Source organism: Carcharhinus amblyrhynchos, chromosome 15, assembly GCF_965287045.1.
Source record: "Carcharhinus amblyrhynchos chromosome 15, sCarAmb.v2.hapA, whole genome shotgun sequence".
Lineage (NCBI taxonomy): Eukaryota > Metazoa > Chordata > Chondrichthyes > Carcharhiniformes > Carcharhinidae > Carcharhinus > Carcharhinus amblyrhynchos.
The window spans coordinates 27,369,221-27,513,399 of record NC_137338.1 but is presented as its reverse complement, the minus strand read 5'-3'; the positions used below and the strand labels follow the sequence as shown (position 1 = coordinate 27,513,399).

The 144,179-nt window shown below is 42.8% G+C and overlaps 2 protein-coding genes and 1 long non-coding RNA gene across 4 annotated transcripts; 1 reads left to right on the top strand and 2 right to left on the bottom strand.

Moving 5' to 3' along the window:
- Nucleotides 1-8,256: 8,256 nt before the first annotated feature.
- On the bottom strand, nucleotides 8,257-10,641 carry LOC145352938 (uncharacterized). Its single transcript, XM_080203245.1, has 2 exons — nucleotides 10,426-10,641; nucleotides 8,257-9,366 (listed from the first exon to the last, which is right to left on the bottom strand). The coding sequence occupies exons 1-2, from the start codon at nucleotides 10,475-10,477 to the stop codon at nucleotides 8,966-8,968; spliced, it is 453 nt and encodes a 150-aa protein (XP_080059371.1). The 5' UTR covers nucleotides 10,478-10,641; the 3' UTR covers nucleotides 8,257-8,965.
- Nucleotides 10,642-47,273: 36,632 nt separating this feature from the next.
- On the top strand, nucleotides 47,274-114,801 carry LOC145353179 (uncharacterized). The gene is made up of 4 exons (XR_013888655.1): nucleotides 47,274-47,351; nucleotides 103,113-103,254; nucleotides 110,132-110,208; nucleotides 114,455-114,801. It is a non-coding gene; the product is annotated as an uncharacterized LOC145353179 (long non-coding RNA).
- Nucleotides 60,101-135,779, bottom strand: LOC145353178 (calcipressin-1-like). Of its 2 annotated transcripts, none has more exons than XM_080203650.1 (4): nucleotides 135,277-135,779; nucleotides 64,913-65,086; nucleotides 63,311-63,482; nucleotides 60,101-61,919 (listed from the first exon to the last, which is right to left on the bottom strand). In XM_080203650.1, exons 1-4 carry the CDS (start codon nucleotides 135,559-135,561, stop codon nucleotides 61,738-61,740), a joined length of 813 nt encoding a protein of 270 aa, XP_080059776.1. In that variant the 5' UTR covers nucleotides 135,562-135,779; the 3' UTR covers nucleotides 60,101-61,737. The 2 variants fall into 2 exon arrangements, with proteins under 2 accessions (XP_080059776.1, XP_080059777.1); XM_080203651.1 differs by lacking the exon at nucleotides 135,277-135,779 and adding an exon at nucleotides 73,639-73,938.
- Between the last annotated feature and the right edge of the window lie 8,400 nt (nucleotides 135,780-144,179).

Sequence of the window (144,179 nt, the reverse complement as noted above, 5' to 3'; positions counted from 1 at the left end):
GGTGAACCTTGTTGCCGCCTGGCAGTGGAGGCCCCCAGTGGGTGTCCCTTTATAGAGGAGTCCTCCACTTAACCCTGGGGTGGAGGGTTCTGGAAGCAGCAATCCCCATATATTCATAGGATGCAGTGGTTCATAGACTCCTGAGATACCTGCCCTTTTTGCAGCTTTGTGGAGATCATGGACCATATTTATTGACTGCACCCCTTTTCAGTTATTTACAAAATAATTTGTTCCAGCTCTGTTTGAACTTTAGCCCCGCACTCCTGATCTGTGGAGGTGTGGAGAGGGATGGGGAAGAAGGAGGCCCTCCCCGTGAACCTGTAAGTTTGGGCCTAGCCAAACTTACCAAAAAACAGGTCCAGGCATCTAACAATCGAGTGGGTCATACAACTTGATTCTCTGCCCCTCTAGAGCAGCTACATTCACAGCTGGGGGTCCCTGGAGGGGAACATGTTGTCCCAGGGAATCACTGAGGTATTCTGTGCTTGGTGGGAACCGCAGGGACAGGGGAGCCTTATCGACCTCTTTAATCACATTTCAGTTTGATGTTTTAAGTTTCATTTGTGGTTTATTTTTGTTTAGGGCAATATCCCTTTAAGGGACAGATCCTTTTACTTTATCCCTCAGTTTGCCTAATTTAGTTCAATTAATTTTTCAACAAAAGAGTTGGAAACCATAGCTAATACGTTGAGTAGTTTTAAAATCAAAGTTCAAAGCCAGGAACAATAGAATATAAACGCACTTATGCACAAATAGTCTCCCACGTGCACAACTATACGTGACAGCTTGGCTCAGATGGTAGCACTCTTTTCTCAAACAAGATGTTCGAGGTTCAAATCCCACTTGAGGAATTGAACCCAAAAAAACAATGTTGACACATCAGTGAAGTTCTGAGTGAATACGTCACTGTTGAAGGTGCAATCTTGTTGGATGAGAGATTAAACTGAGACCCTTTTCCCCTCTCAGCTGGGCATAAAAGATCCCATAAGGTCATAAGACACAGGAGCAGAATTAGACCATTCAGCCCATCGAGTCTTCTCCACTGTTCAATCATGGCTGATAATTTTCTCATCCCCTTTCTCCTACCTTTTCCCCATAACCCCTGATCCCCTTATTGATCAAGAACATATCTATCTCTGTGTTAAAGGCACTTAATGATCTGGTCATGACACCAATACAACACCATTACAACACGACCTTGAAGATGAGCAGGGAAGCTATTCCTGGGGTTAAAACAAAGCTGGAGGTACTCAGCAGAGCTAGCAGCATCTATGGAGAAACAAAGTTAACATTTCATAGAATCCATAGAATATCCCTTCAGTGCAGAAGGAGGCCATTTCGTCCATCAAGTCTGTACTGACCATGTCCCACCCAAGCCCTATTCCCATAACCTCCAAACATTTTACCCTGCTAAGCCCCCTGACACTAGGGTCAATTTAGCATGGCCAATCAACCTAACTCTCACACATCTTTAGACTGTGGGAGGGAACCAGAGTACCTGGAGGAAACCCATGCAGACACGGGGCGAATGTGCAAATTCCACACAGACAGTGACCCAAGGCCAGAATTGAACCTGGATCCCTGGTGCTGCGAGACAGCAGTGCTAACCACAGTGCACCATTCCGCCCCAAATTTCAAGTGGGCTGTGACTGGAGTTCTAAATTTCTGAAGAAGCTCCTTATTCAACTCGAATGGCTATCTCTGTTTCTCTCTCCAAGTCGCTGCCAGATCTGTTAAGTAATCCCAGCACTTCTCGATTATTGATTTCAGATTCCCAGCAGTATTTGCTTTAATTTCAGTTATTGCTGGTGCCTTGGCTGATATTGATTCCTCAATCAATGTCACAAAAACTGATTATCTGGTCATTATCACATTGTGGATTGTGGGATCTTGCTATGCTCAAATCAGGGGCCACATTTCCTCCATGACAGCAGTGACCGCAGGTCAAAAGTACTCAATTGTCTAAGCACTTTTGGGTATCCTGAGGTTCTGAAAGGTGATAGATAAATGTGAATCTGTCTATCCCTGTGGTAGCATTAACAGAGGAAGCTGGTAAAATATCTCATACCCAAGGCAATCTGAAATGGCACTAGGTCAAAACTTGATCAGTGTTTCTTGTGGCAGAAAGCAGGTATGGAGTGGAATTTTTCCTTCCTGCCCACCACAGGATTTGGAGTGGCTGGGACACGGACCATAGAAAGGTCCGTTGACTTCAGGAGGTATTTTCCAGTCGTGGGGCGATCAAGGCAGGAACTATCCCACTCACGGTGTTCAGGGATGATTATTGAGGGCTTGTAAGAGAAACTCTTCGGGTTCTTTGCAATTTCGTACAGAGTTCTGTATTTTCTTTTAAGAATCAGTTTCCATTCATATGACGGAGCAAAAAAGATGCATTTAAAATGAAGACAATTTTTTAAATATCCCAATCTTAGCATACAAATTATAATTATTTACAATGATCTATGTGGGAAACTAGCTAAAATAAAGATATGAAATGGATGCCACACACTTTGGTTTTAATATCTTGGGTGCTTTTTCAGTATTTTTTGGTAGGCACTTTAGTCGTGATGATGGGGAAACATTAGGATGTGTTCAGCATTGAGGACTCGTAAAATAAAAATAAAGTACTATGGATGCTGGAAATCCGAAATAAAAACTGGAAACACCAGAAGTACTCAGCAGGTCTGACAGCATCCGGGAAGAAAGAAGTAGAGTTAATGTGTGGAAATATAAGATATGTATAAGATAATGAAGGGGATGGATAGGGTAGAAGTAGAGAGATTCTTCCCGCTTAGAAAGGATAGCAGGACTAGAGGGCACAGCCTCAAAATAAGGGGGCGGGGGACAGTTTAGATCGGAGTTGAGGAGGAACTTCTTCACTCAAAGGGTGGTGAATCTCTGGAATTGTCTGTCTGTTGAAGTGGTGGAGGCTACCTCGCTAAATATATTTAAGTCACGGGTAGATAGGTTTCTGATAGACAAGGGAATTAAGGGTTATGGGGAAAAAGTGGGAAAGTGGAACTGAGCCACGACGGATCAGCCATGATCTTATTGAATAGCGGGACAGGCTCGAAGGGCTAGATGGCCTACTCCTGCTCCTATTTCTTATGTTCTTATGTTCTTAAATAATGAGTTAATGGGTTGGAGAACTGCCAGAAGCCCCACGTCACTTCTGTTGGGGAAGCTGCTGTATTAAGCATCTATTAGGTACTTAACTTGCCAGCATGTTGAAGTTAAGTTTATTTATTAGTCACAAATAGGCTTACATTAACACCGTAATGAAGTTACTGTGAAAATCCCTCCTGAAGGAGAATAAAGTTATTTTTCATACTTCAAGTATAGGAAGAATCTGGGAGCCAGTCTTTTCCTTAATATAGGATTACTCACAAAACTATACGCCACAGTCACAGACTCCTCTTTTCCTCCCCCTATACCACTGTAAACCAGTTCTTGGCACGGTGGTTATCACTGCCTCCTAATAGCACTAGGGATCCATGTTCGATTCCCTGTTTTGGTCACTGTCTGTGCGGAGTGTGCACCTTCTCCCCGTGTCTACATGGGATTCCTCCGGGTCCTCTGATTTCCTCCCACAGTCCGAAAGATATGCTGGTTAGGTGCATTGGCCATGCTAAATTCTCCCTCAGTGTACCCAAGTAGGTGCCAGAGTGCAGTGACTAGGTGATTTTCACAGTAACTTCATTGCACAGTCTGAAGAAATACAGCTTCTGACCTTCAGGTAAGTATTCTCCAAGACGGCCCTCACGACACACGACAGCACAGAGTCGCTGAGCAGAGACTGATAGCCAAGTTCCGCACACATGAGGACAGTCTCAACAGGGATCTTGGGTTCATGTCGCACTATCTGTAACCCCCGTGACTTGCCTGGGTCTGCGAAACCTCACTTACTGTACTGTCTGGAGACAATACACATCTCTTTAACCTATGATCAGTGCTCCTTCCACACACATTGTTAGCCACTTTAAGACTTGAACAGTAGGTTAGGCGTAAAGATTCGCATTCTAATCAGTAATCTGTAAACTGTCTGTGCTTTATATGCTCTGTCTGAGGCCAGAACTCTCCATTCACCTGACGAAGGGACTAACCCCGAAAGCTAGTGAGTGTACTATCAAATAAATCGGTTGGACTGAAACTTGGTGTTGTCAGACTTTTTACTGTGTTTACCCCAGTCCAACGCCGGCATATCCACATCAGCATTTATAGCCCAGTGCTAGTTGCCCTTGAGAAGGTGGTGGTGAGCTGCCTTCTTGAAGGTTGACCTATAATTCTTTCTTGTCCTGATCCGTCTTTGCAGTCTTTGACCGAGTCAACCACATCATCATCGTCTAGTGGCCTTCCTCCACTGTCCAACTCAGTGGGACTGCCCTCATCCAGTCTTACCTATCCAATTGTGTCCAGAGTCTATCAAGCAGTGGCTTCTCTTCTCACCCTCACACATTCTCTCTGGAGTCTACACAGATGTAACTTTGCTATTATCCTCTTCCTCATCTATGTTGTATCTTTTGGTAGCATCCATTGAAAGCATTGTGTGTTCAGATTCTATATATATGTGCTGACTTTTTCTCATTCTTCCTTTCTAATATCTCTCGCAAACCTTCACTGCCTCTGCATTGCCAGATTGTTTGTCTGATACCCTATCTTGGGTGAGCTATAATTTCTTTCAATTAAACATTGGGAAACATTTTGTCTTCAGACCTTACCCCGGTATAGTGGCACAGTGATTAGCACTGCTGTCTCACAGCGCCAGGGACCCAGGTTCAACTCCGGTCTCAGGTCATGGTCTGTGCAGAGTCTGCACGTTCTCTCTGTCTCTGTGTGGGCTTCCTTTGGGCGCTCCAGTTTCCTCCCAAAGATAAGCAGGATAGGTGGGTTGGCCATGCTAAATTGTCCCTTGGTGTTAGGGGTAGATACGTGGGGTTACGTGTCTGGATAGGATTGTTGATTGTGCAGACCTGATGGGCTGAATTGCATCTTTCTGCATAATAGGGATTCTATGACTCCGTGAAACTCTGTCCCCTAACCACTGATTACATTCCTCTGTTCAGCCACTTGCGCAGACTAAAACACACTATCCTTGACCTCACCATTTTGGCCTGTCCTGAGCTGGGTGTTCAGACACTTTCTCTTCTCCAACACAAAATCTACCACCTTCTACCTCTGTCCAGCTGCTGCTGAAATCCTCAAGGTGCCTTGGTCACATCCAGATGCCGTCATTCTAGTTCTTTCCTGGTCAACTTCTGTTGGAGGGGGTTTAGGATAATCTGGGACTAAAAATGCTAATACATCAGAATAGATTGATTTAGAGTGAATTTGGTATAGAAAAAGCACAAAATACTTGGTATTATAAAGGTGTTGTTTGTATGGAAACACATATAACCACTGTTAGAGAATTTAAACATTTTTGAAAACATATGATATTCTGTCTTAAAAGCATACACCTTCGCTAATTACACACTGTTCTAAGCATGATGGGATATAGTTAAGGAAGAACATTCCTCAAAAACAACATAGCTACTGGGTGAAACAAAGAAATGCTGTTATCAGTATGGGTCCAAAACAGTCCAAGCTACCCAGATAGTTAAATGAATAGGGCATACAGCTTCCCAATAAGAAGTTGCTAGGAGGCAGAGGTAAAGAATTTCACCTACATTTTCCCATACTATCACAGAGTAAAATGTTATTGGCCAAGATAAATGATCTATACTAATAATGATTGGCTCACATCCAGAAGAGGTGAGCAAAGGGGATGGGGTAAATGATTTTTGACATTGTATAATTGTAACACTGAAAGCAATGCAATTTAGAGTAATTTGGGCTGCGTCAAATTATTTAAAGTTTACAGTTTAAAGTAGCTTTATATCAACAGTGCAAAGAAGTTACTGTGAAAAATCCCCTAGTCGCCACGCTCCGATGCCTGTTTGGGTACATTGAGGGAGAACCTAGCATGGCCAATCCACTAACCCGCACTTCTTTGGAGTGTGGGAGGAAATTGGAGCACTGGAAGAAACCCACGCAGGCACGGAGAGAATGTGCAAACTCCACGCAGATAGTGACCCAAACCAGGAATCAAACACAGGTCCCTAGCACTGTGAGGCAGCAGTGCTAACCACCGTGCTTCTTCCAGGTCTGTGGACCAAGCTTGGGCAATAAGGCATGTCTTCAACCAGAACTACTGTCTCCGTGAGTGCTTTCCATTAGCTGAGCCGTAATTAAGAAGGGAAATCCCTCACGTGAAAGCCAGCTTAATACTTGGCCTCTGAAGCTGCAGCAAATAACCTACCCTGCATCATTTTTGGTTCATCCTGAAGAAGTAATGTTAGCATATTTATACATTCACTGGTAGTATGGTCAGTCTCATTGACATTAAGAACCTCTTTCTATGATATTAGGGGATTGGAAAACATAAGGCCAAAATAGAGAACAGCGATCAGAAATGTGAGTCAGGAAACCCAAAGCCAGTAGATGAAAAGAGGGAGAATCTAAAGTCTGATGTAGAAAATAGGAGCAGGAGGGGGCCATTTAGCCCTTTGAGCCTGTTCCACCCACCAGTCATTATGATCATGGCTGATCATCCAACTCAATAACCTTCCCCACCTTACCCACATATCCTTTGATCCTCTTCATCTCAAGTGCTATATCTAACTGCTTTTTGAAAACATGCATGTTGTTTTGGCCTCAACTACTTTCTGTGGTGGCGAATTCCATAGGCTGACCACTGTAGAAACAGATTTGGGGTGGCTGGGAGAATGTTTCACAAGACACGAGGAGAGCATCAAGCAGCTAAGGAGAAAATAATGAATTGGCAACAGATCTCACAGTGGCAGGGGCAGGATGGTGAGTGAAACCATTGTGAAGCCTTGCAGAATTGCCATGAGTGATCCACAAATGGGGTTACAAATAGTGTGACATGAACCCAAGATCCCAGTTGAGGCCGTTTGGGTTCTTGGGTTCATGTCACACTATTTGTAACCCCCATGACTTGCCTGGGCTTGCAAAATCTCACTTACTATCCTGTCTGGAGACAATACACATCTCTTTAACCTATGCTTAACGCTATCTCCACTCACATTGTCTGCTCCTTTAAGACTTGATTAGCTGTAAAAACTTGCATTCTAATCAGTATTCTGTAAACTGTGTATGTGTCTTTACATCCCCTGTTTGTGATCAGAACTCTCCACTCACCTGATGAAGGGTCAGAGGCCCGAAAGCTAGTGGCTTTTGCTACCAAATAAACCTATTGGACTTTAACCTGGTGTTGTGAGACTTCTTACTGTGTTTACCCCAGTCAAACGCCGGCATCTCCACATTATGCCAGTCAATACATATCTGCTGGACACATAGCCTGGAGGGTATGGCAGCGAAAGTAAATATCTAATTACTTCTTATTATTGCTACAAGCATTTCTGGTTCAACCACCTGTTCAGGCACAGCTTTCCAGACTCACACCATCCTCTGGGTGAAAAGGTTTCTCCTCAACTCCCCTCTTAGTCTTCTACTTGTTACATTAAATCTATGTCCCCTGATCACTGACCCCCTCTAATAATTGAAAAAACGCTTTCTTATCCGTGGCGTAATATTATAGAGCTCGATCAAGTCCACTCTCGACCCTCACTGTTCCAAGGAAAGGAGTCCCAGCTATCCAGCCTTTCCTTATAGCATAGGCCTTCCAGCCCAGGCAGCATCCTGGTAAACCTCCCCTGAACCCTGTCCATGTCGTTAGCATACATCCTACCGGCAATAATTTTAAACAGCCCCATTTCACCAATTTCTATTGATCAGGCACCATTCATACTGTCCTTATAAATGCACATTCAGAAGTTTAAAGTTTCTTTTTTAGTGTCACAAGTAGGCTTACATTAACACTGCAATGAAGTCGCTGTGAAAACCCTCTGAACACCACACTCCGGCGTCTGTTCGGGTACACTGAGGGAGTTTTTAACAAGGCCAATGCACCTAACCAGCATGTACGTGGGAGGAAACTGGAGCACCCAGAGGAAACCCACGCAGACATGGGGAAAATGTACAGACTCTGCAAACCCAAGCCAGGAATCAAACCTGAGTCCCTGGCGCTGTGGGATAGCAAGTGCTAAGCATTGTGCCATCCACTGTCTGGCAGTATTAATGATTTACAGTATTAATACCCATTTAGCAGCAGAAATTGTTTTCAGTAGTAATGACCAACAAGATTCGTCACCAATAATGCAGCTTTCAATCATTAAAATCATTTTTATTTTCCAGGTTGAATCACCGATACAAAGTAAAAAACAGCATAAGCTGATATTGAGCCCGATATATACATCAGTGTCACCAAAATGCATTCCCATCGAAAGATTTAATTTTGCAATCTGCCCTTCCTCAAATGCACTCTATAAAGGAGGTCAAACACAAACTGTTCCAGCTGGGGCCAGCACTCCTAGTCCAGCTCCAGTAAGGCAGCGTCTCATTAAACCAGGGAACAGCCCAGTGTCTCATTGGCACTAAAGCAGAAAATGCTGGAAAGTCTCAGCAGGTCTGACAGCATCTGGGGACAGAGATTAGAGCCAACGTTTCCCTTCTGGATGACCCTTGGTCAGAGCACTGTCTCATTGGGGTCATTTTCCACATTCTGCAGACTCTCAGCAATGAGCTCCTGTCAAAATTCAGACAGGGGATGGGTTGTTGTTAGCACACATTTTCTTTCACTCATGAGTTGTGACAAAAGGGTGCAAAGCTGTCGCTTGACCCTCTCTGGGAGCTCACCATGTACTCTCGAAAGCCAACTGACTGTTCCATGAGTCACTCTGTTGATAAGGAGCCCTTTCGTTACTGACCACCCCACTTGTGTGTGTATTTGTGTGTGTCCTGATGTTAATATGGTATGAATCACTATCTGAAAGCACTAATCGCTGCTTGGTAAGAGGTTTCCCCCTCTCTCTCTCTCGCTGCTCTACACACAGTCTCTCGCTGCTCACACGTTGTCCACCGCCTTGGGGGCAGAGCTCTCCCCAGCCACGTTCTCGGTGCTGGAGATGGAGTCGAGTCTGGTGACGGCGCGGTTCTCCACGATCAGACCCGGCGTGTCCTTGGCGAACCAGAACTTCCTCTTCTTCGCCTTCTCCCTCTCGAAGAAGTCGAAGGGCAGCTTGTTGACCGTCTTTTGCGTGCTGTAGTTGTCCAGCATCTTGAAGACCACCACCGCCCCGGCGAAGCCGAACACCAGCAGGATGTAGTAGATAGCGTCGCCCTCGTTCATCCGCGGGGCTGTGCTGTTACTGAGGCCGGGGGACTGCTCACTGAGCAGCCCGGGGAGACTGGAGGAGCTTAACGGAGACTCACTGACTGCCATTTGACTCAAACTGATGAAGGTCACTGGAGATGAGGGGATTTAAAAACAAATAAAACTACTTTAAACTCTGCTTTGAAGACTTACTTTGTGCATTTAAAAAAAATCAATTAATTTCAATTAACCCAGCAGGAGAAAAAGATAACAGTAAAACAGGACTCAAGTACAACTTCTGCCTTGCTATCAGACTTGAATGGAATTACCTTATGTTAAGCTGATCTTTCTCTATACTTTAGCTATGACAGTAACACTATATTAGTAATAGTGTAGTGTGGTGTTACAGTCCACATTACTGCAGTCAAAAGATAAAATGCTGGAGAACTGTAGACTGTAACACTCTCCTTTCCTTCTCCCCTACGTACTCTATGAACGGTATGTTTTGACTGTATAGCGCGCAAGAAGCACTGATTACATGTGGCAATGATAAATCAAATAATAGTTTTGCCTTGAAATAAGAATATCCCCCCCTCCCCTCGCGACATACAGTAGAGTTTTAGCACAACACATATACTTATGGTTAGATGCTTACATTATTAAGCAGTTATAAAGTTCTTACTAGAAAAACCAGAAGCTTTAAAAAACAACATTTATACATCTTATTCTCGAATCATTGAATAATTATAATTCAAAATGAATTGAATTGATACGACTCAACAAACGTATTTTTTAGTTAATAAACTGATGAATAATGTTGGCATTGATAAAGTTCACTCTTAATATAATGTAGTTAAATATACCACAACTCTGAGAGAAGTTGGATTCTCCCGCCTGGGCACCAATTGATCAACTCCTCCCGTCAGTCACTGGGTTGAACTAAGTAATAAATCTTTTCATTTCACTTTTCTTAAACATGTTGAAAAGACTAACAAAAAAGGGGAGGAGTTTATTGGGGGACAAACACAAGGAACTGGTCAGGCGTCCCAAGGTGCAGATATCTAGTGCTTTTCCACACCTTTACAGCTACTGCTTGAAGCCTGTAATATGATAGCCGGGGGGAGAGAGAGAAAGTCTAGCAAAATGAACCCATTTTAAACTGGGTTATGTCTTACAGCAGCGGAAGGGGCTGTTTCTAGGTCTCTGCTTACCTTGAGGATAGGAGAATTCCATACAAGCCCTATGTGTCAGCCCAGTATTCATTTTATCGACGGAAAATGTCAAACCAAGGCAAACTGGAGAAACGAGTTGCTCCTGAATCTCCGGGTCTGTTCGACATGTCACTTTGGCACATTCTCCATCTGAGGCTGCAGCCCGGGATGCCTCTGGACAGTTCCCTCCCGCCTGCTCTGAGGGTGAATGAAGTCCTCTCCCTCACCATCCGGCTGCATTCTGCGCCCAGTCAGGGGCCTGCACAGTTTGCCCTTTGTTTGGAATGTACTTCTGGCTGATGTCAGGCGCTTTCTCTCGCTATTTCCCTGTCCACAATAGGTAAATTCCGGGAAAAGTCCGAACATAAATCACCTCTCCTTGCTCACGGAAAATACTGTGGAAAGAATGTGAGAAAGTATCCACCCGTGCCTGAGGATTGTAAAGCGTATTTGAATGAAGCAGAATACACTGACAATCTGGTCTGTCTATTGCTACTTCTGATAATGATAGAGAAATTAAAGTTATCTGTTGTTATGTTAAATCTTACACACTATAATCTCTGGGCATCAAAGGTAAAGATTGTGCATCTGCCTTTTATTTTAAGGAAGTCTTTGACTCATGAACTGGTGCACAGTGCTTAGCACTGCTGCCTCACAGTGGTAGGGACTGGGTTTGATTCCCTGTTTGGGCCACTGTCTGTATGGAGCCTGTGCGCTCTCCCAGTGTCTGTGTGGGTTTCCTCCGGGTGTTCTGGTTTCCTCCCACAGTCCAAAAGAAGTGCAGGTTAGGTGCATTGGCCATGCTAAATTCTCCCTCAGTGTACCCAAACAGGTGCTAGAGTGTGGCGACTAGGGGATTTTCACATCGCTTCATTGCAGTACTGATGTCAGCCTACTTGTGACACTAATAAATGAACGTAAACACTCCTTTAGTTTTGTGGGAGTAAAGAAGGTAAAGATAATGTGAAACGGAAGACACTGGAAGGATTAATCAGCAGTGTTGTATGTGCTTCTTGACAGTCAGTATCAATGTAGGAGATTGGTGACAAGACCAACAGCCACAGGTACATTAAATGTAATTGGATCATTAAATGATTCAGCACAGATGGAGGCCATTCATACCTGTATGAGCTCCGGAACCAGCCAATTACCTACATTCCTCTGTTTCTTCCCCCATTGGAATGACATTCCAGCCACGATATTTATAAAAAGGTGCTCTTTGTATTTGAAAAAATCCTAGTGTGGGCAGGTGGAGGCTTTTAATTGCCATTCTCATTTACGATATCTTTCCTTTTGACGCATTATCATTGACAAGTTATCATTGGACAGCATGGCGGCACAGGGGTTAGCACTGCTGTGTTACAGCGTCAGGGACATGGGTTACTGGCCTTGGGTCACTATCTGTGTGGAGTTTGCACATTCTCCCCATGTCTGCATGGGTTTCCTTCAGGCACTCACCTGATGAAGGAGCGGTGCTCTGAAAGCTTGTGCTACCAAATAAACCTGTTGGACTTTAACCTGGTGTTGTGAGACTTCTTACTGGGTTTCCTTCAGTTCTCTGGTTTCCTCCCGCACTCCAGAGATATGTGGATTAAATTGATTGGCCATGCTAAATTGCCCTTTAGTGACGGGGAGATTAGCAGGGTAAATATATGGGCTTTCAGGAATAGACTCACCTGACGAAGGGGCAGAGCCCTGAAAGCTAGCAGCATTCACTCCAAATAAACCTGTTGGACATTAACCTGGTGTTGTGAGATTTCTTACTTCTAGGAATAGGGCATGTATGGGATTGTTGTCAGTACAGGCTTGATGGGCTGAATGGCCTCCTTCTGCACTGTAGGGATTCTGTGATTCTAAGATTGAATCAGCTTCCACCATCCTTTCAGGCAGGCTATTCCAGGTCATAACAACTTGTTACAGAAAATAATTATCATCTTGTCCGTTTCTTCTTTTGCCAATTACCTGAAAAGCCTGTTATCTGTGATTACCAACCTTCGTGCCAGTGGGAACTAGAGAAAGTGCAGAGAAGATTCACCAGGATGTGGCCTGGGCTGGAGTGTTTCAGCTATGAAAGGAGGTTGGTTAGACTGGGCTTGTTTTCCTTAGGGCAGAGAAGGAGGACTGATTGAGGTGAATAAAATTATGATGAACATAGGTAGGGGAGATAGGAAGGATGTTTCCCCTTAGTACAATGTCCAGATCAGGGGGCATAGATTTATGGTAGGGGCAGGAGATTTGGAGGGGATTTAAAGAAAAAGCTTTTCACCAGAGAGAGATGGGATTTGGAACTCACTGCCTGAAAGTGGAGGCAGGAGCCCTTACAACATTTCGGAAGCATTTAGATGGGTATTTGAAAGGCCATAGTATACAAGGCTACGGGCCAAGTGCTAGAAAATGGGATTAGAATGGATAGCTGCTTGATATCGACACAATGGGCCAAAGGGTCACCTTTTTCATTGTGTAACTCTGACTCCATGACTATATGAGCATTTTACTTTATTTTCTCGATCAAAACCCTTCAAGATTATAGTCACCTCTGTCAAATCTTCCCTTAATCTTCTCTGCTCCAAGAACACCACCTTAATGTAAGAACATTAACAATAGGAGCAGGAATAGGCCATTATTCTAGCCTGCTCCTCTATTCAATAGGATCATGACTGATCTACCTTAATTCCATATTCTGCTCCATCTGCCTTCATTCCCTTAGCACCAACAGTCTACTCATCACTTGCCTTGGAAATTCTGAATAACTGAGCAACCGCTGACCTCTGGGGCAGAGAATTTCAAAGATCCGCTGTCCTTTCAATAATTTTCTCCTTATCACCAGAAATACACAAAAAAGCAAACAATTAGGAGGAAATGTTTTGTTCTCTATATATAGGGAAGGATATGCTTACAAAAGAGGCAGTGCAGCAAAGGTTCTCACTAAATTCAGTGCTGGAGTAAGAGGATTATCATGGATAGCTGGTTGAGTAAATTGGATCTCTATTCTCTGGAGGTTAGAAGAATGAGAGGTGACCTCATTCATTCTCTATTTCATTGAAATATACAAGATTCTGAAGGGACTTGGCAGTGTAGACACTGATAAACTGTTTCCCCTGGCTGGGGACTTAGGAACAAGGAGCCGAAGTATCACCATAAGGGGACGATTATTTAGCACTGGGTTACGGAGAAATCTTTTCACACAAAGCATTGCGAATCTTTAGAATTCTCAGAGGGTCGAAATGTGCCTTCATATTTAAGGCTGGGCTAGACAGATTTTTATTCTCTCAGGGAAACAAGGGATATGGGGAATAAGAGGCAAAATTTCAGATTCAAATTGAGCGAGAGAAAACAGAGTGCCATACTAGAGTTTTAGCATTGGGCAGATGTAATTATACAGGCCTGAAGAAAGGGTTAACCCAAGTAGACTGGGCACAAATAATTCAGGGTAGGACAGTTGAGGAACAATGGTGGATTTTCAGGGAAATATTACGTACCAAGAGAAAGAGGAACTGTGAAAGAAAGAAAAATATTGCTTGACTAAAAAAGGAAGTCAAAGGGAAGATATAGACAAAAACTAGGGCATACCATAGATACTAAAAGCTTTTACAAGTATATAAAGAGGAAGAGAATATGTTAGCCCTTTAGAGGGTGATGCTGGCGAGGTATTAATGGGAAACACAGAGATGATGGAGGCATTGAACCAATATTTCCTCTGTCTTCACAGTAGAGAATAATGAAAAATTTCCAAAAACAGCAGTTAATGCAAAGGAACTTGGTACAATAACCATTACCAGGGAGAAGATGCTGAATAATTAATAGGATTAAAGACAGATAAGCCTCCAGACCTGATGGCCTGCAGCCTAGGGTATTAAAGGAGGTGGCAGCAGAGATAGGGGATACATTGGTTATGATATTTCAAAATTCCTTGGATTCTGGGAAGATCCCAATAGATTGGAAGCACTCTAATGTGACACCCTTGTTCAAAAAGAGAGAGGTAAAAAGTAGAAGAGTATACAGATTGACCTCTGTTGTTGGGAAGTTGATGGAATCAATCATTAATGGGGAGATGATTGAACATTTGGAAAGGCAAAACTCAACCCACCACTGTCACCGTGGTTTTATGAAGGGTAAGTCATGCTTGACAAAATTGCTTGAATTCTTTGAGGACATAACCAGCAAGGTGGATAATGGGAAACCTGTGGATAAAGTATATCCAGGCTTACAGAAGAAGAAGTTAGACAAGATAACACATAAAAGTCTGATCCAAAAGGTGAGATTGCAAGGGATTGGGGGTAGAGTACTAAATTAGATTGAGAATTGGCTGACTGACAGAAAGCAGAGTCAGGATAAATGGGTTGGTATAAATGACATACTGAGGCTGCAGGCCTCTCATAAGCCCAGAGCCAATATCATTCTGTTTTTACATCCGCTGGTTTGTCACACACTGCTGCTCAGAGATACACAAAAATAATACAATGTATTACAACAACAGTAGGAGTTGATGTTAAAGGATCTCAAATACAGTTCACATTTTCTTTATTCATTTGTGGGACGTGGCTGGCCAGCATTTATTGCCCATCCCTAGTTGCCCTTGTTCAGAGGGCAGTTGAGAGTCAACCACATTGCTGTGGTTCTGGAGTTATGTGTAGGCCAGACCAGGTAAGGACAGCAGATTTCCTTCACTAAAGAACATTAGTGAGCCAGATGGGTTTTTCTGACAATCGACAATAGCTTCATGATCTTTCAGAAGCTTGGCCAATTGTCACATTCATGGGAATTCAATTAACTAATCTTAAGTCATCATGTCTTCAGTGGCTCATCAACCTTAATGACAATTACATGATTCATGGCTGCATTATGAAATTAAGAAACATATACCAGGTAAATTAGTGATTATTAGCGCCATACTGCCTGTACCAGCCATTTTGCCTCTGTGTACATCTGTCAAAGGCCAATAATATTTGGTACTTCCTTTGAGTTGATGGAGACCCATTTTCAGGATTTTGCCATCCACTGCACAACCAGCTTCGATCAATGTAAAATCCAGGGACGGCACTATCAGTGGCAGGGAAAAGCACCAGTGCCCTCAATGTAATGCCTTGTCATCATTCCAGGCTAACACTGCCAGATCACCCAATCTGCCTGTGGCATATTTCAAACAGAAAGCTCATACATTACTCAAGACCAGCATTTACTCCTCCAGTCTCATCAATGAGCAACAGGAGGAAAAAACAATGACCAAGTAACTTCAACTCCCAACATATAAGGTATTATTGATGGCAGCTACTTGGTTAATCACCCATCAAGTTTCTGCTGCACCTCTGCTACAACCGTTGACTCTCCCTCACCTGCATGCTCCACCTCATCTACATAGAAACATAGAAAATGGAAACAGGAGTCGCCCTTTGAGCTTGTTCTGCCATTCATTATGACCATGGTTGTTCATCTCATTCAATATCCTGATCTTGCCTTCCCCCTATATCACTTGGTCCCTTTATCCCCAAGAAGTATATCTAATTTCTTCTTGAAATCACGTGATATTCTGGCCTCAACTACTTTCTGCAGTAGTGATTTCCACAGATTTACCATCCTGGGTCAAGAGATTGCCCTTCACCTCAGTTCTAAAAGGCTTATCCCTTATCTTCAAACTATGGCCCCTATTTCTAGATGCCCCCACCATCGGGCACATTTTTTCTGAATCTACCCTGTCTAACTCTGTTAGAATTTTAGAAGTTTCTATGAGATCCCCTCTCACTCCTCTAAACTCCAACGAATATAATCGTAACCAGTTTAGGTTTTCAAATTGCATCCTACAGGAATGTGAGTAGCTGTATTGAGACTACAACAACCAGTTGCATTCATATAGAACTTCTAACATAATAAAAGATCTCAAGTTGCATTATAAAGCGTAATTTGACACCAAGTCATAGAAGGAGAAATGCGGGCAGATGACTAAGAGTTTAACAAGGCAAGGTTCCAACTTGCGTCTCAAAGGAGGAAATGATCTTATGACAACAACGTTTTGTTCTGCATTATCCTTTGGATCTTAAGTGGAAAGAATGAGCATATCCTGCAATGATTGTCCCACATTAAGCAACAGGCATTTAAAGAAATTGCAAGTCACTGTGTGTAAATTTACAAGTTTTGCACCTGATACTGCCCAATATGTCTGACAGGCTGAAACATGCAAGAAGTACAGATTGGATAAAACCAGATATTTAGAATCATTGATTCCCTACAGTGCAGATGGAGGCCATTTGGCCCATCAGCCTGTACAAACAACAATCTCATTCAGGCCCTATCCACATAAGCGCAGGTTCGTTGGGCCGAAGGGCCTGTTTCCCGTGCTGTGTTGTTCTTTGTTCTTCTGTGTTCTTTATAACCCCACGTATTTACCCTGCTAATCTTCATGATACCAAGGGGCAATTTAACATGGCCAATCAACCCAAATCTGCACAACTTTGGATTTAATGCACAAAGCGATAAGATTTTTTTCAAATTTTGCATTGATAAATGAATAAAGGTAACATTTTCGATCTGTTTCACTGATTGTGTCTGACTGAGTGAAGAGCAGGCAAAAATTTGGACAATTAATATCGCATCTGTGGCTTTGTAAGAAAATACCTTTTTCCTGCACAGACAACCCTACCTATTTCAGGTAAGCTTCTCCTTGAAGCCACAGGTTTTATGTAAAAATAGGTTGAGGCATCATTTCTCAGTTATCCGCGTTCCTCCAATTCAATGCTCTTGAGTATCCTTGGCTTAAATTGCTCAACAATTGGTGGCCATACCTTCAGCTGCCAGAGTCCTAGAGTGGGATTTTCTGGTCATGCCCACCCTGAGAAGGGAAATTCCCGCCAAGGTCAATGGACCTTTAAATGATCCATCACATGATTCCCACGGCGAGTGTGGCCATCACGTTGGCAAAGTGGTTAGCATTGCTGCCACACAGCGCCAGGGACCTGAGTTCAATTCTGCCTCAGGTGACTGTGTGAAGTTCACATGTTCTCCCAGTGTCTTCATGGATTTCCTCCAGGTGACCCAGCTTCCTTCACTGTCCAAAGATGTGTGGGTTAAGTTGATTGGCCATGCTAAATTGACCCTTAGTATCAAAGGGACTAGCATGGTAAATGTGTGGGGTTAAGGGGATAGGGCCTGGGTGGAATTGTGGTCTTGATGGGCCAAATGGCCTCCTTCTGCCCTGTAGGGATTTGATGATTACAGAAATTCTACCCTCAATTTCTGAAACTTTCTCTGTGAACCTCATTTTTCACCTTTAAGATGCTCTTTCAAACTACTTATTTGACCAAGCTTTTTACTAACTGGCCCAATATTTCTTTACATGGCTCGGTGTGAACTGCTATTTGATAACACACTTAAGAAGTGCCAAAGATCAATATAAATGGAAATTGTGGTTGTTCATTCTTTGCTCTTACTTTGTACTTTCCAGAAAAGAGAGTTTTGTTCTCGTCCAACGCATGATGCTTCTCTCGCACTTATTTTATCTTGATGTGGAGATGCTGGCTTTAGACTGGGGTGGACACAGTAAGAAGTCTCACAGCAGCAGGTTAAAATCCAACAGGTTTATTTGGAATCACGAGCTTTCAGAGCGCTGCTCCTTCATCAGGTGAGTCCTGACTTATCTGATGAAAGAGAAACGCTCTGAAAGCGCATGATTCCAAACAAACCTGTTGGACTTTAACCTGCTGTTGTGTTATTTTATCTTCCCAGTTGTGTTTGTGAATTAGGGTAGTTGTTCTCCATGCCAGTGAACCTAGAACCATGATTTTGCAGCTGCCCAATATAAAATCATTCCCCTTTAAATCATGGCAACTTAAGCTTCAAATGGATTTCTAATCTGAGTACACACATGATAAGACTTATCAATTGTGCTGGAATATTTACATGTCCATGTTCCAATCGATTAAAGAAATATCAAGTTGAAAAATATTGTCACAGATTCAACCATTCCGGCTGTTGTTTTAAATTGCCCGTGTAATTTGATTAGGTTCGCAAGAATAGATCTGGTCAGGCATCTTATATATTCTTCCATTACAATCAGCTCGCAATTAATTTTGGCAGCTGGCCAAAAAGCTTGGTCTCAGTCCAAGTAGGTTTTAAGAAGAGTTTTAGAAGAGAAAAGAGAGGTTTAGGGAGGGATTTCTAGCTTAGGCCGTGGCAGTTGAAGACATAGTTATCAATGGTAGAGTGATTAAAATTGGGGGTGCTGAAGTGGTCAGAAACAGAGGGGCACAGATAACTTAGAGCTGTGAGAGACATGAGCAGATTCCAGAGATAGGGAGAAGTGAGGATTTCTAATTGGAAAAGTTATTTATCTCTCTTTTGGTAAAGTCATATTTAAGAAATATTTGATGAAACACTTCAAGGTCAGAATGAAGCTATAAAAGGAGAACTGTACGTTCCAGGCTCAAGTAGTAACAAACTTAGGGTTCAAGGTGGCTGGGAAAGGGCTAAAACCTATGGAGGAGAAGCTAAAAGAAATTAAGGAAGCACTGCTCCCCAGAAATGTATCGGAATTGAAATCTCTTTTCGGAATGGTGAACTGTAATGGGAAATTTATGAGCATGGCTCCTCACTGGCAGTAATCTTGAGATAAGACTGGCACCTCACTGCCAATGATCCTGAAATAAGACTGGCACCTCGCCGCCAGTGATCCTGAGATAAGACTGGCATCTCACTGCCAGTGATCCTGATATAAGACTGACACCTCTGCCAGTGATCCTGAGATAACACTGGCATCTCACTGCCAGTGATCCTAAGATAACACTGGCATCTCACTGCCAGTGATCCTGAGATAAGACTGGCATCTCACTGCCAGTGATCCTGATATAAGACTGACACCTCTGCCAGTGATCCTGAGATAACACTGGCATCTCACTGCCAGTGATCCTAAGATAAGACTGGCTCCTCACTGCCAGTGATCCTGAGATAAGACTGACACCACTGCCAGTGATCCTGAGATAACACTGGCACCTCACTGCCAGTGATCCTGAGATAAGACTGACAACTCGCCCCCCAGTGATCCTGAGATAAGACTGACACCTCGCCACCAGTGATCCTGAGCTAAGTCTGAATGAAAATTGGAAACCAGAGTAGGGACTTGGAGTAACAATGGTTGGTATCATGCAATGTAACATTGAACATGATAGGGGTTAGCTTTCTTGATCCTCTGCATTCCAGTAGGGATTTTTTTAACAACTTTATCTTTCTTGCTGGTCTTTTAAGAAGTGCAGCTGGGTCATATGTAGACCTGCTCTTCTCGAATATAACTGCTGTTTGCACCACACCTACCTCAGCTCCAAACCACTAATGCAGATATAGGTGCCAAGCCCCTTATTTGTGCAACCGAAGTGCCTGTTTTCTGTGTGGGCCCTGACAGCCTAGTTCTGTGACAAGGCCAGGAGAGGGTAAAAATTCTAGGTAGGAATGGGTTACTTTCTAATGCTGCTGGCAAATTTCTGAAATGTCTTAATTTATTTTCAAATGCAAAAGAAAGCTAATCAAACCTGCTCTGAAATTGACATGAGGAAATTAAACCTATCTTCTTGGAATTAACTTGTCAATGAAGTACAAAGGGTAGAACACGTTTTAATTAAAACTGAAGGTGGGGCACCATTGATGTGTCCCTTAGTGGTTAATATCTTTATTCAGATGTTGAAAAAGGAAAGAGTCTGTTACTTGGGGAAGCGACATACGAGATACACCCCAGAAAAATGCTGACCCATTTAATCTCTTTTTCTTCCTCGCCTGCCAAACTAAATAAGAGTGAGGTTGACTAATCTCTTTCCTAAGGATTTTTCTCCGTTTCTTATTTTTCACCACGGTTACTTCACAAAACGAATGGACAGGCAATCAGAATTCCATATAAAACTTTTAAACATTAAAAATATTGAGGGATACCAAAGCAGGAATGAAATGAAACATATCCAATGATGTGAGTTTACATTCCAAGTTAATGGAAACAGGCAGCATTATCCAACACCATTAAGAATATTTCACCAGTTTTATTTTTGAAGAAACATTAGTGTTGCTGAAATCGAGATATGTGGTCGAAGCTTTTAGTCTTGCACTCATCAGAATCGATTCTCAAGAACACCAAATTTCAAAGGGAAGAACAATTTGTACTACATGAGAAGAGAGTTAGTTAGTTGGTAGATAGATTCTGATTGGTAGAAGTGTTGGAGATGCCATGGAGAAAGCATTAGGTAAAACACAAATTTTCTAGGTTATGCTTTTACTGTAAGTCAGAAAAAAAGATGTATGCTGTGAAGTGGACATCAGTTTTATTTAATATTTGACAGTTTCCCAAATATAAAAATATATTGAATATCGGACTAACTTAAACAACACTGTGAACTCTAATTAGATCAACAATACTGAGTCACCAGTGTAAAGTCGAATGGGCACTAATCAATAATTTAAACAGAAATGCATAGCAGAAAGGAACATTGAGAGATCATTGTAGGAAGTTTTCTTCTCTGGTCTCTGCTTCTACTTCTGGCTTAGTTACGTTGGCATCACAATTTAGATTCGGCCAACATTTTTATGAGTCTTCTCCTTCTTAGCCTTTTCGCTCCTTGATTGAGTATAATCCATGGACAAATTCCCCCAACCAATCCTGTCTTAGGCCAAACTCTCCAATTGCTGCCATGTTAGCTTGGTTGTCATCTTTCCTGTATCCCACCTCCATGTGTTTCTTGCTTTCTCTTTCCTTGCGGGTTCTGTGCCAGAGCTTGCCGCGTAGGGCCCAGAAACAGGCGCGAAATCATGGTAAATTTGGGCGTCGGGCCTGTAACGCGATCAGCACCCGAAACTGAACAGATCGTTGCTTTACCGACACCTGATATGGGTGTGGATTTGGTCCACACCCCAATCAGGTGGCATGACGATTAAAATGCATTAGCATGCATTTAAATCGATTTAATGAACCTTGCGCCCAACTCTATCGCCAAATCCTACATGACCATCTTCGGTCTGTTCCAGATCCACGCTGTTATCAACCTGCAGAGTAAAAATCCGAAGCAGATTCCTTTCTGCAGGGGAACCTCCGAAGCCCATCCTCCTCAAACACCTTTCGCAGACCCCCCGCTAACCACCCTGGCAGATCCACACCCCCACAATCCGAATCCCCTGGGAGGCCGACCCCCTCTTGGCAGAGCACCCCACCCAACCTACCTGGATTCTGCTCTCCCTCCGCCATCCTTCTGGCCTGCACTCATTGATGTGGAGATGCCGGCGTTGGACTGGGGTCAACGCAGTAAGAAGTCTCACAACACCAGGTTAAAGTCCTGTTGGACTAGTGTCGTGAGACATCTTACTGCACTCGTTGGACAGCCTGTAGCACCTTCCTGGTCTTCCACTGGCATCTGCCGGAGGAGGGCGGGTAGGCTCAGATGGATCTCTGGTGAGGGGGGGTGTGGGGGATTGGAGCTGGGGGGGGGTCGGTGTTGACTTGGGAGAGTCTCCGCCACCACCCCCTCCTCCCGCCCCCACCCCAACCAGAGATTCATCTGAGCCCGCCCCCTCCTCCGGCAGACACCAGCGGAAGGCCAAGAAGGTGCTGCAGGCTGTCCAACAAGTACAGTAAAGAGTCTCCTTCTTACTGTGTTCACCCCAGTCCAATGCTGGCATCGCCACGTCAACAAGTGCAGGTCAGAAGGATAGGGGAGGGAGAGCAGCAATCCAGGTAGGTTGGGGGGGTGTGCTGTGCTGAGGGGGGGGGCTTGCTTCCCGGGGGAGGGGCCTGCCTCCTTGGGGGGTCTGACCGTGGCGGGGGGGCTGCCTCTCCGGGGCTGTCTGACTGTGAGGGGGCGGGGGGGGGGGGGGTCTGCCAGAGGGGCGTGCCTCCCAGGGGTCTGATTGTGGGGGGCGGGGGCAGCTTCCTGGGTGGGGGGGGGATCTGATCGGGGTGGGGGGGGGGCATCTGCTGGGGGGGCCTGCCTCCCAGGGGGGTCCAATCACAGCTCATCCTTTCCCCCATTCCCCCCCCCCAACTCCTCCCTGGCTCTCTCTGTTTTGTCTTAGGTGCCCAGGCGCGCTGTTTCAGATTTGTTTTGAACTGTGTGTGCGTCTTCCAGCAGCACTAAGCCCCGCCCACAGCGCAGGCCGGACCGGAGTCGGCAAAAAGCATATGGGTGCGCTGGAACGAGGTTCCGAGCTCGGATCCGTTTTACATCCGGATCTGGCCCTTAGCCTCCAATTGGTAAAATCGGGCCTGTAATGTTGTTCTGCAGTTTCCTATATATCGCCTTTTGATTTGGAGGATCATTGGGCCTTGCTGTGACTCCTCCCTTAGTCGGATGTTATTGATGGTATTTGGCATGTAGGGAACCTTCTGTTGGTGAAGGACTGGATTTTCATCAACATTGTTTTGGTGATTCTCCATGTTTCAGAACCACAAAGGAGAACTGACTTTACGTTGGAGTTGAAGATCATTAGCTTTGAACATTGCTGTAGCCTTCCCAATTCTGATTTTTACACCTCGTCTATCCCACCAATAATATCATAGAATCACAGATTCTTACAGCAGAAAAGGGGGCCATTCAGCCCATAGAGTCTGCACCGATTCTATGACAGAGCATCTTACCCAAGACTATTGCTATAAACCTATGTATTTTCCCTGCTTAATCCCCCTAACGTACACATCTTCGGACACTAATGGGCAAGTTAGCAAGGCCAATCCACCTAACCTGCACATTTTTGAACTGTGGGAGGAGACCAGGGCATCCAGAGTAAATCCGCGCGGACACAGGGTGAACATGCAAACTCCAGACAAACAGTCACCAAGGATGAAATTGAACCCGGGTGCCTGGCACTGTGAGGCAACAGTGCTAACCATTGTGTCACCGTGACACCCTAAGTGCTTACAACATTACCCAGGTAAGTAGATGAATAGTGCTAGTTGAACCAGGTATGATCTTCCGAAATGGTAGTCCTGATAATGAAAACCTTTAAATAGAAATGAATCTTCAAGATTTCAAGTGATGTGTTTTTCCATTGTGGAATTGCCCTTGGAAGGAAAGATTTTTGATACACTGTTTTGGAAACATCTTAACTTTACTTGGATTTATTTCTTGCAATAACTTCCAACCACCTTCTCTATGTATCCATGAGAGGTTTCCCCTGTGGACCTGGATGGTATATATTTATCCATAGCTTCCGTTAAGGCATTTTACATTTTGTCCTATCTTTCGTGAACTGAAAATGAAATTAAATGAATTAGTTAACATTGGAATGTAGGGCATTTGGCCCATCGAACCAGCTCCACCAGGCAACTTTCCTTGCGCAATCCCCAGATCCCATGATGTCATTAATAACAAGTGCCAACGTTCTAAAGATGTTTTCTTATTCTTTCCTTGTCAGCATTCTATAAATGAAGATTTTTCTCTTGGCCTTTTTCTAATATTAACTTGAAGATTTAGCAAAGTCAATCTTGGTATTCATGTCGAGAGGGCTAGAAATCAAGAGGGGAATGTCCTCCTGAGACTGTATAATGCTCTGGCCAGACCCCACTTGGAATATTGTGAGTAGTTTTGGGCCCCATACCTGAGGAAGGATGTGCTGGCCTTGGAGGGGGTCCAGAGGAGGTTCACAAGAATGATCCCAGGAATGAAGGTTTTGTCATATGGGGAGCTGTTGTGGAGTCTGGGTGACTTCTCAAGAAGGATGAGAGGGGATCTAATTGAAACTTACAGAATAGCCTAGATAGAGTGGACTTGGAGAGGATGTTTCCACTATTGGGAGAGACTAGAACTCGAGGGCATAACCTCAGAGTGAAGAGATGCTCCTTTAAAACTGAGATGAGGAGAAATTCCTTGAGCCGCAGGGTGATGAATCTGTGAAACTTATTGCCACAGAGGGTTAGGGACGCCAGGTCATTGAGTGTCTTTGAAACAGAGCTAGGTAGATTCTTGATCGATAAGGGGATCAAAGGTTACAGGGAGAAGGCAGGAGAATTGGGATGAGAATCATGTCAGCCATGATTGAATAGCGGAACAGGCTCGAAGGACCGAATGGCCTAATTCTGCTCCTATATTTTATGGTCTTATGGTCTTAGATCAAATGTGATAACTGAGTGATCACTAATCCCTGGTCCTTCTTGTGAGCAAACTTGTACTCAGGGTGAGCATGAGGTCCAGTTGGTCATATTCCCTCTTGCAGTGTCTTCAATGAGTTGTTCCATTCCACTATCAGCAATCACATCGAAGAGATTTGCAACCTTCCCACCAGTAATTTGATGTCAGTATATAAGGCAGAATTTTCCCATCCCATCCACCCCCAATGGGAATCATAGCAGATGAGGGGGAGGTGCACCACATGGAATTCCGTCGACATTGGGCAGGATTTTCCAATCTTGGGGTGAGTGTAGCCAGAAAATCCCACCCATAGAGTCTGACTTTAATCATTTTCAAGGGTTTGAGCTCCTCAACTGTATCTATCACCATATTTTGGGATATAGACTTTCTATTGAATTTTGATCCCTAATTGATTCCATAATATTTCAATGCACATATTACTGCAAAGGTCTAAATTGCCCCTTCACATCAGAAATCAAGAACACCCTGGGCCTATACAGCTCTGAGGGTCAAGACCTGAGATACAGTTTAACTCTGAAAAATTGGGTGCTGCTTATATTTTTTGATAGATTGGTTGCATTACAGGAGACCATTTGACTGTGCTCTCTACAAGAGCAGTTTAACTAGATCCCCGTCCTTTCCCCATAGCTCTGATATTTTTCTTTCCTTGGATGTTTATCTAATTCCTTTTTGAAAGGTTGAATGAAATCTGTCTGTACAGCACTCCCCGTGTATTCTAGATCCTAACCGCTTGCTAAGTAACCCAATAGATTTTCCCTGTCATTATTTATTTGCCTAATCACCTTAAACCTGTGCCCTTTGGTTTTCGCTCTGCCATCCATCGAAACTACCCAGACCTCTCGTAGTTTTTGAACACCTTTGCCACGTATTCTCCCAACATTCTCTTTTCTTAGATGAATAGCCCAGCTTTTCCCAATCGATCCATTCAACAAAAGTCTCTCAGTTCTGGAACCATTCTCATAAAATCTGTGCCCCCTCTAAACTGCTTTAGAGGGGGCACATCTTTCCTAAAGTGTGGGGTTCAGAATAGGGCACAGTACTCCAGTGGAGATTGGTTGAACCAGTGTTTTACTGGATCATTATAGCTCCCTTGATTTTGTACTCTATACCCCTCCTTATAAAGCCCAGGATCCGATATGCCTCAATAACCACTTTCTCAACCTGTCCTGTCACCTTCAATGGCTTGTGCACTTATTCCCCCAGGTTCTGCACTTCCTTCACCCACTTTAGGTTGGCATCATTTATAATTCTGCTTATTCTTCCTACCAAAATGTACAACTTCACACTTTTCTGCATTAAATTTAATCTGCCGTGTTGCCCATTCTACCAGCCAGTCTCTGTCCTCTTGAAGTCTGTCATCATCCTCCTCACAGTTCACTCTGCATCCAAGTTATATGTCATCTGCGAGTTGTGCCCTCTACAGTCAAGTGTAAATCATTAATATATATCAAAAAAGCAGTGGTCCTAGTACCGACCCTGAAGAACTCACTGTATACTTCTCCCTGTCTGAAAAACAACCATTGCTCCTTGCTTTCTGTCACTCAGTCAGCTTCATACCCATGCTGCCACTATCCCTTCTCTTCCATGGGCTTCAACTTTGTTGCCAAGCTATATGGGATACTTTTGGAAGTCCACATAGACCACATCAATTGCGTACCTCCAATACAGACGTATCTTTTCTTTAATATGGAGACCAAAACTCTACACAATACTTTAAGTATGGTCCAACAAATCTCCTGCATTGTTGCAACAAAATTTCCCTATTCTTATACTCCATCCCCCTTGCAATAAAGGTTTGCATTTGACTTGCCTTTCTAGTTTCTTGCTATCCGATACCTCATGTTAATTATTTTGTGATTTAAGTACAAGGTATGTAGATTCCTCTGTACTGCAACAATCTGCAGTCTCTTTCCATTTAAGCAATATTTTGATTTTATATTCTTCCTTCCAAAGTGAGTAACCTCACAATTTTTCTCATTACCCACATCTAACAGTTTCTGGGAATTTACCATTGACCAGACTCTGAACAGGGCCAGCCATATAAATGTTGTGGCTATAACAGAAAGTCAGAGTGTGAGAATTCTATGGACAGTAATTCACCTCCTGACTCCCCAAAGCCTGTCTATCATCTCCAAGCAATAATTCAGGAGAGTGCTGAAATGTCCGGCATTTGCCTAGATGAGTCCCGCTCCAACAATGGTCATAAAGCTGGTTTGGTTAAAACTGCAGGCTCGACTCTCTGAATCCCTCTGGTCTGTCGTCATGAAGGTGAGTCTTGATGGCAGCTTCTTCCTTCCTTCCTTCCTTCCTTCTTTGGTCAGTCTTCCAAATGGTCAAGGGTCGCCTCCTTCATCGAGTCTTTGCCCCTGGTGTCTGAAAGTGTGTTCCTTTATCCCCTGCCTGCTTGCCTTTCCAGAAACTTCTCTGGCTTCCAGCCAATGAGGTCCCAGGAGGGGCTTCCAATACCCAGTGGGTTTCTTGATGTCTGCCTGACAGGACACCAGGGTCTGTCCCCGGGTGTCCATCCCCATGCTGTTGCTTACATGTAACCTGTTATCAGATTTAGCCAACTGCAGGAACTTGTGGTGACAGAAAATCTGGCCCAATCTGGGTTTCTAACAATAGGCCGGTGCATTTCAATGGGGTGCAATGATCTCCTGCTAAGTATCAGTAGGGTACAGGGGAGATTGATGAATCAGGCCCAGACAGGTTTGTGTATTGTACAGTTGGCCTGCCTGAGGTTCGACTGTGTTTGATTTTTAATATGCCCAATTCTTTAATTTAGGATATCCAATTTTATCAGCCTTAAAACTAGGCCCTGTTTATGTTACATAAGCTAACCTCCTCATCTCTGGTATCAACCTGGTGAACCTTCTCTGCACCCCCTCTAAGGCCAATAAATCTTTTCGCAAATAAGGGGACCAAAATTGCACACAGTACTCCAGTTGCGGCCTCACCAGTACCCTGATCCAGGATCAGTTCTGGTCTCGGATGACTGTGCAGAGTCTACACGACTCCCTGTTCTGCGTGGGTTTCCTCCAGATGCTCTGGTTTCCTCCCACAGTCCAAAGATATGCAGGTTAGATTGATTGACTATTCTAAATTGCCCCTAGTGTTCCAAGATGTGTCGTTTAGGCGGATTAGCAGGGCAAATTCATCAGGTTACGGGGATAGGGGCTGGGTGAGATTGTTGTCGGTGCAGGCTCGATGGGCCGAATGGCCTCTTTCTGCCCTGTGGGGATTCTATGGATTCTACAAACCTACTAGTCACAAAACACCCATCAGTCATTGTGTTTTGCTTCCTGCCGCTGAGCTAATTTTGGATACAATACGTCACAATGTTTAAAATTCATTCTTTGGACATGGACATTGCTGGCTGGCCAGCATTTATTGCCCATTCCCTAGTTGCCCTTGAGAAGATGGTGGCAACTCGCTGAGTCCACATGCTGTGGGTTGACCCACAATGCCGTTAGGGAGGGAATTCCTGAATTTTGACTCCAGGAGCTGCAAAGGAACAGCGATATATTTCCAAGTCAGGATGGTGAGTGGCATGGAGGGGAATTTGTTTACCTTTGGATCCCATGAGTTTTTATTTTTCTGCCCACTATGCCACATGGGATCATGTCAAAAGTTTTATAACGTCCACATTGAATATATCACATGTGCTAGCCTCATTGGCCCTTCTTGTTAAACCTTCTCAAAAGGTTAGTCATGCTAGTCAGGCACGACCTTTCCTTCCCTTCCCTTAACAAAGGCAAAACAAAGAGGCATTGAACCTGCTTAAGGAACTTGTTCAGGTGGAAACTTAAGAGGTGAAAGGAACTGGGACTGTGCTGATATTGGAAGCTTTGTAAACATCTGCTTTTGTGCCAATCAAACAGAAACAATCCAGTTGCTACTGTGCTCCACCCTTAGAAATGAGCACAAAAGCTCTCATGTTGATGTTCAGACAAAGACAGAATGGCACACCTTATTGCTATTAACCAGTTGGTTGGGAGTGTTTGGGAGGATCTTGATGTTTGTTCTGAGATCTGTCAAGGCTCGCCGAAAGAAATTCTCCTGTATAATTGGCCTGAATCTGTCGTTGAAAATGAACCCTTAAAATAAATGGAACAAATTACATGTAAATTGCTTTAAGTTACATGGTATTGAATTTCAAAGCCCTGTGCTTGGGAAACCAGGGCACGAACAGATTGAAAATGAAATATAGTTATCACTCCATTTTCCAATGGCCCCAGCCATTTTCTTCCAGACCAGTTGCTACCTAGCTGTTACATAGAATCATAAAATCCTACAGTGCAGAAGCAGACCATTCAGCCCATTGTCTGCTACACTGACCCTCCAGCAGGCCACTCCACCCAGAATCTATCCCTTAAATCGACACAATTACCTCACTAATACCTCATTAACTGACACATCCTGGGACACTAGGAGCAATTTAGTATGGCAGATCAACCTAACCCATTTATCTTTGGAGTGTGGGAGAAACCCGGAGCATCCGGAGGAAACCCACACAGACTTGGGGAGAATGTGCAAACTCCACACAGTCAGTAGGCCAAGGCTGGAATTGAACCCGGGTCCCTTGTTCTGTGAGACAGCGGTGCTAACCATTGTGCCACCATGCCAACACCCAAATTGAAAAATGCAAATTGATTTACTATGTTAAAAGAAAGAACCTTAATGTAATTGGAGTAATAATTTTGTGGCTGGTACACTCCATAATGCTCTGATCATTGATATGGGACACTGAGTGGTCCAATTGTGTGCTGGATGAGACATTGGGAAAATATAAAGTTTGTTTTTATTTAGTAGCCTTATGGATCCAGCAGGAACCAGAATTCCTGCATCTTCCTGACTTCCCTCACTGAAGCTGAAAAGCCGACATCACCTAGAAGCCATTGAGCAACACCCAAACCAATGGACCGGAATCAACGCCAATGCCTTCACTTCACAGCTCCTCTTAACTCAAGGATAGAGCAGAGAAGGATATGTGGACGGTAACTTGTCAAGTCTGCCCCAGAGCAGGCAGCACTCTCAAGGACTAACTAAGGTGTGAGATAATGCGGACAGCACCCTAACCATGATCAAGTTACACAGGAGATGACATAATTTTCAAAGAATTCCTGAAGAAACATCAGGTCACAGGGAAGAAAGTGTCTAGCAAGACATCCACAGCACACACACACTCACACCATTCCAGACATCTGGCTCCAATCCAAGATAATGGCCGTTTCCAAAGCATGGAAGATGCTCAATGATCTGCACAATTACTGTCCCAACTCCCTGCAATTAAACAATGTCCCAGAAAACTGTCCACTGAGAAGATCAAAAGCCACCCTGGAACTGACAATGCTTCCCCCATGCCATCCTCCCAATCAGCTCAGCTTCTTCACGAGTCTAACAGTTCTGAGAAGCTCCTGACACTGACCTCACAGCCACCAAATGATACTTCCAAATTGAATTAGGGTTTTCTCGTTTAACATAGCAACTCATTTTGCATATTACAATTTGGCTGTTGGCATGGTGGCACATGATTAGCATTACTGCCTCACAGCGCCAGGGACCCGGGTTCAATTCCAGTTTCCAGCAAGTTCTGGAGACAGAAACCACCTTTTGTTAGCTAACGCTGTGCCTAGGATACAGTGCGGCTCACAGACAATGTTTCTGAAATGCTCTGTAATCATCTGCAGTGTGTGAAAACCCTGACAGCTAATCAGCTCCAGGATCAGCAGCCAGCGGTTTTGTGTGAAGCTGTGAGATCAAATCAGCCACCCACACATAACCAGCAATGGGCTCCCAAAGGGATCTATTCTCACACCACTCCCTTCAGTACACACAGTGACCTCCCTCCCACAGAAATATATATGTTGACAACTCGGTTCTGGTTTGCCACTTTAAAGGACTTCAGCAATAATAATGTGCATTTATGCAGCCCATTAAATCAGTGGCACAGTGGTTAGCACAGGGACCTGGGTTTTATTCTGGCCTCGGGTCATGGTCTGTGTGGAGTTTGCACATTCTCCCTGTGTCTGTGTGAGTTTCCTCCGGGTGCTCCAGTTTATTCCCCCAGTCCAAAGGTGTGCGGGTTAGGTTGAGTGGCCATGTTAAATTGCCCCTTAGTGTCAGGGGATTAGGAGTGTAAATATATGGGGTGATGGGGACAGGGCCTGGGTGCAGTCTCGATGGGCCGAATGGGCTCCTTCTGCACTGTAGATTCGTTGATTCTATAAATGACCCATGTGTAATTGGACCCAAACTGACGCAAACCCAAAAAAATGAGACATTTGACCATGTGATGGAAAACTTTGTTAAAAGAGGTAAACTTTAAGGCTCAGCCTTTAAAGAGAGGGCAGTGGAGAAGTTTAGGGAGGGAGTTCCAGAGCTTGGGGCCCAGGCAGTGAAGGTGTGGCTACTTATGAGCATGGGAAGAGGGTAGAGACCACACTGAATTGGAGGCATTCATCATTCCCAGGAGACCTGAGGAATGGCAGAAGTTACAGAGATAAGAATAGATGAGGTTATGGAGCAATTTCAACAGGAAGATAGAAATTTTTAAGATCCAGGTGTTAATGGGGTTGGGGGGCGGGGAACCAACATTGTTCAGTGAGCACGGGGTGACAGACTGATGTGAATTGGTGTAAGTTAGGATATTGGTAGCAAGGCTTTGAATGAACTCAATCTTACAGCAGAAGATTCGGGAGAATATTGGAGGAATCTGTTTCTAAATTGGGAAGACTGATTATATATTATGGGCATACCCTCAACTGGAAAAGAGGGCTGGAATAGCTGTAGTTAGCATTTGAAAGGTACTAATCAATGTAAATTATGACAAGTCGTTTTGCTTTGACCGTGTCAGGTTAAAGCAGCCTGCTTTTAAACAGAAGTAAATGAAGATTTCACCTCCAACAGTGAAATATTCACTCAGTATTTCACTGGCATAGCAGACTCATATTTTTGGAGAGGATTTGAACTCTCTTGAGAAAAGAGTGCTACCAACTCAGCCAAGCTGCCAGGAGTTTTGAAAAAAGTAAATTCAAAACTGGAAAATCTCAGCAGGTCTGGCAGCATCTGTGGAGAGAGATTAGAGCCAGATTTTCAAGTCTGGATGACCCTTGATCAGAGCCAAGGGCCGATCATTATGAAATGCTTTGAGATGCCAGTCATGGCACAAATCAATTCCAGCTTTCCAGACTGCCTGCATTCATTACATTTCACTTATTGCTGCAACAGGTCCACAGCAGGCGCCATCTCCCTGGCCCTGCATTCAACCCTGGAACACCTGGATAACAAAGATACCTATGTCAGACTCCTATTTATTGATTACAGCTCAGCCTTCGACGCCATTACTCCTACGAAACTCATCTCCCATCTCAGAGGCCTGGGCCTCTGTTCCTCCCTCTGCGACTGGATCCTGAACTTCCCAACCCACAGGCCACAATCAGTAAGGATAGGCAACAACACCTCCTCCACGATCATCCTCAACACCAGTGCCCCACAAGGCTGTGTTCTCAGCCCCCTACTATACTCCTTATACACCTATTACTGTGTGGCCAAATTCCCCTCTGGGAGGTCCGATCCGGAGGGAGGGGGTCTGCCCAGGGGGGCCTGCCTCCCGAGGGGGTCTGATCCTGTAGGGGTGGGGGGGTGTCTGCCGGGGTGGTTAGTGGGGGGGTTTGCAAAGGATGCTCGAGGAGAATGGGCTTCGGAGATTCCCCTGCAGAATAGGAAACGGCTTCGGATTTTTATTCTGCAGGTCACTTACAGCGCGGATCCGGAACGGACCAGAAGATGATAAAGTGGGATTTGGCGGTAGAGTTGAGTGCGAGGTTCATTAAATCGATTTAAATGCATGCTAATGAATCGGGTATCGGTAAAGCTGCGATCTGCTTGGATTCAGGTGCAGATCGCGTGAAAGGTCCGATGCCCAAATTTATCGTGATTTTGCGTCCAAAAACCGGCGTGAATTTATGGTAAAATCGGGCCCTACATTCTGCACTCTCTCGTTTCTTTCTCTATGAACAGCATGCTTTGGCTGTATAGTGCACAAAAAACAATACTTTTCGCTGTTTGTTAATACATGTGACAATAATGAATCAAATCAAATCAAAATGAAGGGTCATCCAAACTCTGATTTTATTCTCTCTCTACAGATGCTGTCAGACATGCTGAGTTTTTCCAGCATTTTCTGTTCTTGTTTCAGATTCGAGCATCTGCAGTATTTTGCTTTTAAGTTCAAACTGATTTGCAGTAACACAGGGCAGAATTTCCCTGGTCCTGGGTTAGTGGAAGTGGCAGAGGAGGGGGGAAGTACAGGGGGCATATCAGAGAGTTGCATTGTTATAGCTTCCTGATGCTTTCCTGACAGCAAGGAAATTCCCAAGGCGTGGTAAAATTGCATATTTAAGGCCCCAGCTGGGGTGATTTCAAGGACTCGTTGCATTTTGCCAGCATTGAAACTACCTTCTCCTGCCTGCGGAGGCCGCCAACTTAGAGTTCAGCCTTCATATTGCAGGCTGATACACTATTGGAACCGGAGACTTCTCGCTGCCAAAAGGGAGCAACATGCACGCCGGGTGTCAAGCATGGCTGGGACAGATGCAGCAGAGCATTTGCCCCTCCGTATGAGTGACTTCTTTTTATTCGTAGAAGAAACCCCTCCTCACTCAGTTGTACCAATTACTACAATGTCGAGGGCAACTGGGGATGGGCAATAAATGCTGGCCAGCCCATGCCACACAAATGAATAGAACCAAGGAAAGGAGGAAGAACATTCAACAGAAGAAGCAGAGGAGCATTCTGGGAGAAGTGGCCTCAGTCAGAGGGATCTGGACCTGAAGGTTCACAGTTCCCATAAAAGTGGCTACACAGATGGCCAAGGTGATTAAGAATGCATATGGCACGCTTGTCTTCACTGGCTGGGGCACGGAGGACAAGAGTTGGGTAATCATGTTGCAGCTATATAAAACCTTGGTTAGGCCACTCCAAGGCATTTGGAGCATTGCGTGAAGTTCTGATCACCACACTACCAGAAGAACATGGAAGCTTTGGTGAGAATGCAAAAAATGTTCACCAAAATGTTGTCTGGTCTCAAGGGTGTTGGCTATGAGGAGAAGTTAAGTAAACTAGGATTGTTTTCACTGGAAAGACGGAGACTGAGGGTAGACCTGATACAGGTCTCCAAAATTATGAGAGGTATAGACAGGGTTGAAAGTCAGAGACTTTTTCCCAGGGTAAAACTGTCAATTCCAAGGGGGCACAGATCCAAGGTTGGGTGGGGTGGCAGTTTAAGGGAGATGTGCAGGGGAAGTTTTTCATGCAGAGAGTGCTAAGTGCCTAGAACATGCCGCCAGAGGAGATGGTGGAAGCAGGCACATTAGCAATATGTAAGAGGGATCTGGATGGGTGCATGAACAGGGAGAGAATAGAAGTATATGGACCAAGTAAGGGAGAAGATATTTTTAGTCGACTTCGGGCATCATGATTGGCACGGGCTTGGAGGGTTGAAGGGAATATTCCTGTGCTAAACTTTTCTTTGTTCTATTCATTTGTGTGGCATGGGCATCACTGGCTGGGCAGCATTTATTGCCAATCCCCTGTTGCCCTCAACATTGTAGTGATTGATACAACTAAGTTACTTGCTAGGCCATTTCAAGGGCAATTGAGACTGTTGTGGCTCTGGAGTCACACGTAGGCCAGATCAAGTAAAGGCTTCCTTCCCTAAAGGACATTATTAAATAAGAGGGGTTTTTTTTTTCCAACAATCAACAATGGTTTCATGGTCATCAGTAGATTCTTAATTCCAGATTTTTAAAATTGAATTCTACCATCTGCTGTGGCAGGATTTGACCCACGTCTCCAGAACATTTGTTGAGTTTCTGGATGAAATTAGTCTAGCAATAATACCACGAGGCCATCACTTCCCCCTGTTGAGATGTCTAGGTGTTTTGGCAATCCCACTTCTGCTGTCAGCTGTGCCCATCTCCCCCAATGGGGTTGTTAATGTTGTAGAGTTGCTGGCCCACTGACTGGGGCTGGCAGCATCTAAATCCAACTCTCCTTCCATAATTGGACGGTGGGCTTGGAAGAAGACTAATCAGGAGCCAGTCTGTGGGAATATTGCTGAGCTGAAGCCAGTCTCTGGGAATATTGTCGAGCTGGTCTCACTGCCAGTTGGTGTGGGCTCAGAACCCTCATTTTATTTTGATATCATTGTCCCAGCATAGGGCAGGGAGTTACAGGTTGCCATCCTGAAAATGCCCCTGTTATCTGAATTCTCTGTCTTCTATCAGTTAGCAATCTCTATCCATGCTGCTACACACCACCCACCAACATCATGGGCTCTTATTTTATTAAGCAGCCTTTTGTGTAGTGCCTTATCGAATGATTTTTGGAAATCCAAGTATATTACACCTACTGGTTCCCCTTTATCTATCCTGTTCATTACCACTTCAAGGAATTCTAATTTGAATTTGTCAGGCATGATTTCTACTTCATGAAGCCATGTTGACTCTGCTTGATTATATTATGCATTTCTACTTGCTTTGCTATTTCATCCTTTATAATAAACTCTAACTTCCTCCCAACAACAGGAGCCCTATAGTTGCTTGTTTTATTACTCCCTCCTTTTTTAAATAAGAGTGTCACGTTGACATTTCCAAACCTCTGGGGCTTTTCCAGATGTTAAGGATCTAGAAGATTACTACCAGTGCATCCACTGTAGTTACTTCCTTTAATACCCTGGGATGCAAGACATGAGGTCCAGGAGACTTAACAACCTTTAGCCCCAGTAGTTTCTCCAATACTTTTTCACCCCTGATGGTTACTGTATTTATTTCCTCTCCCCTTCTCTTCTTGATTATTTAGTATTTGTGATATCTTATTAGTGTCTTCTTTCATGAAGACGGACACTAAATATTTATTTAATGCCTCTGCCATTTCCTGTTTTCCCATTATTATTTCCCCAGTCTCATTCTCCAAAGGGCCTATGTTCACTTTGACCTCCCTCCTCCTTTTAGTAAATTTTAAAAGATCTTGCTGAGTGTTTTTATACGTGAATTTACCCTCATTATTCATCTCCTCACTTTTTTTGGTAATCTTTTGTTGGTTTTTAAAACTTCCCCAATCTCTGGCTTCCAATTAATTTTTGTCACTTTATGGGCGAGATTGTCAGGCTTCCACTCAATGGTTTTCTGGGTGGGGGAAGCGGCACACCATTTGCTGTCAACGGGAATTCCTAATAAAGTCACCCAATACTGCTGGGAAACACATGACAGTTGACCAAAGAATCTTGCCAACGTGAATGGCCAGAGAATTCCAGCCTGTAGGTTCCTCTTTTATTTAAATATAACCCTTAACTTCCTTGGTTATTGATTCATCCCATCTCTAGAATCCTTCTTCCTCACTGTCTTTGTTGTGAGTCATGAACTATTTTTATGAACGTCTGCAATTACTGATCCACCATCTTTGCTGCTAAACTTCTTTCCCACTCCACTCCAGCCAACTGGATTTGGAGCGTTTGGAATATTGCGAGTGATTTTGGGCCCCATGTCTAAGGAAGGATGTGCTGGCCTTGCAGAGGGTCCAGGAGAGATTCACGAGAAACATGAATCCCCCACTTGAATGTCTTCCTGTACCACGGTGCCATGGTCAGTTAGTTCACCCACCCTGCAGCCCTGACTCTCATCCAAAGAAGCAGAGAGAAACTTAAACCTGTCAAAAAATTGCAGAGACTGACACCCTTGCCCATGGTGCTCTTACCAGCCTTGGTTGCAGTCACACCCACCTGTCCCTGACCACTTTCCAAACCAGAGGAATCTAACTTAAGCGGTGTGAAGGCCTCCTGATACAAAGCTGCCAGGTAACTCTCTCCCTCCCTGATGTGTTGCAGTGTCTGCAGCTCAGCCTCCAACCCAATGGCTCTGAGCCAAAGCTCCTCAAGCCATGGACACTTACTGCAGATGTGTCTGTACTGGTTACCACACTTAGGTAACTTACACAGGAAGACTGGCATCCATGAGCCCAACGTGCTTTTGATTGGTCTGCTGAATGTTCTGCCTTGCCTGCAGCGAGCGAGATGAGAAAAGTTTAGCCCATCTGTTCTGCTATACTGATTGAAACATAGAAACATAGAAGATAGGAGCAGGAGGAGGCCATTTGGCCCTTCGAGCTGCTCCTCCATTCATTACTATCATGGCTGATCATCCAACTCAACAGCCTAATCCTACTTTCTCCCCATAACCTTTGAGCCATTCAGCCCAAATGCTATATCCAACCGCCTCTGGAACACATTCAATGTTTTGGCATCAACTACTTTCTGTGGTAATGAATTCCACAGGCTCACCACTCTTTGGTTGAAGAACTTTCTCCTCACCTCCATCCTAAATGGTTTACCCTGAATCCTCAGACTGTGACCCCTGGTTTTGGGCTCCCCCATCATCTCCTGTCTAGTCCTGTTAGAATTTTATAAGTCTCTATGAGATCCCCCCCTTATTCGTCTAAAATCCAACAAAAGCAATCCTAACCTAGTCGATCTCTCCTCATACATCAGTCGCGCCATCCCTGGAACCAGCCTGGAAAACCTTCGCTGCATTTCCTCAAGAGTAAGAACATCCTTCCTCAGAAAAGGAGACCAAAACTGCACACAATACTCTAGGTGTGGCCTCACCAAAACCCTTTGATCTTTAAGTAATTACTTAATTATTTTATCCAATTACATGATTTCGTTTAGATATTTATTCATTGGATCAAAAACTTCAGGACAACTTTAAATCTTCAAAAAATCAACCTTGACCACTCATTGCATATTTACCAGAAACTCACCAACATTTGGATAATTATCTAGGAGGGTGGGGTGGGGGAGACAGTGTGTTTAAGAGTGGGTTCAGCTGAGTTATCATCACAGACAGGTATGATATGCTGAATGGCCTCATTCTATAGAATCATAGAATCCCTATAGTGCAGAAAGAGGCCATTTGGCCCATTGAGTCTGTATTGACCACAATCCCACCCAGGCCTATTCCTGTAACCCCACACATTTACCTTGCTAATCCCCTTGACACTAGGGTCAAGTTAGCATGGCCAACCCACACATCTTTGTGGGAGGAAACCGGTGCACCCCAGAAGGAAACCCACGCAGACATGGGGAGAATATGCAAACTCTGCACAGACAATGACCCGAGGCCGGAATTGAACCTGGGTTCCAGGCGCTGTGAGGCAGCAGTGCTAACTGCTGTGCCACCGCGTCACCCTAAACAAGTGAGAGCTCGTCTGGGACTTGAACCCGATACCTCTCGCACACTCATTCAATGAAGTCCCCCAAAGCAAGAATCATACCACCTGACCAACGAGCATTAACTGTAGAGTTATACCCATTCTATGATTCTATCTTGTAGTATTATGGATGAATTGATGAAACAGAGATCTAAGAACATGAGGCTCCTAACTTACATAGGAACATGTGAACATATGAACTTGCAAACATATGAACATACGTATTAGGAGCAGGAGTAGACCCTTGAGCCTGCTCCACCATTCAATAAGATCATGGCTGGTCTGATTATAACCTCAACCTCACATCCTTGCCTACAGTTAATCTTTCGCCCCCTTGATTATCAAGAATGTATCAAACTCCATCTTAAAAAATATTCAAAGCTTCTGCTCTCACTGCCTTTTGAGGAAGAAAGTTCCAGAAGTCTTCTGAGAGAAAATAGTATTTCCTCATCTCTGTCTTAAATAAGCAGCCCCTTATTTTTAAACATTGGCCCCAGTCCTAGATTATCCGATCAGAGAAAACATCTTCTTGTGCTTCTTTTGCTGTCTGGCTCAATATTAAAAGAACTTTAATGATCTCAGAGGAATGGTCATGGTTAGTAAACATATCTTCAAATGTCACATCCCACCCAAAAGCATCAGAAGCTGCTCAATAACACCACACCCTCATCAGTCACTTACCAACAACCTCCATCTGTCACAACTCATAGCTAACATTCTTAACAATCTCCATCAACCACAACTCATACCTAACATTCATAGCTTCACCATTGCTTTCATACACTGAACAATGTTGCAAGTGTCTCACAGAAAAAGGTAGTGCCACAAAAATGGTAACAGCTGACTGATGGGGATGAGGGTGGGGGATGTGGGGGGTACAGGCATGGTTGCATGTTCTCATCCTGATGGAAAGCTAAATCTTGACAGTTAAAGGCACAGAATATAAAGCTAAAGTATTGTTGCAATTAAACAAGGCATTGGAGAGGCCGCACCTGGAGTATTGTGCACAGTTTTGGTCCCCTTTATTTGAGGAAAGATGTGGTGGCATTGGAGGCAGTTCTGAGGAGGTTCACTAGATTGATTCCAGAGATGAGGAGTTTGTTGTATGAAGAGAGATTGAACAGTTTAGGCCAATATCTCTGGAATTTAGAAGAATGAGAGGAGATCAAATTGAGGTATAGAAGATGATAAAAGGTATGGATAAAATAGACGTGGAGTGGATGCTTCTTCTTATGGGGCATTCTAAGACGAGAGGTCAGAGTCTTAGGATAAAGGTAGGAAATTTAAAATAGAGGTGAAGAGAAACTACTTCTCCCAAAGGGTTATGAACCTGTGGAATTCACTACCCCAAAGTGTGGTGGATGCTGGGACAGTGAGTAAATTTAAGGAGGAGTTGCGGCATGGTAGCTCAGCAGTTAGCGCTGCTGCACAGCGCCGGGGCCCAGGTTCGATTCCTGGCTTGGGTCACTGTCGATGTGGAGTTTGCACATTCTCCCCGTGCCTGCTTGGGTTTCCTCCAGATCCTCCGGTTTCCTCCCACATTCTGAAAGACGTGCTGGTTAAGTGCATCAACCTGAACAGGCACTGGACTGTGGCCACTAAGGGAATTTCACAGTAACTTCATTGGAGTGTTAATGTAAGCCTTACTTGTGACTCATAAATAAAACTTAAAAATAAACTTAGATTTTTAATTGGTAATGTGTTGAAGGATTATGGGCAGAAGGCAGGAAAATGGAGATGAGAAGCATATCAGCCATGATTGACAAAGGGTCATCTGGACTTGAAACGTCAGCCCTTTTCTCTCCTTACAGCTGTTGGCAGACCTGCTGAGGTTTTCCAGCATTTTCTCTTTTGGTTTCAGATTCCAGCATCCACTGTAATTTGCTTTTATCGACTGGTGGAGTAGACTCAATGGGCTGAATGGCCAAATTCTGCTCTTTTTTCTTATGATCTTATGAAGAGGCGATGGTCTCCATTGCCTTTTAACCCTGCTGCCATGACCATGCCACTGCTGACAGCAGGGCTAAAAGGATCAAAAATGACAGTATGTTCATACCTAATCCCCTTTCTGACATCCCACTCAGGTATAGGAATGGGGGAAAGGAGGGGTGATAATACTGGGACTGTGGTCAAGCCCAGCTTTTGATGGGAAGAATCAAAGCTCAAGAGTGAAGGTCAGAGGTCTGTGGAAAGTGGCCTCAATGGATGGAGGGAGGATTTGGAGGCACGAGTGGGTTATTGAGAAGGAGGAGGAGAGTTTTGCACGGGGAGAATGTGCAAACTCCACATCGACAGTGACCCAAGCCAGGAATCGAACCTGGGCCCCGGCGCTGTGCAGCAGCGCTAACTGCTGAGCTACCATGCCGCAACTCCTCCTTAAATTTACTCACTGTCCCAGCATCCACCACACTTTGGGGTAGTGAATTCCACAGGTTCATAACCCTTTGGGAGAAGTAGTTTCTCTTCAACTCTATTTTAAACTGAAAGTGAAAGTTAGAGGACTGGTGGGGAGGGGAGATTGGAGGGAAATTAGGGGTGTGGTAGGGAACTGAGGTCTGGCAGAGAATTTGGAGGCCAGAGGCCTCATGGGTGAAGGCCGAGTGAGCGTCTGATCATGGGAGGGTTCCTCATGTAGGATCTAGGAGGCTGGATATCAGTAGTTTCCCTCCCATGACTGTGGAATCCTGGTTGACAACAATTAAAATCAGAAAGTTAAACGGAATGAGACTCAGAACCTCATTATCATACTTAAAGCTGCAACCCACCTCCTGGGATTGGGTTTGTAACTCCACCCCTATCCCCACAACTACACTCAGCGAAAGTCACAATTGGGTGGGTAATGGGTTTACACTGGGCTTGGATCGAGAATCTGAATTTTAAAATGTTAATCTCCACTTAAACCAAACCCATCCATTTTTGGTTAAAACTTCTCCCTGTAAATGGTCTCGGCTCCTCACTGGTTGGTCATCTATAACCTACTAAAATATTTTGGTCCAATTGATTTTTGCATGTCTATCTTTTGAGCTCAATGTAATACAAGAGTAGCATTAGAGTTTGGGTTAGGAAGTGTATAGGGCCCATTCTGTGCCCTCAATTCTTTCTGTAATGATTTGGGTCAGAAAATATTGCTCTGCAATGCATTGCATCTAGAACAGGAAGATATAGTTGAAATCAATTATTCTCCCCTGATTTTCTTTGCAGGCGTATAATTTAGACTATATTTCAATTGTTTAAAGTATGCACATATAAAAGTGTGGAGTTTATGGTTGTCAAGCCATTCTAGACTGAAAAGATGAAATGTGTTACCAAGAATTATTTTAATCAGTTGCTTCGTAGCACAGAACTTGAATATTATTGAAAAGAGAGACATGTTGCTGAAACATTTTGCCTTGCACACATCAGGACAAAGAACACCAAATTTCAAAGTCATAACAATTTACACTACAGGAGAAGAGGTTGCTGTTTAGTTGGCAGGTTGGCTCTAATTGGTCGCGCGCTACCATGGAGAAATTTTCAGGGACACCAAGAGCCAACCTTTTCCACCGCCATCCCATTCCTCCAACACCACACTGCACTTCCCAAGTGGAATAATGGTCACAGGAAATTCCAAAATTGGGCAGTCAACTATCCCAGTGTATGACCATATAAAGCAGGAGAAATTGCAATTCATATTCTCTTCTTGTGATGGTCTGTTCTGATCGCTTATCAAACACGACCTTAACTTGCAATAGCCATGTCCATTTTCCTGTCATCAAATTGTTATTGACCTCATTGTCCTTGCCTTCTTCAAATATGAGATGGTTATCAAGCACATTGATTTCAACATTTACTTATTACTTTGTCTAACACTCTGGCAATTCATCTCCAGCTAGGACAAATCAAGGTTATCAGTGGACTAACTAAAGTAATCTAATAGTAGTTACTGTAAAGTATTTGCGTTTTAGATTTTAGAAACCTTCAATTTCCTGTACCAATTCCCTCATAACTAACATCCATTTTTATGTTACTCGGTTTTAGAATCATCGAATCTCTACAGTGCAGAAGGAGGCAATTTTGGCCCATCAAGTCCTCACAGATAACAATCCCAGGCCCTATCCCCTTAACCCCACGTATTTACTTGATCCCCCTGACACTAAGGGGCAATTTAGCATGGCCAATCCACCTAACCTGCATATCTTTGGACGGGGAGGAAACTGAGTCACCTGGAGGAAACTCACGCAGACACAGGGAGAACATGCAGACTCCACACAGGCAGTCACTTAAGGCTTGAATTGAACCTGGGTCCTTGGCGCTGTGAGGCAGTAACGCTAACCACTGCACCAAGTGACTATAAAGAACATATTTAACAAGTTTTAGTATAAAGTGATAGTTATCATGAATAAGTTTCCAACACAAACTGGAGGAACAGCATCTCATTTCCAACTGGGCAAGTTACAGCCTTCCAGACTGAACATTGAGTTCGAAAATTTCAGAGTATGAACTCCCTCCTCTACCCTCACCCCAGTTCCATTTATTTTATTTCATTTCTTCTTTTCGTCTCATTCATCCATTTTTATCATCCTTCATTCTTACTCCCACTTTTCCACTTCTCCATTCCCGCTCTCCAGATTTCCTTTGTTTTTAGCTCAGATGAAGGGTTATCCTGACTCGAAACATTAGCTCTATTCTCTCTCCACAGATGCTGACAAACCTGCTGGAATTTTCCAACATGTTCTGTTTTTGGTTCAGATTCCAGCATCTGGTGTATTTTGCTTTAAATTTATTATGAATAGTTTCTCATTGGATCTTAGCCAGACAGGAGGAAAGGAGAAGGTAAGTGATTAATAATACTATTGATACACTGCATAAAAAGCTCCCTCTTAATGATGTACATCACACAAAGATTTATATATAGGAATTACAGCACAGGGAAAGGTCAGTCCCTGTTGGCGTTTAAATTCCGCACAAGCAGTTTTAGGATTGAAAAGAAAAGACTTGCATTTAACAGCATTTTTCAGAACAATGTGCCATCCCAAAGCTTTGTACAGCTAACAAATTATAGTCACTGTCGTAATGTAGGAAACGCAGCAGCCCATGCACACACAGAAAGCTGCCACAGGGCGCAACGTGATAATGAATGGATCATCATCTTTGGTGATTAAGTTGATTCAGGAGTACACATTGGTCACCACACTACTGATAATCCTCCTATATAAAAGCAAATTATTGCGGATGCTGGAATCTGAAAGTAAAAGAGAAAATGCTGGAAAATTTGAGCAGGTCTAGCAGCATCTGTAAGGAGGGAAAAGAGCTGATGTTTTGAGTCCTGATGACCCTTTGTCAAAGCTGCATAACCCTCCTACCCTGCTTCAAAATGGCACCATGGGAACTTCTACATCCACCTTAGGGTGGCAGAGAGGGCCTCATCTGAAAGATGGCATTGCCAACAGTGGAGCACTCCCTCAGCACTGCACCAAAGAGTCAGCTTTGATACTTTGTGCTCACGTCCTTGAGAGAACCTGGAACCCACAACTCTCTGACTAACAACCCTTTGTCAGAGCACTATTCTGGGATTGCCTTTCCCGAAGAAGTACTGCTCTTCTCTTTGTCAAAGGGTCATCCTGATTCGAAATGTTGGCTCTATTCTCTCTCCACTGTTGCTGTCAGACCTGCTGAGATTTTCCAGCATTTTCTGTTTTGGTTCGATCAAATATCCATCTGTCTATTGGTTTTATTTTGCATTTCCTCAATGTGCAGCATGTATTTAATTGTTTGTTCTTTTCCCCAGTGAAACAATTCCTCCTCTGAACCAATCCCCCTTCCCTTCTTGGGTTTTCCCTTTTGCTGTGACCTGAGCAACTAGATCAAATTGTCAGTCAGTTTGTATTTGCATTGAGGCATGTCCGTATAACACAGTCAACTATATGTAAAATGTATGCAGGGGCATAAAGATATGGAGTGGAATCTTCCAGCCCCGCTGGCCCTGAAACCGGAAAATCCTGCCTGAGGTGAATGGACCTTTCCATTGTCCCGTGATGAGCGGAATGGGAAAATTTACCCAAAGTATGATCCAATTCTCTTCCCACACCTTGTGATGCACTGAGGCAGATTTATGTCTGTGTCCACAGCTGGTAACTCTCAGCAGAGGTCACTAGTCCATCACCAGGGGCTTATAGCTTGAGGAGCGCCACTCCACATCAAGCATGCTGACCAGGAGTCATTCCTGCTCTTACCAAGAGCCATTTGGAAGGAGTTGTAGGTTGACATGAGTTCAGAGCTAGTAGACACTTTTTTAAAATTAGAAGTCAGTCTTTTAGTGGAGATAAGGAGAATTTTTTTCTCTCAGAGCGTTGTACGACTCTGTAACTCTTTGCATCAGAAGGCAATGGAAGCAGGGTCCCTGAATATTTTTAAGATGGAGATGGATAGATTCCGATTGGGCAAGGGAATCATAGATTATCAGGGATAGATGAGAATATAGAACTTGAAACACAAAAGAGATCAGCTGTGGTCTTAAAAAATGGCACAGCAGGCTTGAGCAGCTGAATGGCCAAATTTTGCTTCTATTTTTTGTGTTTGTATGTTCATATGATAACTCCCATGAATTCCAGGAGGAATCTGTAATTAATCTCCCTGTGGGGCTCGTTGAATAAGGGTTCTCTTGATAACTGGCAATAGCCTGTCCAAGTGGAACTCATCACCTAAACCTTCTCATCAACTTTTACAGATGTGCCATAGAAAGCATTCTTTCTGGTTGTATCACAACTGGGTATGGCCCCTTCTCTGCCCAAGATTGCAAGAAACTACAAAACATCATGAGCATAGCCCAATCCATCGTGCAAACCAGCCTCCCATCCATTGACTCTGTCTACACTTCCCGCTGCCTCGGCAAAGCAGCCAGCATAATTAAGGACCCACGCACTCTGGACATTCTCTCTTCCACCTTCTTTCTTCAGGATAAAGATACAAAAGTCTGAGGTCACGTACCAACTGACTCAAGAACAGCTTCTTCCCTGCTGCCATCAGACTTTTGAATGGACTTACCTTGCAGTAAGTTGATCTTTCTCTGCACCCTAGCTATAACTGTAACACTACATTCTGCACTCTCTTGCTTCCTTCTCTATGAACAGTATGCTTTGTCTGTAGAGCATCCAAGAAACAATACTTTTCACTGTATGTTAATACATGTGACAATAATAAATCAAATCAAATCAAATCCTTTATAAAGCACCGGGAGGGGTGTGAGAACTCTTGTCCTGGTTGCGATTTGTGTCAAACTTTTCTTCTGGTTGGAACTTATGTATGTACCTATGGAGTGGAGGCTTCACTTTATGTTTTATAATAAACACTGTTCCATTCAAGTTGAGCTTCCTGAGTTATTACAGTCCGTATGACTTATTGAGTAAATACGCTAACTCAGGCTTATACTAGAATAGGAATGTCCCACTTAGATCTGAGGCCTGGGTTTATCTAGACAGATCGGGTTGAATACATGTAAAAGCTCCAGCATCTGTTGGAAGATCAAAATAAAGTCAACAGGATTCTCATTCCTGATTTCCATCCAGTGGGACTGCCAGGAAAGAACATGGGCTGAATTTTACCAGGATGGCTGAGCTCTGCTGTAGAGACTGAAAGCTGGAGATGACCTGGCTTGGCTGTGTTCCAAAGAGGCACATTCCCAATGGTGAGCAATATAAAGGTGCTGCTCACTGCCCACTGCCCCATTCCATCCCCTGCAACAAAGAGACCCTGGCCTAATTCGCAGCACCAGCCCTAACCGTGGCCATTGCTGGAACTGTGGCTGTGGCTGCAGGAAGAGGGTGACGAAAAAGCTGGGCACCCTTGAAAAGGGGTAAATGAGGGTAAAAGATCCCAGTGTATGGGGCGGTCCTCGTGGACAGGTGACTTTCCTGCTACAGATTGGATCTTGCTGCCAGGAACCCCCCCCCACCCGCCCCCCACCTCTATGGATAATTGACGACACTAAAAAGAGAGACCCCCTTTCCTTTCACCCAGAGCACACCAGGAGGCTGCTGGGTTTCAATTCCCTCAAGTGGTAGTGAACCCTTAGGAAAATGGGTAAAATATCTGTGGAGGTGGGAAGTGAATCTTAATTCGTCACTTAGGAATGCAATTTGCCTGCCACCTTGCCCTCCACTGGCACAATTGCATGAAGGCAGAAAGGTAGGAGGAAGATGCCATCCTGTACCATATTGCCAGCCTTCAGCCTCCCAGCCCATTCCTAAAGGCTTGGTAAAATTCCAGCCCACGTGTGTGGATATCTCATGAAGCAGGATCATGTTGGCTGTGATGCAAAGGAATGCAGCATTGCCTTCAAAACACCAAAAGTATTGTCCCATTTAGTTCAACCTACTTGCACTTGGAGTATTGTGTACAGTTTTGGTCACCCTGTTACAAGGAAGACATTGGTAAATGAGAAAGAGTGCAAAGAAGATTTATGAGGATTTTTCCAGGACTAGTGGGCCTGAGTTATAGGGAAAGATTGGCCAAGTTAGGACTTTATCCCTTGGAATATAGGAGAATGAGGAGTGACCTTATTAAGGATGCATAAAATCATGAGGGGCATAGATAGGTTGAACGTACATAACCTTTTTCCCAGGCTAGGGGAATTGAAAACTAGAGGTTTAAGGTGTGAGGGAAAAGATGTAAAAGAGACCCGACTAACACCATCTTCACGCAGTGGGTAGTACATATATGGAATGAGCTGCCAGAGAAAGTGGTTGGGGCAGGTACAATAGCAACAATTAAAAAGCATTTGGATAAGCACATGATGGGAAAGGATTAGAGGGGTATAGGCCAAATGTGGGCAATTGGGGCTAGCTGGGATGGCACCATGGTTGGCATGGTGGGCCGAGGGCCCTGTTTCTGTGCTGTATTACTTTATGAATCTATGATTCCACTTACAGGAATCTTGATGATAGCATCAATGTGAAGAAAAATATTGGACCAGGATAAACCTTGATGTTTCCTTGCTGATGAGACCTCCATGTCTTGGCAGAACTGTTGCTTAACGTAGAACCATCAATAATTTTTATGTTAAATATTAAAATATTAATGAACATGTGTTTAATTGTGTATTTTTACTTACGTATTGTTACTTTCCAGGATATAATGGACTTTCAGTCAATACTTTATATTTTTAAAAACCACAAAAATGTTGGCTGCATAAGGATTACCTGGTTTACCTTGTGTGTTGAAACACTCCCCTGTCTCAAGAGGGAACAAAAGCAACTTTCCAGACTGATGTTGACTCAGTGCCTGGGAATAAATCAAAAGTGTATTTCAAATTGAATGGATCACTCAGATATACAAACACTAGCCGTCTCAAACCCTGAAGGTTTTATAACATGCAAAGTAGGAGGCAAAGTGCGTTCTCACCGGATTTATAACTAATCCAGCTGCCCACCTTATTTGGAAAAGAACTTTAGACTTTTAAGAGGTCACATGCTAAGACAACCATGTTTGCTGCCTGCACTTATAACAGCAAGAAGTTGTTCTACGCAGAGAAATCCATTAGCTAGCCATTGAAACAGCTGCACATCAGCTAACACCAAGGTAATAACCCTCAAAATGTTGGCTCTATTCTCTCTCCACAGATGCTGTCAGACCTGCTGACATTTTCCAGCATTTTCTGTTTTGTTTCAGATGCCAGCATCCGCAGTATTTTGCTTTTATATTAAGGTAATAACAGTACCTTGAAGGAGGGAGAAGGGTTCTTCCTAACCTGTTACAGTTGCAAGCTGACCTGAGAAGCAGACTTCTGAAAATTTGTTAGAAGTCTCACAATACCAGGTTAAAGTCCAACAGGTTTATTTGGTAGCATGAGCTTTTGGAGCACTGCCCATTCATCAGGTGAATCTGTGTTGATATACACGATCTTCTTGGAAGTCCTCTCCACTTTGAGCCGGCATTCTGCGGCCATTTGGTCGTAGCCATGATGTGGAGATGCCGGTGTTGGACTGGGGTAGGCACAGTAAGAAGTCTCACAACATCAGGTTGAAGTCCAACAGGTTTATTTGGTAGCATGAGCTTTTGGAGCGCTGGTCCTTCATCAGGTGAGTCCTGAAAATCTGACTACATGAAGATTCACAGCTTACAGAAAATCTTCTGCTTCACAAGACCTTCACTTCAACTGAAGCATTAACTCATCTAAGGTGCTACGGGCCTGCTACAAAAGATAGATTGAGAAAATCATGAATTGTCATTATCTTGTTTTTTTCCTCATCCGTATCCAATAAAAATGGAGCAACAGTGTGGTGAGTCAAATGAGAGGGATGTTGGCTGGAACGCTACTACCTTACCCGCCATGGAATTGGCATGGGCAACGGTTCGACAACAGAAATCTCCATTGATCTCAATGGGAATTCCTGGTCTCACCCATGCGAGGCCATAAATTCCCATCCAGTGGGTTTTAAAACTCTTGGGCAAATGTAGGATAAGAAGTGACATTTTTATTTCAAAATTCACTAAAGCTTTCTGTAGGAATTACTGCAATTTTTACAATCACTTTGAGGGTAAGGAAGTGTGACATGGTGATGCAATGGTTGGCACTGCTGCCTCACAGCACCAGGAAGCTGGGTTCAATTCTGTCACTGTCTGTATGGAGCTTGCACATTCCTCTAGTGTCTGCATGGATTTTCTCCAGGTGCTCTGGTTCCCTCCTACACTCCAAAGGTGTATGGGTTAAGGTGGATTGGCCATGATAAATTGACTCTTAGCTTGGGGGAATTAGCAGGGTAAATACTTGGGATAATGGATTAGGGCCTGTGTGAGATTGTTGTTGGTGCAGGTTCGACAGGCCAAATAGTCTCCTTCTGCACTGTAGGGATTCTATGATTCATTGAAACACAAACACCTCATATAAAAACACACTGATCTTGAACAGCAAGAAAAACAACATAAATTTTGTCCCTGACAATGCAGGAACAAAGACTTGTGTTACATTTTGTGGTTCTTTTATTATATAGGATAAGAGTTTCAGAGGGAAAAAGTGCTGAACACCTCTGATCTAGTGAATCAATTCTGGTACAGCCTCCCAAAAAAGTACCATCCTGATATACAGACCCCTCGATGAATGTATTGCTGCATTCACATTCTCTCTGAAATGTCCACCCTGCTACACAAACTCCCCTGGTGAGTACAGCCTGGTGCACAAACTCATCATGTTGAATACATCCTGGCATACACACTCCCCCTGGCGAATACATCCTGGTACATACACTCCCTCTGGTGAGTATATCCTGGTACACAGACTCTTCCTGGTAAGTACATCCTGGAACACACAATTTCCCTGGTGTGTACATCCTGATACACACACTCCCTCTGGTGAATATAGTCTGGTGCACACACTCTCCCTGGTGAATACATCCTGCTATACACACTCTCCCTGGTGAATACATCCTAGTACATGCGCTCTCCCTGTTGAGTGCATACTGGTACACACTCCTTAGTGAGTACATCCTGGTATGCACACTCCCCCTGTGAGTACATCCTTATACACACACTCCCCCTGGTGAATACATCGTTGCACACATAACCTGCTGATGAATACATTCTGGTACACAGACTCCCTCTGGTGAATACATCCTGGTACACAGACTCCCTCTGGTGAATACATCCTGGTACACAGAACTCCCTAGTGAATATGTCCTGGTACGCAGACACCTTCTGGTGAATACATCCTGGTACACAGACTCCGCCTGGTGAATAATCCAGGTACACAAAACCCTCTGGTGAATACATCCTGGTACACAGACTCCCTCTAGTGAATACATCCTGGTACACAGACTCCCTCTGGTGAATACATCCTGGTACACAGACTCCCGCTGGTGAATACATCCTTGTACACTGGACCCTCTGGTGAATACAACCTGGTACACAGAACCCTCTGGTGAATACATCCTGGTACACAGACTCCCTCTGGTGAATACATCCTGGTACACAGAACCCTCTGGTGAACACGTCCTTGTCTACAGAATCTTCCTGATTTATTTACCCCAGAGAGTTCTTTAATGAATCCATCCGAATACTGAGACTCTCCCTATTTAAACCATCCCAGTCTAGTTTTTTGTTGGTTGCTGAGGTTTCTTTGGTGTGTACATTCCAGAATAGAGTCCCTCCTTTGTCCTCTGTCCAGCTTTTCAATCCTTTGGCCACAGCTTTAATGCCCAGAAGCCTCATCAGCAGCAAGTAAGATGGCAGTGTATAGGCATAGCTGTCAAAGGTGAGGCAACATTCACTCTATGCTTTGTCTGTATTACCCAACAAACAATACTTTTCAGTGCAAACATTTGACAATAAATCAAATCAAATCAAAAAGATGGCAAGTGATCTCAAGGCTAAAACAGCAATGGGTGGACATTTTCCGTCCTGGCCACCATGGGAATCACAGCAGGCGGGACACGGGCCATGTGGAGGTCCATTGACTTCAGGCAGGATTTTCCAGCCTTAGGGTGGATGTGTTTGGAAAAGGTGTACGCTTGTAACGCTGGAGGAAGTTAGTCTCAGACTAAGTATGGATTTAAACAAGAGAATGGAAATGATGAGCTGGCGGTGACTGGGGATTAGAATCGAATGCAAGTCACCATGCACAAATGACCCTGCATCAACGCTATAATACAACACACCAACAGGCATCTTTTCTTACACAGCTCCAATATTTTCTTGCTTTTTTTTTTGCTGATCTTTATCGACATTGGTCTATGACTTGTTTTGCTGGGCCATTTGCCATAAAATCTGACAGAAAATCAGTTCAGGATCCAACCATGGAAATTTGTTCATTATTCTCAGATACAAAGGGAAATATTCAGAACCTCTATATGTGCAATTAGATTATGAACAAAAGCCATTATAAGGACGCTAATCGCAAAATTTGGCACCTTTGAACGAATGACTAGAAATCAAAGCAACCTAAATAGATCAGGGCACTGCTTTCAACAACTTCTATATTATCTTATGTCACTCTGCTGGTTCTTTGATCACTATCTAATTCCATGTGAACTGTGAGATGTGTGTATTTCTGTGGAGACATTTCAATGGGTTTAGCACATTGTAGGAATGTGTGTGTCATGCAAACCAAAATAAGCAACAGGAAGCCTGCATTAATTCAAATACAACATCATTTTAAATATTCAGACAAACATGTTCCATATCTTAAAATAATGTTTTGTTATACAAATCTAATTTTGACCATTATCTTGTTTCGTTTGTGTACTAGTAAGTGAATGGTGGACCCCCAGAAAAAGGACTGTGTGCGAATGGACTCCCCCTATTGTTATAAAAGCCAGTGAAGTCTTGCTGTTAAGCCTTGGGAAAAAAACTGACTGTAATGGCATGACATTTCCATTCATCTACAGTTAGGAGAGTTACATTTCCACCAAAAATATTCTGAGTGCTCTGTGGTAAAACTTTATCCCCTGTACTTTAAATGAAAGCCTTTGGAAAATCTAATGACTATCATGATTTTACAACAGCCTACTTACCAAAATCTAGCCTTTTATGGGTTTAATTTGTTAGTCACATAAAAGTATACCTCAGCTCACTGTCTCCTGTATTCCTGGCTGTACATCCCTTATCCAAGCAATACTTTTTATTTTATTCACCACTTGCAGGGACATTATACTGTCTCTCGTGTGCAAAGTTAAATTTATAAGCAATATCCTGTGTACCACTGTACAATCATTAGAAGAGAGAGAAAGAAAATGTTTTGATGCTGGAATAAGTATTGATAAAGAGCTGGAGGCTAGCCAGCAACTGAAAGGGAATAAGTTAAAGGGGCGATGGGGACCCTCGGATCGGATTCAGAGGGAAATTTTTAACCTAAAATGGTCAGAGCCAGAATGTAATTTGGAGGCTGGTGATTCGAGACTGGAAATAAGGGACGAGGGATTGGAATCAAAATAATCGCTTGGAAAAAGCAATGAGCTGTAACAATAAAATGTAGAAAATAGATGCAGGAGCAGATTATTCGGCCATTAGAGCCTGCAACACTATTCAATATAATCATGGTTGATCATGCACTTTCAATATCCAACTCCTGCGTTCTCTTCATACCCCTTGATCCTTTTAGCCACAAGGGCCACGTCCAGCTCCCTCTTGAACATATCTAATGAACTGGCCTCAACTGCTTTCTGTGGTAGACAATTCCACAGGTTCATAACTCTCTGAAGCTCTTCCTCATCTCCGTCCTGAATGGCTTACCCCTTATTCTCAGACTATGACCCCTAGTTCTGGACTTCCCCAACATCAGGAACATTCTTCCCACATCTAGCCTGTCCAGTCCCATCAGGACTTTTTGTGTTTCTATGAGATCGCCGCTCATTCTTCTAAATTTTCTAAATTCCAATGAGTACAAGCCCAGTCGATCCAGTCACTCTTCATCTGTCAGTCCTGCCATTCCAGAAATCAGTTTGGTGAATCTTTGCTGGATTCCCTCAATAGCAAGAATGTTCTTCCTCAGAGTAGGGGACCAAGACTGAACACAATACTCAAAGTGGCCTCACCAAGGCCCTGTATAACTGCAGCAAGGCATCCCTACTCCTATACTCAAATCTTCTTGCTATGAAAGCCAGCATGCCATTAGCTTTCCTCACCGCTAACCATTAGCGGCTATTTAACCATGACACCAGGTCACTTTGTACTTTCCCTTTTCCTAAATTGCCATCTTTCAGGTAATAATCCTCCTTCCTGTTTTTGTCACCAAAGTGGATAACCTCACATTTATCTGCATTATATTGCATTTTGAAATATTGCATATATTCCACTCAGCCAGCCTATCCAAGTCACCCTGCAGCCTCTTGGCATTCTCCTCACAGCAAACACTGCCACCCAGCTTAGTGCAATCTGCAAATTTGGAGATATTACATTCAATTCCTTCATCCAAATCATTAATGTATATTGTGAATAGCTGGGGTCCCAGCACTGAACGCTATAGTATCCTACTAATCATCGACTGCCACTCTGAAAAGGACCTGTTTAATCCCACTCTCTGCTTCTTGTCTGCCAACTAGTTCCCTATCCACATCAATACATTACTCTCAAAACCACAAGCTTTAATTTTGTTTAGTAATCTCTTGTGTGGAACTTTGTCAAAAACCTTTTGAAAGTCCAGATACAACAATATCCATTGGTTCACCTTTGTACATTCTACTGGTCACATCCTCAAAAAATTCCAGAAGATTTATCATTTCCTTTTAGTGAATTCATGCAGACTTGGACCGATCCTATCACTGCTTTCCAAATGCTCAGTTATTGCATCATTTGAATTGACTCCAGCATTTTCCCCACCACCGATGTCAGGCTAACCAGTCTATAATTCCCCATTTTCTCTCTCCCTTCTTTTTTAAAAAGTGGGGTCACATTAGCAACTCTCCAATGTACTGGAACTCTGCCACAGTCTATAGAATGCTGGAAAATGATCACCAATCCATCCACTACATCTAGGACCAATTCCTTAAGTACTTTGGGATGCAGAGCATCAGGCCCTGGGGATTTATCAGGTTTAATCCCAGCAATTTCTCCAATACAATTTCCTAACTAATGAGTATTTCCTTCAGTTGCTCCTTCATTCCAGACCCTCTGTTCCCTAGAAATTATGGAAGATTATTGTGTCCTCCTTAGTGAAGACAGATCCAAAGTATTTGTTCAGGTGGTCTGCCATCTCTTTGTTGCCCATTATGAATTCACCTGATTCTAACTGTGATGAACCTACATTTGTCTTCACCAGTCTTTTTCTCTTCACATCTCTACAGAAGATTTTGCAGTCAATTTTAATGTTTTCTGCAAGCCTATTCTCGTATTCTATTTTTCCCCTCCAAATTAAACCTTTTGTCCTCCTCCCAGTCCTCAGGTTTGCTGCTTTTATGGGCAAAATTACATGCCTCCTCTTTGGCTTTAACACTATCCTTGATTTCCCTTGTTAGCCACGGATAAGCCACCTTCCCTGTTTTACTCATACGCCAAATAGGGATGCACAGTTGCTGAAGTTCATCAAGTGCTCTTTAAATGTCTGCCATTGCCTATCCACTATCAACCTCTTAAGTATCCTTTACCAGCTGATCTTAGCCAATGTATATCTCATACCATCAAAGTTAGCTTTCCTCATGTTCAGGACCCCAGTCTCAGACTTAACTCTGTCACTCTCCATCTTAATGAAGGATTCTACTGTATTATGATCATTCTTCCCCAAAGGATCTCGCACCACAAGATTATGAATTAATCCTTCCTTATTACACAATACCAGTTAAGGATGGCCTGCTCTCTAGTTGGTTCCTCGACATATTGATTAAGAAAACCATCCCTTATACATTCCAAGAAATCCTCCTCCACATCATTATTATGGTGAAAGGTTAACACATCCATAGAAGCTTTTGCAGTCAATTTTTATGTTTTCTGCAAGCCTATTCCTGTATTCTATTTTCCTCCTCCAAATTAAATCCTTTGTCCTCCTCTGCTGGATTCTAAATTTCTCTTAGTCCTCAGGTTTGCTGCTTTTTTGGGCCAATTTATATGCCTCCTCCTTGGCTTTAACACTATCCCTGATTTCTCTTGTTAGCCATGCATGAGCCACCTTCCCCATTTTACTCCCACACCAGCAGGGATGTAAAGTCCCTAATGGTACAGAATTTACTCTGAAATGTATCTACTCCATTTAGATACATTTATCTAATTGCTACTTCTAGCAGCAAACTCCACATTATCTCTGTAGGTAAATAAGCTTCTCCTGAATTCCCTATTGATTGATTTGTAACATAATGTGGAGGGAACTTGTTACTTGTCTCTGTCATAGTCTCTGGAGAAGTGTCACAAAACTGTTAGGCAATGGAGATAGGATGGTAGAAATTGACAGGATGGCTCAAATAGTTGATCTTTTTGGTCAGTAGACACTTCCTTAAATTACAATTGACAGGACAGGGTTACAGGCAAGTACAGGACAGGAAAAGCCCCTGGATTTTATCTGGTCCATCGCAAAAACAAACTTTCAACCTTTCAGTCCAGAAACTAAAAGCAGAATAAAGAGCTACGTGCACAGTAGTATTTCAATCACACATCAATCAGAATATAGAGAAGCTGGAATATAGATCTGCCACTGTCAGAATGGATAGATTAGTTGCTTAAAAAAAAACTTGAGATCTTCTTTATTATTTATAATGGTTAATAAAAGCTGATGAAAGTTTCACCTTCAGCATTAAAAATATTCTCGCTAGACCCAGGCTGGTGAGCAGCAGGTGCTTGTGGCTGTTTCACTTAGATAACTTCACACTTTTCTTACCATGCAGTGAAAATGCAACATTTTGGTCAGGATATTTTACAGAGATGGTGATCCCATCCCCGGCTGAAAAGTCTGAATCAAGCCCGCCTCCATCAGCCTGGAGGCCATGAGTGAATTTACGGTTAGCTGCCTAAGGTCATGGCTTCATAGATATACTGACTCTTACCCTTCATATTACCTAGGCCCTATCTCTGCAACCCCACATATTTACCTCACTAATACCCCAATCTACACATTTTGGAGGGGGGCTAAGGGGCAATTTAGCATGGCCAATCCATCTAGCCTGTACATTTTTGGACTGTGCGAGGAAACTGGAGCACCTGGAGGAAACCTATGCAGACACGGGGAGAATGTGCATATGCCAGTCACCAGAGGTCGGAATTGAAACCAGGTCTCTGGTGCTGTGAGGCTAACCATTGTGCCACCGTGCCAATAGACAGAAATGGGCAGTGGGTAGAATAGTACAGCTCAGTTCTGCTCAACTGGCCTGCCGATAAGCTTGATTCAGGCTTGCATGCAGGAAGTGTCAGTTTGTGTGAGATGCTGGATTCTCGCCAATAGCTCTGGAAATATCAAAAAACCGACACCTTCAGGGTAGGGATAAGATAAAGACACCCAAAGAACATTCCGCAGGCAATTGAGCAATTCAAATGTAACTTTGGCTGAATTCAGTGTCATCAGACAGAAAGGTCAATTTCAGTTTTGTTAGATGGAAGTAGAACAGCACCACTCTCTGGAGTATAAAGACAGGAACCTCCAGTGCCTTTCTACATGATTCTACTTGACATTTTAGACTGTGACGTGGCAGGGTTTTGAAATTGTTCCAAAGGTCACACTGTAATTGTGGAAAAATATAGCAAAGTCCCATCGGAATCTGCAAACCACCTCCGTCGCCTCCTTGAGTTGGCTCTGTGTTTACAAAGTCTCCCTCTTCCAAGACCACCTCTGTGCTCCGGATCTTCAAGTGCTATAAAACAATAGTGATACCCGGCAAGTTATTGTTTGCTAAGCTGCAAAATTCTAAAGGGTGAATTAATGGATTTGGTAAAAGGGGAATAAAGATCTAATACCCCTGAATTAGAGTAAAATCGCGTGCTGATCAAATGCTCTACCTCATGCTCCTAACATCAAGAGAACTTGCCAGTGTGGTTGCTTACTTTTCTCCGGTTTTCTGGCTATGAGATTACAGACAAGCTCTTGGGTGAAGGTTTAATAATAAAACTGTAGGCACAATCGGGATTTTAAAAATATGTCCTATGTACTGACTGATTGAATAAGTAGTCTGTTTCTGTGACTCAAAGCAGAGATGTATTAGTAAGCTGTCTGTGTGATTGCCATGTATTGGAGCTGATGGAGCTGTCAGCTGTTTCAAAGGAGGCTGCTGCTCCAGAGGTTCCTCTGGGGTAGTACCCGCTGTGCTTGAGTCATGAATAAATGATAACAACCTGCCCCCAGGTCTCCTGTAATTATTGGCAGATGCATACCACATTTCCAACAGAGAAGCAACTCAAGCACTGTTGGGTCTGTTTTCAATTCTACTCTGCTATTCTTGCCTTGCTGCAATGTTTAAACTCATTCTAACTGCATTCAGGAGATCTATTCCCAAATAAACATGAGCTAAGTTTAGTCACATTTTCCCAAAATTACTTCCACTAAACATTAACTGGAGACAATCCTTGCTGACTTTCTGTGGCTTTTATCTTGCCACTTGACTACACAACCCAAACTTCACATGGGGAACAAAAGCAGTTTGTTTCCCTGTACCCTTACACAGTGTGTGCAGCCTGACGATAAAGCAAACAGCACATGATGCACGTATTAACTCTCTATGAATGAATAACATCCACGGTGTGGTTGGTAACCCTCTAGAATTGTATAAAGTTCTTCAGAAATTAAATATTGACTGCCAGGAGAAACACATTTGCTTTTAGAATTATTGGGGATGGTGTGGTGGATGGGGTGGGTGGGGTGGTCTATGAAGTGTGGTGGGGGATAGTGGAAAGCTATCTGACTGAACACAACAGTTGAACATCATATGGTGACGCCTCTAGAAACATATTCCAACAGAATTAACCATTCTCCCATTTTTTTTAAAGCAGTTTAAAATATCCCCAACTGTTGAAAAACACATTGGGCACCCCTCCATTAGAACAATTCATTTTGCACTCTATAGACCTTATTATAGACTTTGCTATAGACCTGTCTAGTCTTGTCATTATTGTGGGCAACAACTTATAATAAGGATATGTCCTCATTTTCCAATGACACAGGAGTCCATTTTCTGCAGGTTTTCCTCTTCCAAAAGTAATAGTTGTCACTCATTTGATCGGTGTGCACACTGCGTGCAGAAGTGACTTGGAAAGACCCAGTAGCCTGCAAGTATTAGGCTTCAGTAACATCCTTACAGGAGGATTTTATGCTCATCAAGCTGTAGTCATTGTGCAAAAGCTGCCACAAATTTTTCTTGGGAATTAGCAGCAACAATAGCAATGGCCAGGTATGTGTGAGGTGGGTTATAAAAGCAAATCCTGAGTATGGCCAAAAGGCACTTGTCTCCTCACAATTACAGAGATTCTGCGGAAGGGTCACTTTAACGTCTGAGATGATGCCAGACCTATTGTGTTTATTATGCAGCATTTTCTGCCTTTATTTCAGACTTCTCAGCATCCACAGTATTCTGCTTTTATCTTATTATAGTAGATTATTGGAAATGTGTGCCAAGGGCAGTTTTGAGATGAACAAGGGTGCTCAGAGAGTAGCTAGAGAAAATATAGATAGTTGGTTAATTACCAGGGTGGGGGAAGTTTTAGATGGTGACTTGGTGAGCAAGTGAAAGGAAATTGAAAAGAATGGCTTCAATTTGAGCAACAAGGAAGTCCACGCACTCTTTGTTCAAGATTACTGCAGAGGTGGGGGTTTCAAGGAGATTAAATTGTAGTGCATAAAAAAAGTCAAAATTCACCTCTGCTTTCCAGAACTTCAGAATCCTTACAGTGCAGACGGCTGCCATTCGGCCCATTGATTCTGCACCAATCCTACCCAGGCCCTATGCCCGTAACTCCACATATTTACCCTGCTAATCTCCCTGACACTAGGGTCAAGTTTAGCATTGCTAATCAACCTAACCCACACATCTTTGGACTGAAAGGAAACTGTGGCACAGTGGTTAGCACCGCTGCCTCACAGTGCAGGGATTCAGGTTCAATTCCAGCCTTGAGTCACTGTTTGTGTGGAGTTTGCACATCCTCCCAGTATCTGCATGGGTTTCCTCCCACACTCAAAAATGTGTTAGGTTGGTTGGCCGTGATAAATTGCCTGTTAGTGTCAGGGGTGGATAGAAATGTAAACATGAGGGGTCATGGGGATAGGAATGTTATCGGTGCAGGCTCAATGGGCCGTAATTCCTCCTTCTACACTGTAGATTCTGTGCTTCTGTGAAACTGGAGTACGCAGAGGAAACCCACACAGACAGTGGGAGAACATGCAAACTCCACAGAGGCAGTGACCCAAGGCCAGAAATGAAGCCGGGTGCCTGGCGCTAGAGGCAGCAGTGCTAACCACCTTGCCACCACGCCGTCCTTACAGGATGATCCTGCAAGAGTAATAGGTCTTGCTGCTCCGTCAAAACCAATTAGTGGTTAATGTGGTCTAACCTGATAAGATGTTTGATGCTAACGGAACAGTTTGAAGCCAGCATGCTTAACTCATTGTGGCCAGAATTTTCCAGCATCCTCTCTGTGGTGTGTTTACTGGGGATGGAGGCAGCTCGTCATTGGTTGCCTTCCACAGGACTGGAAGATCCTGTTGAGGAAGGGCCAAAATATCCCAACCCTGTGTCTTCACAGCATGAAAATGGTGTTATCCTAGGAGAGGTAGAACCATCTGTGAAGAAATAATGGTTTTACTCAGAACAAGGTCAAAGCTGAAGAAGAACATCAACCACAGGTTAGAGTAATCTTCTAACATTGTTGTAAGTGACTTTCAGGAGACTTCATTCCACAGGTAGATGCAGAGGGAAGTGGGAAGTAAGTGGCACAGGATACAAAGGAGTAATTGTAGATGGCCCCATCTGTGATCAAGATAATGGCAGCAGAGAGGCAATTTCAGACGATAAGATTAATATAGATTACCATGGATGTCACTGGAGAGTTCATACTGGCAGCTGGGTTGAGAGAGTAAAAGGAGACTGAAATCAGAGGATACAGGACAAGGTGATATAAAAGATTCAAACCAGTATGAACATGGAATCTGTCTGCAAAGAGGCCAAATAGGAAGGCTGATTGGTTGAAAAAAACAATCAGGGTTTTAGGGGCAAATAAAAGAAGGGAGCAAAATGTTCTCCAGAGGGTATTAGAAATGGTTGTGGGGGGAGGGCAGAATTCGAGGTGTGATTCGATGTTTAGGGCAACCCATAATGTCACCAAGACGGATGATTGTAAAGACTATCAGAAAATTTGCTTCAGTGAGGAATGAGGTTTCACCCATTCACAATTTTCCGTCAATTGTAATAATTCACAAGGAATTTTTGAATAACAAGATCCTTGTTTAAGAGTGAATGGATGTTCTGGAGGGAAACAGAGAAAGGGGATAGTAGTCATTTATCCAGTGGCAGATTCTGAGGTGACGACGATGGGTTGCATGACTGAGTGTTTTGTTACCCACAATAACACGCAATACCTTAAGATGTCTTTCCTCAAAATAACTACAGATTGATGAGCTTTGTGGTTAAAAATAGTCAAAGATCCAGTAAGACGCGAAAAGTATCCTTTTTCTCCCCCCCGTAACACAGGTACCAAAGTTGAGTAAGGATACGGTACAGTGAAAGAAAGTTCAACAAACGTGATTCCCTTTACAGGCATACCTACTGTTAAAACTAATTCTGACTGCGGTTCTGCCAGTGGTATTAACAAGCAGCTGGAGCTTAAAGAACTAGGTCACTCTCTTAATTACCATCCTGATAAGGATTGGCAATGGATTCAATATTTTCGTGTTATGAGGGAAGTGTAACATCCGAAAAAGAAAAGCCAACAAGGTCTTTAAAGCAAATGTATTTAATTGTAAACATCCCACATTTGCCCAATTATTCCAATCTGTACAAATATGAACAATATGTACAGCACAATTCAATAATTTAATAGTTTACTGATATTACACTTCTAGACTTATGACTTGAAAGGTTCTAACATTGTACACAGATGAGTATACTGTGACGAGACATCACAAATCAGTAATTTTGTACTTTCCACTTTTACCCAAGGAAGTCACATTAACAAGTAATCAATGGGTAGCTCAAGTAACCAATATTTCAGGCTAGGATAACATATTAAAGTATAGTGGTACATATGGAATTGAATTAGGGTTGTGGTTACAATAACTCATCATCAATAAGTCTTATTCCCAACTAACAGGTCTTGTGCTTCTGCATGTGCAGAACAGGTTTACCTTTTCTATCTTGTATATAAAGCCAAGTTACAAAGTCCCTTTTTTTATTCCCAAACCTGCTGTCTAGTTCAAAAGTAACATTGGTAGGTGGATTCGTTTGGGAAGCAAATAAGGAAAAATGACCGCATTCAAAGATCTTTTTTGGTATGAATTTCATTCCATTCCATACAATAACCGTCTTCAGGACCAGGCCCTCAATCTGGATTATGAAGTGCAAAAATCATTCAATCATTAGCAACGTAAATCATTCTGATAGTACACAGCAGCACTGCAGTCCTTCACTGTGTAAGTAAACCAATCAGAAGAAACCAAAACGCAATGGGCTTAAGTATCTAAGTCAAACTCTAACATTAAAAGACAAACTAAAATGGAATTGATCATGCATGATACATTGTGAAGCACATCGTAACACAGCTCAAGTGACTTGTGCCAGTTGATGAATTTTTAAAAGAAGATTTCAACACAGTAACTGTGCTTTAGTATATATGGTTAGTTTTAGCACATGTAGATATATTGCAGAAGATATGCAGATTGATAAAGCACAAGAGAGTGCGTCAGTCATCAACACTCTCTTTGTGATGCACTTTGATAAAAGATAACGCTTTATGTAACTTTACCGATAAAAGTTTCAAAGTAAAAAGATACTTGAACAGTTCCTGATAAGTGACTGAATTAACACGTGCAAGAGCTACTGTTTGCAATTGAGTTCACTTCCCTGTCTAAGTCTTGAATATGCCAAAAGTTCCATACGTGCTGCCTCTGCTGGAAAGGGCAACCTTAAATATCGGAGCAGGTCACGCTAAACACCACATGATTAACTGCAATTTTGCAATAATATGCAAATGAAGTAAAACTGTGAGGAAACAAGTCATTCCAAACATTCAAAGACATCAAAAATGGTAGAACAGACAACTAACAGAAATTGTTCAGTGCCAACCACAGAGTTTTCGTGTGGACCATTATCATCCTGCTGCCCTATTTGGCTGTCCTCATTAATACCTTTGCAAGTTAAATGTGCAGGTTTGCAGCAGAAAACAACACAGAATTTATACAGTACAAATTTCCCACATTCTTTCTGCCTATCAGTACACATACAGTTATATACTTGGGACCTCAATCACTTGCACGAGTTACACTGTTTGCTGTCCAGTATCCCCTTTATAACTCAGTAGTGTGATCACTCTCTGCATGAGGAGTCCAAATGCAAAAAACCAAATAAGATGGTAAAGTTCACTTTTGCTTAGAATGGCTGGCAGTATAGTCTGGCCGTCTTGTTTGGATGATTTTTGGTTTAGGTCGATTTTTCCCATCCTCCTCCTCTTGCTCCTGCTCCAGCTCTGGGTCACTATCACAGACATGAACAACAACGCTGGGAGTGGTGTCAGTTCCCGCATGCAATTCGTATTTCTCCCCTGTCGAGAAAAAAATAGATCTTAGCGACAACCAAACAAAAAATCTCCTTATGTTTGATACAAGAGTCAGAATAGATTGTTACCAGGTCACAGTGGATCACCTCGTAAAACAGGTTATTCTTTCCAGGAAAAACTAGAGGACATGTTATCCTTAGGCCTTCTTTCCTCAATCTACAGGTTTGTTTATCCCAAGTTTTGTGATACAGGATAATTGGTTCCTAATTTAACTCATCTTTCCTCTCATCTCTTTCCATCCAGTCCTGCACTATAGTACTCAGTCTCTTCTTCGTAAAAATTATTGTCCTCTTGGTTTAACCTCCCTTTCCTCCACCTTCTTCGTGGGGTGAGGTGGTGGTGTAGTGCTAGGCTAGTAATCCAAAGACCCCGAGTAATGCTCTGCAGACACAGGCTCAAATCCCATTACGGCAGATGGTGAAATTTGAATGCAATAAAAATCTGGAATTAAACGTCTTATGATGACCATGAAACCACTGTCAATTTTTGTAAAAACTCACCTGGTTCACGGTCTGGTCTGTGACTTGTGTAACTCCAGGCCCACAGCAATGTGGTTAACTCTTAAATACCCTCTAAAATCACCTAACAAACTGTTCAGTTCAAGTGCAATTAAGGATGGGCAATAAAGCTAGACCATGTGATGTCAACATGTATAAATGAATATTTTTTCCAAACCACACCGTTTCAATATATTTCTTCCATCTTAGATCTCTTTCCTTCCTCCCTTTCCACATTTTTTATTAAAAATCAGCTCAACCTTCCTGATAATGCAAACCAGCAGCCTCTGGACAACCCAGAGGGGTGGCAGGGTGGTTAGCACTGCTGTCTCATAGGGCCAGGGACCCAGGTTCGATTCCCAGTTTGGGTCTCTTTCTGTGTGGAATTTGCGCATTCTCCCCGTGTCTGCATGGGTTTCCTCTGGTTTCCTCCCACAGTCCAACAGACGTGCTGGTTAGGTGCATTGGCCATGCTAAATTCTCCCTCAGTGTTATCCAAACAGGCGTCAGAGTGTGGCAACTAGGGGATTTTCACAGTGACTTCATTGCAGTGTTAATGCAAGCCTACTTGTGACACTAATAAATAAACTTGAAAATTTAAATCAGTAGCATCGGTTGACCTGCCCTTTAAGCATCCCCATCAGCAGCATTGTAATTCAAGGCATCTAAGCCAACTCAGAGAAATGTCCCACTGGGACAGTGGACTAGTTTACTACAAAATCACTGAAATACCTGCAGAAAATCCTGACATCTGTCCATGTTTCAATGATAAGAAAAATGTACGGGGGTTGGCGGGGGGGGGGGGGGGGGGGGGGGGGGAAACAGAGAAGGAAAGAATCAAGTTCCGTTGAAGCAGGAGCAATCATGTATTGTAATTACCTGGACCCAGCTTAGATATCGCATACAGCAGGTCATAGTTTATAACTGGAGTGGCATCTTCTGCTTGCTTCCAACCAACAGGAGGAGATGCTGGCGGAGAAATCAGGAACTGCTTTTCTGGACGTGGTGGAGCCAGGTGTGGGCTGCCTTTACTGAAAGATTTATTCTGGATCTGGGGAAAAAAAATACATTTTTAAGAAATGCTGCATGTTTTATTTAAAAAGTTAGATTTTGATTAAAAATTGCTGCTCATCTTCTGCACAAAGTTAAATAGTACTTAAGAGAAGGACACTTTTCTATTTCAGACTCCCAAGTGTGTATTTTTTGATCAGCAATATTTCTAATTTTCAGACACAAAGTGAATATTCTTAAATGTGAAATGAGTCACTTGGATCTCATAGGATGCAGGCATTGCTGGCTGGGTAACATTTATCCTCCATTATTAACTGCCCTTGAGAAGGTGGTGATGTTGAACCGCCTTCTTGAACTGCTGCAGTCCTTGTGATGTGGTTACATCCACAATGCTGGTAGGGAGGGAGTTCCAGCATTTTGACTCAGAAATGCTAATATAGTTCCAAGGCAGGATGGTATGAGGCTTGGAAAAGGAATTCCAGGTGGTGGTGTCCTCATGAATTGGCTGCCCCTATCTCTCTATGTGGTAGCAGTCACATGTTTGGAAAGTGCTGTAAAATCACTGCAATTGCCTACTGTTCTAGATGGTAGTGATGCAGACTTGAGAGATCGGGTGTTAAGCTACTCAGTCCCTTGTCTGTAGGCTCCATGCCATACTTTCATGTTTGTTTTCCTTTCACTTCACTCTCATCTGTCCATTCTTTCTCCCTTTCATTTCACCTTTTCTTGAGATGCCTGAGCAAATGTTTAATTTTTTTTTCCCATTTATGCTGCCTCTTCCCTTGAAGCGTTTCCATCTCCTGAATTCCCTATTTTCTAGTTGGCTCATTCCACAAGACCATAGATGCCCACACAGCCATCAACAATGTCACTAATGAGCTAACCACTGTAATAAGTCTGTGAAGGCAGAAGTCCCTTCACCAAAATCCCTTCATTTACATTCTAGCAGCAGTACACAGAGTGTTAGAGTTAGCAGTCTAATTTCTGGTTAAGTACAAGACAAAAACTACCTGATTGCCCATCAATTGGATCCTTAATCAGGGATTTCATACTCCAATAGGCCAACCTGAATAGCCTGAGTGAAGTAATTACAACCACAAAACATTGCTTGCAATTAAGAGAATCCCTGCTATTGAATTGATTTTTTAGCCAATTTGGACTGAACTTGCTTGGATTTGGAAACAACAACTTCTCGCATCTAAGACTCCCCAGGTCTCCCTCTATTCCGAGTCTAAACATATCCAAGCTCAGAATACCACTGCATGCGGCAGCAGAGACTTTATTCTTACATATCAGTCACCCTTGTGCAATAAAACTTAAAATGTAATGTTTAAATGTCTTTTTCGGCATTACTTAATTTAAGTCAATGAAAGTACAGGAAGAGTTTGGAGGCATTTCAATATATTTGATACAAATAGGTTCACAAAAGAGGAACTTGCTTTCAAAAATCACGAAAGTAAAAATGAATACCTGTGCGAAGTACAGTTTCATTTTCTTCCCGTTAAACTCTGTTTCGTGAAGTTGAATTCTGGCCTCAGTTGCTGCAATAGGGTTGCTGAAGTTGATCCGCACACGTCTGAAGCTCTTAAAAAACTGAAAGGTCACATTCTTGTCATAGGCCCTGAAAAGCGTCTCAAAGTCATCCTGTCAAGAGATTTAATAAATGATTACATTTCAAGTAGAATAAGTTTAATAGCATTTCAACATTAGCTTTGAATCATAGCCGTTTGTCACTTCTTCACCACAAAAATCTGTGGATCAAAGGTGAGGTACAGAACGAAAGTTCTCTGCTCAAAGTACTCTCAATTTTCTGAATTTTTTCACTGCTTTTCTGAGTTCAAAGCAGGGACAAGAACATATTCTCCTCACTCTCATGAATCATAGATTCACAGAATCCCTACAGTGCAGATGGAGGCTATTTGGCCCATCGAGCCTGCATCAACGACAATCTCACCCAGGCCCTATTCCCGAAACCCCGTGTATTTACCCTGCTAATCACCCTGACACTGAGGGGCAATCTATAATGGCCAATCAATCTAACCTGCACATCTTTGGAGAGGGAGGAAATCAAAGCACCTGGAGAAAATCCACACAGACATGGGGAGATTGTGCAAACTCCACAAAGTAAGTCACCCGAGGCCGGAATTGAACCTGGGTCCCTGGCGCCGCAAGACAGCAGTGCAAACCACTGTGGCACTGTGCTGCCATGTTCAATAATGTCAAACAGGCAATAGTAGTCTGAACAGTTCTCCATTGGAAATAAACATGCTTTTGGATTGCCACTAGCCATAATGCAAGGAGCACAGGGAATGCAAAACTAATTGAGTGGGAAATGAGGGCTCTCAAGTGGTAATATCGTTTATTGTATTTTGACTTCCTGGATTAGGCTGTCAGCCACCCCATGACCAGTAGTAGTCCACTGGGCTTTTCTTCGCCTTGCAAATCAAAAAGCTGGCAAGCTTGATTCTCAACATCTGAACTTTCAATTAAACAGCCAATAACTGACATTGCTCAAGTGCACTTGGGAGTTACTGGCACCGTCTAGTGAAAGCATCACTTTATTAAGGAGTTACAAGACAATGATATTTTGACTGTAAGGTATCAGTCAACCCGATTACTCACAAACTGAATTAAAATTCAAAACATGCAAAATGGAATGACTGACAAAAAGATCACAACTTCGGAATAATTAGGTGCAGCCTCTTTGAACTGGAGCACAGCAACGCAAACATACTGTGTTTGTTACAACATGTGAATACATGAAAATATTATCTTTATTTTTCAAATGGTTTATCTTTCCCATAAAGACACCCTAGCAATAATTTTCTTTTAAACTTTCTTCACACAGTGCAAAAATAGTCCAAAGCAACTGTGATGCATTTAACATTTTGCGCACGAGTAATGGTCTTTTAAATCATTCCAAATATAAAAGCTATATCTGCCTTAAAATTGAGAATCATACAACATTTAGATACATGAATTCCTGTACTATACAAAGAAATTTTCCTGCAAATGTGTGACATCCTCAAAGTCTAATAGCAACATGCAACAACTGTGACTTATTTCTGATACATACCAATACTGATCACAAACTACATAATGCCTCATTAATGACAACACAACAATCAGAATTGTGCTGCCAAGTTCACCCGAGGAATGATCTTGCATGGCTGGCTCTAAACCTAAATGTTAAACTGTCGGGCAAGTCTTCAGGGACTGCACATCTCGCTTTCAGCAAGGGTTACTTCTGGCCTGCAGCCAGTTACGTGAGACCAGCAGCTGGTGAGCCCAATGGCATCAGTACAGTACAAGACAATGAGTAATAGCTCTATTTTTGATTATTTGCTTGCCTTCCAATGGGGATTTGTCCTAGCTCACTTCACTCATGCCTGTCTTGCTGCATTTCCTTCAAGTTCTTCTCAGTTGCCCACTTGTCAGAGGCAATGGTTATTAATGCAATCTTACCTACCAGTGTGCTTGAACAAGGAGCTGTAAACACACTGCAAATTTCTCTATTGCCATTCAGACCCAAAGACATACCAGGTTAAACAGAGCAACCATCTGATTTAACATGGTCATGCCTGGTTGATGGATGGTAAAATGTTGTCGCTAACTGTGGATAAATAGAATTATCTTTCTACTAGTAACACGACTGAAGCTTGCTCGTAATCACATACAACATTCAGAGCTTAATCACAGAGGTAGTTTTTGAAGAGCATTTTAAAAGATGCAGAAAGATACAAGGAAGGAATTCCTGAGCTTGGAGAGTGCCACTGATGGGCTGGATGAAGTGGGGAATGCACAAGGGTTCAGCAGGGTTGGAGAAATGCAAAATTCTTGGATAGTTTGAGGATATGGGGACAGGGAGGAACTTAAACACAAAGATGAAACTTTGCAAGTCAAAAAGTGTTCTACGACCAAGAATAAATGTAGATGATTGAGCACAGGGGTGATGAGTGAACAGAACTGGGTTAAGAAGTGGAAAGAGTCTTCTATTGTGTTCAAGTTAATGGAGTGTGGAGGTCAGGTGGGATGACATGGGAATAGCCATGTCACAAGACACTAATGGCCTGGGTTTCAGCAGATGGGCTCAGGCAGAGATGGGCATTATCACTAGAAGCAGGCAGACTTTGTATTGGAGGTCAGATAAGGGGTCATAAATTGAACTGAGCAGTGAGTGTCAACAGTCCCACTTCAGTCTCAAGAGGTAACCAGGGACAGGAATGGAATTGGTGGTTTAGTGAAGGGAGTCTGTTGCTCAATTCCTGGTCAAGACTTCATTTTTAAAATACCTCAAAAATAAAGCCTAGTTAATGCCCAGAACTCATTCCGCAATAATAAACTCTGTCAGATTATAGTCAAATTTAAAAGGCATTAGTTTCTTACTGACACCCTCTTGTCTCCAACTCCAAAACAATTTCCTGCATGGGGCATATTACGTTCGTGTAGAACAGTAAAACATTGAGAAATAAAATTCCTTTCCCATGTTGCCAAGTCAAATTTAATTTTTCTACTGACATCCTGTAATTGGAGAGCTCTTAATCCAAATGGAAACTTCCTCCTTTTGCAATTATAAATGACTACTCAAGTTTCCCCACTTAGAAAAAAACAAGATCTCTATTTTAGTGAAAAACAACACAAAAATGCAAAAATAAAGTCAGAATGTGAAAAGATAATTCAATCTATTGAGCACATTCATTTTAGCTTACGGTTAACTTACTCCATCATAGATGTTAACCAGTTCAACATGTAATGGGGATGCAAGGAATCTCTTTCCTATCTTCACCGTCAAGAGGATTCACCCAAAACATCTAACCTTCACCCTAAATTTGCGCACACAGTTTTGGCCAGTTGCTTTCCTTGGTAAGAGTGTAGTATTTGATATGACTAAAGCTCATAAGACATTGGGAGGAGTCTTAACAAAAAATGGCAGAGTGCTGATCCCGGTGTGAAAACCGGCGTGTTTCTCCACAGATCCTACAACACTGCCAGAAAAAATCAAGGGGGAATGTTTCATGCCTTCATACAGTGGGGAAGGGCATATGCCACCACAGAGGTCTCAGAGACTCCCCCTTCCCCAACCCCGACTGGAATCAGCACTTCTCTCCCCTCAACTCGATCAGTGGCTCCTACCTTCCCTCCCCAATCACTGGCCTCTCGACCCCCTCACTGCCCTCCCAGTCATCAGTCCCATCCCCCTAACCAATTAGTCGGAGCCAGCACCCACGTCACTACACCCCACTTGATCATCAGCCTCTACCCGCCTCCCCCACCACCCTGATCATCAGCTCCTCCCCCACCCCAATCACCAGATCCTACCCCCAGCCCTCCAGTTGGAGCTGGGCACCCACCTCCAACACACCTCTTCACCCGTTGCCTGGGAGATCTGTGACTTTCAGATCTTGAGCCCTCCCCCTACCTCCTCCCCCGGCATTTGCATGGGCAGTGAGCACGGGGCTCAAGATCCCATCCATCGTCTCCCTCTGTATTCAATCTTCAATCCATGCAATTTCTGAAACTGTTTATGACGATTGAATCAAATCAGCAGCAGTGATTAATGGCTAAATTCGATGCAAGCTCTCAAAATGGAAGTGTTTTTGTGTTAAAATGGGGTCAGAAGAGAAAGATGTACAACTGTAAATATAGTTAAACTATAAATCCATTCTTGGGCTAATTAGCAATTGGAATTTTCCATTCTGATTCAGAGTTCAGTTTAGACACTTCCTGAAATGCTTTGTCCAAGTCAGCAGCTAATCAAAAAGTTGGATGAAAAGAACTGACATCAGACTGGTGAAATTAAACCCTCCTTTTCCTGAATCATTTAGGTTGCATTGGTAATATTCTACACAAGTGCTTTATAATTCATTACATAACACAATACCTTCCAGTGGAAGGTATTTCCATAATATCACACATTTGTCCTTGTTCTCAATTTGTCCCATTTATAATGGACAGTGGATTCAGAGGCCAACACTGCATCTCCACATGAGGGGGAATGATACATGTGCAGCTGGTCAGAAGTCATAGTGAAGACTTTACCCATCTCACCATACCTGAAGGTGGAACAGATGCGGCACTGACATCAAAGGTTGGCTTGCAGACTTAGGTGACGTCCCTAATCTTCGGAGGAATGCATGATGCCTTATGTTAAGGCACTGAAAGTTTTACATGAAGCAGAGCTTTACGGATTTACTGCTGTGCTGGACCATCCAGGCTCGATCCCTCCTCCCACCATATCCCACCCCACCCTGTCTGATCCCCAAGGAATTTTGTCAGAGGATGTTAAGTGTATCTCAAATCCCTCGCCCTCAACAAAAAACAAGGTCAATAGTAAAATTTCAATTAATGGGAAGCCCACTTTTTTAGTTTTAGACATATCTTTTTGACCAAGCAAGGGGGGGGGGGGTGTGTATGTGTGTGTGTGTGTGTGTGTGTGTGTGTGCCTCTACACAGTCCCTATCCCCCTATTCAAATATCTATCCAGATGGAGCAGTATGGTGACACCACAGTTAAGCACTGCTGCCTCACAGCTCCAGGGACCCAAGTTCGATTCCTGGCTTGGATCATTGTCTGTGTGCAATTTACACATTCTCCTTGTGTCTGCGTGGGATTCCTCTGTGTTCCAGTTTCCTCCCACAGTCCGAAAGATGTGCAGGTTAGATGGATTGGCCATGCTAAATTCTCCCTTAGTGTCAGGGAGACTAGCAGGGTAAATGCATAGGATTATAGGGATAGGGACTGGGTAGGATCGTGGTTGGTGTGGACTCAATGGGTCGAATGGCTTCCCTCAGCACTGTAGGATTCTACGAATCTATGTGTTGACTCTTAACTGCTTGCAATGGATGGGCAACAAATGCTGGTCTTGCCAGTGACATCTCATGAAAGAATTTAAGCAAAGCTTTTAGTTACATGTCCCAAATCTCTGTGGTTTGGTGCCAAAATTTGATTGTGTACATATTTCAAATCCCTTAGGGATATTGTGCTCATTCTCAGTTTGGGTAGTGCATTTGTCATTGTCAAAAAGGCCCATAAATGTTACTAGTTTTCTCTTCAAATGGAAAAAAAATCATAAAGATGGGGGTGAGGATTACAAAGATTTCATTTTACAGAGACAGAGTCAAAAGATTTGAAATAAGAGAGTGCAAGGAGAAAATAATTGAAGCTGCTTAGCTACTTTCTTGAACAACCAGCCACCCCCATTCGCTCTCTATTCCAGGTGCTCAGGTTCATTTTGTTTAACTACCGTCTCTCCTCAAGTCTGACCATTTGAAAAATTCTCAGTGACGGCTCTGCTTATAAGTTGCTGCCTGTCCCTGCCCTGAACTGTGGCTCCCACAACAATAGTTCCCGATCTCCCATGAAATTCTTGTTGTTAAGTGGAGTTTCACTGTACATTCCCGTAATAAAAAGGAAAGACTTGCATTTACATAGTGCCTTTGACAACAACTTGCAGTTGTAGGAGTGGCTTTAGCATAGTAAAAGGTCCCTAAAAGCTTTATAGTCAATGAAGTACCTTTTGAAGTGCCATCAAAAGTGTTTTGTAGGAAAGAAAGCAGCCAATTTGCTTACAAGAAGGATCCACAACTGTATTGTGATAATAATGTGATAATCTGTACTTAGGTCTTGATTGAGGGATAAACACTGGCCAAGACACCAGGGAGAATGTCTCACCCAAACAATGATACTTTCAACTGCGCAACTCCTACAAATGATAAATTCAAATTAAAAACAACTTTGTCCCTCTGCTATAGCACAAAGTATGTCTACAACTGAAGGCTGAAAGCAAATGGCACATGTGAGAAGTCCCTGACCACTCTACTCAGACAACCAGCAATGTCGGGATAAACATTTCAGGATATACTGCTGACACTGCATACTGGGTCTCAGGATGGCAGTAAGGCCTACACAGACACTCTCATCTGTCACTGAATTCAAACTAAAGAAGTAAACATCTAGTCAATAGAGCACACGGAGTCTTTTAATGCAACATCTAGGAATGACCAAAATTGTTCACTATGATTTGACCTTTGTATAATCCTAGACTTGAAACATTAAGTGGTAGCAACTACATATTAAATGATCAGGCCAGAACAGTACTCATTTAGCACTATAGGCGCTCAAAGCTCTACTATAATTCCAGTTCGCATCTATCCTTTTGTGATAACATTTAAAAGTTATCTGTAACTTTCAGAGTGAAGATTCGTCAATCATACCTTTCTCAATCTCAATCAGACTGATTTGTCTGGTGTACATGAGAAAGTTTAAAGTTTATTTATTAGTGTCACAAGTAGATTTACATTAACACTGCAATGAAGTTACTGTGAAAATCCCCTAGTCGCCATACTCCGGCGCCTGTTCGGGTGCACTCAGGAAGAATTTAGTAAGACCAATGCACCTAACCAGCACGTCTTTCAGACTGTGGGAGGAAACCGGGTCACCCGGAGGAAACCCACGCAGACATGGGGAGAACATGCAGACTCTGCGCAGACAGTAACCCAAGCCGGGAATTGAACCCGGGTGTCTGGTGCTGTGAGGCAGCAGTGCTAACCGCTGTACCACCATGTCACCCATAATCATGTACTTTATCTAGGCTGTTGGTGATAACACATTTTTTATCCACATCTTCCTCAGTTTTGCTTCATATTTTAGTCCTGGAAACTTTTGTGTTATTTACAAATGGAAAATGCTTCTTTCACCAAGATGAAAATAATAAAAGGGACCACATTATTTACCATGTTTGCAATTATGAGTAAGAACTTTAAACAATTCCTGGGGCACATTTTATTCACAGAATGCTGCCACATATGAAATAGTCACTGGGCTCAAACATGTCAACAGGCATTCACTTTAAATCTTAAATTAGGTTTACGTTACTGAGGAGTTATAATCTTCACTCAAGTTATAATGAGATGTTAGGAAAGATTGGGGATTCCATTCATACATTTCTTCAACAGATACCCTCAGATCATCTACTCATTAATTCAAGTACAAAGAACAGTAAAGCACAGGAACAGGCCCTTCAGCCCACCAAGACGGTGCCGACACAGACGCCTCTCTAATCTAAATATTTTCTTGTCTCTACGCAGTCCATATCCCTCTATTCCCTGCCTATTCATGTATCCATCCAGAAGCCTCTTGAATGTTGTTTTAAAATCTGCTTCCACCACCTCCTCCGGTAGCGCGTTCCAGGCATTCACCACCCTCTGAAAAACTTGCTCCTTACATCTCTTTTAAACTTTCCCCCTCTCACTTTCAACCTGGGGCAGCACAGTGGTTAGCACTGCTGCCTCTCAGCGCTAGGGTTCGATTTCCAGCTTGAGTCACTGTCAATGTGGAGTTTGCATGTTCTCCCTCTGTCTGCGTGGGTTTCATAATAACTTCATTGCCGTGTTAATGCAAATCTTACTTGTGACTAATAAATAAGCTTTTCACTTTACAGTAGCCCTGAATAATTGTCCCAAGTAAATTTTTCTTTTAAATTATGGGCTGTAATAAAAGGAGGCCCGTCATTTAAACCTAGCACAAATAGTACAATTCCTCCTGAGGAAAACAAGTATAACATGCAGCTAGTCACAATTCTGGGACTTCCTTTCCACCCTGCCTTTCTCAATCATCAGTCCTCAATTGTGCTCACTCTATATTCTGTACAAAGTTCATAGCATAGAGTTTCTTCCCGGGTTATAATATGAATATTGGTATGGAAGTAACAAGCCAGGACAATGCATTCGCTGCCTACTGTGTCACCTTGTGAAATTCTCCCCTATTATTTCAGAAACTATAGATGTTCCCAATTGTTTACGGCCCCCCAAGTGATCAAATTCATCACATCTGTATTCAGTTTCCATCTTCTTAGCCCCAAACTACGTTATACACTAAATGAGCAGGAGCAGTTTTGCAAATGAGGATCACAAAATGTTCTCAGATCTTTCATTCCATGTCTGCTATTAAGAAACCAATATCAGATATCTCCAATATCAATTGGCATACCCCCAATATATAGTCAAGCACTATCTATAGTGTTATGACGTGCTTCCCAAGACAAAATGCCAAACATTCATAACAGCATTCAGATATACCAAGCCAGTTAAATATGAGCTAAATGACGGCAGCAACAACAAGTCTTATAAACAGCCCTAAAATGGACAATAAATTAAAACTAGTTTTAAAAGAGAATACAAAGTAAGCCAACTCCTTACCCGAACATCAACATCAGTAAAGACTTCAGTGTCAGGCAAGCAGGCAATCAGAATTACGTTGCAGTTTAGGCTCTGCAAATGCATGGTTGGTTTAGGAAAGATAGACTCCCAGGTCTGATTTGTAAAGCAGTCTTGAGCTGCTGCTGACACTTCTGTGAGTTACAAGCAGTTGCACTCTGCTCTAATTTATACAGCAATGAGTGCTCGTCCTCAGGAGCTTTACGGTATGAGGCAGCAAATTCTTAAACAAAAACCTGCACGTTCCAACTCGGACCAAATGAACTTCGAATGGAAAGTAGTGACATCAGCACTTAGTCAAGATATCTATGCTAATCAGCTTGGCTTTGCACTGGAAGATGGAAAAAACAGCTGATGTTGCCTGGCAGCTGTGTTATCATTGGTTCTGTACATAGTTTCCATCAGCAGTAATTCCATTCAACACCCACAATATGCACTTAATTTGAATGGCTTGCCTGAGATGGAAAATTTTACACTGTTAAAGCAACTGTTAAATAGTAACAGGAATAAATCATTAAACTGAGGATATTAAAGAGGATGATAGGAAAGCTAACTAGTCACTCTTGAATTGCCCCAACCCTCTTTCCTTCCATTTAAGACAGGCAGCTTGTGGATTTAACCACCTTGGCTAAACCAAGGCTAACATTTAAGAAACTGCCAGTACATTTCTGAATTTGATGAAATTCTTTGGGAAATGTCTGAAGAGACTGGAAACCATTCAAAGGTGCTACTGCACTACATTTAATGGTTAGAGAATTGTTATCAGTTGAATGTAATGGGTGGCAGAGAACCACAGTTGTACTGCCAGCTTCATATCATAACCTGGCGAAGGGAAACTGAACTGCTGGAGGGCAGGGGGAACACATTTAAAGATACATTTAATAGAATACAAGACAGAAAGTCAAGACAGAATGGCACGGTGGCACTGTGGTTAGCACTGCTATCTCAGTGTCAGGGACCCGGGTTCAATTCGTGGCTTGGGTCATTATCCATGTAGAGTCTGCACGTTCTCCCCAAGTCTGCATGGGTTTCGTCCGGGTGTTCTGGTTTTCTCCAAAAAAACGTGCTGGTTAGGTGCATTGGCCATGCTTAAATTCTCCCTCAGCGTACCTGAACAAGCATCAGAATGTGGCAGCTAGGGGATTTTCACAGTAACTTCAGTGCACTGTTCCAGATCTTATATCCTTAATTTATTTATTAGTCACAAGTAGGCTTACATTCACACTGCAAGATACGTGGAAGTTCCCTAGTCATCATACTCTGGCGCTTGTTCGGGTACACTGAGGGAGAATTTAGTATGGCCAACACACTTAATCAGCACGTCTTTCAGATTGTGAAGGAAACCAGAGCATCCGGAAGAAATCCACATCGACATGGGGAGAATGTTCAAACTCCACATGGAGGGCGGCATGGTAGCACAGTGGGGGCAGCACGGCAGCACAGTGGTTAGCGCTGCTGCTTCACAGCTCTAAGGGCCTGGGTTTGATTCCCGACTCGGGTCGCTGTCTTTGTGGAGTTTGCACATTCTCCTCGTGTCTGCATGGGTTTCCTCCGGGTGCTCCGGTTTTCTCCCACAATCCAAAGATGTGCGGGTTAGGTTGAGTGGCCATGCTAACATTGCCCCTTAGTGTACTAGGATGCTTAGGTTAGAGGGATTAGTGGGTAAAACATGTAGGGATATGGGGGTAGGGCCTGGGTGATTGTGGCTGGTGCAGACTCGATGGGCTGAAGGGCCTCTTTCTGCACTGTAGGGTTCTATGATTCTATGATTCCACACAGACAGTGATCCAATCCAGGAATTGAGCCCTGGGCCCCAGTACTGTGAGGAAGAAGTACTAACCACTGTGTGACCATGCCGCCCCACCCTTGATTGTTATCTGGAGCCTAAAATTGCACTGAACAATCAAGGATATAAGATCTGGAAGAAAAGGATTGGATATAAATAGCACAAATGTAAGAATGTATCTCGTGGTGACTAACAGGGAAATCATTAACAAAACATGACTGGAAAAAATGTTAGAGGAACTAAATGTGGTAATTACCAAAGTATGCAAGACTTAAACATACACATTCTTTGGTGGAAAACCAACGCAGTCGGAAAATCTTTGCCACACTTAGTTTGTGGAAACAAGGAAGGAGATCATGCTGAATGAACATTACTGCAACCTCTGAATGACTAGGGCTTTGTTCATTAAGTCTTTTTTTAAAAACCAATCTATTTCAAAATAGGTCGAAATGTCCCTCAGGACAATAATGCCACAACAGAAGCTGAAGTGAAGAATCATTTACGGAAGTGTGCAGCAAGCTTCAAGCAATGTCAGTGGCTGTTCCACTCAGGTCAGTAAATAGCTCAGGAAGCAGTTCTGGTAATTATTACAAAGCAAAATACTGTGAATGCTGACAATCTAAAATAAAATTTAAAAATGCTGGATAAACTCATTGATTTGAAACTCCCTACATCTCTCTACATGGATGCTGCCAGAGCTGCTACATGCATAGAACACACATGTAGGCGGCCATTTGGCCCTTCAAGCCTGCTTTGCCGTGCAATAAGATGATGGTTGATCTGATTGTTATCTCAACCCCTCATTCCTGGCTACCCTGACAACTTTCCACCCCCTTGTTAATCAAGAATCTATCTAGCTCTGTGTGAAAAATGTTCAAAGACTGCTTCCACTGCCTTTGGAGGAAGAAAGTTCCAGAGACTCACAACCCTCAAGACGAAAAGTTCTCCTCATTGCTTAAATGAGCAACCCTGTATTTGTAAAGAGTGACCCCGAGTTCTAGATTCTCCCACAAGAGGAAACACCCTCTCCATATCCACCCTTACAAGTCTCAGGATCTTAAAAGTTGTAATCAAATTGCCTCTTTTTTAAACTCTAGTGGATACTAGTCTAGCCTGTCCAAACTTTCCTCATAAAACATATCCACCAATTCCTAGCATCAGTCTAGCAATTCTTCTCTGATCTGCTTCTAATGTGCGTATGTCTTTCCTTAAATAAGGAGGCGAATGCTACGCACACTACTCCAGATGTGGAGTATTTGCTGTTTCTATTTCATCTTTAATAACTACTGTAGCCAAATGTCCAATAATGTTTTCACACCAACACCTCCTTTTAGTGCATTATACATTGCAGAAAATAGCTTCATCTATTAAGCAAAGCACAATAAAATTTAATTTGTGATGCATTTGGAAAATTGAACTCCAATACAGAATACAATACACAAGCTGTAATAAATGCTACATTTCAGTCACATCAATTCAACTCTCTTTGTCACATAGCTAACCTTTAGCACTGTTAGCTTTCTTTGGTGACTAAAATACAGTTGACATTTAGATGTTTTGTCAGGGCATGTTTTCTTTCCCCTCAAACTTTTGAAATTCGGATATTTACAATCATGGTGAACCATCGCATTAAATGAATATGACCACTACCACTAGAACAACAATGAAAGGATGGAAGAGAGGCAGAAGTGTAGGCATGGAGAGGGAATGCCAGAGCTAGGGCCCAAGGCAACTGAAGATGTTAGCACCAATGGTGGTGTGATTAAAACTGAGGATGCACAAGAGACCACGGTAATGAACAGAATTGCAGTGCTGGGTTACAGGGGCAGGGAGGGTTGGGGCAATGGAGGGATTTTAAAACAAGGATAAGAAAAGAAAAGGTATTTACTTCGCATCATACCCATGTGAAACATTACAGGAGCTCTTAGTTAAAACTTGCTGCACTACAGACTTTGGGATGAGACTTTCGTTATAAGAAAATAGCAAGTGTAAAGAGACAAAAGAATGAGAAACATTTCTCTCATGGCATTTCTGGTTGCTTTGATTTAAGATCTCAATTTAGGATCACACACGGACAACAGTTTGATAAGTGAATGCCTACATTTCTTGTTACTGTACACAGTATCATCGTGGCATATTAGTTTTACCAGATTTGTTCAATTGCGATTTACAGCTTTTATGCCAATATTAAGACAATTCAAATTTGATCAAAGTTTATGCCAATATTAAGACAATTCAAATTTGATCAAAGTTTCTCAAATGGAACAAAAAAAAATTGTGTCGTGTAGGCAGTTTGTTTCAACTAGGTAAAGGAGGCAACTGGCAGTCACAATCTCGAGTTGTTCAATCTCGAGGTTAGATGTTAGGAGCTAATTCTTTTCCAAAGAATAGCAGGCCTGAGGACCAGGTTGGAATCTCTTCTGGTGGCGCCAACTTGGTGGATTGCTTCAAACAAGAGCTTGAACTGTTTTTGATGAGGATGAAAATCATATGTGCAAAGATAGTTTCTGCATAACATCAATCAGGGGTGAAGTGGTCTCTTGTACTAGTTTTGATCAGCTTGGGGAGGTGGTCAGAGAGGATATTTCCATATTGTTTTTCACTTGTTTGCCTAAATTTTAGGGGAGGTTGTGGTTTAGTGGTATTGTCACTGGGCCAGTAATCCAGAGCCCCAGTAATGCTCTGGGGACCGGGGTACAAATCCCACCACTGCAGATGGTGAAGTCTGAATTTAATGAAAACAAAACTGGAACTAAAAGTCTACTGATGACCATGAAACCATTGTCAATTGTTGCAAAAACCTATCTGGGTGATTAATGTCTTTTAGGGAAGGAAATTTGCTGTCCTTATCTAGTCTAGTCTACACGTCAGATCCACAGAGATGTGGTTGACTTTTAAATGCTCTCAGAAATGGCCTTGGAAGCCACTCAGTTCAAAGGCAATTAGGGATGGGCAATAAATGATGGCCCAGCCAGCAACATCCACATTCCAAAATTGAAAATAAATCTTTTTTTTCTTCTTCAGGAGCTTGTGTATCTTTCAGGCAGGGTGGGTGGTGTACATATTCTGTTGCACAAAGGCATCACAATTGTGTGGGACTGCTTAGCTGGACGATTGGCGTTTATTCTGTCTTTCACTAGTGTACGTGCAAAATGTATGGGCTTTCTTTTTTAAAAAGTGGAGAAGTTCAAAGCATTTTGTCCAGCACTAAATTGGGTTCAGCAGGTTTTCACAATGCACTTGCAGGTCAGCCTCTGTGTAGCACAACTATTTATGAAGCAGCGTCTAAACTGTGCTGCTGTAGGATGACAAATAGAAAACATATTTCACAACAAAGCTAACATAATGATGAATTTGGCTCATTGCGAGTTGTACAGTCAAATAATCCATCATATGTTGAGCAATATAAAAGAAACTGAGTCACTGATGGATTTTACTTTTTTAAAACAATACGATCACAATCAACGCAACAAATTTAGGTAATCAGGAATCATGAGTCAGTCATTCATTGAAAAGATCTGTGTAGGTTTCATTTCCGTATTTCCAGAGGGCACATTTGAACTTCACCCTGGGTGCTTGGTCATATAACCAAAGCAGCTGTTGCAAATAAGCTTTGATGTATATTCTGTATGTATGAAATACAAACTGCAGTACAACACAGAATTAGTAGTCAGCTATAAACACGAATGTCACATTATTACAAAGTAACCTTGGCTTTACAGCAAAGCACAACAGAGTCCCAAGTTCACGATCGAGGTCACCTCCAAGACGTATTCACACAACTCAGCTCCAAACCAGCTGCAGCAAGAATCTTTCCAGCTTTCAGTAACAGGGGCATGCACCTTCACAATCATTTCACACAGCAGTTAACAAACTATTGCATTCGCAAGTGCAATTATGGATGGCTATTAAATGCTGGCCTTGCCAGCATCACCCGTACTCCAAGAACAAATAAAACATCATTGAAGTGCGCACACAATGCATTCTGCTTTATATGAATATGAGAACACACAGGACCAACAGTTCAATTGAATCTTGTGATGGAAAGGCAGAATTAAACAGAGACAAGTCACCATTGTATATTTAAACTATAATTTCAAGATATATTTTCTTTGTTGGGCAAGTGATGTAGTTAAGTGGCACCCAAAACAGTAAACAGGAAAACACAATGACAAAGAACCCAAAACGAATTAGCACACAAGAAAATAATTCAGCCCACATCACAATTATTTACTCTATTCCCATATACCTCAGTATTTTCTTCCACATTTATCCAATCCCCTCGATTCAGGTAGTCACATGGCAATGTGCTCCAAATTTTAGTTTGTCAGTTTTATTATTAGTCACAAGTAGTCTTACATTAACATTGCAATGAAGTTACTATGAAAATTCCCTAGTCGCCACACTCCGGCGCCTGTTCAGGTACGTTGAGGGAGAACTTAGCAAGGCCAATGCACTTAACCAGTATGTTTTTCAGACTGTTGGAGGAAACCAGAACACTTGGTGGAAACCCACGCAGACATGGGGCGAATGTGCAGACTCCGCGGAGGCAGTGACCCAAGTCAAGAATCAAATCCAGGACCCTGGCATTGAGAGGCAACAGTGCTAACCACTGTGCTGCCCCAATCAACATTTTAAATCAATATTTAGTGAAAAATTCTTCTAGCCTCTCCTAAATTTGTGGAATGTGAATCTGGTATCTGGGCTTCAGCTCATTCCTCACCCTTGCCCCCATGTCAAGTCAGTTATGTACACTAGATGCAGGCTGCAAATACATTATAGCAACAATGTCAATCACATTACAGTCTATAATGTGAAAGGATACACTTGCATTTGAGGCAGTACAATGAAGATTCTCTAAATTGGTTTGCGGGATGTGGCATTGTCATATGATGAGAGACTGCAAACTGGATTTGTATTCTCTGGAGTTTAGAAGAACGAGACATGACCACATTCAAATCTACAAAATTCAGAATAGGCTTGACTGGGTGAACAATTGTTTCCATTGGTCGGGAAATTTTAAAACACGGGGAAACAGTCTCAGGATAAGGGGCAATCATTTAGGACTGAGGTGAGGAGAAATTACTTCAAAGGTTTGTGAATCTTTGTAATACTCTACGCTACAGAGGGCTGGCTGTCTGTGTATGTTCTGTGGTTGAATATATTTTGAACTGGGATGGACAAAGTTTTGGTTTGTCAGGGAATAAGAAATGCGGGGGAGTGGGCAGGGAAGTGGAATTGAAGCCTGAGACATCAGCAATGATCATATTGAATGACAAAGCAGGCTTAATGGGCCATGTAGTCTACTCCTGCTCCTACCTCTTATGATTTTACCTTCTGATAAAGCCCCCCAACCATGACGGATGACCAAGAAAATTGCTGAATGGATGATTTTAAAACATTAATGCTCAACTTTCAGGCATAATAAAACAAAAGATTGAGATGTTTATAACGCTGAAAGAGGTTCTATAGTGTAGATGAAGAGAATCATAGAACTCCTGCAGAGCAGAAGGAAGCTGTTCAGCTCATCGAGTTTGCACCAACAACAATCCCACCCAGGCCCCATCCCCGTAACCCCATGTATTTACCTTGCTAATCCCCTGACACTAAGGGGCAACTTATCATGGCCAATCAACCTATCCTTCACATCTTTGGACTGAGAGAGGAAACCGGAGCACCTGGAGGAAAGCCATGCAGACATGGGGAGAGTGCAAATTCCACACAGTCACCCGAGGCCAGAATTGAACCTGGGTCCCCAGCACTGTGAGGCAGCAGTGCTAACCATGGTGCCGCCCAATTCTTCTGATAGCCAGGTTCAAACTCCATTTAGGAATGAAATCAGGAATCAGTTTTCATGCAAATGGTAAGAGAGAAATCTAGAACTCTCTCCATCACACTCTCCAAAAGGACTGTGGATGCTGGGCCAATTGAAATTTGAGACACTGAGATCACTGGATACTTTCTGGGACACAATATCAAGGGATTTGGATCAAAAATGGCTTAACGGAGTTGGGATACAAATCAGTCATGACCTAACTGAACATTAGGGTGGGTTTGAGAGGCTTAAGGTCTTAATTCTGTTCCTAGGGTTATAGCAAGGAAGGACTAAATGGAAGGATCAAACGTTTTCATATGGGGCACCAAAGTCTTTGAGAAAAATGAGATAATAAATGATCCTATTTATTCATTTAGCGTGGCTCATAGCCTTGTAGAGGTCAAATCCGTAGCAACATACATAGGAAAGACAAGCAAGGTGGAGGAAATGTGTGTGGAGCATTAATAGTGACCACGATCAGCTGAGCTGAATGATCCTTTTCTCAGCTGTACATGCTGTATAATTTTGTGTTATTTTCATACATCTGTTTCTCGGCAACATTCATGAGCTAAATTCTTAGGAGGAAAGATGGCTGAGATGAAATTTGATAGAGGCATTCAAAATCACGAGGGGTCTGGACAGAGTAGACAAGGGGAAATTGTCCCCATTTGTGAAAGATCTGAAACAAGCGGGCAAGATGTCAAGTCATTGCTACGAGGAGCAAAAGTGAGATGAGAAAAAATGTTTTCATGCAGTGAGTGGCTAGGGTTTATTATGCACTGCCTGGAAGTGTGGTGGAGGTAGATTTGATTAAAGCACTCATAAGGGAATTAAGTCTGTTCGCTGGAAAGGGAGAATGTGCAAGATTCCAGAGAGCAGGTGGAGAGTTGGCACAGACATGATGGGCTGAAGGGCCTCCTTTTGCGTCTAACAATTCTGTGATTATGACGGGCAATTCCGAGTTGCCACTACACGAAAAAAATGAAACTGTTTAGAAGTGGGGCTCACAATTCATTAAAAATGTACATTTTAACATGTCGCAATCCCCCTTCTTCAAATGGTTAAAGCGCAATGAGCACTTAGCAATTGAAAACTGAACCAAGTAGTAAGACTGGGATTAACAACATCTTATAGTTCGAAATGTCAGTGCTTTGTATGAACAGTCCACATAAAAATGAGGCAGCAGCTCTTGGAGTTCCATTTCCCTTTTTTAAAAAAATTGCAATTGTTGAAAACGCAATGTTCGGAATTTTTTGTACATTAGTAAGTGCTACTGAAAAATCTAATCGGTGCACTATTTCCATTCAAAATCCTTGCAGCTACGTTTTAGAACTAAATACTTTCCACAAGTGGTCAGCTGTCAAAGCCACTGTAGAAAGAGACTGGAACTGACAAATAATTAACTGCTTTTTGGGACGTGAAGTTATGTTGATGGGAGAGAGGGTGGGGAGAGCTCTCACGCAGTAACACATAACTAAGCATTTCCAAAAGTACTCAGGCACAAATCACATTAGTGAACTTTAGTTTTGTGAATGTAGATGGTCTGATTCAGATTGTACAAAGACCAGGCTATTAATAGTTGACTTTCAGCCAACTTAGAACAATATCACATTTTCCACTCCTTCCAATTGGATCCATTTGCGAAAGGCTTGATATTAACCCACTGATAGTGGCCAAATCCACACAGACAAAATTAAGGAAGCTTGACAAAAAATTATTGCACTTGCTAAAGGTAATGGTAGCAAAAAAGACTACATAAAAAGGAAGCCATTCCATTGCTTAGTATAATTTCTTTGAAAGGAGGGATGTCATAAAAGGCAGCACGGTAGCGCAGTGGTTAGCACTGCTGCCTCACAGTGCCAGGGACCCAGGTTCAATTCCAGCCTTGGATGATTGCCCGTTTGGAGTTTGCACATTGTCTCTGTATGTGCGTGGGTTTTCTCAAAGTGCTCCGGTTTCTTCCACAGTCTGATGATGTGCTGGCTGCGTGGACTGGGGTCTGGGTGGGATGCTCCATTGGAGAGTTGGTGCAGACTTGATGGGCTGAACGGCCTGCTTCTGCAATATAGTGTTTCTACAATAAATGCATTTAAAACTAAACTACATGAAATACATTGCATGTTCTTTCAAAAATTAACATTGCACACCAAGGGCATCAGGGAGATTTTATGGAAAGATTGGAAACATAATCTTGGGTATAAAGATAGTGTCCATTGATAGTCATACACGATTGAAAAAATGGAACATTTGTATCAGGTTTGAATCCAGTGACAGATCAAGAGGAGGAACTTTGGAGCTTAATTTTTAACCAATTTTACTGAGGTCATGCCATATCCTTTTACAGGTGACTGAACGTATGCTGGTATAGTTTCCAGTTTCCCATATCAAACAAAAACAAAAAAGAATAAAAGCCATTTCAGTAAACCTATAAAAGATATAACAGTATAGCTTTTGATGACTATTTTCCACTTACTAACATTTGATTCAGCATTCTGTAGCACGTCTTAAAATAAGTAACCCCAGGAAGGCAAATGGAATTTTGTCCTACATTGCTGGAGGGATGGAGTTAATTATGTTGCAGCTGTATAAGATGCTGGTGAGGCCCCACCTGGAATACTGTGTACAGTTTTGGTCTCCTTACTTGAGAAAGGATGTACTGGCACTGGAGGGGATGCAGAGGAGATTCATTCGGTTGATTCTAGAGTTGAGAAGGTTGTTTATGAGGAGAGACTAAATAGACTGGGGCTATACTCACTGGAATTCAGAAAAATGAGGGGAGATCTCATAGAAACATACATGATTATGAAAGGAATAGATAAGATAGAAGCAGGGAAGTTGTTCCATTGGCAGGTGAAACTAGAACTAGGGGGCATGGCCTCAAAATAAGGGGAAGCAGATTTAGGACTGAGTTGAGGAGGAACTTCTTCACCCAAAGGGTTGTGAATCTATGGAATCCCCTGCCAGTGAAGCAGCTGAGGCTACCTCATTGAATGTTTTTAAAGCAAAGATAGACAGATCTTTGAACAGTAAAGGAATTACAAGTTACAGTGAGCAGGTGGGTAAGTGGAGCTGAATCCACAAAAAGATCAGCCATGATCTTATTGACTGGTGGAATAGGCTTGAGGGGCCAGAAAAGGATGTCTTGCAACTACGTCAGAATCCAACCAACTAGCCTCATCAAATCCTTGGAAGCCTCTCAAGGGCATCAAGTCAACACAGTTTACATAAGGTTTAAAATAACTCATTTGCAAGGTTATATTTGGAATAGCGTGTGTAATCCTGGGCATCCCACATTAAGTACACTGGTACACTGGAGAGGCTTCTGAGAAAAAGGAACATCTGCAAATATGAATTACACACTCAGGTTCATGTCGGACTAAGATCATGTAACCAGGGGGCAAATACATAAAAACTACCTTCTCATGTAAAGTCAGGAAATTTTCTTCCTTTCCCTTGGAAAAATGCCTCATTAAACAAACTACAGAATCCTAATGGTAGGTTCCAATTCTAATGGTAGAAAAAGATTGTAACCATCCTCAAAGGCACCCATCTGAATTTAGATAAATAGGTTCACTTTTTCTATACATAAAGGGCAATCTTGGATTTCTTTCTAGTATGGCATCCAGGTACATTCAGATTATGTAGGCCACAGTAACATGTTAATACACTTATAATCAAGATTTCTGCTCTCATCAGTCAGGGGACTTCTGAAGGGAGGGGTGGCCTGGAAGGGTGGCCAAGGGCAGGAGGAGGGGAAGGAACAGGAGGGGCAGCTGGAGGCAGGAGGGGAGTTACATTGTTGGGAAAGAGGGAGGAAATCCAGCTACATTGCACTTGACTTGTGACATTAAAACATTTCTGCTTCATGATGGATTGTGACCTTGATACAGATGGCTTTTACCTGCCAGGTCATTTTTGTATTTCTTTTTCTTAATATGGACATTCTTCTTCCCATGGGAAATCACAGGATAAACAGTGTAATTGTTTTGAGCTTTTGTAAAAATATCAAGAGATCTGTACTATGCCTTCAGATCTGCTGAATGCACCATTATGATATCAGTATAAGTCAAATTAAAAAACTGCAAAGTTCTTCCAATTGTAGATTCTTAAACCTGTTGTGACTAAGCTGCAAGAATGATGGTTAAACAAGTCGACACTTTAATTTTCATGATCAAATGTTTGCTCTGAATTTACGCCAATTTTATGTTTGGGCATTTGCTCATGAGATTGTGTCAAATGATAATCAAATGGCCTGCCAGACAGTATGGGGTGTGGTAATGGGCATCATTTCCAAGCTGCACTTTCACAGGAAATTCTAAGCCCATCTGTACAATTGTGTTCTTGAGTTTGTTTTATTCATTCATGGGACATGGGCATCGCCAGCTGGTCAGCATTTATTGATGTGGAAATGCTGGCGTTGGACTGGGATAAACACAGTAAGAAGTCTCACAACACCAGGTTAAAGTCCAACAAGTTTATTTGGTAGTAAACGCCACTAGCTTTCCGAACGCTGTTCCTTCATCAGGTGAGTGGAGAGTTCCCAATTCTCACATTAAAATCTCACATGCATCTACATTGTTGAAAAATCCAAAAGCCCGTCCCACGATAAGTAATTTATAGACTGGGGTGACCATTAGGTGGGGAAACACAGCAGCCATTTTGCACAAGAAAATAGTTAATTGTCCTTGCAAGGAAGAAATGTTTGCTCAGATATTGGGAGAACTGTCAGTCTTCTTTAACAATTAATAAAAATAAAATAAAATTTATTTATTAGTCACAAGTAGGCTTATATTCACACTGCAATGAAATTGCTGTAAAAATCCCCTAGTCACCACACTCCGGCAACTCTCCGCTCAACTGACGAAGGAACAGCGTTCCGAAACCTAGTGGCCTTTACTACCAAATAAACTTGTTGGACTTTAACCTGGTGTTGAGATTTCTTACAGCATTTATTGCCCAACCCTAATTGCCTGAGGGCAGTTGAGTGTCAACCTCACAGCTGTGGTTCTGGAGTCACATGTAGACCAGACAGGTAAAGACTGCATATTTCCCATCCCAAAGGGCATTAGTGAGCGAGTTGGGTTTTTCCCGACAGTGGTTTCACGGTCATCAGCAGATTCTTAATTCCAGATCATTTTTATTGAATTCAAATTCCACTGTCTGCCGTGGCGGGATTTGAACCCAGGTCCCCAGAATATTAGCTGAGTTTCTTGATTAATAGTCTAGTGATAATCACACTAGGCCATCACCTCCCCAGTCTCATCCCAGAAGTTTATTCGCTCTATTTTCCTAACTTCATAAATGCGTAGATCTTTGCGCAATGCAATTTTTTTTTTAGGGAGAAACAAGACTACATTTTTTAAAAGTGCATCTGGTCTGTCTTCTAAAATTTCTTTATCAGTACGGGGGCAGAAACTATTGAAAAAACATTTGATTTGTACATATTATTTGAGTGGGACTTACTAACCATAACTAATTGAGGGCAGGACGGGAACATTTTGGGAGACTCGTTGCTAATTACCACGAGAGCTGCTGGTCAGAAATCTCCGGCCATTCATGCCGGAGGGATTCTCTGGTCCTGCTGGTGGTGCACACCTGCCGCAGCCTTCCCGGTGGTTTGAGATGTCTTCAATGGGAATTCCCATTGGGAGCAGTGGGACCAGAAGATACCGCAGCCGGTGAAGAGCGCACTGCCTCCCGCTGCCGAGAAAACCGCTGAGGGGAGGCCAGGAGAATCTCGCCCATTGACTTTTAATGGCTCTCCAAATTTTCCCTTCCCGCCTCCGACAATGCCTGCCAGCATTGCGGTTGGAAAATCCTGCCCAACAGCAAATTAGATTGCACAATACGTGCTGGCCCTGCCAGTGACATACACACGTGCAGGCCATTAAATAAAAATATATAAATTCTGCTGCGAATCAGCTGGAACCACAAAGCAGACATTAAAATGAACAGAAACTACTCAGCTCTTGCGCCATATGCAGACCCAGAAACATGAAACACGTTTCTCCAACAGCCCGAGAACCAGACATGATTCACTGTTCTGATTCATCTGTACTAGTATTGGGCGAAAACGTAATAATTTCAAATAGTTGAGAAACATGCATCTACGTTGTTGAAAAATCCAAAAGCCCGTCCCATGATAAGTGATTTATAGACTGGGGCAACTATTAGGTGGGGAAACACAGCAGCCATTTTGCACAAGAAAAACAGTTAATTGTCCTTGCAAGGAAGAAATGTTTGCTCAGATACTGGGAGAACTGCCAGTCTTCTTTAACAATTAATAAAAATAAAACAAAGTTTATTTATTAGTCACAAGTAGGCTTATATTCACACTGCAATGAAATTACTGTGAAAATCCCCTAGTTACCATGCTCCAGCAACTGTTCAGGTACACAGAAGGAGAATTTAGCATAGCCAATGCACCTAACCAGCATGCTTTTTAGACTGTGGGAGGAAACCGGAGCACCCAGAGGAAACCCACGCAGACATGGGGAGAATGTGCAAACTCCACACAGACAGCGACCCAAGGCTAGGAATTGAACCCATTGGCACACTAATTACTCACTTACACGCAAGTCAGTCTTGTAGTTTTATCTAGATACAATTTAAAAAGTCCTCTGAGTTATTCCAATAACTCGTGGTAAAATCAATTTCCCAATGCAGCACTAACACTTTGGATGAGGAGACCCATCGCTAGCCCTCGCCAAGTTAGCTGATCTCAGTTAAAGAGCATATAGCATACTGGAGGTTAGATACAAGTAATTTATCATCACCAACTGGCCCCATCACGACTAACCTGAGTGCCTCTCAATGTCTTCAATTCATCTAATGCAGGGTGTGTGGCAGCTATTCAGAAGGTGGGGCAAGAGGGTAGAACACAAATAGAAACTAAAATAGAAATAAATAATAGGTTTGATCAGAGGTGCTATTCAAAGGTTGTCGTGGGAGAAGCTGGAAGAATATTCGGTTTGTAAAGTGCACACTTAGCATTTCACCAGCTTTCTTGCAGTTATCCATAAATAAGGATGGAAACATGATCTTCACTTGCATGTATGTTGTGTCACAGAACTATTTCTCTACTTCCCAAAATATCAGAATGTGGTGTGTATCTTGCATATTTTTCAGTGAGAAGGTGCTATGACGTGTGGTTAATTGTTTGACCTGGGTCACATTTGACCTTCTCAGGGGAAATTAGGGATGAGTCTTGCCGGTGAGGCTCACATTCCATGAAATAATATTTTTTAAATATATAAGGCAGAGGACAGGGGTGCAAGTTTTCCTACTTAAACCTACTTGTTGAAACTGTAGATTGGTAATGAACCTGCTGAGAGTTTGACCTGTTCATTACAACTGTATAACTTTCAGATGCTTTCCAGCTATGAAAAATAATTACTTGGCAAGGTATCAGGGGGCTCCTGGTAACCATGATTTGCACAGCAGCTGTATAGTAAAGTTTTAAAGTCTATTTATTAGTCACAACTAGGCTTACATTAATACTGCAGTGAAGTTACTGTGAAAATCCCTTGTTGTCACCACACTCCGGTGCCTGTTTGGGTACACTGAAGGAGAATTTAGCATGGCCAATGCACTTAACCTGAACGTCTTTGGAGTGTGGGTGGAAACCGGAGCACCCGGAGGAAACCAGCACAGACACTGGGAGAATGTGCAAACTCCACCCAAACCAAGAACTGAACTCGGGTCGCTGGTGCTGTGAGGCAGTATAGGGCTAGGAAGTGGGAACAAAAAAAAACTGGGGAAAAATGTTTTGAATATAACAGGCCCAATTCTCCCATCATGACATGCTAATTCTTTGGCGCGTCAGGATGGGAGACACACGTCAGCCATTTTGCAGGATTCGCGCAGGCGTTCCCGATGCACGCCTGTCTCCTGCTGCCAAAGAGCATGCTGGGAACCAGCAGAAAGACCAGGTAAGTCATTTTCATCTATCGTTAATGTAATTTAAATGCGATTATTGGGCCCAGTACTGAATTCCCTTGGCCCGATTGCATCTCCCACCCTGCCAGGAGTATTTCACTCAGGCAGGGTTTAGAGTAGCTCTCCACTTTTGAGGAGCTCGTGGGAGACCCCACTTGAGTATGGAGGACAGGGGCAATTGGGGGCCCCTCCCAGGGCTTGGGCAGCAGGGGGTAGTGCCCCCTTGGCTTGAGCAGCCTGGCAGTGTCAGCCTGTGCCCCAAGAGGCAAAGTGCCATGCCCAAGGGGCATCTTGGCAATGCCCACCAGGAATTGGGCAGCACCAAGGGGGCAGGGCCTAGGGATGATCTGTGGAGGTGAGGGGGGGGTTCTGCTGCCACTCTGCATGGGGACCGGTCAGGGCTAGAGGGACACCAGCGATCGGAATGGGCTGGGGGCAGGGGTGGGTTGTCTGTTGGGGTAGTCTGCCTCCATTGGGGATGGAGGGGGGGGGATCTACCGGGTTGGGGGAATCGTCACTGCTGGGCGGGGAGGGGTTTGGTGCTGGAGACTGGGGCACTCCAGGATGGGGGGGGGGGGGGGGGGGGGGGGGGCGGGGGGGTAGGGGTGGTGGGTTGGGGCTGGCCCAGGAGTACTCATGAGGCCGCGATCCGGGGTCCCAGACTGGCCAGCGATCGAGCCACTGCGCATGCACAGACTTCTGGAACTGTCAGACTCCGGTGAGAATAGGCCTCCCCAAGTGTTTAATGAGATTCATGATTGTGGCCTCTGCAGTGCACAGAGTGAGGGGGACTGGAGTGTGAACTCCCACTGAAAAAACAATCGCGAACTACACCACTTTTCCCGCCAATTCAGCATTTTGAATTTTTTTGGTAGAGTCGCCCCCAAGGTGTCTGGAGTAAATACTGTGCTATCATCAGGGCACACTGAAATAGGTATCTTGACAGTTACAACAGCATCTAACACTTAACTTTGCAATGGCCTCAGATCGTATGAAGGAAGTGGAATTAAGAGGCTGGGAATCAGAAACAAAAGTCTTTTGGAAAAAGCAAACTGTTGGAAGACGCAAATCTCAAGAGAGAAGCCTTCCAATTTATAGGTAAAAATGTTGCAGAATGTTCCTCTCCTCTGCAATCAATCATTCACTGAAAAGATCATCAATAGGAGTCATCTACAAGGAATCCTTGGGAAAACGTTGCCAGAAGCATACAGAATCACCTTTCAAGGTCTTGAGATTTTCCTGAAAATAGCCATGGGCCTTCAGCCATTAAGGAATTCTAAATTAGGAAATGTTTAAGCCCACCCGAGAAAGCCAACCCTTTCGAACTAAAGGGAAAAACACATATGGTGCTGTTCTGTGGCAGAAGCCCATTACCACTTAGACCATGTCACTGAGTATCCTCTGGAATCAGTCAATGGAAAGACCATTATCTACTCAAGGCAACACTTCACTGAAGGCTCTGAGTGACAGCTTCAAACAGCTGCTCAGCAAGCAGTGGAAACTTTGAACAATTTGTACTTGACAAAACAATTTGTACTCGACAACCAAATCCTACCTCTCTGCCTAGGTCGGCTGTTGCCACAGAACAAATCGCTCAAAGCACTGACTCAGAATCAATGTTTCCAGTCTCCTTAAATGGCACATGCAAAGAGAGATGTATAAAAATCATACCGGAGTGAACACTCCTCGGAGTGAGCCTTCCATGGAATGAACGTTCTCCGGAGCAAACCTTCTAAGGCACCCAGTGACAAAAGTCAATACTGAGGTTTCATCTGCAGTAAGTTTTCATAACAAAAGCAAATTTAAATTCAGCCTTCACAGTTCTTCTCCTGCCTGCATATGTGGAACCTCAAAGTCAATGAAAGAGGGTGGAAGAGAGAATGTCTGGGGTGAGTGGGTCCTTAATTATACTGGCTGCTTTCCCAAGGCAGTAGGAAGTGTAGATAGAATCAAAGAATGTGAGGCTGGTTTGCAGGATGGATTAGACTACATTCATGACCTTTTGTAGTTTCTTGACATCTTGGGCAGAGCAGGAGCCATATCAAACTGTGATACAACCAGAAAAATTGCCTTCTATGGTGCATCTGTAAAAGTTGGAGAGAGTCGTAGCTGACATGCCAAATTTGAGGTGTGCTCACTGCTGTAATGTAGGAAATGCATCAACCAAATTGTGTCCAGCAAAGCCCCACAAACAGCAACGTGTTAATGACCAGATCATCTGTTTTAGTGATGCTGCTTAAGGATAAATATTGGTCAGGATCTTGGGAGAACCCTCTTAATATGTTTGAATAATATTATGGGAGCTTCAATGGGGCCTGAGAAGGCAGTGAGGATCCTTGGTTTATCATCACATCCAATGGACATCATATCAGTACAGTGTGGCATTCCTTCCATTCTCCACTTTTTATTATATCACATGTGAATTTGTAGTCTCAATAAGCCCAAAGTGCTCTTGGGACAAGAGGTCCAGGTTCCTGAACCAGCAGCAGCGAAGGAATGGCAACGTATTTCCATGTCACAATCTTGTGCGACTTGGAGTGGAACTTGCAGATGGGGGTGTTCCCATGGTTCTGCTGCCCTTGTTCTTTGGCTGGTACAGATCATGCATTTGGAATGTGCTGTTGAAGGAGCCTTTACAAGTTTCAGCAGTGTCTCTTCTGGATAGTACAGACGGCTGACACTGTGTGCTGGTGGTGGAGGGGGTGCTTTGCTACTGAATTTCTTGAGTGCTGTGGAGTTGCATTCAGTCATGAAAATGGACAATATTCCATTACACTTCTGGCTTTTAAATAGTGAACAAGTTTACTAATAGGGATCAGGAAGTGAGTTAAGGGATACAGAATTCCCAGTCCTCCATCTGCTGTTGTTGCAATTGTACTGATGTGACTGATCCAATTCAGCTTATGGTCAATTGTAACATCCAAACATGCTGTGGATTCAGCAGTGGTAATGCCATTGAATGAAGCTTAGATTCTCTCTTGTTGGAGATGGTCATTGTCTGGCATCTGTGTGGCAGAAATGTTACTTGCTACGTTTCAGCCCAAGTCTGAATGCTGTCCAGGTCTACTGATAAGGAGGCGCAGACTGCTTCAATATCTGAGGATTTATACGTGTACTGTGTTCAGTCCCAAACATCATTGACGGCACAATGACATGGTGGTTAGCACTGTTGCTTCACAACGCCAGGGACCCTGGTTTGATTCCTGGCCCGGTTCACTTCTACGTGGAGTCTGCATGTTCTCCCCCTTGTCTGTGTGGGATTCCTCCGGGTGCTCTGGTTTCCTCCCACAGTCCGAAAGACGTCCTGGTTAGGTACATTGGCCGTGCTAAATTCACCCTCAGTGTACCCGAATAAGTGCCGGAGTGCGACAACTAGGGGATTTTCACAGTAACTTAATTGCAGTGTTAATGTAAGCCTACTTGTGACACTAATAAATAACCTTAAAAACAGTGAACGTTCGCACTTTTGGCCTAATGATGAAGGAAGATCATTGATGAAGCAGTTGAAGACAGTTAGTTAGGAACTCCTGCAGCAGTGTTTTGGGGCTGTGATGATTGGCCTCCAATATTCATAACCATCTTTCTTTATTCTAGGTAGGGCTCCCCACCTGTGGAGAACTTCCTCTCATCCTGATTGCTCTGGACTTCAATTTTAGTAGGCTTCTTCAAAGCCACACAAATGCCAGGGTGAAGTGTCAGCCTGGATTATATGCTCAAAACTCTGAAATGGGCCTTAAATCCATAACCTTCTAACACAAAAGTGAGAGAACTAGCACGGAGCCAAGGCTAGCACAGCTTAGTGGCTCTTACCACTCTATTATTGGAATGGACAGAAACAATTTCACATTCAGAACTCCACAAACAGAAGAATCACAATCACAACTGTTTTTCTATTAATGATGATGGTCTGTCTCTTGATGGGAACTTGGAGGCAATAGTATTCCTATGTGCCTGCTGCCCTTGTCCTTTGAGGTGGCAAAAGTTGCAGATTTAGGAGGTCCTATTCAAAGACACTTGGCAAGTCGCTGTAGGTAATGCGGGTATGTTATGTGGTGGTGAAGGGGTTGAATGATTGGGCTAGTGCCATTCAGGCAGACTGTCCCCGATTATGTTTTGGATAATACTACAGCTGCACCTGCCAGGCAATGGATAATATTTTGTCACATTCTTGACCTGTGTCTCATCTTAATAATTGTTTCGGAAAGTCAGAAAGTGAACTTCATTTGTTGAATGACAAAGAGCATTTGATGAAGGATGTACTATGTACACAGACCGCAGTCAATAAAATAGGAAATGACACTTACTCCATGATCATCCTCAACACCGGTGCCCCGCAAGGCTGTGTAGTCAACTCCTTACTATATTACTTATACACCCATGACCGTGTGGCCAATTTCCACGCCAGCTCCATTTTCAAGTTTGCTGATGACACCAGTGTAATGGGTTGGATCTCAGAAATGACGAGATGGACTACAGGAAAAAGATAGAAAATCTGCTGAACTGATGCAACAACAATAATCTCTCCCTCAATGTCAGTAAAACAAAGGAGGTAGTCATCGACTTCAGGAAACATGGTGGAGGACATGCCCCTGTCTGCATCAATGAGGACGAAGTGCATATGGTCGAATGCTTCAAGTTTCTAGGTGTTTAGATCACCAATCTGTCCTGGTCCCTCTATGCTGGCGCTATAGTTAAGAAAGTCCACCAATACCTCTGCTTTCTCAGGAAGCTAAGGAAGTTCAACATGTCAGCTATGACTCTCAGCAACTTCTACGGATGCACATAGAAAGCATCTTTTCTGGATGCATCACAGCTTGGAATGGCTCCTGCTTTGTCCAAGACCGCAAGAAACTACAAAGGGCTATGAAAGTAACCCAATCCATCACGCAAACCAGCCTCCCAACCATTGACTCTGTCTACACTTCCCACTCTGCAAAGCAGCCAGTATAATTAAGGATACCATGCACCCGAATATTCTCTCTTCCACTTCTTCCTTCGAGAAAAAGATACAAAAATCTGAGGTCACGTGCCAACCAACTCAAGAACAGCTTCTTCCCTGCTGCCATCAGATGTCTGAATGGGCCTATCTTTCTCTACACTCTACCTGTAACTGCAACACTATATTCTGCACACTCTTCTTTCCCTACATAATCTCTGAACAGTATGTTTTGTCGGCATAGTGCACAAGAAACAATACTTTCCACTGTATAGCAACAATAAACCAAATCAAATCAAAGATATGAACAAGTTGATATGCACTGTGGTCTTCTCACTCCAATTTATAATTTTCAATTCAATTAAAAATACTCCATCAAATTTTCTGTCTGCCCCCTCGACTGCCTTGTTTATCAACAGTAGCCATGTCTTCTGGTAATGATAAGTGTGAGGATAGACACCCATATCTCAAATGTAATTCGAGCCAGGACAAATATCACACTAATGAATTGACACCCTGAAGCTCCTCTAGACCACATTCACTAATATCAAATGCAGACATGAATAAGTTCTTTGAAATTATGTTGTTTAATCTGTGCATCTATTATTAGTTGTTCTAACAAAAAGTGCAAGTTCTGCCACTATTCTTAAAAACATGATATGGCATGCACATTACTGGAAGCAATTAAGTGTCTCTTTTTCCAATTAAAAGCCACTTGCAAAGTTAACCCAGGAAGTAAATTAAAAATGCTTTCATGACACATGCATGGAAGAGAAGCCAAAATAAAGCAATTCAATTATTTAGCCTTCCAATAAATGCCAACATTCGATTTACCTACCTAATCACTTGTTCCTACGTATTAATCTTGCGTGATTCATATACCAGTACCATTGAGTTCTGCAATCTCTATTTAACTGCCCTTCCATTCTTCCTGTCAAATTGGACAAGTTCACATTTTCCCACATAAGACTCCACCTGTCAATTTTTTTTGCCTACTCACTTAACCTACCCATATCCCCTTGCAGACCCTTTACTTCATCTTGACAACTTGCTTTCCTACTGATCTTGGTGGCATCAACAAATTTAGCTACGATACATTTGGTCCCTTCATCTAAGTCACTGATGTAGATTGTAAATAGTTGCGGTGTCAGCCAGGGCCCTGTGGCACTCCACTAGTTACAGCTCATCAACCTGATAAAGACACATTTATTGCTACTCTCTAGTTCCCGTTAGCTAAGCAAGCCTTTATCCATGCTAGTATGTTATCTACTAAGCCATGGCATCATAAACAGATTGGGCAGATACAATAAAACTTTGATAACAGAAGTGTGCAGCTTTCACCACTGTACAAGGATGTTTCTCCTCCAACTTAAAAAAAATCAGAAATCTAAGACATCAGTGGCTTTTAAATATTTCAACAATACTTCATGGAACCATAGAAACATAGAAAATAGGAGTAGGGGAGGCCATTCGATCCTTTGAGCCTGCTCCACCATTCATCACGATCATGGCTAATCATCCAACTCAATAGCCTAATCCTGCTTTCTCCCCAAAACTTTTGATCCTATTTGCCCCAAGTACTATCTCTAGCCGCCTCCTAAATACATTCAATGTTTTAACATCAACTACTTCCTGTGTTAATTAATTCCACAGCCTCATCATTCTTTGGGTGAAGAACTGTCTACTCATCTCTGTCCTAAATGGCCGAATCCTCAGACTGTTCCCCACCATTGGGAGCATCCTTCCTACATCTACCCTGTCTGGTCCTGGAAGAATTTTAAGTCTCTATGAGATGCCCCCTCATTTGTCTGAATTCCAACAAAAACAATCCTAACCTAGTCAATCTCTCCTCATACATCAGTCCTGCCATTCCTGGAATCAGCCTGGTAAACCTTCACTGCATTTCCAAGTGTAGGAACATCCTTCCTCAGAAAAGGAGACCAAAACTGCACACAATACTCTAGGTGTGGCCTCACTGAGGCCCTGTATAATTGCAACACATCCCAGTAATGCAGCAAGTTAGAACTATAGAACTTTCTTGGAGGGCCGAAGGGCCTGTCTCCTGTGCTGTATTGCTCTTATGAAAATCAAATACAAATGTACAATATTACCTGCAAAGCTCAAACAAGAAAAGCAATCAGATTATTGACAGGAAGTAATATTTATCATCCATCCCACTGAAACTTAATTTTACTAGAAGGTACATTAACAATTATTTCATGAAACAAATTTGTCACAACTGGTAAACAACTGGTCTTGCTCCTCCAAAAACATTCTGAAATAAATGAGAGGGTCTCAATAAATACATGGTGCCCCCTTGCCCATTCCTAGCCTGGAACAAATGCACTTCAGGACACATTTCAATCCAGTGCATCCTCCAAGAGCAAAGCAGTTTTTCTGAATCCTGGCTAATATTCATCCTTGGACCAACCATTAATGAAAACAGATTAACTGGTCATCATCGGCCTAGAATCGTGCTGTGCACAAACTGGCTTCTGTAATTCCTTATTTTCTTTATTCACTCATGGGACATGGGCGATGTGGGCTGGCCAGCATTTATTACCCATCCCTAGTTGCCCTCAAGGAGGTGGTGGTGAGCTGCCTTCTTGAAACGCTACAGTATATTACAGCAATGACTATAATTCAGCAGTACTTCATTAATTGTGAAGAGCGTTGAGATGCCATGAAGCTGTGAAAGGTGCTACATAAATGCAGGTTCTTTTGTTCCAACACAAGTTACAGAATAAGTTCACAGGGAAGGTGATCGCAGTTGCTGTAAGAGTAGATCTGGGAGACAATCAAACCGTTTTCTATAATGAAAAAGAACAAGGCTCAAGGGGTCAAATGGCCTACTCCTGTTCCATTTCCTAAGTCTCCCACATAAACCTACTTTCATATAACACCTCTAATGACCTTGGGATGTGTCAAACTACTTTATAGCTAATGAAGAACTTTACACTGCAATTACTGTGCATTGACAGGAGAAAACTGGAGTGAATTTGCCCCCAGCAATATTCCACAAATAGCAATGCAATAAGACGGCAAGCTATTTTATTCCTATTGAAAAAAATGTTGAAGGAGTAACGATAGGCCAGGATACAAGAATGTCCCTGCCCTCCTTCAATAATACTAAGGGTGGTTTATTTCCAATGCTTACATTACAACAGAGACCAACACTGCTAAAGCACTTTGTTGGCTACAAAACATTTTGGGACACTGAGGCACTATATACATACTATGCATTATAAAGGCTGATCATCAAATTTTCTGATCCACTCTTCCCCCCCATATCCCTTGATCCCTTTAGCCTCAATTAGCCTCTAATTCCTTCTTGAAATCAGATAACGTTTTGGCCTTAACTACTATATGTGGTAGTGAATTCCACAAATTCACCACTCTCTGGGTGAAGAAATTGCTCCTCATCTCAGTTCTAAAAGGTTTACTCCTCATCCTCAAATTATGACCTCCAGTTCTGGACTCCCCCACCATCAGGAACATACTTTCTGAATCCACCCTGCCTAATCCTGTTAGAATTTTATACGTTCCTATGAGATACCCTCTCACTTTTCTAAACTCCAGTCAATATAATCCTAACCGTCTTAGTCCTGCCATCCCAGGAATCCCTCTATAGCAAGAGCATCCTTCCTCAGATAAGGACACCAAAACTGCACACAATACTTCAGGTGTGGCCTCACCTATGCCCTATACAATTGCAGTAAAAATCCATATCCCTATACGCAAATCCTCTTGCTATGAAGACCAGCATACCATTTGTCTTCTTTACTGCCTACTGTACCTACATGCTTACTTTTAGTGACTGATATATGAAGACAAGGTCTCATTTCAGTATTCACCTCGCTCAATTTACATCCATTCAAATAATAACCTGCCTTACTATTTTTGTTACCAAAGTGGATAACCTCACACTTATCCAGATTATATTACACCTGCTGTGCTTACGCCCATTCACAAAAGCTATCTAAATTACACTAAGCAACTCTCCATCTTCCTCACAGCTCACTCTTCCATCAAACTTTATATCATCTACAAATTTGGAAGTAATACATTTAGTTCGCTCGTTCACATCATTATATACAATATAAACAGTTGGGGTCCTAGCACAAATCCCTGTGCTACCCACTGGTCACTATGGTACCCTACTAGTCACTGCCTGTCTATTGAAAAAAGACCCATTTATTCCAACTTTTTACTTTCTGTCTGCTAACCAGCTTTCTATCATCTCAAGACATCATGTGCAATCATGTGCACTTTAACTTTAAATAGTAACGTGCTACGTGAGACCTTGTCGAAAGCTTTCTGAAAGTCTAAATAAACCACATCCTCTGGTTTTCCCTGATCAACTCTACCAGTTACATCCTCAAAGGATTACAGTAGATTTGTCAAGTATGATTTCCCCTTTGTAAATCACGCTGACTTACTCTGATTATACTACTGCTTTCCAAATGCTGTGCTATGAAATCCTTGATAATTGACTCAAGCAACTTCTCCAGTACCGACGTTAGACTCACTGGTCTATAGTCCCTTGTTTTCAACCACCTACCTTTTTAAATAGCAGGCTTACATTAGCTACTTTCTAATCTGTAGGAACCAGTCCAGAGTCCAAGGAATTTTGGAAAATGACGACTGATAGATCTACTATTTCCAGGGCCTGTTTTTTTTTAAGTACTCTGGGATGAAGATTATCTTCAATCCCATTAATTTCCCTAAAATCATTTCTTTACTAATACTGGTTTCCTTCAGCTCTTTAGTAAAACTTGTGTTCCTGAAAATTTTAGGTACATTATTAATGTCTTCCTTTGTGAAAACAGAAACAGAGTATAAATTTTGCTCTTCTTTCTTTGTTCCCTGTTATGAATTCCCCCATTTCTAACTGTAAAGGTCCTACATTCATTTTTGTCAATTTCTTTCTCTTTATATCTCCACAGAAACTTTTACAGTCAGTTTTTATGTTCCCTGCTATCTTACTTTCATGCTCTATTTTCCCCTTCTTAATCAATCCCTTGGTTTGCTTTTGCTGAATTTTAAACTGCTCCCAAGTACTCAGGTATATTGCTTTTTGTTGCCAACTTGTTTGCTGCTTCTTTGAATCTAATACTTTTTCTAATTTCTCTTGTAAACCCTGGTTTGGCCACAATTTCCTTTCCACTCTTGCACCAAATAGGGATAAACAACTTTTGCAGTTCACCTATTCATTCCTTGGATGCCTGCCATTGCCCTTCCTTTCAATAATGTTTTCCAGTTCTTAATAGCCAATTCATGCCTCATACCATCTTAGTTACCTTTACTGAGATTTAGGATTCCAGTCTCCGAATCAACCACCTCACTATCCACCTTGATGAAGAATTCTATCATGTTATGGTCACTCATCCCCAACGGTTCTCTCACAATTAGACTGCCAACTAATTTTTTCTCATTGCACAATACCCAGTCCTGTTCCCTCAACGTATTTGTCCAGAAAACCATCTAATGTACGCTCCAGAAATTCCACCGCTACTGTATTGTGACAAATTTGACTCTTCCAACCTACATGCAGATTAAAGTCCCTCATAACCAAAGATGTTCCTTTATCATATGCATCTCTGATTTCCTGTCTAGTGCTATTTCCAACATACCACTACAGTTTGGTAATCTGTACATCACCCCCACAAATGTTTTTTGCCCCTGGTGTTTAACTCAACTCATACTTATTCCATATTGTCTGTGCTAATATCTTTCCTCATTATTGTATCAATATCTTCTTTAAATCAACAATGCAACTTCATCACCTTTTCCTTTCTGCCTGTCCTTCCTAAACACTGAATAGTCCTCAACGTTTAGTTCCCATCCTTGGTCACGGCAGAGCCATGTCTCCATAACCCCAACTATATCTTACCCCTTCACATCTATCTGTGTAATTAATTCATCTACTTTATTTCAAATGTGCAGAACATTTGGGTACAAAACCTTAAGCCTAGACCATTTGTGCTACAAGAACTGACAGGGAGAACCTCAATTTCCTATTTTATCTGAAAGGTGAGACTGTTTGAGCATATCCTATATAATGTGCTGTAAATTCGAAAAATGGCAAATCAAAATTATTCAATTATGCTTGGGAATATTGACTTGAACAGGTGCCAGAGTGTGGCACCTGAATTTCACAGTAACTTCATCGCAGTGTTAATGTAAGCCTCACTAGTGACTAATAAATAACTTTAATTTTAAAAACTTTAAGTTGTCAATGTTGTGAATTATCTCAATTGCCTTTCTATATAACCCACTTTTCACTTCAATGACCACAATATTCCTAACAGCCCACAAAAGCCTTACAATATTGAACAAATAGGTCAAATAACAAGGTTGATCTGAAATCTGTGGATAGATTTGCAAATGTGCCAACAAATCCTTAATCGTCTACTTAGGGTAACTATACAGGACAATTTTTTGAAAATGCTCAGCTGAATTCTCGTAATTGATGAGAAATAAATGATGGTAGCATTTAACATTTTCCATTCTCTAAAATATATGGATATTTCACTGAATGAGTGAAACAGAAGCTTAATGGATTATGGGCAGAATTTTACGAGAATGATCCTAAGTGTCCACTCACATGAAAAAGGGACAGTTCTGGATCTGTTTTTTGGGCACATTTTCATATCCACTCTTACAGACTTATGTACTGGACCATTTCTAGCTGCTGCAGGCAATGGGCTGGGCTTAATTCACCAGCCAGCCTACAGAGGGAGCTATTGCACATGCGTAGGCCTCTGTGTCTGCGCATGCACAATAGCAACTGTAGAGGGATCTATGCTGAATTCCAACAGCAGGGGTTTGATTGGTAGCAGAGCTGTCACACCCTTGCTGTTGCAGGTAGCCTCACAAACTGACCCCCCGCCTCCACAATTGCAGGCGCCCGTGGCCAATCGTGGGCCACACACTGCCTGAATTGCAGCTCCCATCGCCCAGACCGATCGTGCCCTAACCCCCCACCCCGATTGGATGACATTGCAGAGTGGCAGCAGGCTCCCCCTCCCTCTGAGATTGGGCCACCCTTCAGGCCCTCCATCTATATAAGCCCTACCCCCATAGGACCCACCCAGCTTCACCAGCCAGCCTAACATGACCGTTCCTCGTTAATGGGGAGAAGGTGCTTTCCTCAACGGAGAGAACCTCTCCCTATGAGGTCATGAAGGCAAGTGGGGCCAGACGATGCAGCACTGGGCTCACTAATTACATCAAAGTCACATTACAATAAATTTCAAAAATTTACTCAGCCTCTCACCCATTTCTGGCAACAAGCTGACCTCGCCGGAAATCCGACTCTTGTGAGATCGTGAGAGCTGGGAAATTGGGTGTGATCCTGATTTCTTGGCTCTCGCATGATGTTATTAACTCACTCCCATCGATGGGCAGGGCGAGCTGGTAAAATCCCGGCCTATTTTTGAAAATGATTCCAACTGAAAACAGGATGGGATAAACTCAAACTGCATCACAATTATAGTTTAAAAAGTCATATTTAATTCTATTATAAACCATTTTTTCCACAAATAGTACATCTTTAATGGGGAAAAAAAACCTCAACAACTCCAAAGCCTCAGGTACAACAGTGGATTTAGACAAATGCAAGAGAGGTGGTTAGAGAAATGGAAATTCTGAACAGTAACATCCATTGTATGCAGCAGCTTTTTAAAAGCTCGTATAATGATTATTTCCCTAATGCATCAGGTCATTTCCATCCCAACTTTCCATTACGTCACTGGAACAATAATACAACCCATATTGTAGACAGGCGATTTTGCCACATTGATTTCCTTCATGGTGCAGTTAAGATAAGTCTGAGCATCAATGAAATAAAACACACCGATTTGTTTTTAAAGTAATTAAATGTCTGCAAACAAAGCCACAGTGATTTAAGGTCATTCAGAGAAGGAGAGAAAGAATATCTTTGAACATAAAACCCACACAGAAAAAAACAGCCTCCTCACACTCACTGCCATAAATGTCAATTGATCAGATGCCAATGTTGTTATTGGAAACTCAGATTAATTCTGACAAAAACAGAATACTCGTGGGGCCACTGTTACACAGGATTTAAATAACAGACGGGTTTATGCAGCTTCTATGTAAAAAGTTTACTCTATGAACTGTACAGAGCCTTCTCACTGCCTACTAAGTCCCTACAACCTGGTGCAAATACAATTTAATCCATGTAATATTGAAACGTGTAACAGATTTTTTTTTCGCCTGGTCCCACCCCCGCATGCTTTTGTAGGCGTTGGCTCCAGCCACGAGCCAGCAAGTGAATGGGAAGGACACCTAGTGGCCAAATAAGTACATAGGTAGATGAGCAAAGTGATAATTTACTGGGATATATATTGAGTTTAACACTGGGTGCAACTCAAAACTTGAGCGCAACTGGAAAATTGAATTATAAGTCTGAATCATTAGTCACGCTAAATAAATCACTACTCCCCAGGTCTTACACAACTTATCTGCAGGAACTTGCAATAATAATTTCCATCCACACTCCAAAGGTTTTGAAACAAATTTCCCTTCAAGACACTGATTTTTTTTTGTCATCCTTAAACTTACAAAGCCAAGAATGGACCGGGCAAACACAATTCAATTCCTTGCTTGCTGTAAAAGCCAAATTCAAATTCCAATTGATCCACTTTATGGTTCCCACATTGAAGACAAACAAAATCCAAGCTGCTAAGATAAGGAATTGCACCCCATCTTGGTCATGAGCTGACGTTGATGTTAGTCAAAAGGCCGAGAAGTGATTTGAGAGATTCTGAACCTGCTGTGCGTCAGTATTGTTCAGCATCGCTGTTGGGATTATAAAGTTACACATAAATACAAGAAGAGTTTGACGTTTATTTCATAGGCTGGACTAAATGGGCTCCCCACACTTCAACAAATATTTTGAGGCCCAATTCACTCTACTGGCTTTTTCAGGAGATGGCCCTTTCCTTGCTTTTTAGTAGGAGGCGGATTTCTGTCTGCCTCCAGGAGGAAGTCCTGCCCTATTGGTCGGCAACTCTCTGGCACACCAGGATCGATGGTCGCTGCTGGTATTGCAGGAGACCAAAGAGGGAGAAAAACCAGGGATGCCCCCGAACCCAGGTAAGTCTGAGACCTCACTGGGGCAGAGTTGGCAGGCCCCAGTTGGGGTGGTAGGGTTGGGTCATGACATTTTGGACATGACAGGGGGAGAGGTTGAAGGGAGAAAGGGAAGAACATGTCTGAATGCGTGCTTGGCCAGGAAGGAATCATCATTGCACACCCCTCTCCTCCATCTCCCCCCTCCCACTTGGCTAACAGGCTACATGTTGGGCACAGGCTAAAAATCGGAAGTATAGTGGGTTGAGACCCTTAATTGGGCATTAATTGCCCACTTGCAACTATCAATTGAGCTAGGGATGGGTAGCCCACCCAACTGCCTGTAAAATAGTGGCATAGGTGGGAGTGGGAAGGCACCTTAATGTATGGGTCTATTCACCTATTTTCCCACCCATGGGTGGTCCATAAATTCCAGCTGCATGAGGTTTTACATGACAACATAAAAGGAATCATTTTACACAGAAGCACATTCATTAAATACCATCAAATTCTTCCTTGATCATTTTACTCATTAGATCCCGATCAGAATCCTCTCCAAAGTTGCAACTGTAAGGGCTGGTGCAGCAGGAAGGAGAGGACTTAATCTAGAGAAGCTTTGACTCAGTTTTAGGAAAAGTACTCCCTTACTCCCCAAAACTGTCAAGCAAACAGCGGGAGCACAAGTTTATCCGTTATGCACCATCAGACATACTTGAGCCAGCATAACCCCAGCCACCTTTATGCTTCCATTTGCTTTGCAATATTGAACTGTATATATGTGAAATTACCATTTCCATCCACTGGGCTGATCACGAACCGCAAAACATTTCTTTCTCCAATTTAACTCCAATGCACATTAGTTGTCTTGTCAAAAAATTTGTACCCACTACATTTTTGAAATTTTACACCATCCTTGATTTCCACAGCCACCCTGGGTGGCCTATTCCACACGATTTCCACTTCTGCACAAGGATTTACATTCTTCTTAACCAAGTCTTCAAGTCTTGGATCTTGAATTAATACATCAGGATCTGATCTTTCTCTTAATTCTTAAGATCTAAAATCACCTCCGAAGGAAACATATTGCTTTATAAAAGCCTCAAGTTTTGCATTAGTGCATAGGGTCTTCCAGATCCATCCAAGCAGGCAGATGGGGCCTCGATTTAAATGTTTCGATGACACCTCCAGCAGTGCAGTGCTCCCTCAATGCTGCACTGGAGTTACCACCAGAACAGCAAAACAACAAATTTTTAGTCAAAGTTTGAAAAATCTAGAGCTATTTTACATTTTATAAAGGAAGGGTGAATAGCAGTTATTTTCATTTGCCTGTTAAATATACTTAAACAGACAAAAAAACACTACCTCATGATCCATTAGAAGCCTCTAATTTGCCTAAGTTCATGTAAAGAAATCTATAATTTCCTTTAGTAAAAAATGATATTTTTTACTCCACTACTCCATAGTACCACCCCCACATAAAAACATCTCTTATACTAGGAGTTCAGTGTCAACTAGAGAAAGGAATAAGGATCTAACAAAGTGTTGGAAAAAGAAAAAAATGAATTGCTTCCAGAAACTCATTTATTTCTATGGGTGATGGGGTGGGGAGAAAAACATGTGGGATGGTATTCTCCAGCTGTGCTCATTCCAAAACCAGAGAATGCCGCCTAAGGTTAATGGGACCGTTGCGTGGTCCGCCCCCCACCCCCCCACCTGCTACAACTTTCATGGCGGGCGGGATGGGAGAATTCCCCACCCCCACCAGGCTGTTTAAAGCATTAAGAGTAGAAAGGCAACAAAAATAAAACTGCAGAGAAACATATAAAATCTTGTATACCTATAGTGCTTTCCACAAAAATTGGATCATTCAAAGCACCTCACAACTATTGAAACACTTACTATTGTGGGCAGTTGAATTATCTTCCCACTAGCCATATATTGATGATTGGACAATCTGTTTTTTTTCTGAGGTTGATTTGCATATAATATATTGGCCATGATACTGGGGATAACTCCCCTGCTCTTCTTTGCATTAGTGCATAGAGTCTTCTATATCCACCCAAGCAGGCAGACGGGGCCTTGATTTAAATATTTTGATGGCACCTCCAGCAGTGCAGTGCTCCCTCAGTGCTGCACTGGAGTACCAGCTTTGATTTTTATGCTTCTGGAGCCTGTGATTTAGGGGCAGATGTGCTACCAACTTAGCTACAGGCTGAGGGACAGAAGGTTTTAAGGAGTGTACCTTGCCCATGGAACTCAGGGGGTAAAAACTGTTGTTGGATAGGCCTCCTAAACTACCCTACCTCAGACAACTCATGAAGCAAAAGATCAAGCGAGCCAGAAGTAGAGGAAATTTAAAGGATCATATATCTTTTTTTTCTGTGGTGTAAGGAAGCAGACTGCAATAAACTCTGCAACAAAGCTTGTATGAGAGAATTAATCCTTCAAAGCTAAATGAAATTAAAGGGGATTCTGGAAATGGGTAATTGGATTTCCTGGCCATGACACAGTTTCTGAGAAGTTGGACCCTGGCTGAGATTGCCATGGGGATGAAAGCTAGGTTTTAAAAAAGGCAAAACTGAAACTAAGTGGTTGGGTTACAGCTTGTGATCAGCAGCAGAACACAAAGATTCTGCTGAGGGAAGAGAAGACAGATCTCTCTAAGGTAGAAATCAGTTTTTCGTTTTGGCAGAAGACAGGAGCTCTTGGAATGTAAGAGCTAGATTTAAAAAAAAGTCTAAAAACTGGAAAGCTGAATGATAGCTCAGAGTCACTATGAGCTGCGTGTTTCATCAGAAGTGACTAAATTGTGAACCAGTGAGTTATTGACTGATCGGTTAAAATGGGACTCGAAGAAGCCACATCATTAGGACTGAGAGAGAGAAGGTACCTCTGCTGTTGATAATAACACCCAGGGAACTCAGGGCTGAAAGCTATTGTTGGATAGGGCTCCTGGTCTACCTTGTACAAATAAAGAACAGCATATTATGAAACTGTGCAGCCACACAATGCTGAAAGGGAACACTCATGCTTCTGAGACATACCATTGTTACATTTACCATTTAAAGTAAGATTCAGAGTTGTTAGTGAATTGCAGGTTTAATTTTGCATTGAATCATACAATCACAGAATACTATAGTGCAGAAGAGGCCCTTCAGCTCATCATGTCTGCACCAACTCATGAAACGCCCTGACCTGCCATCCAATCCCACTTGCCATCTATGTCATTTATATAAATTATGAACAGTAGGGGGCTCAGCACGGATACCTGTGGAATGCCACAGGTCAGTGGCCTCCAGTCACTATAGCAGCCATCTGTCACCACCCTGCTAAGCCAATTATGAATCCACCTCATCAGATCACCCTGTGTCCCATGTGCATTAGCCTTCTTAATAAGTTTCCCATGTAGGACTTTGTCAAGGGCTTTGCTGAAATCCATGAAATACATCAACCACACTATCATCCATACACACATGCTCAAAAAGTTCAATCAAATTTAGCAGGCACGACAATCCTCTGACAAAACCTGCTGACTATCCTTGATCAAACCTTGTTTCTCCAAATGGAGGCAGATTCTCTCCTTCAGTATCTTCTCCAGTAGTTTCCCGACCACTGACGTGAGACTCACCAGTTCCCTGGCTTGTCTTTACAACCTTTCTTATATAGTTGGACCACATTGAGTTTGGCTTTGACTTGTAGAAGTTTTAAAAAGTGAAATTAGTCCACTGATTTCTTTCATTGGGGTTGTTTGTGGATTCCTTTCTTTTCAGGCTATTGGTTTCTAAGGGGGTCAAAACAATAGGTTTACACTAACACATCTGTACACATTTAATCATTCCTTCATGTCCCAAGAGTCTGATGAGGTACTTGCTAGAGGGAAAGGGGAAGCACCAACCACGTTCAAACGACCTAATCAATGCTGCTTATGCGAACAGGGTACAGCTTGGAAGCACTCTTTCCCCACTAGCCCGAATCCAAGACACTTGGGATGGGTGTGGCTGCCCCCACAGCTCATCCAAGAGTGATCAACTAAAGTAGGAAAATGTAACCTCCCCAATGAGTCACTCAGTGATGGGCAGAAGGCCACAGGAAGGTGTAGTTACCAGATCAGTCAGTATCAAATTGAACTCTGAGTGAATAATGTTTCAACGTGGCAATGCTACTACTCTTAAGGCTAAGGCAAGATTCCAGTAGCTTTATTTTAAAAACGAAAACTGAACAAAAGTGTTCCAATTACCTTCCCATTCTCCCACTAGATCTAACAAGGAGTTAACCAACACAAAAGCTACCAAGGTTAGAGAAAGCAGCTAAGGCAAGACAAGGTAGTTTGGTTAATTTCATGTCACTGGACCTCATTAGACTGATTTCATTTAAAAAAAACACACGACATTCTAGGGCAGAATTCTCCCAAAAAATTTCAAATGTTGAATTTGTGGGAAAACTGGTGTAAATCATGCAGGTTTTTTCAACGGGTGTTCAGACTACAATCTCCCATACTCTGTGTCCTGCAGAGGCCACCAGTGCGAATATCATTAGATTTCAGAGGTTGTGGCCTATTCCCGCCTGGGAGGTTCAAGCCAGTGGGCCTCTGTGCATGCGCCTCCCCACTTGCTGAACAGCTCAGGACCCCCACAATGCTGTCCCCCCTACTCCCCTTCTGCCAGATCACAGTCCTCTCCCCCTTCCCCCCACTCCACCCAGGTCCCAGACCGACCCAATCTCCAGTTTCTCCCCCCACCGCCTCCTGCAGTGCCAAACACCTCCATTCTCCCCACAGTACAGACACCCCCATGGGCAGAACCCCACCCCCCAGCCTCTCCAATCACTGGCCTCCCTCCTATTGATCAGTGCAGAATGGCAGCATGACTCTCCAATCACCTCCTAGGATCTGTCCATCCAACTGGCCTCAACTCCCCGGGCATTGCCTGATGCCCAGTGGGCATGGGCCCATTGCCCCTTGGATAGTGAGGGGGCACAGGCTGGCATTGTCAGGCTGCCTTTACCCTGGGGGCACCCCTCTCCTTCCCCCCAAACCCTCCCCCGCCACCCGACCTCCTGGGCAGCCCTGAATGCTCCTTTTCATTCCAGCAGGGTAACCCCCAGTTCCCCGACATTTTTGCGTCTCCCTGCTGATTTCTGGTGCAGAGCAGACAGCGCTGAAGATCCCTTGCTGAGAGAGCCAAGAGCGGTGAGAACGCTCGCGGGAACTCTGCGGATTGGTCAATGCGCAATTCTCACAGTCCGCTGCACCAAGAGAATTGCAGTCCAAGTCTCAGTCCAGTTTCTGTAAAGTTGACCGGAGTTCCATCAATTTGATGATTGCCATCAGTCTGAAGGCATGCTTGCACAGAAAATGGTGCAGCAGAAAACCAATAGTGTTGAATTTGCTGGCATGTGTGACCTAGATATTTCTAATATAGATGTGGTTTCCAAAAGAGAAACCAAGAGGAGGAAAGTGTTTCATATCTTGAAACGCTCGTCCACGATGTCAAAAACATGACCAAAACAGCTCTCCAGAAATAGCTGCAAAGAATGCAGTCAAGCTTAGAAGCAGGCTGAAAAGACCACCGCTTTTTGCAACACTTCGCTGGATTGCAACGTTTAACTTTTGGTTTGAGTAACTGTTGTTCCCCTCTGCCCTCAAGGTTGAAAGATTTCATGTTTCAGCTGTGAGGAAGGATAATACCCAAAGTGTTAAAATTGTATGATTTTTGTAGAGATGTTGACTGGTCAGTCATAAATTTCCAGCATTTTGATTCAGACTTCCGACATTTTTAACTTTTTAAAGAGTTATTAGCTTCGGAACAAACTGCATGTGAAAGTGCCCCTCCAGAGACAGAAAAGCATTGCTAACATTTAAAATTACACTTCATGAAAATGGAACAAATTGGCATCCACCCACAGGTTCCTACCTTGCTGTGGAATCACTGCCCTCACACAAATCAGTTTCCGATTCAGAGCTCAAACCTTCTTGCACCGACAAGAAAAATAAATAATCTCAAGTATATAAAAAGTTAGCTGATATGCTGTGCACTAAGGAGTGAGAGCGGGGGGAGGAGGTGGAAGGAAGGGGAATGAACTAACTGTTGTAAGCCATTTTTTTAAAAAAGCTTGTTTTTATACGTCACCCCTAACATGTAAACATGCCCCTTACAAAATGGATAGCAGGCAAAGGAATTGATATTAGGAAGTGTGGCCAAAGATTTGGACAAGGAATAGATTTTTACAGAGGATTTCAAAGGAAGGGAAGCGCTTCACAAGCACATTGGGCTGAATGGTCTTCTTCTTGTAGGAAGATTCCGTGGCCATTTATCCATTCAAGTCATAGAATGTGATCACCTTGAAACTGTGTGTATGAATGTACGTTAATCCCTCATAAACCCACAGGATGTGGAGCGGTGGCAATGTTACTGAATGTTTTCAAGGAGCAGTCAGAAATCTAGTGCATGAAGGCACAGATGCCAATCCAAATTGGTGGGGGTGGGGATGGGCAGGGTTTGCTAGAGATTAAAGGGTGGTGGAGGCAAGCCCAAGAGTGATTTTAATACAAGAATGTGTATTTTAATCTTAAGGTGCTGAGGTGCAATTGGTAGCCTGTCTAGGTCAGCAAGAGCTGAGGTTGTGGACAAGCAGTTCATTATTTAAGGAAAATTTGTTCAATCAGAAAAAGCCCAAGTTACTGAAACTTCCATTTTGAAAGAAGAAGAAAATATGCCACAAAAGCTCAGGTAAAACAGCATCTGAAAATCAAATGCAAATCAGATACTAACCAAGATGGCATCAGAGCGTGGTGACTTCTTGTGAGCTGTGCCCTCTGATTCTATCTTTTTCTCCCTCTCCTTTCCTTCTCCATGTGCTTGGCGTGAAGATGCCACTGTTGGACTGGGGTATGCACAGTAAGAAGTCTCACGACACCAGGTTAAAGTTCAAAAGGTTTATTTGCTAACACGAGCTTTCAGAGTGCTGCTCCTTCATCAGGTGAGTCTTCTCTATGTAAGGTATGCTTTGTCTGTATAGCACGTACAGAATACTTTTCACTGTACACTAATACTTTTGACAATAATAAATCAAATCTTTTAAAAAATCTGTGGAAAGAAACAGTTAATGGCTGAAATTTTACGGCCATGCCCACCCGGAATTGGCACGAGTGAGGCTCACAGAACAGAATTCTCCATTGGCCTTGGGCGGGATTTTACAAGCCATGCCTAAGCAAAGTCATAAAATCCCTGCCAACATTTCAGGTCAATGACCTTTCATTGAAGTTACGGATGCATGGCAACGGTTGGGGGAATTTTAAGAAACCCATCAAAAAATGCTGAGATTTTCATCAAATTTTTAAGGAATTAAAATTTAAAATGAATTCCCTCCAGCTTCCTGTCTAAATCATTTGGTTGCCTTTATTTTATTTTTTGCAACATTTACAACCTGAACTTCAAAGCATTGCTGAACAGAGGAAGGTTGGCTCAGTTATAACAGTGATGAGATATCCAAGCAGTTGCTTAGGACTTCACTCATCCGGATTCTTTAACAAACACAGGAGGGAACTTTGTTGCTTCCACCCAAACAACAGTTAGACGTGAACATACGAATTAGGAGTGGGTGGCAGCCATTCGGCCCCTCAAGTCTGCTCCGCCATTTGATAAAATCATGGCTAATTTGATTCTAGCCTCAACTCTACTTGCCGGTCTACCTACTCAACCCTTAGATTCTTGATCGACAGACAGTGAGTCTAAATCAGTGTTAAAAATATTCAATGATTCTGCTTCCACTGCACCTGAGGAAGAGGATTCCATAGCCCAATGTCAGTGAAAGAAAGAAATTCTCATCACTGCCTTAAATGGGAGATCCATTATTTTTAAACGGTGTTCCCTAGTTCTAGTCTGTCCCACAAGGGTCCTATATGTTTCAATGTAATGCACTGAATCATACAGGACCCTTGTCCCATATGTCATTCTTCTACACTCTGACAAATACACACGCAACTTGTCCCGCCTTTCCACATAAAATAATGTCCTCATTGCAGGAGTCAGTTTAATGAGCCTCCTTACCTATATTTCACCCAATGGTTCTTCAAGTACAACATCAATAACCATTCCTGCAAGCAAATGATGCACCAGAAGTTTGACTTTCTTTTCACAATATTTGTTCTTGGGGTGTCGATGACAAAGGTAATGCACAGTTCATCGCCTATTCTAATTCCCTTGCAAAAATGTCAACCATGTAAGTGTAGGACTGGAGCGACAAAGGGATCAGATGTGACCACTTTCTAATGTTCATCAGTGAACCCAATGCAGCTTTCATGGACAATCAAGCAGCTCTTATGGTAATTTTTCTGGTGCTAGCCATTGATTTACCAGGTTTATTGAATTCATGAGATTACTAGTGGAATTGGTAAGATCATGGGGCAGCACAGTGGTTAGTGGTGTTGTCTCACAGCACCAGAGACCCTGGTTCAATTCCAGCCTTGGATGACGGTCTGTGTCTAGTTTGCACATTCTCCCCATGTCTACGTGGGATTCCTCTGTGTGCTCTGCTTTCCTCTCTGTCCTACGATATGCAGGTTGGATGAATTGGCGATGCTAAAATTGCCTCTTAGTGTCCTAAGATGTATTGGTTAGGTGGATTTGCCATGCTAACTGCACAGGGTAATGGTGATAGAGTGGAGGGAAGGGCATGAGTGGGATGGTCTTTCAGGGAGTCTGTACTGGAGGGATTCTATGATTTGAGTTGTCATCCTTTGGTTACTAGTCACATAACCATAACCACTGGGCTAACATACCCGCTTCAAGTAACTTAATTAATCCTTGCACACCCTTATAGTCTTTGGATAGTAGAAAAATCAGGCTGTGTATAGCAACAACAACTTGAATTCAAAGGCATGTTATCAATTAATATTTGACACTGAGCCACCTAAGGAGATATTAGGGCAGATGAGGTCAGGTATTATAAGGAACATCTTTAATGAAGTAAAGCAGCTCATGGCAGAAGCTTAGGCCTTGAGCAGATGAAAGCAGCTCCTTCAACTGTACATCAATTAAAATTAAAGAGATGGGCAAGAGGTCAGAATGAAGGAGCAGAGATATTCTCAGAGGATTGAGAGGCTGGAAGAGATTAATGAGCTAGGGAGGAGCAAAAGGCATGATAGAATTTGAAAACAAAGTTTATTTATTAGTCACAAGTAAGGCTTATATTAACACTGCAATGAAATTACTGTTAAATACCCCTAGTCGCCAGAATCCAGCGCCTGTTTGGGTCAATGCAGCTAACCAGCACGGCTTTCAGAATGTGGGAGGAAACCAGAGCAACCTGGAGGAAACCCATGCAGACACTGGGAGAATGTGCAAACTCCACACAGACAATGACCCAAGCTGGGAATCAAACCCTGGTCCCCAGCGTTGTGAGGTAGCAGCGCTAACCACTGTGACACCCACGAGGATAAGAATTGAAAAAAAAATTGAGGAGTTGCGTAAATTACTTAACCATGTTGGCTTGGCTGTAACTTGTGTATGTTTTTATTCGATTAATGTACAATGTATAGAGTTACATAAATATGGAACAGAAATATTGGGAGTGATCAATTTGTGGCCTAAGAAATTTCACAGCATCATGTTTTAGGAGGTAATGAATACTTGATATTCAACAATGGAATGCCCCAGGTTAAGTATATAAATATTTATTTAGTACAAGGTGCTAACTTAGTTTTTCAAATGCCACGTTTTCTTTATGGATTGAAATGAAGCAAACATTCTCCAAAATAATTGAGGTGAAACTAGAATAGAAGTGAACAGAAAATAGAAGTGTTATAAAAACTGAAAATGCTGGAAAAAACCCAGCAGGTTTGGCAGCATCTGTGGCAAGAGAAACGGAGCCAACATTTCGAGTCTCTTCATGAACATTAGTGTCCTGCCTTTTAGCTTTTCCGATTGTTTACACTGCTTGTTCCATGGAGCTGGGTACCTGATCAAAGAGGAGCGAAATACTCCTCGAGTAAAGAACCTTGTAAAATACAGGGGTAAACTTGGGTTTGCACTACCTGTGGCCCAATTGAGGGTAGTCATGATGTGGGGGTGCTGGCATTGGACTTGGGTAGACACAGTAAGAAGTTTCACAAGACCAGGTTAAAGTCCAACAGGTTTATTTGGTAGCAAAAGCCACCAGCTTTTGGAGCGCTCACCTGACGAAGGAACAGCGATCGCTCCGAAAGCTAGTGGCTTTTGCTACCTAATAAACCTGTTGGACTTTAACCTGGTGTTGTGAGACTTCTTACAGTTGAGGGTATGTAAACTGTCAAATACAAAGGACACCAAACTGATTTCTGTCAATCATACGACGTTGAAATGACAAAGGAATAATCCAGCTGGGGTCCGAGAGATCTGTTTGGAAGGAAATTCACAGAATTGAATGTGTATTTTTCACAGGCTGGCCCAGTGGATACAGGATTAAATTGAATCAAATCCAATGGCATTTAGCCTTCCTGTGATTTTGTGAGCAGGAAAGGACTTTGTAAGGAAGAATCCCAACAATGGGCTGAAGTCCTGCTTTGGCTGTGACGGCTGAATGCTCGGTGGAGTGATCGGTTGCTGGCAGTGGAGCAATATGAAATGATGAATTAAGAGTATTACGTAAGAAGCACACAGCTCAATATCAAAGCCTCTTGGCTTTAAGCTTTTTTCTAAGCCATTACACTAAATAAACCTAGTGACAGCACCATTTTAGAATGTGTGCAGCTTCAGTCGTCTTTCCCTTGAAGGTCAGGGAATGCGTACAATCAACTGTTCAGAAACTGACCTGAAGTAGTTAGTCAGTGCTGAGGCTCTGTGTCAAATTTAACTTTTCTTTTTCCAATGCTGGATAATATCAGTATTAAAGCACATGCTGGTGAAGATGATTTTGATATCCAAGGCCAAAGCAGTTAATGTGAGTGCCTTTTTTGTGTATACTGACAAATATTAGCTATTACTTGACAGAAGTAGAGAGTCGGTGAGCAATAGATTTGAAGTTCTACACTTTTTGCTGTGAATGCTTCTTAAACATACATGTCCTCAAGTTGGTGGCTTTTGTCATATCTTGGCACCTGAAGCACTGTTAACTACAGGATTACACAGCAATTGCTGGAAAGTGGGGTTGGGCCGAGTAGTGGTTTGTTTTGCAGCCAGCGCAGACCAGATGGACAAGTGGTCTCTTTCTGTACAGTAAACTTTCTATCATTCTATCTTTGTTGCAGAAGTAGGTCAACAGCTCTTGAATGGAACCGAGCCAACGCTGGATCACCACAGATCTCAATTAGAGGAACTACAAATTTTAATCATGATCCATATGGAATCTGCCTGAGATCTGACTTGGCACTTGAATTTGAGGAGGTTCAGAGTGGCACGGAGTGACGTCATGTCCGTTGTCGATCAGAAGTTCCCACTCAATTCTATATTTAGTGTGGATTCTTACGGCATGAACCAAAAAAAGCATAACAACCTATTTGTGCAGAGTGGTGGCACAACGTTTAGTTGTGTGAATTGGTTGTTGCTTAACAGCGCTAGGGACGTGGGTTCAATTCTCAGCTTAGGTCACTGTCTGTGTGGAGTCTGCATGTTCTTCACGTGTGTGTGTGGATTTCCTCCAGGCGTTCCAGTTTCCTCCCATAATCTGAAAGATGTGTTGATTAGATGCATTGGCCATGCTAAATTCTCCCTCAGTGTACCCAAATAGTCACTGGAGTGTGGCAACTAGGTTTATTTATATTAGTCACAAGTAGGCTTATGTTAACACCAAAATGAAGTTACTTGAAAATCCCCTTGTCGCCACACTCTAACACCTGTTTGGGAACATTGGGTGAGTAATCAAACATGGCCAATGCACCTTACCAGCATGTCTGTTGCACTATGGGAGGAAACCAGAGCACACAGAGGAAACACACACAGACACTGACCTAAGCCAGGAATTGCATCCGGGTCCCTGGCGCTGCAAGGTGGCAATGCTAACCAATGTGCTACCATGCAGGGTCGAGGGGATTTTCACAGTGCAGTGTTAATGTAAGGCTACTTGTGACACTAATAAATAAACTATTTGTTAGGAGGCAAGGTCAGATCCAAAAAGTCAACCTGGGGGAGCAAAAATGATTCACAAGTTCCTTTCAGTTCTAGCATGGCCCTCATCAGCAAAGGGTGAACCAACTGGGACTATTTTTTTAGCATTGCAAATATCTGGTTCACAATTCACATGTTTTTAAATATAACCTTGAGCCATTAGGAATTAAGGATTTAACTGCAGATAATGGGAGAATCTGCTTGAGAAACTGATGAACAACCCTAAAGCAAATACAATTTGAAAAGCTTGGGGTTTATTACATACAAATTAATCAACATATCCCCAACCTTTCAAGAGATTAACAGCTGGAAAGGTAAAATTATAAAACAGCAGGTGGCCTGACTTAATTAAAGGACAGGTGACGTGCTATTCCAGGAAAAGATACAAGTTAGTCACATGGTTTCCAAGAATTAAGGAGAGCTTTGAAATTAAAAGGTTGTTAATTTGCATTTCTACCTGGGGACAGGCCATAGACTCTGGAACATTTCATCAGGATTAGAGAATAGTGAAATGTAATCCCACTATTTAAAAAGAGAGTTAGAAAGAAAACAAGGAATTATAGGCTAGTCAGCCCGACGTCAGAAATGGGGGAAAAAATCTAGAATCCATTATCAAAGTTTTTATGGCAAAACACTTGGAAAACAGTGTCAAGGCCAGACATCTGAAGGAGAAATCATGGCTGACAAATCTACTGGAGTTCTTCAAGAATGTAACTAGTAGAGTTGATGAGAGGCAAACCAATGGATATGATTTAATGGACATGATTTAATGGACTTTCAGAATGCTTTCAACAAAGTCCTACGTAAGAGATTAGAGGTAGACTGGAGGTAGTGAGAAGGATAGAAAACTGGCTGGCAGATAGAAAACAGAGTAGGAATAAATGGGTCTTTTTCCAAATGGCAGGCAGTGACTCGTGGGGTCCTGCTGGGAGCCCAGCTATTCACATTATACATTAATGATTTAGATGAGGGAACTAAATGTAATACCTCCAAATTTGCAGATGGCACAAAGTTGGTGGGAGGGTGAGCTGTGAGGAGGATGCAGAAATCTGTGTGTGATTTCAACAAGTTGAATGAGAGAGCAAATGAATTGCAGATGCAGTACAATTTGGATAAATGTTAGGTTATCTACTTTGGTATCAAAAGCGGGAAGGCAGATTATTATCTGAATGGCCATAAATTAGGAGAGGAGTATGTGTAATGAGATCTGGGTGTCCTCATACACCAGTCACTGAAAGTAAGCACGTAGGCACAGCACGCAGTAAGAAAGACAAACAGCATGTTGGCCTTCATAGCGAGGGGATTAGAGTGCCACAGCAGGGATGTCTTGATGCAATTACATAGGATCTTGGTGAGGCCATACCTGGAGTATTGTGATGTGGAGATGCTGGCATTGAACTGGGGTAAAGACAGTAAGAAGTCTCACAACACCAGGTTAAAGTCCAACAGGTTTATTTGATAGCAGGAGCTTTCAGAGCATTGCTCCTTCTTCAGATGAGTGAAGAGTTGTGTTCACAAACAGGGAATTCATTGGCACAGACTCAATTTGCTGTATGCAGTTTTGGTTTCCTTATCTGAGGAAGGTTGTTCTTGCTGTAGAAGGAGTGCAGAGAAGGTTTACCAGACTGATTCCTGGGATAACAAGACTGACGTATGAGGAGAGATCGAGTCAGTTCGGATTAGATTTGTTGTAATTCAGAAGAATGAGAGGGGATCTCATAGAAACCTACGAAATTCTAACATGACTAGACAGGGTAGATGCAAGAAGGATGTTCCCAATGGTAGAGCTGTCCAGAAAAGGGGTCACAGTTTCAGGATATAGGGTAGACCGTTTAGGACAGAGTTGAGGTGAAATTTCTTCACCCAGAGAGAGGGGTGAGCCTGTGGAATTTGCTACCACAGAAAGTAGTTGAGGCTAAAACATTGTCTGTTTTCAAGAAGCAGTTAGATATAGCTCTTGGGGTGAAGGGGATCAAAGGATATAGGGAGAGGAGGCAGGATCAGGCTATTGAGTTGGATGGAGTTGAGGAGGAACTTCTTCACTCAAAGGGTGGTGAATCTCTGGAATTCTCTGCCCGTTGAAGTGGTGGAGGCTGCCTCGCTAAATATTTTTAAGATGCGGGTTGATGGGTTTTTGATAAGCAAGGGGATTAAGGGTTATGGGGAGAGGGCGGGAATGTGGAACTGAGCCACGACAGATCAGCCATGATCTTATTGAATGGCGGGGCAGGCTCGAGGGGCTGGATGGCCTACTCCTGCTCCTATTTCTTCTGTTCTTATGATCAGCCATAATCATAATGAACGGTGGTGCAGGCCGAAAGAATTAAATGGTCTCCTCCTGCTTTTATTTTCTATGTTTATATGTGTGTCACATAGCCATGGAGATTCAAGGAACCTAGTGAGATTCTTTGTTTTGAGTTTATTTCTGTGAATTTAGTTAGTGTATAGCCAGCAGACAAGACTTGGTGGTGTTAGGAAAAGCAACCAACCATGTTAGGTTTGGACTTTATGTAGCTGATAGCAACTTGAAAATGGAGAGGCAGAGCCAGGCCTACACCTGAAGTAGAGCAAACCAAATACTGGATCTGTTATCCGTGATGAAGCTTGCGTTGGGAGCTGGCATAAGATAAAGTTGGTATGGGGGAAACGACTGGAAGTTTTAATTAGCTGGAAGCTAAATGCAGAAATCCTGAGGGAAAGGCAGTTAACCTTGATGCAGCTGGAGTTCTGGAAGTAATTAGCTTGGTTGTAGTTTGAAACCGCAGCAGTCAACTGTTGGAAACCAAGCATTTTTTGGAGACGAATTCCAAAGACATAAGTTCAAAATGTGAAAATCGGAAACTCACATCAGAAAGAGGAAGTTTCAATGAGATTAGTTGGCTCAGTGTGATAAACGTCCGGGTGAGTTCGAGAAATTTATGGAGTCAACATTGGTTGCATCTGTTATTTATTGTGCAGTGTGGTGTACCCCACCAGAGTTTGCCTGTTAATTCACTTGTGCCTCATACTAACCCTGAATATTAAGAGTATAAGATAGATATTGTAGGTAGTTTTATTTGGCCAAATTTGTAAAGTTTATTTTTGCTGTTCCAAACTGGCGGACTCTTGTGGTTTTATTCACTTCGTAAGTGCCTTGAATCAAAAACTTTGTCTACTTTAAACAATACATTATTGGTCCTTAACCCCCCCCCCCGACAATCGAGCATCCAGCTAAGAATTACAACACTATTACATAGGTAACTTGATGTTTATAAGTTGTGTATATATTTTGATAGCTTTCCGCAGGTTTGATTTCCTTTACTCTTAGCTAAATTTCCATGGATTAGTGTTCATAGGATAGTGCAACACAAAGAGAGTCCATTCAGCCCATTGAGAGCAAACCATTTCTTCAGAAGATCAAATTGGTCAGTCCCATTTTCTAGCTCTCCCCATACCCCTGCAATGTTTTCTCCAAGTATTCATCCACTTCTCTTTTGAAGGTTACTCCTGAATTTGTATTCACCACCCTTTCAGGCAGTGCTTTCCAAAATTCAGTAGGTGTGTTGTAACATGCCTTAAGGAATAGCAGCATGCCATCACTTTAAGGGAAATGTGTCACGTGATCCAGCCTGTGTTTCACTTTGGCCTGATGCAGAACAGACACGGCAGCTTTGGTGTCCTCAAGCTTTTTATCCTTGCCTACCTATTCACATGTGCCTAGAATAAATAAATGAACACACAATGTGTTTGCATAATCCATTCCACGCAATTGGCACCCTTCATATCATTACAACATGTGTTATAGGGTGAAGAAGTTTTCCCACACAACACTTTTTTTTGACAATCATCTTAAATCTGTGCCCTCTGGTAATTTCCACCTCCTGGAAACATCCCTCTATTTATTCTAAATTTAACCCTTCATTATTTTAAACACCTTTATCAAATCTCCTTAGCAGCATCTGCTCTTAAGGAAAACATGATGTGGAAACGCTGGTGTTGGACGGAGTAAACGCAGTAAAAAGTCTCACAACACCAGGTTAAAGTCCAACAGATTTATTTGGCAGCACAAGCTTTCGGAGCACTGCCCCTTCATCACGTGAGTGGGAGTTGTGTTCACAAACAGGGCATATACAGACACAAACTCAATTTACAAGATAATGGTTGGAATGCGATTCTTTACAGATAGGGAATTGCTCGTGAAGATTCGCATTTCAACCATTATCTTGTAAATTGAGTTTGTGAACACAACTCCCACTCACTGATGAAGGGGCAGTGCTCTGAAAGCTTGTGCTGCCAAATAAACCTACTGGACTTTAACCTGGTGTTCTGAGACTTCTTACTATGCTTAAGGGAGACCTCAGCTTTTCCAATCTATTCATGTAATCGTAATCCCTCATTCCTTGAAAAATTCAAGTAAATCCTTCTGTCCCCTCTCTAAACCTTTCATGTCCTTTCCAGATTTGGACACAATTGCCAGAACTTTACCAGCACACCTGCCCCGGAATTGGAGCAGCTGCAATTCACAGAACAGAATTTCCTGCTGGCCTCGGGCGGGATTTTATGAACCTCATCCGAGTGAGATCCTAAAATACCGGTCAGTATTCCAGCTGGTGTCAAAGAAGTGCTGTCTCTTTAAAGATATTATAAAACTCTCACATTTGGTGGGGAGAGAGTGAAAGAGAGTGAAAGAGCACGAGACCTGTTGGGATGGGAACCCTTTTATTTGAAGACTCCGCCTAAGGTCACTCTGGACATTATATTCCTATAGTATTTGGACGATTGAATATATCCAGTGCTGATTTTGCAGATGTTTTGAAAGACAAGGAGTCAGGGGCATAGACAGAAGAGTGAAATTGATCCTCTATCTGAATGGCCATGATCTTATTGAATGGCAGAGCTGGCTCAAGGGGCCAGCACAAATTGGAGGGAAAAGGCTTACCTTACCAGGGAGTAAAGTTAGTAGAACCATTAACCCTAACAGAATTTTCTTTCTTTGTATTCTGTGCTTCTACATACAAAATGCAAAACTTCAAACATTTCATTGACTGCTCTGTCAACCTGTCCCTACTGCCTTCAAAGACTTGTGCACAAATGCCCCAAGTCTCTCCCTCTTCTTGCACCTCCATCAGAATTGGGTGTGCATCGTACCTATCAAGGCTGCAGGAGTGGAGGCCTCTGACTCCCACAAACGGTCAACGAGAAACGTTGACAATTAAAAGACCAGAGCCTGGCGTGAAATGAATGAGTGTAGGTGTTGCATCACATTCCTGGAGATCACTATACCGATGGAAGGGGACAAGGAAAAGATTCACAGGAACCTAAAGACTTTAGTTCTGATACCAAAGTCTACCATGCTCCGAAGGGTCTGGTTTGGTTAGACGGCGAACGGTATACTCCTGGATTGCGCAAGTAGAGTATCATATGTAACTATAAATATTGTTGGATCTGTTGTGTTGCCAATTGTACTGCTGTAGAGACAACCATTTGGCATGATTGTCTCTCCGTATACCAAGATGCTCTACTGTACAGGTTTCTGTGTTGAACTTCATCAGCGATGTGTCTACCAATTCTACCAGTATGCCTTTCTCTTAAAGTCTAAACTATAATTCTCATTTTTATTACACATCCAAGTTTCAGACACAAGAATTAGGAACGGTAGGTGGCCATTTGGCCCCTTCAGCCAGCTCTGCCATTCAATAAGATCATGGCCATTCAGATAGAGGATCAATTTCACTCTTCTGTCTATGCCCCTGACTCCTTGTCTTTCAAAACATCTGCAAAATCAGCACTGGATATATTCAATCGTCCAACCTCCACTGCTCTCTGGGGAAGAGAATTGCACAGACTAATGACACTGGAGAAAAAAATTCTACTGTCCTAGATGGGAGACCCCTAATTTTTTACACTGCATCCCCTAGTTCTTGACCCCCCAGCAAGGAGAAACATGTTCTTGACAAATTCCAATTCTTCAACCTGTAAAAGATACATGTTAGAAGTTCTAAAAAAAAGTGAAATCTTTTAACTTGTTATACTAAAACCTTTATCTGGCATGTGTGGGGAATGGTTGGTGTTGATTAATGGAGAGTTCCATTTACCAACGGAATGCAGCACAATACTTGTAACATAACCTAATCGGGCAGTAAAGAACAGCATTCTTTTTGCTTCTGATCTTCAGTATTACAACATAAACCATTTGGATACAGGTATGGGTTCTAGGGAGCGTTGTCATTAATTCTGGTTGGCAAAGTACAATTCACATTAGGGGAATATCAGAAATCCTGGTTAGCAAAGAATTCCAGTTGGTAATGTACTGGATAAAACTGAGGTATTGTACATTTAACTTTTCTTAAACACGATTCATAAATTTAAGTTTATTTATTACTATCACAAGTAGGCTTACATTAACACTGCAGTGAAGTTACTGTGAAAATCCCCTAGTTGCCACACTCCAGCAGCTGTTCAGGTACTCTGAGGAAGAATTTAGCATGGCCCAATGCACCTAACCAGCATGTCTTTTGGAGTGTGGGAGGAAACTGGAACACCCAGAGGAAACCCACACAGACATAGGGAAAAAGTGCAGACTCTGCACAGGCAGTGACCCAAGCTGGGAATTGAACTCAGGTCCCTGGTGCTGTGAGGCAACAGTGCTAACCACTGTGCCACCGCGCTGCCCGTCATAGTTGGTTGGACTGTATAAAACCATATAGTCCGGTTTTGTTTGCCACATACAAGCAGTATAATAACACATTGCTGGCAAAGAACTACCAGTTGCTTTCCTTCTCTTTAAAGCACAACTACCTTGAGAACTATATGAACAGTGGCATCATGCAGCTTTAATGAAGAAGTCATACATAATAGATATTGTAGTATTTTACTAGGTCATCCTGCAAAAATATTGCAGAGGAGAGTCTGTAACATTTTCCGGTATAAGAAACATAAAACCACAATTTCAACCTGAAGTCCATTTCTCTGTTGCAATTATCTGTAAAGCTAATTTGCCTCATCCATTACTTCGGTCCACAAGCCAAATATGGATCTGAAACTTTATAATAGGATTAACAAAGGAAAATGCCCATTGTGAGTGTAAAATCACAGTTTTCACATATGCAGATTGGAGTCACAAGAGTTCATACTCCAGGGCTGGGCAGAGGCTGACAAAGGCAAGTTCTAGGGTTATGGGCTGCAACGTTGGAACTGTTCACCAGTTCACTTATGACTGTCTGGAGACACAGTCAGGAGAGCCGCAGATGAGTAAGCAATTCAATGCATACTAGCTCAGGAAGGACAGAATCACATTTCAAGCCCCAAAATGCTTCACAACCAACCAGTGAATTATTTTTAAACTGTAGCTGCTGTCCTAAGGAAGTGCATCAACCAATTTGCACAGGGCAAGGTCTCACAAACAGCTAAGAGGTAAATGACAAGATAATCTGTTTTCTGTTGGTTGATAGATAAACGTTGCCTAGAATACCAGCAGAACTCCTCTACTCTTCTATCCCTAGAATACTGAGTCTTTGGGGTTCTTTGAGAAGGCAGATGGGCATCAGTTTAGTGTCTTCAAGAAAATGTGCAGGACTCTTCCACTGTTTCACTATGTGCCAGCCTAGGTTACTTGCTTACCCCTCTGGAATAGGATCAATATCCCCAACATTTTTAATTCAAAAGGAAAATGAGCTATTTTTGGGTCAAGTCTGATATTTGAAAACCCTAAACAGATGTTCTCTTCCATTATTTCTTAAATAATCCCAAGGATACCCTCCATCCTTGTTGCCAAAGTACATTCTACGTATTAATCACTTTTGACTTGAGGAGGTCCTTGACATCAAATATCAGTCCAAAATTTACCTTTAAGTTTATATATTAGTGTCACGAGTAGGCTTACATAAACACTGTAATGAAGTTATTGAAAATCCCCCAGTCACCACACTCCTGTGCATGTTCAGGTACACTGAAAATTTAGCACGGTCAATGCACCTAATCAGCACATCTTTCGGACTGTGAGAGGAAACCTGAGCATCTGGAAGAAACACACGCAGACGTGGAGAATGCGCAGACTCCGCACAGACAATGACCCAAAGCAGGAATTGAACCCGGGGTCCCTGGCGTTGTGAGGCAGCAGTGCTAACTACTGTACCTCCGTGCTGCCCATTTTACCTTTTACCAACTTTGAATCTGCTCCCTTTGCCTTGATGCCATGGCTTAGTTTGGAGTGCAGTCTCAAATTCAGCTTTTCATAGTGTTTGTCACCTCACATCAGAATATCAAATTTCATTGGTCTCAAAATCAGAAGAAAGCTGTATGCATCTGGGCTCGAGCCAATATTTCTCCTGCTGTAGAGTTGCCATCCCTGCTTCAGCTCTTGTGCAATCTCTTCTCAACAGGGATGAATAGGGATGGATTGCCACTGTCTAAAACAACTGCGCTAAAAAAGTCTTACTTAACTTTGCAAACCACTGGAGACTATGGCACAGATTCAAAACCACTCGTGCCACATTCTTTGACCAGAAATTGGCTTTGGAGGTACTCAGGTGACAGTAAGTCGGTATGGTGTACTGCGAAGCAAGTGGCTCAGAATTGTTGACCTTCAAAAAAATTCAGACAAAACTGACACAAATTAGTACAAATACATTGTGATTCTCGCTGAAGGTTTATTGGATTTTTTCTAATTACTCAGGAAACCTTTCAGACTAACAGAAATCTCAGTCAATAGGGACTGCACGAAATAGCAATTTCCATTTGATTTGCAACTATTTGGATTGAAATCTGCCAAGCTGTATTAAATTGTAAATCAATGAAAGTAAAGTAACAAAACCTAGGAATGAAGTTACATTGGGTCTGCAGCCACATCACCAGTTAATCACTTGTAACAAGCCTTTCCCTGGTTTAGATTAGATAGCATTGTAACAAGTTTGCAAATTGGCAAACAGTTGGGTGCAAAGCTGTAGCAAATCTACTGAGCTGTTGGGTTCTGTGAGATCCTGAACAGACTCTTTTCCCCTGAACCTGCTGTTCTGAATATGTTTATATAGGCTATGGTCCAAAGTGCTGGTAAATGGGATAAGTACAGATTGGTATGTGATGGTTGGCATAGACATGGTAGGCTGAAGGGCACGTTTCTGTGCTGTATGTATCTAGGACTGCATCTCCATGAGATTGCCAAATATATCTTCAAGGAAGTAGGAGTTTAATTTATATCTTCACATTTTCCTTCCCTTCATCATGGCACTGGCTCCTCGGAGAGGTACAGTTCCATTACAAATTAATACATCAGTTAAACTAAAAGGTAAAGGAAGTTTTGCAGCAAATATTTTCATGTGAATATTACTGCATAATTTCAAGGTCAATGTGATGTATACTGAGTGTGCTAGTTCCTGATAAGACCATAAGACATAGGACCAGAATTAGGCCACTCAGCCCATTGAGTCTGCTCTGCCATTCAATCATAGCTGATATTTTTCACATCCCCATTCTCCTGCCTTTTCCCCCATAACCCCAATCCCCTTGTTAATCAAGAACCTATGTGTCTCTGTCTTGAAGTCACACAATGACCTGGCCTCCACAGCCTTCTGCAGCAAAGAGTTCCACAGATTCACCACTCTCTGGTTGAAGAAACTCCTCCTCATCTCTGTTTTAAAGGATCATCCCTTTAGCCTAAAGTTGTGCCCACTGGTCCTTACGATGTACTCATGGTGAGATAGAATGGGAAGGTAACAGTATGACCATACCATAATAAACTGAAGTTGCTGTCATACCCAGAGGTACAGCAACATTTGTGTTTTCTACATAGTGTACAGCAAGCTTGGAAAAACATTTCAGCTGGCGGGCCACATTTAGGTATGAAAATTGTAGGGAGTGGAGGTGCATAAATGTTCATGAAATCAAATAATTAATATAGATACTTTTTGCTTCAAATAAACAAAGGACAGGGTTTTCCGGCAGTGCTCATCCCAAGACCAGAAAATCCTGCCCAACGTCAACAGACATTTGCATGGTTCACCACCACCATCCACCCCCACTTCCTATCCTGCCATGGGAATTGAGATGTTTTCCTAAAACTTTCATTATAATTATATAACAATGCATTACAATAATTAAAGCAAATGCACCCTTTTTTCATATCCTCTTGTCTTAATAGGAGCAATGCAGGAGGTCACCCCTCTATTATAGCGTCAGAGTTCATATTGTGAAAATCCCCATTAAGGAGCTGTGATGCTGATCAGTTAACTGAAAGCTGCTGTGAAATCTGGATTTCAGCAGGGAAAACGTGTTTGCACACCAATGGAACTGAAAAGGCGAGGGTGTTTCGGCCATTGTGCGGTTATTTATGAACTTGGATTCATTCAAAAAAGTGTTAAACTCATCCGAGCTTTTCCGGATTGTATTTTTCCTTGAAAGTGGCACCTTAAATGTTAGAAAATGTTATTATCTCAACACTTTCTGTTCTATTCTTACATTACCTGACCCTCTAGCATGTTGCCAGCAGTTCATGGGAAACTGGTTTCTTACATTTTCATGTTCGAAGGCATCAAGGGAATAGTGGATCGCAACCAAAGAAGGTTAAATGAAGCCACAAGACCATAACAAAAACGCCCTTAATTACCAATGGTAAGTTCCTACTCCCTTTAGAATCCTCCCTTCTCATTGGGATGTATTTCTGTGGGAGTCATGAATTATCTCCTGAAATGTCTGCCACTGCTCAACTATCACGTTAACTACTAATCTAAGTGACCAGTCCACTTTGGCCAATTTCATCCTCATATCTTTGTAATTCCCCTTCTTTAAGTTTAACAGTCATATTTCAGTCCAATTTATTTCACACGCAAGCTGAATGCTCGATGCTATAATGTTCTCATCACGACTTCCTAGGGGAATCCTTCACCTTGAGGTCATCTATTAAACCTACGTCATTGCACATTTACCAGATCCAAAATAGCCTGATCCCTGGTTGGCTCCATTGCACAGTGCTTCAAGAAACCATCCTGAGTGCATTTTCTGAAGTCCTTCTCTTGGGCTGCCAGTTCCAATTTGATTAGCCCAATCAACATGAAAATTGAAGTCGCCCATGATTAATGCAATGAAGCAAAGAATGGAGGCTAGAAAATACATTTAGAGTGACACATATAGTCAGTGAGGTCTCAAAGCCACACCCCCAAGTGCAGCAACCCCATAATACTGCATGAGGCATCATTTTGATTTTTGCATTTCAGTCCAGAAGCCCAATTGTCTGACTCTGAGGCAAAAGTATCAAACAGCCTATCAAACAATCATTGCACATGACAGGACTGAAAAGGTACTGTTGGACTGCCCACACCTGCAATATCAGACCTCAGCAAGAACCAGCATCGTCAGGTGAGGAAATGGGAAAACAAAACATAAGACTTGACTTCACTTTTTTTAATAAATTAAGAGAAGTTGAAATTCCAGGGCACATATTCAAAAAACAATATGCAAATTGAAGCCACAGTTATCTTGTAAGTAATCTTGAATGCACATTGACTTGGTGCTGCTCTCCATGCTCCTACACATGCATTGGCCTAACATGACAGTCAAAAAACCTACCTCCGGCCATCATTAACCAATTTGCCCTTAGCCACTGCCGCTTACACCGGCTGTAGTTTGCCCACCCTTGATGTGCAATTGTCCTTGACTAATCAAAGGGTTTTTATTTAACTTCACTTTTTTTTCTTTCAGGGGATGAGGGTGTCCTTAGTTTCCCAAGAGTCATATCAGCCAAACAGTTAATTTCAATTTAACACTATAAATAATAAAGGGGGAACTTATGGCCAAAAGAATAATGAGATCATTGCAAATAAGAGAAAGACGAAAGTCAGATAAGCAACAGATGGGGCCATCAATAATTATGGCAAGAGACAGGTATTGCTCTATACACAAGACATCAATTCACAATAACATATTGCCTCCATGGTGCCTAGCTCAGGAAAACCACTTGAGTTGCTGCAAAGTATTCAAAAGGGGAAAAAGGGTGAACAGCCAGAGGCAGTGTGTGCTCCATATCAATACCAGTGACATCAACTGAAAGAGTGGTGAGTTCCTGCTGGCGAACTTTAGGAGATTAGGAAAGAAATTACCAAAGATTCATTAAAAGTGACAATCGCTGGATTACTTCCAGTGAGTACGGAAGTAAGAGAACAGTGCAAATGAATGTGTGGCTGGAGAGATGGTGTTTGAAGGATTTTTGAGGCATTGGGTGCAGTGCTGGGGCAGATTGATATGAACAAGATGGACAGGTTACACTTCAACAAGGCCAGGACCGATATCTGATATTGCTGAGAAGTGAGGAAACCTAAAGGAGAGCAATAGTACAGGATTGTACTTTAATATTAAACTAGGATAAAATCAGTGTTAAAGTTATAAAGGGCACAGAATTCTTCAACTACCTTCAGAGAAACCTTTTTAATGTCAGTATGTAGCAAACTCACAAATGGGACCGTTTTAGATTTAGTTTTAGGGAATGAAGCTGGGCAGAGGGTGTTTTACTGATGGCGATCAGAACTCAATAATGTAGCTTTGGGAAAGGACAAAGGCCAAGAGTAAAACGCTTCACATTGGGAAGATGCCAATCATACTAATCTGAGATGTGATTTTGCAAGACAAGCTTCCTTGAAGCTAAAATTGCATCACAAGTGTAATTCAAGAAAGAAACTGGATTGGGCACAATGCTCCCACAAAAGATAAAACTCCAATATCTAGACATCACTGGATGCCAGGAAGAGTAGGATAAGGCTAACAAGACAAACTCATGTCAGATAACGAGAGCTCAATATGCAGAAAGTCTGGAGAGTATATGGAGAGTGCAGCGAGGAAATTAAGAAGAAAATTTCGAATGGAAAGAGAGGGCATGAATCAAAGAAAACACAAAGATGTCTTTAAAAGCACATAAACAGTAAGATGCTAACTAAGGAAAGAGTAGAGCCAATTAGAGACCAAAATAGTAATTTGTCTGCAGAGAAGAGGGATGTGGGAATGGTTCATAATGACTACTTTCCATTTGTTTTCACAAAACAGGATGGGGAAGACAATGCAGACACTGTAGTTAAGGAGATGGAGTGTGAAATACATAGTAAGAAAGGAAACACTAAGGGATTTAGCATCACCAGACTTTGATGAAGTATATCCCAGGTTGCCCATAGAAACAAGGGAAGAAAATCCTCAGCATCTGACCATCCTTTTCCAATGCCCTCTCACTACAGATGTGATGCTGGAGGGCTGCCAGCGTCATCCATTGTTTTAAAAAAAATTGGGGATTTGAAAAAAGATTAGCGACTTAGTACTTGGCAGCCAAGTCTTACCTGGGTGGCAGGCAAATTGTTCTGAGGGACAGTATAAATTGTCATTTAGAAAGACACAGATTAATCAAGGGCAGTCAGTATGGATTTTGGGTCCAATGAAACACCCTTAGATCCATTTCAACTTCATCCTGAGCTACTTCAACACTACACATGAATTCATTCTATTATCCAAAGAGTAACCAAAGTTCTATAAATAGAACTTTTATCTTTATCTCAAAAGGGGTTGAAATATAAACCCCTTGTTTCTGAGGAGGCGACAAGCAGGATTGTCACGTGCATTACATTTTATGTAGCCAGCATGGTTTAGCAAGGCTTTTGACAAGGTGTCACATGGCAGACTGGTTAGAAAAATAAAAGCCCATGGTATCCAAGGGCAAACAGCAACTTGGATCCAAAATTGGCTCAGTGACACAAGGCAGGTAATAGTCAATGGATGCCTTTGTGACTGGAAGGCTGCTTCAATTGAGGCTCCATGGGACTCAGTTCTAGCTTCTTTACTGTATAATGAATTAAATCAATGGTTTAGACTTGAATGTAGAAGGCATGATTAAGAAGTTTTCAAAAGATATAACAATTGGTCATGGGGCTGATAATCAGGAAGAAAGCTGTTAGACTGCAGAAAGTTATTAATGGACAAGTCAGATGGGCAAAAAAGTGGCAAACAGAATTCAATTGGAAGAAATGAGAGATAATGCACTTGGGGACTGCAAAGAAGGCAAGGGACTACTCAATAATTGGTAGGTTATCATAGAATCCTACAGTGCAGAAGGAAGTCAGTCAGCCCATCGTGTCTGCACCAACTACAACTCCACCCAAGCCTTGTCCCCATAACCCCATCCTAGCTAGTCCCTGTCAGTAAGGGTCAATTTAGCATGACCAATCAACCTAACCCGCACATCTTTGGACTATAGGAGGAAACCGGAGCCCCCAGAAGAAACCCATACAGACACAGAGAGAACGTGCAAACTCCACACTTGACAGTGACCTGAGGCCGGAATTGAACTTGGGTCCTTGGCACTGAGAGGCAGCAGTGCTAACCACTGTGCCATTCTTAGGCTACATCAAGAATACTGTGCATAGTTCTGGCTGCCTATATACAGATAATCCCACTGGGGGGTGGGGGGGGGGGGGGGGGCGGGCACAGAAAAGATTTAGAAAGATGTTGCTAGGAATGGAATTATTTTAGTTATGAAGAAAGATTGGACAGACTGACGTTGTTTTATCTGCAACAGGGAATACTGAGTGCAGAATTAATTGAGGCATATAAAATTGAAGAGCCTGGTAAAGTGGGTAGGAAAGATCTACTCCTTATCAGTGAAAGGTCAATAACCAGATGAAATAAACTGAAAGTAATTAGCAAGATGAGAGGAGACTTGAGAAATCTTCATGGAGAGGGCATCGGGAGGCACAGATTTCACAGCCTGAAAGGGTGGTAAAGGCAGAAACCCTCATCATATATTAAAAATACTTGTACATATACATAAAGTGCTCTAATGTACAGGACTACTGAATGGAAAGTGGAATTACTTCACATCGCTCTTTCTTTGGATGGCACAAGCACAGTGAACTGAATGGCCACCTTTATTGGTGCCATTAATTTTCTATGTTACATCCAAGACTACCTCCAAATTTTCCTTTCAAGGAATGGTCATAGAATCCTGTCACAGAATCCCTACAGTGTAGAAGGAGGCCACTTGGCCCATTGAGTCTGCACCAACCACAATCCCACCCAAGCCCTTCCCATAATCCCATACATTTATCCTGCTAATTCCCCCTGATATTAGGGTCAATTTAGCATGGCCAATCCACCTAACCTGCACACCTTTGGACTGTGGGAAGAATCCAGAGTAGCTGGAGGAAACCCATGCAAACATGCGGAGAATATGCAAACTCCACACAGACAATCGCCCAAGGCCGGAACTGAACCTAGGTCCCTGGCATTGTGAACAGTGCTAACCACTGTGCCACCATCCTCCCAAATATTTCCAGCCTTTGCTCAGAACTCAAGAGTCTGGGAATCCACCCTGTAGCTCTTTTCTTGGTTTACATTACAACATTCATTATTCTACTTGTTCTGTTGATTGTTGCTTCATAATGATTAGGCCTGTTAAGCATTGGGTCCAGTGAAACCCCCCTTAGATTTCTTTCAATCTCATCTTGAGCTATTTCAATACCACTCATGACGTCATTGTTATCCAAAGAGTAATCAATGTACTATAATTGGAACTTTTACTTTTATCTCAAAGAAGTTGGAATATAAACGTTAGGAAGTTGGCTTCAGTTGGAGCATTGCACTCAGTACAGGCACTGAATCCAGAGAATTGGAGGGTATAAAGCACAGATTTGCCAGGCAATGTCGTAGTTTAAATGCTATCGCACATTCCCATGAATTTATAGGTTGAAAGACAGTCTAACCAAAGTGTTTGAAATGATTGATTCAATTGAAGGGATACAGATAAATTACTTCCTCTGGTGAGTCAACCCTGGACAAAAAAAAAAATCACAATTTAAAATTATGCCTGTTATTTCAGAGTGAACTCAGGAAGCACTTTCTCATACAAAGGGTAGTGAAAATCTGGAACTCTTCTCAAAATGGCTGTAGAGGCTCCGCCAATTTAAATGGTAAAATTTTGAGATTGATATAAATTTTGTAATGCAAGGGTATCAGAGAACATTCAAAAGAAATGGAGTTTCAGATCAATCATCTCATTAAATTGTGACAGTCATAGGCTGAATGGTTTAATATTCTTATATTCACCTTATGTGTAATACTTCACATTTTCATGTCAAGTTTCATTTTAACACATTTTGCAGTTTCCAAGCTCTCTGCTTTGATTCAACTGCTCTCTTGATAGAATCTGTAAATTCAGTTTCTGAATCCACATCATTAATACAAAGTTGAAAGGTTAAGAGACCTTGGCAGGTACACGAATAGGCAGGGAATAGATGGACTGTGTCTTTGATTTAGAAAGGCATCATATATCAGCACATGTTTGGTGGGCTGTAGTGCCTGTTCCTGTGCTGTACTGTTCTTTGTTCTTAATTTTTAACATTGTACCTTGAAACATGTAGCATCAAGTAATGCGCTACTTCCTAATCTACCAATACCCTGCCTATTCCCAGCTTTTTATTCTGAATGGTCCACATTTTAATGCTTATGCACTGTTGCTTATATTTTTCGAAAATTAAAGTAAACAAGGTCACAAGGCTTTCTACTTAGAAAATGCGTCACGGAGATTTAATTGAACCAAATTTTCCCCTTTTGATTCCATGTTGGCTGCAGTTTGCATCCAATAATCCTACAGGAGGCCTACAACTTTGCAACAATACAAAACCTGGAGCTGGTGCACATAGATAAAAATGTGTGGCAGGCAGCACAGCAGCTGAACCGACAGGCATTTTGCATTTCCATAAGTGGAGTGAGACCTCGGCCTTGCATTGATTGTACAAGAATCACAATCAATACAAAGAAAACTTTAAATGAATTGATAATCTTTCTAAGATGATGGCCCATCAGCTCTTCACCATCATTAAAATTTAACTGGCATTTAAACATTGGTCAGCCAAGTTTTGCAATGCCTGCTTGCACTTTTGCACAGTTTTGTTTGTTTGACAGGGAGAAAAAAGTGAAATGAATAACATAATAAATGTCTGCCAACTCTGAAGCATTCTAAGCAGCAACAAGGCTGAAACTGGCACTTGTGCTACAACAGCAATTAACTAATTGAAATAAACACTAAGTCACAACTGATAAAAACCAAACTATCAACTTGTCCAGTAAATGTAAAATTCTACGGTTAAAAAGATCTTACACAGTTATGCGAAGAGTTTTTCCAAAAAATGTTCCCAATCTTATTATTGCATCCAAGTTTAAACTGATTTAGTAACTAATTGGCAGTGGTTGTTAAATATTTTTCAATAAAGTATAATGATGAGTGTGAAGTATTTGCACACTTTTGATTATTTGAGCAAGAAAATGTAATCCAGTGGCACAATTACTGTTTATCATTCTAAATTTAGTTTCAAGAGAAGAAGAAATTCTGATGGCCATGATCAGTGGTGGCACTGGTAACGGGAACGAGATGAACCAAACTTATTGGAGTACTAGTAATATACATTGGCTTAAATACATTTTTTTTTCCTCTGCAATATATTCAGAGGAAGCTCATTCTAGAAAACACACAGTGCCCTCAGCACAGATAAAAAGTCAGGCAGTGGTTTTGGAAACAACGGTCAAAGATGGCAAAAAGCTACGATCACAGATGTAGGTATGTACTGGCAAAATCTGAAATTTATGTTTACATTGCACACACAAAAAAAACACAAGATAACCTTCAGGCAAACAGTTCTGGTGCATTTTCAAGACACTGATCAACATCATGACATGAACTTTTCAGCTCCCAGAGTTGATAATTCATACTTGTAAGAATCATAAATCAACGGAAATATTTTCATTTTTTTAGGGTCAGTACAGTAGAGGAACATAAAGAAAATATCTTTGTATTCAACTGTGACTGGCAGCAAGAATATAAGAAATAGGAGCAGGAGTAGGCCATCTAGCCCCTCGAGCCTGCCCCGCCATTCAATAAGATCTGTCGTGGCTCAGTTCCACATTCCCGCCTTCTCCCCATAACCCTTAATCCCCTTGCCTATCAAAAACCTATCTACCCGCGTCTTAAATATATTTAGCGAGGCAGCCTCCACCACTTCAACGGGCAGAGAATTCTAGAGATTCACCACCCTTTGAGTGAAGAAGTTCCTCCTCAACTCCGTTCTAAACTGCACCCCCCCCTTATCTTGAGGCTGTGCCCTCTAGTCCTACTGTCCTTTCTGAGCAGGAAGAGCCTCTCCACCTCTATCCTATCCATCCCATTCATCATCTTATATGTCTCAATGAGATCTCCCCTCATTCTTCTAAACTCTAACGAGTACAAGCCTAGTTTATTCAGCCTCTCCTCATAGTTCAACCCCCTCAACTCCGGTATCAGCCTAGTAAACCTCCTCTGCACTCCCTCCAAGGCCAAAATATCCTTGCGTAAGTGCGGTGACCAAAACTGCACACAGTACTCCAGCTGCGGCCTCACCAGTGCCCTGTACAGTTGCAGCAAGACCTCCCTACTTTTATATTCAATCCCCCTCGCTATGAAGGCCAGCATCCCATTTGCCTTCCTCACCACCTGCTGCACCTGCAGGCTGGGTTTTTGCGACTCATGCACAAGGACCCCCAGGTCCCTCTGCACTGTTGCATGCTGCAGTTTTTCGCCCCGTAAGTAATAGTCCTTCCTACCATTATTCCTACCAAAGTGGACATCTTCACACTTGCTAACGTTAAATTCCATTTGTCAGTTCCTGGCCCATTCGCCCAGCCTATCTAGATCCTTCTGCAGACTTTCCACACCCTCCGCACAATTTGCCGTTCCACCAATCTTGGTGTCATCAGCGGGGGGGGGGGGGGGGGGGGGGGGGTGGCGGTGGTACAGTTGCAGTGGATAGCACTGCTGCCTCACACTGCCAGGGACCAGGGACCCAGGTTCAATTCCTGGCTTGTGTCACTTCCATGCAGAGTCTGTACATTCTCTTTGTGGGTTTCCTCTGGTTTTCTCCCACAGTCCGAAAGATGTGCTGGTTAGGTGTACTGACCATTTTAAATTCTCCCTCAGCGTATCTGAACAGGCACCAGAGTGTGACGACTAGAGGATTTTCAGGTAACTTCATTGCAATGTTAACGTAAGCCTACTTGTGACACAAATAAATAAATATTCCTCCCCATACCACTTCTGAATTATCACTAGCTGTACAGTATCAATGTTTCAACATCAAGTCATACCAAAACTTTCCACATTTGCAATAAAAATCAGGATATGTAGCATTATTCATTCTTGGAAATTTGCAATCTTTTCAGTGTAGAAAAGATCAAGCAAGGGGGAATAATCAAAACATTATTATTCAAAAACAGAATTGTCTTGCATTATTTGACAGGCACTGCATACTCTCAAAGTCACCAGAATGTATCTTTTTGCTGCAAGATTATATAACCAAAGCTGCCATTGGACTTTTGAATGGACCTACCTCACATTAAGTTGGTCTTTCTCCACATCCTAGCTATGTCTGTTTGTGTAAAAACGTTTACTTATTGTCACAGATAGGCTTACATTAATACTGCACTGTGAAAATCCCCTAGTCGCCACACTCCAGTACCTGTTTGGCTGCACTGAGGGAGATTTTAGCACGGCCAATGCACCTAACCATAATGTCTTTCAGACTGTAGGAGGAAACCGGAGTACCTGGAGGAAACCCATGCAGACACTGGGAGAACATCACCCAAAGCTGGGGATCGAACCCGGGTTCCTGGCTCTGTAAGGCAACAGTGCTGAACTCTGTGCCACCATGCTATATCGTAACACCACATTTTGCACCCTCTCCTTTCCTCTCTATGAACGGTATGCTTTGTCTGAATGGTGCAAAAAATACTGCACACTAACACATGTAACAATAAATAAATCAACTCCTTGTTGCAAGGAGTTGTAATGAGGATTTAAAAAGTTGAGGGAACAGTACATATGAATAAAGATTTGATGTTAGGCCCCTATGCATTAGCAGATGTGATTGCTCTCTCTCAGACACACAAGAGGCCTAGTGTCTCGGTGCACACAATGAGGAGAAAAGAAGCCGCTTACTCGGTACAGGGCGTCCACGAACACCCGCTCGTCCACATTGCACGCGATGGTGGAGGTGGGCAGGTCGTCCAGCTGCGAGCGCAGGTGGCCGGGCCGGGGCTGCCCGGAGGTGCCCGCCTCCTCTCCGGCCGCCGGCTCGCCCTCCATCCCGCTGTCGGGCTGTAGCTCCCCGTTCGGGGCGGAACACTGAGCGTCCGCGGCCTCCGGAAGCATCTCCTGCTCTCTCTCCATGTCCGCATTGAGCAAGCTTCTCTTGTCGCTGTCGCCGCTATTCGCCACCGTCATTCTTTTCCCTCCCCGCCAAACAAACTCGGCTCTTTCTGTTGCTTTTCAACGACGAGGAGGCGGCGGGGGGACGGTGGAAATAATCTTTTGTGACTGGAAGATGGGGGGGTGGTGAAGGTAGTCTTTTCCCCCTCAGCAGCAACAGCTAGCCATCCTGAGAGGGGTTGAATGAAGTGTGAGCTTCTCCTCTCAGCCCAGCGCCGATACTTTGTTACCAGGACACGACGCAACAAGTTAACACTGCCTTGGACGTCAGCACTGGCAACACGATCCAACTATGTTGCCATTTTTAACCCTGGTAGCAATGCCCATCAGTCACTCAACTAACTCAAGTACTGCAATTTACACAGCACTCTCAAAGCATTCCTAGCCCATTAACTACATCCCATCCCAAAGGTTCAAGAAGACACCCTGACAAAGTGAGGTGGGAAGCAACATTTGTAGGATTTTCCGGCCCTATTCGCCCCACGACCAGGAATTCCCGCCCCAAAGTCAACAGACCTCCCCCCTCCCCCCGAATTGGGTGGTGGGCGGGATGGGGAAATTCCTCCCTTAGGGTCATAGAGATATACAGCATAGAAATAGGCCCTTCAGCCCAACTTGCCCATGATGGCTCGGTTTCCTAAAGTGAACTAGTTCTGTTTGCCTGCGTTTGGCCCATATCCCTCTAAACCTTTCCCATCCATGTGCCTGTCCAAACTCTTTTTAAATATTGTAATTGTACCTGCCTCTCCCACCTCCTCTGGCAGCTCATTCCAAATACACAACACCCTCTGTATGGAAAAAGTTGCCCCTCAGGTCCCTCTTAAATCTTTCCCCTGTCACTTTAAACCTATGCTTCCTAGTTTTGGACTCCTCTACCTTAGAAAAAAGACCTTGGCTATTCACCTTATCTATGTCCCTCATAATTTTATAAACCTCTCTAAGGTCAACCATCATCCTCCTACTCTCCAGGGAAAAAAGTCGCAGCCTCTCCTTATAATTCAAACATTCTAGTCCTGATAACATTCATGTACATCTTTTTTGCACCCTTTCCAGTTTAATAACATCCTTTGTATTATTAGTATCACATGTATTGCTATACAGTGAAAAATATTGTTTGTACACTCTACAGACAAAGCATACTGTTCATAGAATACATGGGGAGAAGGAAAGGCGAGGGTGCAGAATATCATGTTACAGTCATAGAGTGAAGAGACAAATCAACTGAAGGTAAGGTAGATCCATTCAAAAGTCTGAAGGCAGCAGGAAAGAAGCTGTTCTTGAGTTAGTCTGATCTCAGACCTTTGTATCTTTTTCCTGATGGAAGAAGGCGGAAGAGAGAATGTCCAGGGTGTGTGAAGTCCTTGAATATGCTAGCTGCTTTTCTGAGGCAGCAGGAAGTGTAGATGGGGGTCAATGGATGGGAGGCTGGTTTGTGTGATGAATTGGGCTACATTCACAACACTTTGTGGTTTCTTGCAATTTTGGGCGGGAGTCATACCAAGCTGTGATACATCTGGAAGCTTTCTATGGTGCATCCGTAAAGGTTGATTAGAGTCATAATGTACATGCTAAATTTCCTTAGCCTTCTGAGAAACTAGAGGCACTGGTGTGCTTTCTTAACTACAGCGTTGGCATTGAGGGACCAGGATAGGCTGATGGTGATCTAGGCACCTAAAAACTTGAAGTCCTTGACTATTTACACATTGTCCCTGTTGATGTAGACAGGGGCATGTTCTCCACTGTGCCTCATGAAGTCGATGCCATGATGGATTCCAATTCTACCCTCCAAGCACTCTAGTGGACGTCAGTATAAAATTATTCTATGTGAAGGGAGTGCAGGCAGAGGGGAAGACTACATCTCCTTTTGGAGATAGGTGGAAAAGCTACAAAACACACAGACTGTCAGCTCGTACCATGGGCTGTGGTTTCCCACGGGCCACCAGCCATCCAACACCAGATCCATTGGGCCATTCCTCACAGGCTTATGCAGTGTTGATCAACAGACTTATCAATAGAAACCTGCCAAAACTGGCCCATCCTTTTGGTATACTGTGATCAGTTTTTGGCCCCCTTACCTTAGGAAAGATACACTGACGTTGGAGGAAGTCCAGAAAAGGTTCATTGGGTTAATTAAAGCAAAAAAGTGCAGATGCTGTAAACTGAAACAAAAAGAGAAAATGCTGGAAAATCTCAGCAGGTCCAAGAGCATCTGTGGAGAGAGAAGAAAGTCAACGTTTTGACGAGCCTTCGGGGTGACATAATGGTACAGTGGTTCACACTGCTGCCCCATAGTGTCAGGGATCCAGGTTTGATTCCCAGCTTGGGTCACCGTCTGTGTGGAGTCTGCATGTTCTCCTCACGTCTGCCTGAGTTTCTTCCAGGGGAGGGGCGGGGGTGCCCCAGTTTCCTCCCATAGTCTGAAAGATGTGCTGGTTAGGTGCATTAGCCTTATTAAATTCTCCCTGAGTGTACCTGAACAGGCGCCGGAGTGTGGTGACCAGGGGATTTTCACAGTAAATTCTTTGCAGTGTAAATGTAAGCCTACTTCTGACATTAATAAATAAACTTTAAACTCTGTCAAAGCCCATTAGATTGGGCTCACTTGGTTGAGTTCACTAGATTGATCACAGGTGTAGAATGATTTTCTCATGAGGAGGTTGAGTAGGTGGGTCTTGTATACATTGGCGTTTAGAAGAATGAGAGGTCACCTTATTAATGCATAGAATTCTCAAGGGTCTTCACAGGATAGATGTTCTCCCTTGAGGAAGAGTCTAGTACAGGAGGGCACAATCTCAAAGGGGTCACCCATTTAAGACAGAGGCGAGGAGGAATTTGTGGAATTCTTTGCTGCAGATGATTGTAAAGGCTGGGTCATTAGGTAGGTTAAAGAATGAGATAGACAGATTTTTAATCAGTAAGGAAATCAAGGGTTATGGGGATGAGACAAAAAAGTGGAGTTGCGGATTTTCATATCAGATAAGTCATGATCCCATTAAATAGATGGGGTGAATGATCTACTTCTGTTCTTAGGTCTTATGGTCTCTTTAAAAATTACTCATGCATTGAAGGGAAAATTGGTGAACACATGAGGGTGAAAGGATTAGATAAAATTAGATAAAAGGGTAGCAGGAGGCTTGTAAAGGTGATTTGGGTTGAATGGTCTGATTTATGCTGTAAATTCCATGTAATGGTAGGGTACAAAGTGAAACTGGGGTTCTTGGAAAGAGACTGTGAGGGACTTTTAAGTTTTGAAGATTACAAATAGTTTTAATAGAATACGCATAATGAAGAGATTTTCACATGCAGGTGAGCTCAGAATCAGGGGCTTTATTATAACATAGTCACTAATAAGTTCAATAGGGAAATAAGGAGAAATTTTGTTACCCAGTGAATGGTTTGAGAACAGATCGATGCATGCACAGTGGTCCCTCAGCACTATGCTGCTGGCCTCTTGAGCAGGAGTAGGCCCCACCCACCACTTACCAGACTGAATCACGCTGAGACATTCTGCTATGCTCAGAGTGTTGGAGATTCGCTCTGGTAAGTAGGCCCAAAAAATGGACAGGAAATATTCCCATTTTCCCATCTGTTGGGCGCTTAGTTTTTTTTGAGAGAGAATCCCAGCCATGATTCACACACATAGATTCAGACTAACAACAACATTGTTAGAGCCCTGGCCTGTACAGAATACAAGCTGAAAGTAAACCAGTAGTGTGTGCAGCACTATATTGATGTCATTGACAAATCACATGACTGGATCTTAAAGCTACCATGTAACCATTTAAATATATAACATCCCAATCCATTTCCTTCATTACAACAAACTACTCCAGTGTTATACATAGAATCAATAATACTCTAGACACAGTACTAAACATTGTGGCTCACAGTGGTTAGCCATGCTGTTTCATAGCACCAGGGACCTGGGTTTGATTCCTGGCTTGGGTCACTATCTACGCAGAATCTGCACGTTCTCCCCATGTCTGTGTAGGTTTCGTCAGAAAAATGTGCTCACTAGGTAGATTGGCCATGCTAAAAATTCTCCCTCAGTGTACCGGAACAGGTGCTGGAATGTGATGGCTAGGGAATTTTCACAGTAACTTCAATGCAGTGTTAATGTAAACCTACTTGTGACTCTAATAAATAAACCTTTACATCATTAATCAACATACACAGTCAACATACACAGAACTGGGGAAAGGCGCGCTATAGCTGGATTAGGAGGGAGCTGCAGGACGCTGATTGGGAGGGACTGTTTGCTGGCAAGTCCATGGTTGGCAAGTGGGAGGCTTTTAAGGGCAAGCTGAAAATGTTGCAGGAAAGGCATGTTCCGGTTAAGCGGAAGGATGGGAAAGGTAGGATTAGAGAGCCGTGGATTACAGGGGGTATCGAAGACTTGGTCAGGAAGAAGAGGGAGGCGTATGTTAGGTCGAAACAACTGGGTACGGAGAGTGCGCTGGAGGAATATAGAGAGAGTAGGAGGGAGCTAAAAAGGGGAGTTAGAAGGGCGAAGAGAGGGCACGAAATGGCTTTGGCTGGTAGGATTAAGGAAAATCCAAAGGCATTTTATTCCTATATTAGGAGCAAGAGAGTAGTTAGAGGGAAAATTGGTCCTCTTAGGGACAAAAGTGGGGAGTTATGTATTGAGTCGGAGGGAATGGGGGAGATCCTGAATGAATACTTTGCATCGGTATTCACGAAGGAGAGGGGTTCGGTGTCGTGCAGTGTCTTAGAGGGAGCTGTGGATCAGTGGCAGGAAATATCTATTACGAGGGAGGAAGTAGGTAGCTTTTAGGTAGCGTAAGGACGGATAAAGCTCCGGGGCCTGATGGTATTTATCCCAGGCTGCTTAGGGAGGTGAAAGATGAAATTGCTGGGCCTCTGGTGCAAATCTTTGTCTCTTCTTTGGACACAGGCGAGGTCCCATAAGACTGGAGGGTAGCAAATGTGGTACCGCTGTTTAAAAAAGGTAGTAGGGATAACCCTGGAAATTATAGACTGGTGAGTTTGACATCGGTGGTAGGGAAATTAATGGAAAAAATACTTAGGGGTAGGATGTATGAGCATTTGGAGCGTTGCGATCTGATTAGGGATACGCAACTTGGCTTTGTTAGAGGGAGGTCTTGCCTTACGAATCTGGTAGAATTCTTTGAGGAGGTGACAAAAACGGTTGACGATGGGAGAGCCGTTGATGTCATCTATATGGATTTCAGTAAGGCGTTTGACAAAGTCCCTCATGGTAGGCTGGTAGAAAAGGTTAAGGCACATGGGATACGAGGACAGGTAGCTAGGTGGATTGAGAACTGGCTGGGCAATAGGAGACAGAGGGTAGTTGTTGAGGGGACCTTTTCGGGCTGGAGGCCAGTGACCAGTGGTGTGCCGCAGGGCTCAGTACTGGGACCTCTCCTCTTTGTAGTATACATAAACGACTTGGAAGAGAGCGTACGTGGTGTGATCAGCAAGTTTGCGGATGACACCAAGATGGAAGGGTTGGCAGATACTGAGGTGGAATGTCAGGTGATACAGCAGGATATAGATAGGTTGGTACATTGGGCAGATAGGTGGCAGATGGAATTTAATCCTGACAAATGCGAGGTGATGCATTTTGGAAGGAATAATGCAGAGAGGAGCTACGTGATAAAAGGTAGACCGATTAGGAGTATAGAAACACAGAGGGACCTGGGATTGCAGGTTCACAAGTCTATGAAGGTTGCGACACAAGTGGAGAAGGTTGTGAGGAAAGCTTATGGAATGCTAGCCTTTATAGGAAGGGGTATAGAGTATAGGAGCTGCCGTTTAATGCTTCAGTTGTACAGAACATTGGTTAGACTGCATTTGGAGTACTGCGTCCAGTTCTGGTCGCCTTACTACCGGAAGGACGTGGAGACTCAGGAGAGGGTGCAGAGGAGGTTTACCAGGATGTTGCCTGGCATGGAAGGACTGAGTTACGAGGAAAGGTTGGAGAAACTGGGAATTTTCTCCTTGGAAAGACGGAGATTGAGGGGAGATATGATAGAGGTATATAAGATACTGAAGGGAATAGATAGAGTCAATAGTGAGAGGCTGCTCCCTAGACTGGGTACAATTACGAGAGGTCATGATTTAAGGGTGAGGGGGGAGAAGTATAATTTGGATATGAGAGGAAGGTTCTTCACGCAGAGGGTCGTGGGGGTATGGAACGTGCTACCGAGTAGGGTGGTGGAGGCAGGCACGTTGGACTTGTTTAAGGTTTACTTAGATAGACACATGAGCGAGACAAGGATGGAGGGTTATAGTAGGGGGTATTAAATAGGGTCAGAGCCTCGGGACGACACCGGAAATGCAGACTTATATGTTAACATTTTTGTCTTTTTATTCCGCAGGTGAAGGTCCACCTTGTTGTCAAACGAGGGGCATGCACACGGTGGGTCGTGCGTGGGCTGCTCTTGGAGGTTCCGGGAGTGGCCTAGTACTTCGTGTCGGTGTGTGTGCTTGATCCTGGACCAGTAGATGGGCGCCGCAACAGCTCAGTGACTAGCACTGCTAGCTGTGCAGATACATGGATTTGGGCCTGTGTCTGTGGGAGTTTGCGCATTCTCCCTGTGGTTGCGTGGGTTTCCTCCGGACGCTCTGGTTTCCTCCCACGCCCCAAAGATGTGCTCTTAGGCTGATTGGTATATCAAATTGACACTGAATCTGGCTAAGTTAGGGGTCCCACTCGCAGACACGCAGGGCAGGGTAGGTGTAGGAGGATGCGGTGACGCGGGCTCTTTGGGTCGAAGGGCCTGTTTCCCGTGCTGGGTTGTTCTTTGTTCTTTGTTCTTTGTTAATAAGAAAAACATTCAGGAGGACATCTATTGTATACAATGTTCTAAAATTTGGCTGTCCTTGATCCTAAAAGTATGATTTGGAACTTCAGTAGATATTTCTTCTCTCGGAATTAATGCTGTTTCATTCTCACTCAGTGTATAGCAAAGTCCCAGTTGTCAGGCAACTCAGATTCAATTAGGTCCTCTGTGGTAGTATTCACTACAGTAGGGACTAGAGAAGTTGGTATTTCTGGAGATGATTCAAAGAAATCATTTTGAAATAACAATTGATCAGCGTGGTGTTGCTATACTAATTCATCTTTGGTTTGAACCATGTCACAAATTGAATTTGTTTTTGTTAAAATTATGGTAGGTACACATTTCTCACACATAGCATAATTACACACTAACACTCAATCTTCTCATTCTGCAAGTGTGAGGTTATCCACTTTGGCAGGAATAATAGTAGGAGGGACTACTATTTAAAGGGTGAAAAGCTGCAGCATGCTACGGTGCAGAGGGACCTGGGGGTCCTTGTGCATGAGTCGCAAAAACCCAGCCTACAGGTGCAGCAGGTGATCAGGAAGGCAAATGGGATGCTGGCCTTCATAGCGAGGGGGATTGAATATAAAAGTAGGGAGGTCTTGCTGCAACTGTACAGGGCACTGGTGAGGCCGCAGCTGGAGTACTGTGTGCAGTTTTGGTTGCCACACTTGCGCAAGGATATTTTGGCCTTGGAGGGAGTGCAGAGGAGGTTCACTAGGCTGATACTGGAGTTGAGGGGGTTGAACTATGAAGAGAGGCTGAATAGACTGCGCTTGTACTCGTTGGAGTTTAGAAGGATGAGGGGGGATCTTATTGAGACGTATAAGATGATGAAGAGGATGGATAGGGTAGAGGTGGAGAGGTTCTTCCCGCTCAGAAAGGACAGCAGGACTAGAGGGCACAGCCTCAAGATAAGAGGGGGGGGGGTGCAGTTTAGAATGGAGTTGAGGAGGAACTTCTTCACTCAAAGGGTGGTGAATCTCTGGAATTCTTTGCCCGTTGAAGTGGTGGAGGCTACCTCGCTAAATATATTTAAGATGCGGGTAGATAGGTTTTTGGTAGGCAAGGGGATTAAGGGTTATGGGGAGAAAGCGGGAAAGTGGAACTGAGCCACTTCAGATCAGCCATGATCTTATTGAATGGCAGGGCAGGCTCGAGGGGCTAGATGGCCTACTCCTGCTCCTATTTCTTATGTTCTTATGTTCATTCAAATGGAAGTTGTTTTGCCCTCACTTCTTGCCGAGCAACATGAGATTGTTGTTGATACTCTATTATCTCAGAGGTTTCCAGAGCTAATAACAAGTCATAGAATTGTAGAATCCCTACAATGCAGAAAAAGGTCATTCAGCCCACCGAGTCTATATTGACTTTCTGACAGGGCATCCCATCGAAGCACTATCCCCATGGTCTTTTGTATTTGCCTCACTAATCACCCTAAACTACACATCTTAGGACACTAAGGGACAATTTGGCATGGTCAATCCACCTAACCTGTGCATCTTTGGACTGTAGGAAGAAACCCAGAGCACCTGGAGGAAACACATACTGATTCATGGAGAATGTGCAAACTCCATACAGACAGTAACCCAAAGCTGGAATTGAACCCTTGTCCCTGGCGCTGTTAGACCATTGTGCTGCCCAAAACAAATGTAATTCTGAACAATCTCTTTCAGAATAGAAATGCAGATGAACCTTGGATAGTGGTATGAGTAATATTTCTGTAAGATGTCAAAAAGCTATTCACAGGATATGATAATAAATGCTGCTCTTTTGAGGTTTTGAAGACTGTTTCAACAATTG

Coding starts and splice junctions, on each gene's coding strand:
- LOC145352938 (XM_080203245.1), bottom strand. CDS start 10,477: ATGAATACTGGGCTGACACATAGGGCTTGTATGGAATTCTCCTATCCT. Junction 9,367..10,425: donor GGAATTCTCCTATCCTCAAG/GTAAGCAGAGAC, acceptor CCTCATCTCCAG/TGACCTTCATCAGTTTGAGT.
- LOC145353178 (XM_080203650.1), bottom strand. CDS start 135,561: ATGACGGTGGCGAATAGCGGCGACAGCGACAAGAGAAGCTTGCTCAAT. Junction 65,087..135,276: donor TCGTGGACGCCCTGTACCGA/GTAAGCGGCTTC, acceptor ATCTCTTGACAG/GATGACTTTGAGACGCTTTT. Junction 63,483..64,912: donor TGAAACTGTACTTCGCACAG/GTATTCATTTTT, acceptor TTTTTTCCCCAG/ATCCAGAATAAATCTTTCAG.